This window comes from Budorcas taxicolor, chromosome 7, assembly GCF_023091745.1.
Source record: "Budorcas taxicolor isolate Tak-1 chromosome 7, Takin1.1, whole genome shotgun sequence".
Classification (NCBI taxonomy): Eukaryota; Metazoa; Chordata; class Mammalia; order Artiodactyla; family Bovidae; genus Budorcas; species Budorcas taxicolor.
The window spans coordinates 8,423,368-8,563,827 of NC_068916.1; the positions used below are offsets into that span (position 1 = coordinate 8,423,368).

General features: G+C 52.0%; 2 protein-coding genes across 9 annotated transcripts; one reads left to right on the forward strand and one right to left on the reverse strand.

Moving 5' to 3' along the window:
- The first annotated feature begins 398 nt into the window (after positions 1 to 398).
- EPS15L1 (epidermal growth factor receptor pathway substrate 15 like 1) lies at positions 399 to 94,636 on the forward strand. 8 transcript variants are annotated; one of them, XM_052642633.1, is made up of 25 exons: positions 399 to 477; positions 13,916 to 13,957; positions 14,158 to 14,247; positions 14,708 to 14,755; positions 16,551 to 16,646; positions 17,332 to 17,394; positions 24,462 to 24,587; positions 28,433 to 28,492; positions 31,875 to 32,108; positions 36,193 to 36,350; positions 38,069 to 38,225; positions 38,511 to 38,596; positions 41,308 to 41,380; positions 49,326 to 49,487; positions 50,229 to 50,426; positions 52,363 to 52,527; positions 57,105 to 57,228; positions 58,113 to 58,163; positions 59,859 to 59,995; positions 67,039 to 67,099; positions 68,092 to 68,174; positions 74,071 to 74,203; positions 76,573 to 76,620; positions 88,791 to 88,996; positions 94,089 to 94,636. In XM_052642633.1, exons 1-25 carry the CDS (start codon positions 442 to 444, stop codon positions 94,233 to 94,235), a joined length of 2,784 nt encoding a protein of 927 aa, XP_052498593.1. In that variant the 5' UTR covers positions 399 to 441; the 3' UTR covers positions 94,236 to 94,636. The 8 variants fall into 8 exon arrangements, with proteins under 8 accessions (XP_052498593.1, XP_052498594.1, XP_052498597.1 ...); XM_052642634.1 differs by having other exon boundaries at positions 76,576 to 76,620; XM_052642637.1 differs by having other exon boundaries at positions 57,177 to 57,228.
- Positions 94,637 to 119,475: 24,839 nt separating this feature from the next.
- Positions 119,476 to 121,788, reverse strand: KLF2 (KLF transcription factor 2). Its single transcript, XM_052643680.1, has 3 exons — positions 121,637 to 121,788; positions 120,627 to 121,452; positions 119,476 to 120,105 (listed from the first exon to the last, which is right to left on the reverse strand). The coding sequence occupies exons 1-3, from the start codon at positions 121,709 to 121,711 to the stop codon at positions 119,930 to 119,932; spliced, it is 1,077 nt and encodes a 358-aa protein (XP_052499640.1). The 5' UTR covers positions 121,712 to 121,788; the 3' UTR covers positions 119,476 to 119,929.
- Between the last annotated feature and the right edge of the window lie 18,672 nt (positions 121,789 to 140,460).

Below are 140,460 nucleotides of genomic sequence, written 5' to 3' on the forward strand. Positions count from 1 at the left end.
CACCCACCTGCGCCACCGTGTGGCCGTGTGGCTGCACTCAGCCCCGTACCCCTCCCTCTGTGCCTGGCATTTCCCCCAGGACCCCACCCCCTGGGAGTTTTCCTGCCAGTGGCGCCTCCTTCTGGCTCAGTCGGGGCCCGCTTCCGCGCGGGTGCTCAGCGTCTGGGGTCCCCTCGGGTAGACTCGGCCACGGTGGCCGCCGGCTCCTCTCCCTGCGGCCTGTGTCTGTGGCCCCTGCGTCGCTCCCCATCCCGCCTTTTTCCTCGCAGCACTTGTGCCCGGCTGTTTTCATTGTCATGTCTAACGCCTCCTGCAGAGCAGGAGCTCCAGGAGGCTGAGGGGGAACCCCTTATTCACTGTTGCAGCTCAGCCGAGGCCAGTGCCCAGAACCAGGCCGGCAGTCCATAGGTACTGCGGAGTGGAGAAGGGATTGCCACCTCGATGCCCCGTCAAGACCTCCAGAGAGACATGTTCAGGGTGAGCAGCCCCTGTTCCTGAGTTGCTGCACCACGGATGGCTGTGTTAGTGGGCAGCGTCCTGGAGGACGGGCAGTGTCTCCCCAGCTTCCTCCACTACCTGCTGTCGCCCGCTCCCAGCAGCTGAGTGTATACTCGGTTCTCCTCCTCACGGGCGCATCTGCTCAGCGTGCCTTCAGGAGGATGAGATGATGTTCTGACCTCCCAACGAGGGGTGGGCAGACCTGTCGTCTCACTGAAATGGCGCTGAGTGACCGCGAGTCCCTGCTGGGGGACGTGCTGAAGGGCCAGCCCTGCCCGTCCCTGTCCTCCCCCTCTGACTCTGCAGGCCCGGGACGCGCCTCCCGTTGTCACATCCGGGGCTCCGGCGCTGGAGTCCTGGGCTCACTTTGCCTGCCTCTCCCCTTGCTTGAGCCTCAGAGCTCAAGATATGAACCCGTGTCCCTTGCACTGGCAGGTGGATTCTTTACCACTGAGCCACCAGGGAAGCCCACTGTGTACGCGTTCAGTAAGTGAATGAATGAACTCGTAAGTTCAAGAGCAGAAAACTGGCAAATCCAAGGGCGCGCCACTGTCTTGAGGGACTGGAGGAGCTTGGTAGTTTGAGATGCAGTCATGAAGGGGTGGGCATCTCTGGGCATAAAGGAGCCGGTGGAAGGAGGATAGGACTTGACAGGCCAGTGTTTGTCAAGTACTCACCGCATGTCAGCGGCAGCGGCGGGTGTCCGTGTCCTCTTTTTTTCCAAATGAAGAAATCAAGGCGCAGAAAGGCTGCTCAGCCTCCCCATGAAAGGTTGTTGCTGAACGACATGAAGACGCCGGGGTTCTTGGCCCCCGGAGGAGATTTCAATCCGGGGCCAGAGACGAAGCTTGATTGCTCAGAGCTTTTGTGTAATAAAGTTTTATTAAAGTATAGAGGAGATAGAGAAAGCCTCTGACATAGGCATCAGAAGGGGGCAGAAAGAGTACCCCCTGCTAGTCTTCAGCTGGATGTTATATAGTCACTAGCAGTCTGTTAATGAAAGAAAGGAATGTCTTAAAACGCAGAATGGCACCAGGCCCCTCACCAGTAAGATGCATTTTGGGATAATCTTGGCACCAAAAGGTTCATCCCGGGCCATAAAATGATCAGCTTGAATCTTGTAGAAGGGCAGATCACCATACAAATAGTTTCGTTTACATAGATTAGGGGAGCAATATCTGAGTATAACAGACTGATTTGTCAAGCAGGTTCTGAGCCATTAGGCAGAACCGACTTGAAGACAGAGTTTGGGGTAAATGCATAGCATATTAGCATAGCTTAAGACAAGCATTTTCATAAGAAAAAGGCATTGGTTATCTCAAGGTTTGAGAATAGTTAACTTCAGGTGAAACCAGGTGTCATTATGGCAACATAGTATTTTAAGAGAAACCTCCTTTTAAATTTGTATAGAGAAGGAAAAAAATATTGCTAGTTTGTTTCCTCCTGCCGCTTAAGAGAGAGAAAAATGTCTGACACTTGCAGCCTCTTTCCTCCGATTGGAGACCCCTGGCCCTGCTGTTACCCTCTCACGCAGGGTGGCACAGCGTCCCAGTGGTGGGATAGGCCTTGAGTCTACGTGTGTGTGGCGGCGCTCTTGACCTCTGTGCGGTTCCGCTTCCCCTGGTGACGGGAAGACCTGGCCGAGAGGTGTGGGCAGAGGCTCTGTTGGGGAACGTCGGGGCTCCGCCTAGGTCCTGCATCCTACGTGGATCAGCGTGTTGGAGCCAGAAGGTGGCCTCCAGTGACTTCATTCCTTTCTCCCTTCCGTTTCCGGTAGATGGGGCGGAGAGCTCTGGTCTGCCGGGAGCGTGGAAGCGGTCACACCTTGATTCTGTGTTCCCCCAAGTGGCTTCCCGCCCCGACCTCCTCCTGCCTGCCCTGTCCACCCTGATGTGGGCGGTGTGTCCGCACGCCCTGGACGCTCTTGCTCCGTGGTCCTCCTTGTGTGTATGTGCTCAGTTGCTCATTCTTGTCCGGCTTTTTGCAGCCCCGTGGACCGCAGCCCGCCAGGCTCTTCTCTTCATGGAATTGTCCAGGCAACAATACTGGAGTGGGTTGTCATTTCCTTCTCCAGGGGATCTTCCTCACCCAGGGATCAAACCTGAATTTCCTGCCTCTCTTGCGTTGAGGCGGAGTCTTTACCTCTGTGCCACCTGGGGAGTCTCCTTGCAGGCGGGGACTGTAAACGTAACCCCCCTGAGGCCTGCATGGGTCGCAGGGAGGCCCTGCCTTCTGTGCCGCGTGCTGGGTGTGCCCTTTCACGGTCCTTCCTCGCGGCGCCGTTTGGGTCTCCAGGGAGAGGCATGTGTCTTCCTTCAGACCCTCATCTGCCACTCCTCCTTTTCCCTTTTCTGTCCTAAAAGCAGGGTGTGTTACCTGGAGAACTCCGAAAGCCAAGGGAGGCCCCCCGTTCACGGGAAGGACCATTGCACACGTGTGTGTCCGTCCCGCCAGGTTTAGATCCCCGTGCACCTGGCTGCTGTGTGCTCACCAGCCGGGTCATCACCGGGCTTCTGCTCTGGCCCTTTCACTTCAGCAGGCTTCATAGAGGTTCTGCCTGGACTGCTTTTACTGCTGATGGCATTCTGTCCCAGGGAGACACAGTGATTCATTTATCGGCTTAACCAGTTGCTGACTGCCTTCGGTCCTCCACTGTCCGCTGCAGTCCCCGCCCACAAGAAGTGCACACGGATCCAACCTTCTTGCCCTTCTGCCTTCCTGCATATCTGATCATCACTGAATCCCTGGGGTTGTGTGTTAAAGAAATTCTGGATTTTATTATTTGGCGGAAGCACGATCCTGCCAGTGGTGAAGCTGTTCTTCATTTATCACGCTTGAACCTGAAGCAGCTTGTACCATGAAAATCCTTCCCAGAGCAGAAACATCAAATGTTGGTCTTTAGTTATATGAAAATTTTAAACACACTAAAAGCAGAGGGAAGAATTTAATGAACTCCCATGTACTCACCACCAGTTCACAACAGAGGCCAACATTTTGCAAATCTCTTTATCCAAGCTTGTTTTCACCTTAGAAATCCTATTTCGAGACTTCCCTGATGGTCCAATGGCTAAGACTCTACACCCCCAGTTCAGGGCGCCTGGGTTTGGCCTCAGGTCAGGGAACTAAATCGCACATAGCACAACTAAGAAGTTTGCATGTGGCTTTGAAGGCCTCAGAGCAGCAAAATAAATAAATACCTAAAAAAATCATATTTCAGTATGCACGTCTAGTAGTTGAGACTGTTTCCTTTTACATCACCACCGTGCCCTACCACAACATAAAACAGTTAGTAAGAATTGCTTAGTATTATCTGATACCCAGTCCATAATTCAGATTTCCCTAATTATCTAAAAATATCACTTTGCATTTGGTTGTGAAATCTCCTGAGTCTCTTTTTAAAACTTTTAAAGTTTGGTGGCAGTCCACTCCAGTGTTCTTGCCTGGAGAATCCCCATGGACAGAGGAGCCTAGCGGGCTACAGTCTGTGGGGTTGCGCAGAGTCGGACACGGCTGAGGGACTGCGCGCGCACGCATAGGACACCTTCCGACCAGAAAGTCGCGTGCTCTGCAGTTGGATGCAGAACAGCTCCATCCCCACAGGGATCTCTCTGGTGGCCCTTTTACAGCCACACCCTCTTCCCTCCTACCCCGTTCCTTCCTTAACCCTTGGCAACCACTGATCTGCTCGTCTCTGTAATTCTGGCGCTTTGATTATGTGCAGTGGACTCACACAGTGTGGAGCTCTGGAGACTGGCCTTTTCCACTCAGCATAGCGCTCCGGGGGCTTCCCTGGGGGCTCAGTGGTAGAGAATCCACCTGCCAATGCCGGAGCCGTGGGTTTGATCCCTGGGTCAGGAAGATCCCCTGGAGAAGGAGATGGCAACCCACTCCAGTATTCTTGCCTGGGAATGGACAGAGGAGCCTGGTGGGCTGCAGTCCATGGGGTCACAAAGAGTCGAACATGACTTAGCAACTAAACCACCGCCCCTGCAGTCGTGCTCTGGAGATTCTGCTGGGTTGTTGTGTCTCTCCGGAGCTGATGCCTTTTCATTGCCAGGTAGTATTCCATGGTGTGTGGGACATGGTCCGTTAGAGCGAAAACCCACTGAAGGAAGTCTGGCGTGCTTTCAGGTTTGCGAGACTATTAGTAACAAAGCTGCACTCAGCATTGAGTACAGGATATTCTGTGAATTTAAATCTTCCTTTCTCTGAATGCCCAGGATAGTTACAGTTGCACGTTTAGTTAGTTTTGTTTTGTTTTTTAAGAAACTGCATGCCAGGCTGTTTTCCAGAGTAATTGTACCTTTTTACATTCCCAGCAGCCATGTATAAGTGACCTAGTTTCTCTGCATGCTTACCAGTGTCACTGCTTGCTGTTGTAGCTGTTCTGATAGCTATGTGGTGGCCTCATACTGTGGTTTCTCAAGAGAATTTTTTTTTTTTACTTGAAGTATGGTTGATTTGCAATATTGGGCTAGTTTCAGATGCACAGAGAAGTGATTCAGTTATGAATAGAACTTCTCAGATTCTTTTCCAGTGTAGGTTATTACAGTATATTGTCCCTGTGGCTTTTAACCTGCACTTCGCAGCTGAAGGTACACTGGCCATCTTGTCACGTCCTTACTTGCCATCTGTACATCCTGTTTAGTGAGATGTCCCTTCATGTCTTTTGCTCATGTTCTCATTGAATTGTTTCCTTTTTGTGTTGTTGAGTTTTGAGAGTTCTTTATGTATTCCTTCCTGGCTCCTGTGGTGGCCCAGATGGTAAAGAATCTGCCTGCAGTGTGGGACACCCATGTTGATCCCTGGGTCGGGAAGATCCCCTGGAGAAGGGCATGGCTTCCCACTCCAGTATTCTTACCTGCAGAGTTCCACGGACAGAGGAGCCTGGCAGGCTACAGTCCACGGGGTCGCAGAGAGTCGGACACGGCTGAGCGACTTACGCTTTCACTTTTACTCTGTGTATTCCAGGTACTAGTCCTTTGTTGGATGTGTGATTTGCAAACACAGTTGCCCTTGAGCAACACAGGTTTGAACTGTGCAGGTCCGCTTCTATGTGAATTGTTTCTTTTTACTTTCTTGAGCAGGCCAACCCTGAAGGAGTGGCCTCTGTTTCTTTATTTTTAAAACTTTTTTTTAAAGTGAATGTGTACTACAATTAAGTACTACTTGATCCGAGTTTGGTTGACTCCACAGATGTGGAACAGAGGAGCCGTGTATAGAGGGCCGACTATAAGCTGCCCTTGGATTTTCGACTGTGCAGCGGGTGGGTGCCCTAACCTCCAGTCAGTGTTCAAGCGTCAGCAGTATTTCCTCCTAGTCTGCGGCTTGTCTTTGCATCCACTTATCAGAGTCTTTCATAGATCAAATATTTTAAATTTTGTTGAGGTCCAGTTTATCGATTTCCTTTTTTTTTTCCCCTTTTGAATCAGGCTTTCGGTGGCAAGTCTGAACTCTCTCCCCAGCCCCCAATCCTGAATATTTTCTCCTTTTGTGTTTTTCCTGAAAGTTTTCTGGCTTTACATTTAAGTTTGTGATCCCTTTGGAATTAATTTTGTAGAAAGTGTGAGACTGAATGTCTCCAGGTTCATTTTCTCCCTCTGGAGGATGGCCAGTTGCTCCAGCACCGTTTGTGGACACGGGCCTCTTTCCTCCTGGCTGGCTCCAGCGCCTCTGTCAGAAGTTGGTTGGGCACACCTACGCGGGCCTGTGTCTGGCTGGCTGTCGTGCCCACGGTTGGGCACGCCTACGCGGGCCTGTGTCTGGCTGGCTGTCGTGCCCACGGTTGGGCACGCCTACGCGGGCCTGTGTCTGGCTCGCTGTCGTGCCCACGGTTGGGCACGCCTACGCGGGCCTGTGTCTGGCTCGCTGTCGTGCCCACGGTTGGGCACGCCTACGCGGGCCTGTGTCTGGCTGGCTGTCGTGCCCACGGTTGGGCACGCCTACGCGGGCCTGTGTCTGGCTCGCTGTCGTGCCCACGGTTGGGCACGCCTACGCGGGCCTGTGTCTGGCTCGCTGTCGTGCCCACGGTTGGGCACGCCTATGCGGGCCTGTGTCTGGCTTGCTGTCGTGCCCACGGTTTTGTGTGTCTTTTCCACCGTCAGTGCCACACTGTCTGGATTACTGGAACTTTATAGCAAGCCTTGGGATCGGGTGGACAGAGTCCTCCCACTCTATTCCTTTGTAACATTGTTCTAGCTATCTTAGTTCCTTTGGCTTTCTGTATAAATTTTAGAGTAATCGTATCTGTATCAACGAAGACTCGGCGGAATCACGTTAGACCTGTGTGTCAGGGGCATGCACGTGTACCACATGTTGCATTGGCCTCCAGAAGACCCCTCTACCCACCTAATTTTCCCACTGGCAGGGCTCAGGTCGCATTTGCGCCTTTGCCAGCCTGATAGCAAACACTGGCATTTCCTTCGTTTTGCAGTATCTAAACTGAACATCTCCCCTAGCTCTGCGGCATCCCTTCTTTCAGAATCGCCTTTTTCTTCTCCTTGGCTAACCTTTTAAAATTGGGGCATCTCTTTCCTCAGGATTTACGAAGGCTCTTTCTCCTGTCTCAGTTCTTCCTGCACTGTTCACCTTAGCTCTGGCTTAGGAGCCTCGGATCCAGCAGTTGGAGGGAGCTGTCAGTTTCAGGGAGGTTCCGGATGCCACAGTGTTTGCTGATGCTCTGTGACAGCTACTGAGTTATATCTTGGTTTCCTTACCCGCAGAGTGTGGTCTGGCCCGCCTGGAGGGCTGTACACACAGCCAGGGTGATGGTTGTGCACACAGCCGGAGTGATGGTTGTGCACACAGCCGGGGTGGGGTGATGGTTGTGCCCACTGCTGGGGTGATGGTTGTGCCCACTGCTGGGGTGATGGTTGTGCCCACTGCTGGGGTGATGGTTGTGCACACAGCTGGGGTGATGGTTGTGCACACAGCTGGGGTGGGGTGATGGTTGTGCACACAGCTGGGGTGGGGTGATGGTTGTGCACACAGCTGGGGTGATGGTTGTGCACACAGCCGGGGTGATGGTTGTGCACACAGCCGGGGTGGGGTGATGGTTGTGTATACAGCTGGGGTGGGGTGATGGTTGTGCATACCGCTGGGGTGGGGTGATGGTTGTGCACACCGCTGGGGTGATGGTTGTGCACACCGCTGGGGTGATGGTTGTGCACATAGCTGGGGTGGGGTGATGGTTGTGCACATAGCTGGTTTGGGGTGATGGTTGTGCACACAGCTGGGGTGGGGTGATGGTTGTGCACACTGCTGGGGTGATGGTTGTGCACATAGCTGGGGTGGGGTGATGGTTGTGCACATAGCTGGTTTGGGGTGATGGTTGTGCACACAGCTGGGGTGGGGTGATGGTTGTGCACACTGCTGGGGTGATGGTTGTGCACACAGCTGGGGGGGGTGATGGTTGTGCCCACCGCTGGGGTGATGGCTGTGCACACAGCTGGGGTGGGGTGATGGTTGTGTACACCGCTGGGGGAACTTACGAGGAAGGTGAAATTCAGGGATTATCAAGTGAGCACTGCTCTAGCCCTGTTTTGGTCTCAGCATCTGGTTTTCCAAGTAGGAACTCACACAGGGATGTCTTCTGGTGGTATGTGCCTAACTTCCTGCAAAACTTGGCAATAGCTTTGAAAACTATGGCCATTACGGAGTCTCAGTTTTCCTGAGGAAATGGCAGGCTGCCCTGGTTCTTGTGCTTAAGTCAAGTGTTGCGCTTTGACCACGTCCGTTGACTGCAGTCTGCCACGACACAGTCACGTGTTTGCATCTTCTCAGGCGAGCGTGCTCAGGAGGCTGTGCAGTGGCTCTGTGTCCAGCTCTGTCATGCCCTGGCTGTTTTTGCAGAGTGCAGAGTGGGTTTGTGTCCCACGGCCTGGTCTCTGGCTCCATCACTCCTGGGCTATGTGACCCCGGGCAAGGTAACTTCGGTCCCTTCACCCATATATGGGGGCAAACAGTAGTATCTGCCCTGTAGCATTGTTGGAAACAATTAATTGAGATACAGGATAGAAAACAGTGAGCATTCAGTAAATGTGAGCCACCATTTATCAGATCAAGGAATTATAAATACTTTTTTCTAAAAGTTTAAACATGAAAATGGGTTTATGTTACAAATGTTTTGAAGCAAGCCAGGCGAGCGATCGTGATTTTGTTTTGCGGAAGAGCTCCTGCCCCTGTATGAAAGCAGGGATCAGAGCTGATGGACTCAGTCCTGAGAGGATTAGGAAGCCCAATCCTCAGGGCTTCCCCTCCAAAGTAGTACTGGCTTGTTCCTCATCTCAAGCTGCTTTTCCCCAGGTGTTAAAATTACACACACTTGCATGAACTGTGGAGTTTTAAAGGCCTCCCAGCAGAAGGATGACTTGTTCCCTGCTGTGTTCCCCTGCCTCTCTCCCCGTTTGTATGTTGCCTCTTGGGCTTCCCCTGTGGCTCAGCTGGTAAAGAATCCACCTGCAATGCGGGAGACCTGGGTTTGGTCCCTGGGTTGGGAAGACCCCCTGGAGAAGGGAAAGGCTACCCACTCCAGTAGTCTGGCCTGGAGAATTCCATAGCCTGTATAGTCCATGGTTGCAAACAGTCAGACATGACTGAGCGACTTTCGCTTCTGGGCTGGAGGATAGAGTGAAGAGGCCCTGGGAACTTTTCTTAGTATTTTAGGAGACCAGCTGAAAGATCAGATTCACAGGTTATTTATTTATTTGGGTGTGCCAAGTCTTAGTTGTGGCATGTGGGATCTAGTTCCCTGACCAGGGTTTGAACCTGGGACCCCTGCAGTGGGAGCGCAGAGTCTTGGCCACTGGACCAACAGGAAAGTCCCCAAAGTGAAAGTTATACTGAATGTCGGTGAATAATTCAGAGTCAAAGATGGCCTCTTAGCACCCTGGGCTGGTGGAGGAGAATGCCCTCCTGCACAGGCTCTGTCTGACTTCCGTTCTTGAAGCCATCTCTGAGCTGTCCGCGGCCTCTGAACGCTGACGGCCTTGTCCCCTGGCCTGTTCCCTTTCTGCCTTTGCCCTGGCCTCACTTTGGGGTTGGGCAGAGGTGGGCAGCTCTGGTGCCCACTCTCAGCACTTAGGGGCCTCTGTCCTAGCAGCGTGGCTGCCTGCACCAGTGAGCTGTTTGTGTCCAAGGTATCTACCTGTCATCCAGGGGCTCGAGGCCTTCGCAGCCTTTGTCTTCAGTTTTGTTGCAATCCTGTATTGGGCAGCTGGCAGGCATGACTCCACTGTCCCTGGAGGGAAGTTGTGTGGTAAGAGGAAGTGCCAGTTAGAGCTGCCGATGGTTCCCCTTTCCCGCCCCCTTCTGCTTATGTAGTGGCTGACGTGTGTGTAATTAAATCAGAACCTCTTAACTGCTGTCATTGTCCCCGGTTACCCAGACTGATCCCTGTATTTAGTGAGGAATGAGTGAGGCATACTCTGGTTTTCCATTAGTTGTAGGTCATTTGGGATTGACCTCTGAGTACAGATTGCCTGTGAGAGGAGTCCTTAGCACTGACAGTCCAGGCTTTGGGGCCTGGGGCTTCGGGGCCTTTTCTGGACTGTTTGGGGTCTTGTTTCTACTGATCATGGATCTGATTCAGAAGCATTTGGGAAGTTTGAGACAGTTATTAACCCTCAGTGCTCCAAATACCATAACTCTGTTTTTCACTGGAACCACAGTAGCTTAGAAACCTCTCTCCTGCCTGCCATGAGATCTTAAAAGAAATAACCACTGGAAATTCGTTTCAGAGCCACGCCGCTCCACTTGCTGGCAGCAAGGGGGCCTTTGTCCAGGTCGGGGGAGGGGGGGCCCTGCGGTCTTGCATTCTGCTCCCACGAGCCACAGGCACGTGATGTACTATCCGGACCCAGCACCACCACCTTTGCTGAGAGGTGACAAACAGCCGGCCCGACTCTGCCTTCTCTCTTGGTCTTATTCCTCCCGGGTGATGTGTTTTGAGAGCATGTAGACCTTTAATTAGTTAATTAGTTTAAATTGAGATTGCAGTTGAGCTATATAACATTATGTTAGTCTCACGTGTACAGTGTGATGATTTGTTATTCGTTATTTATTTGTTATTCATGTTGTGAAACGATCACAATACTTACCATCCATCACCACACATAGTTATAAAATTTCTTTTCTTGTGATGAGAACTTTTAAGATATCCTCTTAGTAACTTTCAGTATACGATACAATAATATTAACTAGCAAGAAGTTTGTACCTTTTGACCACCTTTACCCATTTTGCCCACCCCCTATTCCCACCTCTGGCAACCATCCTTCTGTTCTCTGTATCTGTGGGTTTGGCTTTTTGTTTTTTAGATCCACATACAAGTGAGATTGTCTTTCCCGGTTTAACTTATTTCACTTAGCGTGATGCCCTCAGGGTTCATCCAGTTGGCAAGGTCTCCCTCTTTAAGGACTGAGCAGTATTCCTCTGAATGTGTGTGTACACACCACGCCTTCTTTATCCATTCATCCATCAGTGAGTAAATATTTAGGTTGCTCCCAGGTCTTGGCTGTTGTAAACAGTGCCCCAGTGAACATGGACGTGTTTGTTTGTTCTCCTTAGAGTTAGTGTTTTCATTTCCTTTGGATAAGCACCCAGAAGTGAAATTGCTGGATCGAATGGTATTTCTGTTTTTAATTTTCTGAGGACTCTCCGTACTGTCTTTCCTAGCAGCCGTAGCCACTTACACCCCACCAACAGTGTTGAAGGATCCCCCTTTCTCCACATCCTCACCAATGCTTGTTATTTTTCAGTCTTTTTGATGCTAGCCTTTCTAACCAGTGTGAGGTGGGATACTGTACTTTTTGATTTGCCTTTCCCTATCCGAGGAGCCTGGTAGGCTATAGTCTGTGGGGTCGCAAAGAGTCGGACACGACTGAGCGACTTCACTCACTCACTCAGTGACCAGTGATGTTGAGTGCCTTTCCACGTGCCTGTTGGTCATCTGTAGTGCTTTCTTTGGGAAAATGTCTGTTCAGATCCTCTGCCTATTTCTTCACAGGCATATGAAGACTTCAAGTCATAGTGGGTTGTTTGGTTTTTTGCTGTTGAATTCTATGATTTCATGTGGAATTTTAAGTTCTGGCGATCAAACAGGGTGTGATGGTGGTCACTCCTGTCTAAGTCATTAGAAGCTAAGCCTCCCCCAGAATGGTATCTGCAAGGGCCCAGGGCGGGAGGCAGCTGCCAGCCAGGGAGTTGCTGTAGCTGCTGTACACTTAGCTTTTTTTCCGGCCGTGCCGCACTGCTTGCCGAATCTTAATTCCCTGACCAGAGCTTGACCCTGGGCCCATGGCAATGGAAGCACCAGGTCCTAACCACCGGCCTGTCAGGGAAGTCCCCTGTTAGCCCTTCGTTTCTTCCCATGGTGTCGTTGTCTTTTCTTTCTCAAGCATTGGTCTTTACCCTCCTTTCTTGCCTTTTTTAAAAAAGATATCTTTATCACATAGCGGTATATTTAAAAAATATTTATTTATTCATTTTGGCTGCAGTGGGTCTTAGGTGCAGCTTGAGGGAAGTCTTAGTTACGACTTGCGGGGAGTGGTGCCCTGACCAGGGGCTGAACCGCGGGCTTCTGCATTGGGAAAGTGGAGTCTTAGCCAAGGGACCACCAGGGAAGTCCCGTTTCTTGCTTTTTCATATTTCTCTGCCTCTCTTTTTCTGCCTTTTCAGGACTTCCCCTCTTTCTTTTGTTCTGACTCTCCTCCGCCTCCCTTTCAGGTCTCTGTACTCCCTTTCTTCTATTTCCATTCTCTATTGCTGCTGTTCTTGTACTTTCACTTCTTCCTGTGTTTGCAGGTGTTGCCATCCCCCGGAGAAGCTGACCGTAATCTGGGGATTATTTTTAAACTGAAGTGACTTTTTACCACACAGTAGTATGCAAGTGTTGGGCTGGTTCAAGTCAGTGATTGTAGCTGAAAGGAACCCACCTCCCTCGTTTTATTCATTATGAAAAATTGCACAATAGTGTTTGAAGACTTTTAAAATGAACACTGTTATCCCACCTGTCACCCAGGACTCATTTTTCCTGGCTTTCTCTTTAGCTGTGTATACACCTGTTCTTCCGTACGATTAAGCATACTGTTGTCTTTTTCGCTTTTCTCAGCTCCCTAAGTCAACAGCACCTTGGCGGTGTCCTGCTTTTTTCCTTTCAGGCAGTGAAAGACCAACACGTGTAAGAGCCTTTACAGCCAGCACCTTAGAGGTGCTGAGATCCTGCCCCTGCTGGCACACTCCTGCAGATCCTCTCCTCGCCACTGGGGGCGACTTGCTGAGGTTGGAAAGAGACCACAGACACTGTTGGATGTGTGAGGGTTTGGCCTCCACTTGGCTCAGACCCTGGGTAAATCCTTTAACCCTTGGTTAAAGTGTCTGCCTGCAATATGGGAGACCTGGGTTCGATCCCTGCGTTGGGAAGATCCCCTGGAGAAGGAAATGGCAACCCACTCCAGTATTCCTGCCTGGAGAATCCCATGGACAGAGAAGCCTGGTGGGCTACAGTCCATGGGGTTGCAGAGTCGGACACGACTAAGCGAGTGAGGAAGTTAAGCTGAATCCAGATGTGGCTGAAGTGACTTAGCAGCAAGCTGAATCCAGGCGTGTCTCAGTTAGCCTCTTGACTGTAGATCAGGTGGTTATCTTCTCTGAACAGCAGCATCTTAGGAAATCTGATGGCCGGAACGTGGAGTGTCTTTCGTGCCAAGCTGAGAACTTTGAACTTCCTGCCTGTCATAGTGGGAGCTGTCACTGGCCACGTCTTTCCTGGTGCCTGGGGCTGGTCAGCGCCTATTTGCCCAGTCCTTTAGGTGGGTAGCTGGAGGAAGACCAGAGGGGTGGGAATAAGCCTTGGAGCAGGGAAACCAGTCTGAAGCTGGTGTGACTGGTGATTCATGGTGACTTGTGAAGGCTCCTGTTCCGGTTCTGGAGCCAGAGAACAGTCTCAGAGGATAATGTTGTCTGTTCCCCATGAGCTCCCGGATGCACTGAAATCCCATCGGTCAGTGAATGGAAACCAACTCCTTCCTGAATGACCGCCTGGTTTGTGTTGGAGTCAGGACTTATTTGAGAGCATTAGCATTTCCTTGTTCTAAACTGAGGAAGTGTCAGGTGTCTGTCTGAGGATAAACTGCAGTCTGTGTTTTTTGTTGTGATGTCACTCAGTTGTGTCTGACTCCTTGCAACCCCATGGACTGGAGCCCGACAGGCTCCTCTGTCCATGAGATTTCCCAGGCAAGAATACTGGAGTGGGTTGCCATTTCCTCCTCCAGAGAGTCTGTGTAGAGAGGACATTTAAAGTGCCTACATTTTGATTTTAATATTTATGTATTTTGGTGATGACAGATTGAGGGGATGACACTTTTTTTAAAGAGAGGCTTTGTGTCCACATTTGACCAATGTCTGTGGTTTTTTTTACAGATTCCCGCTGGAAATCCATTATATGAGTCTTACTACAAGCAGGTAAGTTTTCACTAGTGTCTTTCTGGATTGAGTTTGGAGAGGGAGTGACTTGGAACCCCCCAGCTGTGAACTGCAACCCAGAGAGGCCTTCCCTGCCTTCCTGTTTCCCAGCTGTCAGTTAGCAGCCAGTGGCACGGGTGTTGCTTTACCTCCTGCTCGGCTGCCAGAGCCTTACCTCAAGCGTTGCTCCCCAATTCCAGGTGGATCCGGCATACACAGGGCGAGTTGGGGCGAGTGAAGCCGCACTTTTCCTAAAGAAGTCTGGGCTCTCAGACATTATCCTTGGGAAGGTAGGTGATGAACGATAGCGGTTTCTTTTCTGCGACCAGCCTCAGAGCTCCCCTGGCAGGTGAACACTGGCCTGTGCAGACCCCTCTTCTTGGGGTCTGTACCCCTCCTGGAAAGCGGACTGGCCCCTGCGAACCTCTCGGGGCTACAACGGGTGGGTGCAGATGCTTTAATGGTTGCTGCCCGCCTTTGCTTGGCTAGCAGACAGGGGGCCTGAGCGCTCCTGGGGCCTTAGCTCTGGACTGGCGTTGCCCTTGGAGCCGGCGCCCCTGGGGGTTCTCTGTGCTGCTGCCTGCTGTGTGCCTCGCCGGGGAGGGGGGTGCAGGCCATTCCCCTCGTCTGCGTCTGGCTGCTGGGGCCTATTCATAAGGCTCACGTGTGTCGGTGAGTGGCGACGATGGCTCCTGTTTGCTGAGGAAGTGATCGGCGGTCACACTCATGAGCCCTTTTGTGTTTCCACAGATATGGGACTTGGCCGACCCAGAAGGTAAAGGGTACTTGGACAAACAGGTACATACATGTGCACACCGAGTAAGTGGAGGGGCGGGGCCAGAGCTCCCAGGCCAGGTCACCTCTGCACTTCCTCCCTTGTTGTTGCCACTGACAGGTGTCACCAGACATAAGTGGGTCCCTCAGACTGTTAAAGCGGCAAGGTTTCATTTCAAAATAAAGAGCTCTTGAACTCTTGGAGCCGTGTTTCCTGGTTAGCATAATCTTTTTAATAATTTGTGTGGTTACAAGTGATCCAGGTGTTTTCCAAATGTTCTGTAACTTCAGACTCTCAGGGAGGTTGCAGAAAATAGTGGAGATTGTTCCTGTGCGTCCTTTCCCTGCTCTCCCCGAAGCGCGGTGCTCAGGTCCACGTGACGCTAGACCAGAGGCCTAACGCAGAGCTGACCACGTTCATAGGCGCGTTGGTGTGGTTTTGGTCTCTGGTGTATAGAATTCTGTGTAATTGTATCACTTGCATGGATTCAAGTAACCACCGCCACTGTCAGGATTAGAACATTCTCGCCGCCCCCGAAGAGTCCCCCTCATGCTGCCCACTGGGCGTCACGCCCTGAACCTGGCAACCACTGGTCCCTTCTGTGATGTAATCCCGTCATTTTGAGAAGATTCCGTAAGTGGAATCTTATAGTACTTTAGACTTCCTGTGTATTGGCAGTTGGATTCTTCACCACTGCGCCACCTGCGAAGCTAGTACTTATGATTTTTAACTGGTCGTATTTTAGTTCAGTCTTTCCCCAAACTCTGTTCCAAGGGGTGTGGATCACTGTCCATGATCCGACCTGTGGAGTAAGCGCCATATGCTTCCCTTCCCTTGCTTGAGATTCATAGCGCACGTTTGTGTGTTAAGGGTTCAGAGGACCTTTGTGGAAATGAACCCTGTTTTATTTCTCTTTTTAAGAAGTTTTTGGCTGCAGCACGTGGCATGTGGGATCTTAGTTCCCTGACCAGTGATCAGACCCCTGCCCCCTGCATCGGGAGTGTGGCGGCTTAATCACTGGACCACCAAGGAAGCCCTGAGAACCCTGGTATCTTTGCTGAATGCACTTCTTCTAACTTTACTGATGTCCCCATTTCTCTACATGCTACACGGACATTCTGTAGACATCAGCCTGAGAAAGGCCGCTCTGGTGCTCACATTTCTATGAAGAAGATTTTAAAACTATAATTGTGTTTATAGCATTAAAAAGAATCCATGTTCTTAGGCCTGTTGATCAATTTAGAAAAACTAGGTGATCCTGCACAAGTCCCCTAAGCCTGTGGCATGGCCAGTCTTCGCTTCGGAGGAGGGTGAGGAGGAGGCAAGGCCCCTTTGTCCCTGTGTGGGAGATGAAGTCCACGTCTGGCCACTGGGGAACGGGGGGTGAGTGGGGGATGCTCTGTTCAGCGAGGCCAGGGGGATCTACCGAATCATGACTGTCAAGTCCCAAACAGCTGTGTCTATTCCAAACCATTTCTAAAAAGCCAGTGCATATTTGAACCACCGTTTAGACTTAAAACTGTACATGCTAGCATTTCCTATATGTTGAGGGCTCATTGTTTCTGAAAATGTACCTATTTGAAATTTTATAGCATTCAGAAAGCAATGGGCTAAGTCTGTTTTAGCACATTCATTTAAAAAGTGCTCCCAGGGTGAGACCGGTTCTACTTGAGTCTATAAGAGACCTGAGCATGTGTGGGCTCCCCTGCTGAAGCGAAATGAAACCCTCGTCCCCCAAACCCCCTGACTGCAGACAGCGCCTCCAGCACCGCTGCCAGCGGGGTGGGGTTTATGCGTCCCCCTCTCTTGGATTTGCAGGGTTTCTATGTTGCACTGAGACTGGTGGCCTGTGCACAGAGTGGCCACGAAGTCGCCTTGAGCAACCTGAATCTGAACACGCCACCGCCTAAATTTGTAAGTGTCAGGAACCTCCACGCTTGTCTAATTTATCTGTTCGTGTCTCTCTCCATGTTTTCTCTTTCTAATTTTTTTTAATTGCGGGGAGATCCACATAATCTGAAACTGGTTTTAGAAATGGACCACTGGGTGCTGCGTAGTGCATCCACAGCATTGTGTGCCCATCTCGTCTGTCTGCCCCAGAACGTTGCCGTAGTCCCCCAAAGGAAACCGTGCGCCCATGAAGCAATCATTCTCCTTTCTGCGCCCCCACCCTGCCCCCAGCCCTTGGCAGCGCTGCTCCGCTTTCTGTCTCTGCACTGTGTAGACACGTGCGTCTTGCTTCTCTCACTCAGCGTGGCATTCTCAGGGTTCATCCGCTCTGCAGCCTGTGTCGGTACTCCATGCCTTTCCACAACCGAGCAAGAGCGCATTCTGGGGTCTGCCTCGTGGTGTTGGTCCATTCGGCTGTCGGTGGACATAGTAATTCACGTACCAGGAATTGTTTGCGCACCTGTTTTCCGTTCTTTTGGGTCTGTACCTAGGAGGAGAATTGCTGAGTGATGTGGTAATTCTGTGTTTACCTTTCTGAGATCTTTCTCCCTTTTGAAAGCACTGTGAAATGGATATCCTTACAATGAACACGTGCTCCTGTAGTAGAATTCGGTGCCAGCTACAGTGGACTGTTTCTCTTTCTCCTCAGCACGACAGCAGCAGCCCGCTGATGGTCACGCCACCTTCTGCAGAGGCCCACTGGGCTGTGAGGGTAAGTGCCCGGGCCAGGCGCCCCCCTCAGCTGCCTTTCACATGCGCTCGTTTTAGTCATTTATGACATTCAGCACATTTCATAGGATGGTTGTATCATCCACTTTGTTTCAGAGTGACTGTGCCACAGAATTTGGAAATACTTTTCCAAATTAGAGTCTTTTGCAAAAAACCATCACCTTTTCCTGTAACTGGGTGTTGTTGCCTACTAAGGCAGGCAGATGTTGCATTCTGAAATTTTCATAGTGGAGACCTTGTGTTTCTAGGTCATGTTCTGTGATTTTGCTGCCTGGGTGGGTTAATCAGGATAGGAGGAGAAATCGTGAGAACTCCGAAGCGTGAAGACTTGCAGGATGTCTTCATAGCTTTCTCCCTTACTTCCAGCCAGTTTATGCTTGCAGTTCTTTCCTTTCTGTTGCTGTCATTGCTTTTTGAAAAACTTCCTCACCACTTGTAGTGTTCCTTTAAAGACAGGATGTTAAGGCCACAGAGCTGTGTTACTGCTTCTAGAAAGAAAAGAAATGAGTGACGTGTCTCTTAAAAAGTGCAGAATTACTCCTGAAGGCAATTTGTGTGTGACTCAGATGGTCTCCCAATGAGACTCCTCCCAGGTCACTGTTGTTACGTTGCCTCAGTTTTATTTGGCTTAAATACCAGCATTAATAGCAGTTCTGCCATCGAATAGACACCTCTATTCAGTTGAAGTGAGGTGGATGAACCCAGAACCTTGTCATACAGAGTGAAGTAAGTCAGAAAGGAAAACAGATGCCGTGTATTAATGCATATGTATGGAATCTAGAAAAATGGTAGTGATGAACCTATTTGCAGGGCAGGGATAGAGACGCAGACGTGGAGAACGGGCTTGTGGACAGAGCGAAGGGAAGAGAGGGTGGGATTAACTGGGAGAGTGGCACTGACTGTGTGCACTGCCGTGTGTGAAAGAGAAACAGGTGTATAACAAGCTCAGCGCGGTGCGCCCTGATGGCCTAGAGGGTTGGGAGCGGGTGGGGCAGGCGGAGGCTTAAGAGGGAGGGGATATATGTATACTTATGGCAGAAACCAATACCACATTGTAAAGCAATTATCCTCCAATTAAAAGTAAATTAAAAAAAAGACGCCTCCCAGCCCCAGGTGGTTTTGTCCTTTAAAGGGTTGGAAGGGTTCAAGGAGGGAACCCGGGGAGAGGTCTGTGCAGGGACAGGGCGGGGAGGCCTCAGCTGACCCAGGGGCAAGGAGTTGGCTCTGTGATAAGTCAGGCACTTGGCCAACCGAGATCATAGTTCCGAAGGACTTCTTTCTGTGTGGTCCACTTGCAGGGCATCTACTTTGAAGAGCTTCTGCTTCATTGTGAAAGACGGTCCATTTCAGCCCCTTTCCAGCAGGGGCTGTGTTGAGTCCTCAAGAGAGGAGCTGGTGGCCGAGGAGCCTGTGAGGCCTTGAAGAGGGGAGTCGGGGAAGGAGTGGTGCTGTAATGGGGCAGAGAGCTTCGAGTCCCTTCAGAGATCAGTGACCAGTGTTAGCGATCTTTTCTGTCGTGAAGGTCCCCGGGCTTCCTGAAGCCAGAGCTGGCAAGTCTGGCAGATCTGTGGAGAGTTCCGCGCTCCCGGCAGACGCAGGGAGGGAGGTGGGCTTCTCAGTGCTGACGGCGACTCCGCGCACAGTGTCTGCTTGTGTTCTGATTGCAGTTTCTTTCTTTTGAATTGCGCTAAAATACACACCCCGCATTCACTGACTTGCGTGCAGGCGTGCTCAGTCGTGTCCGACTGTGTGACCCCATGAACTGTGGCCCACCAGGCTCCTCTGTCCACGGGGTTATCCTCTCAGGAAGACGGGAGTGGGCCCCCATTTCCTCCTCCAGGGGATCTTCCCGACCCAGGGATGGAACCCGAGTCTCCTGTGCCTCCTGCACTGGCAGGTGGCCCCTTCACCCCTGAGCTACCTGGGAAGCCCCGATTCACGGTCTTAGCTGGTTTTAAAGCTGAACTACAGCTGATGTGCAGCATTGTTAGTTTCAGTCTCAGTGTCGGGTCAGTGTTGACAGCGATTTGGCGCTTGCATGTGTTGGTGAGCTGGTCACCATGGTGAGCCCAGGAAGCCTCTGTCTGCATGTAAAGTCACTACAGTGTCGCTGTATTCCTGTGCTGTGTGTTGCGTCCCCTGGCTCATGTGTTTCGTGCCTTGACGTGTGCACGCTTTAATTCCTTTCCGCTGTTTGCCCAGCCTTCCACCCCTGCCCCTCTGGGAACCACCCGTTTCTTCTTTGTGTCTAAGAGGGTTTTCATTCTGTTTTGTTTCCTAGACTCCACGTGTAAGTGAGGTCATGTGGTATTTCTTTTTTTCTGTCTGCTTTCATCTGGCACGAAGCCCTCTAGATCCATCCATGTTGTCATGAATGGCAAGATTTCTTTTTTTTTGAATGAGTAATAATTCCATTGTGTATATGTATGTGTGTGTGTGTGTGTGTATACACACCACATCTTTAAAAAAAAAGATTTTCTTAATTGCTGCCTGTGCTGGGTCTTCACTGCTGCACGGGCTTTGCTCTCGTTGCGCTGAGTGGAGGCTCACCCTCTAGTTGCGGGGTGCAGGCCTCTCACCGTGGTGGCTTTGTGTTGGGAGTACGAGCTCTGGGGCACATGGGCTTCAGTTGTGGCCGCATGTGGACTCAGTAGTTGGGGCTCCTGGGCTCAAGAGTACAGGCACAGTAGCTGTGCAGGCACGTGTGCAGTGTGTGAGGTCTTCTGGATCAGAGATCGGACCCGTGTCTTCCGCGTTGACAAGCAGACTGCTCACCACTGAGCCCCCAGGGAAGCCCCCGCCACATTTTCTTTCCAGTCTTCTATCGATGGACACTTGGGTTGCTTCCGTGTCTTGGCTGTTGTAAACAATGCTGTAGTGGACATAGGGATCATGCCTTTTCCAGTTAGGGCTTCCATTTTCTCTGGAGAAATACCCAGAAGTGGAATTGCTGGATTGTATGATTGTTCTAATTTGTTGAGGAACTTCCATACTGTTTCCGATCGTGGCTGGGCCATTTTATGATCCTGCCAGCCGTGCACAAGGCTGTTTCCACACTCACACGAACATCTGTTGTTTGTTGTCTTTCTGTCTGTAGCCATTCGGACAGGTGTGAGGTGATACCCCATTGTGGCTGTGATTTGCATTTCCCTGATGATGACATTGAGCATCTTTTCATGTGTCTGCCGGCCATCTGTAATACTTGTTTGGAAACATGTCTGTTCAGATCCTCTGCCCATTGTTTAATCAGGTTGTTTGGGTTTTGGTACTGAGTTGAACGAGTTCTCTGTATGTTTTTAGATATTAACCCCTTATCAGGTAAACCATTTCCAAATCTCTTACTCCATTCATAGGCAACCTTTCATCTCTAATTGTATTGATTTTAGTCTTCCCCTTTTTTCCTTGGTGATCCTGGATAATGATTTGTCAATTTTGTTTATCTTCTCAGAGAACCAGCTTTTAGTTTCGCTGATCTTTGCTATTGTTTCCTCCATTTCTTTTTCGTTTATTTCTGCTCTGATCTTTATGATTTTTTTCCTTCTGGTAGCTTTGGGCTCTTTTGTTCTTTTCCCCGTTGCTTTAGGTGTGAGGTAACGCTGTCTGTTTGGTGTTCTTGTTTCTCGAGGTGGAGCTGTATTGCCCTAGGCTTCCCTGTAGGGCTGCTTTTGCTGTTCCCCATAGGTTTTGGGTCATCGTGTTTTCTTTGCCACTTTTTTTTTAGTTCTTTTTAAAATTTCCTCCTTGACTTCTTCAGTAACCTGTTGGTTATTTAGAAGCATATTGTTTAATCTCCACGTGTTTGTGTTTTTTACATTTTTTTCCCCTAGATTTCCCTAATTGGTATCTAGGCTCATAGTGTTCTACTCAGAAAAGATGCTTGATACAACTTCAGTTTTCTTAAATTTACCAAGGCTTGATTTGTGACCCAAGATGTCATCTATCTTGGAGAATGTTCCATGTGGCATTTGAGAAGAAAGTGTATTCTTCTGCGTTTGGATAAATACCCTGAAGATATCAATTAGGTCTGTCTGGCCTAATGTGTCATTTAAGGCTTGTGTTTTCTTATTCATCTTCTCTGTGGATAATCTGTCCATTGGTGTAAGTGGGGGTGTTAAAGTCACCCACCGTTATGGTGTTACTGTTGATTTCCCTTTTTAGGTCTGTTAGTGTTTGCCTTATGTATTTGGCTTCCCTGGTGGCTCAGTGGTAGAGAATCTGCCTGCAATGCAGGAGACGTAGGTTTGATCCCTGGATCAGAAGGATCCCCTGGAGAAGAGAATGGCAAGCCACTCCAGAATTCTTGCTCAGAGAATTCCATGGACTGAGGACCCTGGTGGGCTACAGTCCATAGGGTCACAAACAGCTGGACACGACCGACAGGGCTGAGCACACTCCTATGTTGGTTGCATCAGTATTTACAATTGTTAGGTCTTCTTTCTGGATCGATCCCCTGATCATTATGTAGTGCCCTTATCTCTTGCAATATTGTTTATTTTAAGGTCTGTTTTGTCTGATAATGAGAATTACTGCTCTGGCTTTGTTTTGATTTCCATTTGCATGGAATATCTTTCCCCATCCTCTCATTTTCAGACTACCTGTGTCTCTAGGTCTGAAGCGGGTCTCTCGTAGACAGCATATATATGGGTCTTGTTTTTGTATCCATTCAGCCAGTTGGTGTCTTTGGTTGGAGTGTTTAATCAGTTTACATTTTAAGTAATTACTGATATGTGTGTTCCTATTAGCATTTTATTATTTTGGGTTTGTTTTTGTAGGACTTCTTCTCTTGTGTTTCCTGCTTATAGAAGTCCCTTTAGCTTTGTTGTAAAGCTTATTTGGTGCTACTGAATTGCTTTCCTTCTGCTTGCCATTAAAGCTTTTGATCTCTCTGTCAGTTTTGAATGAGATCCTTGCTGGGTAGAGTAATCTTGGTTGTAGATTTTCCCCTTTCATTTACCCAAAGTGTATCCTGCCACGCCCTTCTGGCCTGCAGAGTTTCTCCTTAAAGATCAGCTGTTAATCATATGGGGTTTCCAAAAGCAGCAAGTATATTACCTACTGCTTTTCATATTTCTTTTGTGTCTAGTTTGTTAGTTTGATTAATAAAGGTCTCAGTGTGTTTCTCCTTGGGTTTATCCTGTATGGGACTCTCTGTGTTTCTTGGATTTGATGGACTTTCTTATTCCTTTCCTATGTTGGGGAAGCTTTCAACTATAATCTTTCCAAAATTTTTCTCTTGACACTTTTCTTTTTCTCTTCTTCTCGGACCTCTATAATTTGAATATTGGTGCATTTGATAGTGCTTCAGAGGTCTCTGAGACTGTCCTCAGTTTTTTTCATTATTTTTTTCTTTATACTGCTCTTTAGCAGTTATTTCCACCATTCTGAGGTGGAATTTTCACCATTCCACCTCACTTATCCATTCTTCTGCCTCAGTTATTCTGCTATTGATTCCTTCTAGAGTATCTTTAATTTCAGTAATTGTGTTGTTCATCACTGTTTGCTTTTTCTTTATCTCTTCTAGGTCCTTGTTAAGTGTGTTAAATGATTCTTGCATTTTCCCCATTCTATTTTTGAGATTTGGGATCATCTTTGCTAACGTTACTCTGAATTCTTTTTCAGGTAGTTTACCTATTTCCTCTTATTTGGTCGTGTGAGTTTTTACCTCATCCCTTCATTTGCACAGTATTTCTCACCTTTTCATTTTGTCTAGCTTGCTGTGTTTGAGGTCTCCTCTCCTGCGGTTAGAGGGTCATAGTTCCTCTCAGGTCTGGTCTCTGCCCTCGGTGGTGAGGCTGGTCCAGTGGCCTGTGTAGGCTTTGCGTCGGCAGGGGCTTGTGCATGTGTTCTGGTGGGAGGGGGTGACAGGGCTATGTGAGTGTGTTTTGGGGCGTCTGGGGGAAGCCTGTCTGCTGATGACTGGGTTTGTGTGCTTGCCTTGGTCCTTATTTGGGTGAGGCACCCTGCGCTGGGTGCTCCCGGCAGTTGGGAGGTGCTGGGTCTTGAGTCTGTGTGCTCCTTTCCGGTGGTCAGGGCCTCCTGCCCGTACTCAGCTGTTTTCTGCAAGACCTTCCGCATGTGAAGACGCTCTCCTGATGCGTCTGTGGAGAGAGAGGTGCTCCACTCCCATCTGCTCCCATCTGCAGAGGCCTTCTTGTTTTGCTGATGGTTTTCTGTGCTGTGCAAAAGCTTTTAATTGGGTTCCATTTCTTTCTTTTTGCTTTTGTTTGCTTTAGGAGACAGATCCTAAGAAATATCGCCACGATTTATATCAATGAGTGTTGTGCCTATGTTTTCTTTTAGGGGTTTTCTGGTCTTACACTTAGGTCTTTAATCCACTTTGAGCATATTTTTGTATGTGGTGCAAGACAACGTTCTGGTTTCATTCTTTCACATGTAGCTGCCCAGTTTCCCCAGCACCACTTACTGAATGCACTGCCGTTTCTCCAGTGTATGTTCCTGCCTCGTTTGTCTTAGATTAACTGAGCATAAGTGTATGGCTTTATTTCTGGGCTCCCTGTTGTGTTCCTTTGATCTTTGGGTCTGTTTTTGAACCAGTAGGATACTGTTTTGATGACTGTAGCTATGTAGTATAGTCTGAGTTTAAGGAGCTTGATATTTCCAGCTCTGCCTTTTTTCTCGAGACTCTTTTGGCTATTTGAAGTCTTTTGCAATTCCATACAAATTTTAAAATTACTTGTTCTCATTCTGTGAGAAATGCCATTGATATTTTGATAGGGTTGAGTCCCTGGATTGCCTCGGGTTGCTTCTGTGGTGGTTTAGTCACTAAGTCACGTCCGACTCTTGTGACTCCATGACCTTGTAGTCTGCCAGGCTCCTCTCTCCCCTGCTGACCTTTGCCACCATATCCGTAGTCACTCGAGGCCTGTGTCCTTCTGCCTAGACTTTACTTTGGAAGTGCAGGGAGACTGTCCTATGCTCTTAGGTGAGCCCAGTGCTGGATCCTTGCCCACTTTCAGTCAGCTTCAAGGTCAGGGCTCATTCTGGACACTCATACTTTTCCCCTCACTCAGGCTGTTTCTTTCCAACTAGGTAGAAGAAAAGGCAAAATTTGATGGAATTTTTGAAAGCCTCTTACCTGTCAATGGTTTGCTGTCTGGAGACAAAGTCAAGCCAGTTCTCATGAACTCAAAGCTGCCTCTTGATGTCCTGGGCAGGGTAAGTGGTTCTCTCACCCAGGGCACTACTGCTGAATCTGGTTGGTATGCCACCCCGCCACCTCCCCCGACACCGCAAGGCCTACGGCACAGCCGTGCACCATCAGTTTTCACAGGAGCTGCCGTGGATGGAGTAGTCACTGCATGTGGGCTGGTTCGGGGCCTCACGGGGTGCAGCTCACAGAGGCTCCCCAGCACGCGTGGGGTGGCAACCTCAAAGATGCTCTCGCCGCCCAGGGCTGAGGACAGGCCAAGCTGGACTTGAACCCAGAACTCTAGGGCAGGAGTATGGTCATGTATGTCTGTATTTCCTTTCTTTTTTTTTTTTTTTCCTTCCTGTGAACCTAAGGTAAAGGTACTTTCAGTTCTGCTGCAAGTTTAGATAAAATTTTATGCATTCCCCCCCCCCGCCCTCCCCCCTCTCCCCTTCCCCCTCCCCCCTCCCCCTCCCCCCCTCGCTTTATTTTAAAGCCTCAGTTTTGTTCCTATGAAACACAAGTATTTAAAATTTTATTTTTTGGCTGCACTGCACGGCATGCGGGATCTTCATCCCCCAATCAGGGATCAGGCCTGTGCCCCTTGCAGTGGAAGCACGGAATCTTAGCCACTGGATCACCAGGGAAGTCCCTGCAAGTTTTTTTAGATGCAGCTCTCTAAACCTGACTGTTTTCCTTCTGAGATTTGGTTATGGCCCCTCACGTCTGCCCTGTGCACATAACCCAGTTCTGTGGTGGCTGTCTCTGTGCCACTCTGGATCGAGGGGGATGGATGTTGTCCTCTGGATGGAACTGCTGATGTGGCAGGTGCAGACCTAGAGCAGGAGGACAGAGCAAGGTCCCTGCTGCCCTAGGCCACAGCTGTGGGTCAGGCTCGTGACATTTGGGAGAACCGTGCGGAAAGGGGCAGATTCCTGCCCACGTGGATTCACCTAGTAACGTCCCTGTTTGAGTCGCACATTTGCAGATTCTGGCCCCTTTTCATAGCACCCAGATAAGACTTTGTTTGGAAATGAGGCCACTAAGAATAAGGGGATCTCACAGATCCCTTTGTCTTCTTGGTCGTGGTGTGGTGTAGATGGAGACCTGTGAGGGGGACCCACAGTGATCACCAGTGATTTTTGTCAGGCAGGATGGCGTGATCTGCTCCTGCACAGGGTGTACCTTTATTTGGCAGTTCTTCAAAGTACTTGACCATTGGCTGTGATGGTGTTGTAAAGCCAGGTCGTGCACAGGGCAAGGAGATGGACAGAAGTGGGGTGTGCCTTATTAGGAGGGGAGCCACAGCTTGGGAGGGTGGGGCTGCAGACCTTCTACCCTGGCACCAGGTTTTCTCCACAGGGGTCACTTCTCGGCTCTTCTGTCGTTCTCTCCCTCCTTCCAAACACCAACCCACATGTGCACCCGTTTCCCCGTGTTATGCACGCCTCCAGGCCCACACACCTACACGTCCGTGCGTGCGTGCCTGCACGTCCATGCACCCATCCATCTATGCATGTGCACATCGGTGCACTCAGGCATCCGTCCTTGCATCTCTGCACGCTCATTCATCTGTGCACCCCTGCACGTACACATTGGGTATCCATTTAGTCATTTGGAACCTTTTTTTGGAGTCTACTTTGCACCAGCCTTGTGCTGAGCACTGGGAAGAGGGGGATAGAATTATTAATAGGCTTCCCTGGTGGCTCAGACAGTAAAGCGTCTGCCTACAATGTGGGAGACCCGGGTTCGATCCCTGGGTTGGGAAGAAGCTCTGGAGAAGGAAATGGCCACCCACTCCAGTACTCTTGCTTGGAAGATCCCATGGACGGAGGAGCCTGGTAGGCTACAATCTATGGGGTCGCAAAGAGTCGGACACGACTGAGCGACTTCACCTCACCTCACCTCACCTCACACTCCTGGAGGTCAAATAAGTAAGTAATAGTTAAGATCCTAGTATTTATTTATTGAGGGCTTAGTATGTGCCTAGACGCTGTTCTAGGGCTTTGTAGGAATGAAGTCACTGAGTAACTTGCTACTACTTTGTTATGGATGGTGTTATGGATGGTGTCACTTTCGTTTTCTTCTTTTTTTTTTTGAGATACAGCACGTGGATCTTCCCTGAGTGGGTCTTGAACCAGTGCCCCCTTCACTGGGAGCACAGAGTCTTAACCACAGGCCCGCCAGGGAAGTCCTTCATTTTCCGTATGAGGAGATGGGATCCTTGAGAATGGGCAGTCGGTTGCTCAGGGTTTCATGGAGAAGGGAATGAGGTCCTGGTGGTCCCAGAGCCCTCGCTTTTCCCTGGTGCTCCCCGACCCCACCATTGCCTCTTTGATAATCACAGTTCTGCTTAGTGGGGACAGTAGTAGAAAGGGCGGTACCTGACCCGTCTGAGCGGGGGGGGGTTCAGGGCAGGCAGGGAAGACTGCCTAGAGGAGATGCCCCTGGGTTGTAGCCTCCAGAGGGATGGAATAGGGCCTGATGATGGGTTGAGAAGGCCGGGTGTGCGATGGCACACGCAGAGGCCGCCCAGCATGCCGAGGAGGGCTGGCGTTCTCACCAGGCAGTTCCACCCACGGGGGATGGTGAGCGGTGTCTGGAGACATTCTTGGTTGTCCCACCTGGGTTGGGTGCTACTGATAGCAGGTGGGCAGAGGCCAGGGATGCTGCTCAGTACCCTCCCGTGCACAGGGTGGCCTCCACAGAGGTGACCTTGCCCCACCACGCATGGTGCCAGGTGGGGCAGGGCCGCGGGGCCAGGAACGCCTGTACGTGCTGCATTTTGGGGGCTGCTGCTCTTCCTGAGCTGCTGCTTCCTTAGCTGAGACCATGGGCGTAAAGCACTCAGCCCAGTGCCAGACACTTCAAAGGGCATCCATGTGCTTGAGGGGGCTGTGGACAGTCTGAGGGTCCGAGAGGTCCAGGTGGAGTCCCGGGAGGATGGGCTGGGGTGTGGGGCCCAGCTAAGGGCACAGGGCTCCCAGTGCCAGGCGGAGCAGCAGGGTCTGAATGCTGTCAGTGGGGTGAGAGTGCATTCGAGGGCAGGTCCTGAGGTTACCCTGGGGACGGGACTGGAGGCAGGGAGGCCAGCTGAGGCTCTGGCCTCTGTGGAGTGATGGAGTGGCCCAGGCCAAGGACGCAGCAGCAGGAGAAGAGGAGGGCCCGCACATGACAAGCAGCCCTGGGCTGAAGCAGCTAGTGGTTGACTGGGGGCCAGGTACCAGCATCCATAGCATCGTGGATGGACCCTGGCCCTTTGCCTGGCTCTGGGCACTGGTGTCTGAGTCAGGCCGCCCCCCCTACTGGTCCTGGATGGCTCACCTGGGTCAGGAAGCTCATGCCTTGATTGTACTTTGGAAACCCTAGCACACAGCATTTGATCCGTGCCTGCCTTGCCTTTCTGGATGCTAGGTTGACCTGGCATAATTGGTGGCCTCTTTGTCACCATCCACTGATAGGGGAGAGGAGGCAAGATCCCATAGTCCTACTCAAGTGCATGGGTGGGTGGGAGGGTGTGTGCGAGTGTGCATGCACGTGCAGGGGGCGGGCTTGTGTTCAGAGCAACAACTGTACTAAAACCAAAGATTGAACACCAGGTTAGACGTGATTATAACCATGGTCATCTGTTAGCAAAAATGACCGTCAGTGTGGTGGAAGAGATCTGGAATTGACAACACTTCATCGGATGATGGCTTTTCAGAGAACCTGAAGACTGGTTTTCAAATGCACTGTGATCTCCTTGTCTTAACCCGGGTGTGCAGTCAGAATGTGAGTTCTGGCGGGCATGCCTGCCACCACACAGGCCCTTCCTGCCTGCGGGAAGCCCAGGCACTGTCCCCCACTAAGCCTTGCTGCTCTTCCCTTGCAGGTCTGGGACCTCAGCGACATCGACAAGGACGGACACTTGGACAGAGATGAGTTTGCGGTGGTAGGTCCCTGCTGAGACCCTTTTCCCCACCCTCCTGAGGATGGAAACGTGCCACTCGTGTGGGGATTTCTGGACTTTTTTCTTTCTCTTTTATTGGACGATAGCTGCTTTGCAGTTTTGTGCTAGTCTCTGCCGTACAATGAAGTGAAGCAGCTGGGTGTGCACATACACTCCCTCCCTCCCATCCTGGACTTTTTTTTCCTTGTTTGTTTCTTTATTTATTTGGCCATGCCTTACGGCATGTGGGATCTTTGTTTCCCCACCAAGGATGGAACCTGTGTCCTCTGCATTGGAAAATCATAGTCTTTAACTGCTGGGCTGCCAAGAAATTCCTCTTGTTTAATTTTTTTAAGAATGTTTATTTTGACATACTTTGGGTTTAATTTGACAGAATTCTTTTGAATCTTCACTCAGATTCCCAGTGTTGCCATTTTACTACAATGACTGTCTCTCTCCTTCCCCCTCTTCCACTCCTTGTCTCCCTCTCTCCTCTCATTTGCATATGAAGGTATACAGGCATATATACACACACATTAATTTTTCCTTTGAACCATTTTAGAGTCTCAGACATGGGCCTTTTCATCCTGAAGTACTTCAGTGTGTCTATCCCCAAGCCAGAGGATTCTCTTAAGTTACCACTGTCTAATTCAAGATCAGGAAATTGGCACTGACATTGTGTAATTTATTGTACTATCTGTTACTATAGGTTATATCAGATGTTTTGTGTATATACACACATATATATTATGTGTATTATTTTATTAATCTGCTGTCTGATTTAAGGATATCATTCACATTTTGCCAGTTGTTCCCCAAAATGTCCTTTATAGTGAAGGAGACTCCAGCCTCCTGTGTCTGTAGTCCTGTTTCTTGTAATCTAGGTCAGCTCCTGCATCTGTCTTCCTGTCTCGTGGTTGTGTAGGCATTTTTAAGGCCAGCGGTTGGTAGAGCGTCCCTTGGTGAGGGGTTGTCTGCTGCCTCGTGATGATGCGGGGCATGTGCTTCTGTGGGGCAGGTCCCCACTGGGGTGATGCTTGTTCTCCCCAGGGCGCAGGACGTCGCTAGGACGTGTGATGTCTTATCACACGTCTTCTGCCGTGATCGAGGTCAGGTGGAGGCTTCGGGATTCTCTCCACAGTTACTGTTTTCCTTTGTGCTTGGTCTTCCGTGAGAGACGACGCGTGGAGGCTGAACACCCTGCACCCGCGCACCTCTCCCCTCCTAGCTGTTGCATCCTCCCAGGAGTCTCACCTGGATCAGTCAGGTTTCTGATCGTTGCCTTTCGAGGATTTCCTGGCTCTGTCGTTCCTTGTACATTTTCTAGCTTGCCCTCTACTGTAAGGGATTTGTTCACGTCACAGTGGACTTAGGGACGTGTCTGCTGTTCTCTGTTCCGTGGTTTAGAGTCCTTTACTCGCATGATTTATTTTGCCCAGTGGGAGCTCCTTGCAGCCCAACTCCTTTGTCGTTTGGTCACATTGTATCAGTCTTTGAGCATTTGCTTCCTTTTGGCATGATGTGATGTCCCCGGCTCTTGCTGTGTACCCCTTCTCTCAGCTCCATTATCAGCCATTGCTCTGGGACCCCCAGTTCCTTACAGTGGAGAAGGGTGTTGGAGACCACGGTCTGGGCTCTGGAGTGCTCAGTGGTCCCTGGGGTGCCACTGCTTCCTCTGGCCCTTTCAGCAGACAGAGCTGGGAAGCAGGTGTCTGTGCAGACACGACCACCCAGCGTCCCGACGCTTCCGTGTCGGCTTCTGTCCATGCCAGGTCCCTGCACTCCTGCCCTCTTCTCCTTTAGCAGCAGCGCTAGATCTCTGTAGTTGGGGGCTCAGGTCCCACGGGCTGTCTTCCTGTGCAGCTGCCCTTCCTCCACACCCCTGCAGCTCCCCACCCACTTCTCCCAGCTGCCTGCTGGGCTGACTTTGCCGGGCCCCCATCTCCCCACCCTGGGCCCATGTCATTCCGTCCCCTCTTTTTCTTTCTCCCTTCCCTCCTCTTCATTCGCATCTTTGATCTTTCTCTCCGTTTTATGACATTTATTCACTCATTACATTAAATGTCAAACGAAAATAGAATAAAGTAGCCCCTTATAGTTAAGGATAATGCTTTAATAAATAGTAATTAAGTTCAGGGCTTCCCTGGTGGCTCAGACGGTAAGGATTCTGCCTATAAGGGAGACCTGAGTTTGATCCCTGGGTTGGGAAGGTCCCCTAGAGGAGGGCATGGCAACCCACTCCAGTATTCTTGCCTGGAGAAGCCCCATGGACAGAGGAGCCTGGTGGGCTACAGTCCATGGGGTTGCAAAGAGTTGGACAAATTGAGCAACTAAAAAGCACACACATGATTAACTTCAGCAAAAAAAGAAAAAAATTACTGAATAATCTTGGAATTCCTAAATAATAGAAAAACAATGAAATACAACAATATCCATCTTCTGTTCTAGGAATTTTAAATGTATTTAAGATGAAATTTTACAATATACAAATGAATGAAAGCTTATTGCTATCTTACTATACTGTGGTATAAAGCCTTTGAAAATTTAAACTTCTAGATTAAATTTAAACATTTTAGAAGAAAATTATGAATTTCTCATGTGATTCCGTTCATACTCCCTTACACCCCACACTACTCAGTTGTGTTTTTTCCCCCAGCACACATCAACTTCTCCGAGCATTTCCCATGTTTCTCTGTCATCCTGGTCTTTGCACTGGCTGTCCATTATTATTTTTTAATTCATGGTAAAATACACGTAACAGAATTTATCATCGTAGCCGTTTTTAGGTTTGGGGGTTTGATACACTCCTGTGGCTGTGCAGCCATCATTGCCGTCCGTCGTCAGAGCTTTTTGACCTGGCAGAACTAAAGCCCTGTCCCCATTAAGCGCTAGTACCCAAGCCCCTCATGCTTTATTTTTATATTTCTTTTCTTTCAGATAGATTTGACTGCCCCAGGTCTTAGTTGTGGCGTGCAGGACTTAGTTCTCTGACCAGGTCCCTGCACTCCTGCCCTCTTCTCCTTTAGCAGCAGCGCTAGATCTCGGCGTAGTTGGGGGCTCCTAGGTCCCATGGGCCTAAGACCACGGGCCTTAGGTCCCATCGAACCCAGGCCCCCAGCAATGGGATCATGGCGTTTTTAACCACCGGGCCACCAGGAAAGTCCCTCTTTTTGTACTCACTTCAGTGTTGTGTGATTGAATGAACGTCTTAGAAAATCACACATTGGTGGCATAGCTCATCAGAAAAGGTTTATTTTCACTCGTTCCGTTTGAAACAGCCTCAGAAAGAGCCGTCTTTGTGGCATGCCTGAGCCAGTGAGGAGCTGCCCTCCTCCTGCCCTGGCGCTGGGCCTCGCCCCCCAGATGCCTTCTTTTGTCCTCGCAGGCCATGCACTTGGTGTACCGAGCCCTCGAGAAGGAGCCCGTGCCCTCCGTCCTGCCCCCGTCCCTCATCCCGCCCTCCAAGAGGAAGAAAACAATGTTCCCAGGGGCCGTGCCCGTCCTGCCCGCCAGCCCCCCACCGAAAGACAGCCTGCGCTCCACGCCTTCCCACGGCAGTGTCAGCAGCCTCAACAGCACTGGAAGCTTGTCTCCCAAGCACAGCATCAAGCAAGCACAGGTACAGCGCCCTCTGCGTGCTGGCCACGCCTCGCAGCGGCTGTTGGCACTGCTGCGTAGAGTCCCAGTAGAGTGTGCTCAGGAGTGAGTCATTTGTGACCCAAGAGGGTAAAGTCTGGGACTAAGTCACATCTTTATAGCACAGGGCTTAGGCCATCTGGCTGCTGTGACAGTGCTGTAGACTGGGTGGCTTCCAAACAGCAGATTTGTCTCTCACTTCCGGAAACAAAAGTGTGAGCTCTCGGCACCCCCAGACTCGGAGCTGGTGGGGCCGCTTCCAGGTCCACAGATGGCTGTCCTCTCGCTGTGCCCTTGCACAGCTGAAGGGGTGCGGAAGCTCTCTGAGGCCCCTCTTACAAGGGCACACTAATCCTGTTCACGAGGGCCCTGTTCTCATGAGGCAGTCACCTCCTGGAGGGCCCCCAGCCACTTCTAACACCATCACACTGGGGCTGAGGACTTGTGGTGTATGAACTGAGGGGGTCGCAGACATTCGGACTAGAGCAACAGGGCTTCAGAATTAACTTTCTCCTTCCCTTATACATAAACACCACCTTTCCCCAGACATACTGAGCGTGCTCCCTCCTCGGGGCGCTCTGCTCACCCCCCCGCCCCTCCTACCTCGGGCAGACCCTTGGCTGGGAGGGTGCGCCCCCAGATTGCACCCTGAGGCACCCGGCATCGCAAGGCCTCTGCTCACAGGTCACTTGTCTGGAAGCCTGGTGTGACCACTGCTGACCCTCTGCCTGCACTCTTCTAGATCTTGCACACCTGGCCTGTTCTGCAGTTAATTATGTGTCGTCTGTTCAGGTACCCCCCTCACCCCGGCCCTCTGCTGTTAGCTTTGTGAGAGCAGAGTGAGTTCCTGATTATAACGTCAGCATCGAGGAGAATCTCTGGTGCTCTGATGCTCAGTAAACACATGGTGCGTAATCAGATGATGGAGGGAGGCGTCGTCTCATGTTAGGAAAACAGGAGGGGGCTCCGCCTCGCCACAGGACAGCTCCTTATTTGTCAAAAGAGATGCTTCTCCCTCTGGCAGCATCATGAGGGGCTCTTTATGAAAAGGCACCATTGACGTTGTCTGAAACATGCAAGAACAGGAGATACATCTCTGCCTCACTTGTGGTTTCAGAGGCGATGAGCTGTGACAAGGCCAGCCAGCACCACGTGCGTGTTTGCAGAATGATGGAAGTGGAAATGAGAAATGCATAAGAAGACAGTGAGGTCTCTTGATAGTGACATTTGAGAAAAAGCCCAGTATTATTTAGTTTTGGCTGCACTGGGTCGTCATTGCTGCACATGAACTCACTCTGGTTGCGGCAGGTGGGGCTGCTCTGTTGAGGTGAGCGGGTTTCTCGCTGTGCTGGCCTCTCTGGTGGAGCACCGGCGGTACGGCACGTGGGCTTCAGCAGTTGCGGTGCACGGGCTTAGTTGCTCCAGGCATGTGGGGTCGTCCTGGACCAGGCATGGAATCCGTGTTCCCTGCACTGGCGGGGGGATTCCTGGCCAGTGGACCACCAGGGGAGTTCCGGTGATCGTGACACACCTTTAAAGCTTGGTTTTTGACTTGTGAGGCTCAAGGAGCTTACATAGCTTGGAGCTGGGAAAAAAAAAAAAAGATACCAGATAAGGAGGAGGCGGCTTAGTCCTAGGAGCCCGTTGGAGAGGGAGGCATGGGCTCAGGCTGGTGAGTTGTGTGTGGCTCTCAGTGAAGGGCAGTCACAGCTGGCCCCGCCCAGGCACCTTTCCCAGCCTACCAGCTGTGCCCAGTACTTTCTGGGGCTGCCCTCTGGGGAGACAGACGATAAACTAAGCTTAAGATGATAAGCTTAGTTTACACCGGTAAACTGAGGAAGCTCCAGCAGTCCTGAGAAAGGAGAGCTTGGCCTGGCCTGGAAGTGTCCGGGTGAGGAAGGGTTGCCCTCCTGCAGGTGGTGCCAGCTGGAAGGCCCCTGCTGCGGTGACATCTGAGCTGACACCTGAACGATAAGAGGCTACCCGAGGACCAGCGCCTGGCCAGGCTTTGAAGTGGGGACGTTCCCTGTGTCCTTGAGACAGGAAGAAGGCTGGGACAGGGTGAGCCAGGAGATGGTGAACCGGACTCAGAGAGGTGGGGCTGGGCCCAGTGACTTAGACTTGCATGAGCTGCTCTTTTCCAAGACCCGACGCCTTTTTAAAAGCTGTCTAGTTATTTCTGGTTGGGCTCAGTGTTGGTGCACGCGGGCCTCCTCTAGTTGCAGTAAGCGGGTCGCTGCTCTTCATTGCGGTGCTCAGGCCTCTTCGTGTGGAGGCTTCTCTTTTGTTGGGGAGTGTGGGCTCTAGGTGCACCAGCTCCAGTTGCTCCACAGCGTGTGGGATCTTCCCGGATCAGGGATCGAACCTGCGGCCCCTGCATTGGCGGGTGGATTCCTAGTCACTGTACAACCAGGGAAGTCCCAGACCCAAGACCTTGAATCTGCAGAATTCTTGCCAAGAGTTCTGAAGTACATAGGTTAGGCCATGTGTGGTGTGTTTCACTGACAAGGGAGCAAGCAAGGCTGAGGTTGCTGGTGGGGGCAGCCCGCCCCCTGGTGGTCTGGCAGCTCGCCCCGGATCCCAGGAGCATGCTGCTAACCCCACCGGCTACACGGAGTACTGCTGGCCATGGTTGGGGGTCAGAGGTGGGGGTGTGTGTGTCTCCTTCCCCAGGAATAGGGGCAGCTTGTAGAATCACAGATATGAGAGCAGGCCTCTCTGTGGACCCACAAACTCCACGCCTCCCCCCTCCTCGATCCCTGCTACTTTCCTCATCCCTAGGTGAGCAAAGCCCTACCTGGGCCCCCAGAGGGCCAGTTACGGGGCCCCGACCCCATGTCTCCTGCCTTGGTAGGTGAACTCTTCACCACTGAGGCACCAGGGAAGCCCTGCCCTGGCCCTGGTGGACCCTGGCATCTCCCCTTCTTGTGTAGGACTTGAGCAGGTGGTGTGAGGAGAGATCACACGTGCGCTGGGTGACCGACCACCGAAGTCAGAACACCTTACTGGGCTCTCAGCTGCGTCCGCCGCAGCAGGGCCCTCCGGGGTGCTGGGTTCCCCCTGGGTGATGGTCGTGCTCCTCTGAGGCCCGGGCTCCCGCACCAACACTGCAGACTCTGCGTCCCCACCCGTCCCATGGGCGCAGTTTGCACGTCAGCCCCACTCACTGCGTGGCAGTGCCTTGTGTGTGCTGACGCCTCCCAGGGGGGTCTGTTGTGTCTCAGGGAGTGGGCTCAGGCTCAAAGGAGGATGGAGTGCAGGGTCTGCAGCTGCGGGCCGTGAGGCTGGCCCTGTGGCAGCAGAGAGCACCCACAGGTGGAAGATGGGGGGCCGGGGAGCCTGGCCTGGCCGCCAGGCCGGTTCTCGGGAGACAGGCCTTCCAGAACGAGTGGTCAGGAGGGTCCTCTCTGGTGCGCTTGAAGCCTCCCCCTGGCAGGGGTTACCGGCTTTCCCTGTGCCCCAGGCAGCGGGGTGGGCGGGCTGTTGGCAGATAGGTCTGCTAGGCCTTCACCTTTCTCTTGGGACAAAGGTTCAGGGCGCTGTGATGGGGTTGCAGGAGGCACAGACGGGCCACTGGGTGAGACTGACCGAGTCAGCATTCACCTTTCTGAGCCTCAGTTTTCCCGTCTACAGACCAGAGATCCTGTCTGCCCGTCCGCCTCACGGAGGGTCTTCTGCTGAAATGAGCATGAGAAGACTTTAATAGTGTAATATCTGTAGGTGATAAAAAGCCTGAGGATTTTTTTAAAATAGAAGCTTATTTCCTTATTTTTGGTTGTGCTGGTCTTCGTTGCTTTTCTCTCGTTGTGGAGAGCAGGGTTGTAGTATGCAGACTTCTCTCTGGTCGCGGAGCGCAGGCTCTAGGCGCGCGGGCTTCAGTAGTTGCGATTCCTGGAGCACAGGCTGAGTAGCTGTGGCGCTCAGGCTTAGCTGCTCTGTGTCACCTGGGGTCTTCCCGAACCAGGGATTGAGCCCACGTCTCCTGTGTTGGCAGGCGGATTCTTTGCCACCGAGCCACTTAGGGAAGCCCCAAAGCTTGAGGACTAACTTCTGAAAACCCCCTTCAGCCAACAGTAAGCTGGGTGGTGCCGGTGGCGGACAAGATGCGATTTGACGAGATCTTCCTGAAGACCGACCTGGACTTGGATGGCTATGTGAGCGGCCAGGAGGTGAAGGAGATCTTCATGCACTCGGGCCTCACCCAGAACCTTCTGGCACACATATGGTAAGGGCGGACAGACGGACCTCTGCTCCTCAGCACTGGGGGCTTCACTGACCCTCCCGGTGAGATTGGGGCTGCGTGTGGGCAAGGCCGGAGCGGGCGGCTGTCAGGGCTGAGTGTGCGGGCCCGTTCCCTGTATTCCTTGCGTGTCCACGCAGTCTCCTCCAGCGGGAAGGCTTCCTGTTTTGTCACTCTGGGGAGCTCGGGGGCGATCTGAATGGCCGGGGCCAGTTCTTGCTAGTGGTCCTGCAGCTTTCAGCACAGCCACTGGGGCTGCAGGTGCTCGATCCCGACCCCTTGTGGGTGCAGTGCGCAGTGAGGACGCCGAAGGCTCCAGCAGGGCCACCCTGGGCCTCGGGGCTGTGGCCACATCCCCGAGAGGCCCTGCCCCATGAAGGCCAGTGATACGGGGGTGGGGAGAGGGAGGCTCCAGTCTGCACCTCAGGACTGGTCACGGAGACATCTCCGCTGCCTGTTTCCTCCCGGGCCGGCAGGACAGTCTTCACGGCTCTGGGATGGCCAGCGGTGTCAGTTACTTCCTAGCTTTCTTCTCAGAGGGGTGAGTCCTCCCTTAGAGGGCTTAACCTGGGAGCTGTAAGAGAATTTCCATGCAGCTGGAGGGATGAAGCCCTCCCAGCAGAGCTGCGACATTCGCTGGGAATGACTGGGGAAATAACTGTCCTTCACGATAATTGAGAGATGGCTGTATTGTGAGGCGAGGCCCCAGCCGAGAAAACAGGCTGTCCCTCCTCAGGGAGCACATGCCTCCCGGTCCGTCACTGGGGGAGGCCCAGTTCCTGGTGATGACTCGGGTGGCCTGCACCCTCGGATGCTGAAGTGCCTGTGAACGGGATTCAAATTATGGCCCGATCGTCATGTAAAGGAAGGTAATTTATAACATGGATCTCGACCTGTAAGGGCCGACCCATAAATGACACAACAAAATCACAGATATACTCGGGTTAAAGGAAGGCCCGTGGAGGGGATGGCATACAGAGAGTGAAGTCCAAGGACAGGAAGAGCGAGCTCTAGGCTGACCACCGGCACGCTGAAAGACAGTCTGGGGTTGTCTGCAGGTGGCTGGGGGCATGGGAGGGGATGCGATCAAAGCGGAGAAAACGGCCAGGAAGGATACAGGGACCGCATGAGGACGTGGGCCTGTCCTCTGCAAGTCCCCAGGGAGCCTGTCAGAACAAGCAGAGCGATGCCGCCCTAGTGCACACAGACAGAGCGGCCCCAACGTGTGCGCCGGAGCCCCTGTGCCTTCAGTGACGGGGAAGCGGGGCGGGCCGGAGAGACGAGACTGCAGATTGAGAGCCGCTGTGGGCTGGGCGTGCTGCCGGACTGGCTCTTGCCAGGAGAACCAGGAGAAATAGTTGCACTTCAAGCTTTCCTATCCTGCCCTTGAATGGGAGCAAGAACAAAGATGCCTTAAAACCAGCCTTTAATAGAGACACTTGGTGGGATCTCGCCCAGCCCTGTTGGCTCCTGTTTGGGCCCGAGGCAGTTCTCCAGCTGGGAGAGGAGCCCCCTCCTGCCTTGACGCTTGGGTTGGGGGCTGCTGTGGTGGGGGACTGCTCTTCAGTAGGAAAGGAAGCGCGGCTGTGGTCTGTTGTTTTCAGTTACCGTCACGGTCCATGTTTCAGAAGTGTGGGTTCCTTGTACTCAGAACCGACGCTGGTGCTTGGGATGTGTAATCAGCATTGCCATGTTTCTCCCAGGGCCCTGGCCGATACGAGGCAAACGGGGAAGTTAAGCAAAGACCAGTTCGCGTTAGCTATGTATTTCATTCAGCAGAAGGTCAGTAAAGGCATCGACCCCCCTCAAGTCCTCTCGCCGGACATGGTGCCGCCCTCAGAGAGAGGCACTCCCATCCCGGTGAGTAGCTGCAGGTCCGTTCACTCCCAGTCGTTCCCCTAGTGTTCGCGGCGCTCCCCTCAGCCCGCCACCAGGTGGCGCTGGCAGGCCACCGGGCAGGCGGGTGCTGGCGGTCTAGCCGGCCTTCGCCAGGGGCCCCGCGGGGTGTGTTTGGACCGCCCAGATGGTTTCCAGGTTGGGGGCTGGAGATGAATGATTTTACACCTGATTCCAAGACCTGTCGCCCCTGCTGTCTTATGAGGTCGACTTGCCGGTTTGTCATTCTGTGTCTGAATTTGATTCCAGGACAGTTCAAGCACTCTGGGATCGGGGGAGTTTACCGGTGTGAAGGAGCTGGACGACATCAGTCAGGAGATCACCCAGTTACAGAGGTAGGCTAAAACGTCCCCTTCCCTCCGATTCCAGCCTGCTTTCCCGGGTTGCTGCTGGAAGCAGCAGAGGCTTGTGGACGACCTCTCCACTTGGCCATCATGAGTTTGTTCAGCAGGAGCAAAGGGACACAGATTCTCCCAGGTTCCTGAAATGACTTAATGAGCTCAAGTCCTGAGCTCCTCAGTGGGAGCCAGCATGGGGTGTGGGGTCTCCAGCACTGAGGGCACCCCATCCCCTCCGCAGGAAGGCGTAACATCCAGACATGTAAAGCAGCTAGTCTCAGGAGGTGAGACTGTGACTTAGGAGGAGCCACTGGACGCTGTGAGAGAGGCCTCGTGTCCAGGCTTCCACCTTCACTCCCAGCGCCACCCGCACACAAGGGCTTTGGCGGCTGTGTCTGTCCTCTCGGCGTCTGGCTGAAGGAAGACCTCTCCTTGCAGCGTGCCCTGTGGCCCTCTGTACAGCAACATCCTCTTACCAGCTAATTCTGGGGGTGGGGGGGTGGGGCGTAGCCAGCTAAGGACCAAGGGCACCTGCCATCCACCAGAAAGCGAGTGTTTCTGGGCTGAAAGTGGAAACTGTGTCACCTTGCCAGAGCAAGTGAAGCCCTGCTCACAGCTGGGTGCCCCTCGGGCGTGGCTTGCACCCTGAGTGGAGCAGAGCTCTGAGAGGCAAAGGCAGCTGAGACCCCGTGAAAGGCCAGTCGGGTGGGTACCTGGCTGGCCGCTCAGCTCAGCCTTGGCTGCCTCCTGGAGCCAGATTCTCTCCTTCGTGCTCAGCCCAGAACATGGCTTCTGCTCTGCCCCCGGCTCCCCGGGGCCATAGTTCCAAACCAGAGATCAGTGCAGGTGGCCTGGCAAGGCCGGGAGGGTCTGTGAGGATGGAGGGCTAGTTTCTTAGCGCCAGGGTGAGGCTGTTAATCAGGCGCGCGGATAGAGGAGGGAGGGGGCCCGCTAACGCGAGGGTTGGAGTCCGGGTGTCTGAGTGAGGCGGGGACTGCCTCTGCACAGCTGCGCAGCCTCGGGCAGCCTGGAGCATTTCCCGGTGAAGGAGCAGGCGTTTGCAGGAAGCTGGCCTGGGTGACCTCGAGAGTGACCTTCAGGCCTGTTGCCTGGGGGTGTGATGAAATGGTGCCTCTCCCCGGAGATGGGACCCAGTCTAATGGATCTGAAGGGGACGTTGTATTGTTAGGTGGTCCTTAGACCTGTGGGAACGAACATGCAAGCTCTCACGGTGGTTTCGTGCCTGACCTGGCGACCCAGAGGAGGCCTTGTTGTTGAGCGGGTGCTGGGTTCCTGGCAGGGGAGGCAGGGTATGTTGGCCACGTGAGGTTTCCGACCTGGAGGCAGCCCCTTCAGGCACTTGGTCCTTTCAGGCTGCTGTAAAAGCCGCCCCCGCCTGAAGGGGCTTAAGCAGCAGACGCATAGTCTCCTCATCATGGAGACTGGGGTCCAGATGGAGGTGTAGACATTTCTGGTGTCCAGTATGGTGTGTCTCCTGATCCATAGACAGCGTCTTCTTGGGGTGTTGTCACATGCTGGAGGGTTGTGGAAGGTCCCTGGGGTCTCTTGTAAGGGCGCTAATCCCCTTCCTGGGAGCCCTGTCCTCATGACCCAATCACCTCCCGACGGGCCCACCTCCTAACACCATCACAGGGGGTTAGGGTTTCACTGTATGAACTTGGGAGGGGCACACAAGCCTTTGTCTCTCAGGAGAAGAGCCAGGCTGGTTGCTGCCGGGGGTGGGGAGCCGTCTGCAGCTAAGGTGGCAGACAAGGCCCCAGCAGGCACCCGGTGTGCGCAGTGGCCCACCACAGCCTCCTGTGAGCAGTAGCCTGGCTCAGAGACCCTCACCCACTCCTTACGACCAGCCCTCTGGAGTCCTTGGCCCACTTTGCGTCACTCTGGACTCGACCGTGGCTCCCCCGCTGAGCTCTGCCTCCCTGTGCCCGTTGACAGCAATGTTTTGCCATCGCACTTTCCCCTTGCAGGCTCTGTCCTCAGTCCTTCCTGGTCGTCCGTTGTGGGACACTCCACCCCCTTTCCTTATCCTGTTGGATTTCCCTCCACGGTGCTTAGGTTGTGTGCGTTCGTGTGTTCACCTGTCCCCGGTGAGCTCCTGAAAGCCGGGCCCCTTTCCACGTGTCCTCGGCGCCTGGTCTCCCGAGAAGCAGGAGCTCATCATTCATGGGCAGGCGCACCAAGGACTTAGAGAGCATGTTCATTTTGTCTTGCTGTTTATGGAATGGCTTAAAACAGCACAGATTCATTCGTGTGCAGCTCTGCAGCTCGGGAATCCAGGGAGGCTCAGCTGGGCCCCTGCTCAGGGCTTCACAGGGCCGAGTTCAGGGTGCTGTCCAAGTCCCTCAGAGCTGGGAGTCTGGGGCCCCCTTTCCTGCTGTATGTCGGTGGGGCTCATTCTGCTCTGAGGGGCGGCCCTGTGCCCCTCTCCTGTGACCCCTCCATCTTTAAAGTCAGCAGAAGCATGTCCAGCCCTTCTCACCCTGGGCGTCACTCCAACACCCTCTACTTTCAAAGGCTCACGTGATCATGTTGGGGGCCAAGCCTTGTGGCATCCGCAGGTTCCACCCACACTTGGAGGGGAGAGGGTGACTAAAGGCAGATGGTCGTTGGGGAGAAGTGTGGGGGAGACGGTCAGCTCGTTCCTCATGCCCTCTTTCTGTGCTTTCATGGACTGTTCAAACACACAGAGAGAAATACTCACTGGAACAAGACATTCGAGAAAAGGAAGAGGCAATCAGACAGAAAACCAATGAAGTACAGGTAAGCACGCGGCTGGTTTTGGTGGGATGGACCTTGTGTCAAATGTGGTTCAGGGACTCCCGGCAGGGGTAGTGGGGCAGGGCAGAGGGGGCAGTGTGGCACTCATTGGAAACTCAAGCTTTTGGGGATTTACAGATGATTTATTTTGAGTTTCCTATAACTGTAGATAGTGGATTTTTTTTAAGAAAAATGAGATATTCATGTAATATAGCATCCATTCTTCTGAAGTATATAATTCAGTCATTTTTAGCATATTCTTTATATTGCTTAACCATCACCTCTGTCTAGCTCCAGAACATTCCCATTCCCCCGAAAGGAGATCCCATCACCATTAGCAGTGACTCCCCATCTCCTCCTCTAGCCCTTGATAAGCTCTTTTCTGTCTCTATGGATTTGCCTGTTGTGGACATTTCGCAGAAAGGGAATCATACTACTTCCCATCCTTGATGTCTGCTTTCTCCCACTTAGCCTGAAGTTCTGAGGATCAGGCAATGCTCTCTAACCTGTTCTCAGGATGGCCCTGCTTGAAGAGTCTCCTTGTGGAAGGTGGTGACGGCGGACACTGGGGGTCTGAGTTGTTTTCCAGTCGTTCAGTTGTGTCCGAATCTTTGCAACCCCATGGACTGCAGCACGCCCAGCCTCCCTGTCCCTCACCGTCTTCTGGAGTCTGCCCAAGTTTATGTCCGTTGAATCGGTGATGCCATCCAATCATCTCATCCTCTGCCACCTTCTCCTTTTGCCTTCAGTCTTCCCAAGCATCAGGGTCATTTCCACTGAGTTGGCTGTTTGGGGTCTGAGTGCCAGGGCTCAAATCTGGCTCTTCTTAGCAGCTGTATGCTTCTGGGCTAGTTATGTAACATCTCTAGACCTTATGCAACGTTGGTAATGAGTGTTCTGCTCCTCCAGGCAATGGGCTGGTGCCCGGGATCTGGCAGGCACTCACCCGTCTGGGCAGAGCGAGGCTATGCTGGAAACAGTGGTCAGTGCCTGGGAGCTGCACACTCGAAGACACCTTGGTTCCCAAGATGTCTCAGGTCTGAATGAATAGAGAATGGCTCTGCCACCAGGGGGAGAAGTGAGTTGTCTGTGCGCCCCCTCACCCTGAGAATGCGTACTGCTGGGCCTGTTGGTCTCCATGGAGGGCCTTTGAGTGCTCTGCGCTCAGAGCTGGGGGAGAGGAGTGAGGCGGGGCAGTCAGCACTGTGGCCCCACCGTGGCTCTCCTGGGGGACTGCAGGTGCTTGGCTCAGCCTCTTGGCCTCAGTCTTCCTTCCTTCCTGCTGGCAGTGAGGAACAGCGTCTGGCCGTGATGTGTGGGCACCCTCCCACCACCCTGCAGTGGGTGGCTCTTTCTGGGCCGCCTCCTAGGGCAGCGGCCTGAGCCGGGCCAGGGGCGGCAGCACCCGACTCAGTGAGGCTCAGGGGTCTGGGCAGCACTCTGTCGCCCTCCCCCTCCCCTGTCCCACGAGGGCCGGGGGATGTCACGAGACACCTGGCGGACAGACGCGCGCAGTGCCTGCTCACCAGGCAGGAGGTGTCCTCTGTCACGGCTTCCGTCTGCAGGCGGGGTAGGGTGGGTTCTCACCGATTCACACGCTGCAGTGTCCAGACACTTCTTTCCTGGCTTCTCACTCTGTACACGTTGGCATCGGGGGTTGGGCCTTAGATGGTCCCCTGGCATGTTTTGGATCGAAAGGCAGGGAACAGCCTGCCTCTGTCGTCGTATTTTTTTGTTTTGCTTTTTTGCTCAAGTAAGCTGCATCATGTCTGAGGCCATGGGTGAAGGGACTGTTTTTCTGGGTGTTTGCTCATTCTGGTGTATTGCTCTCACCTCAGCCCTCTGATTTCTACCTGTGTCCCGGAACTGCCCTCCCGTATCACTCACCCTCCACCCTGTTTGGTGCAGGGACGCTGGTCTCATCCCCCATCTGCCCTTGGCCCTGGCCCAGCCAGCCACATGAATGCCTGGCCTGTCCTCCTTCTCTTGTCTTTGTCACTCTGTACGGGCTTCTGTCCTTGGGGATCTGGGTGCTGTGATGTCCTTGAACTCCTGGGAAACCGGTCCCTAGGTCTCTGACGCCTGCTCCTGGGCGATTCTGAGAAAGCCGTCGGGTCGGTCTGGTGTCTGGAGGTGCTTTGGTCTGCACAGCAGGCTGGATGAGGGCCCCCAGAACCTTGCTGCTGGGCTCTGACAGCATACTCCTGCAGCCTTTGAGATGTGGTGTGTGGTGGCCCTGTGGCACCCCCACCACCCCTTGGAGCTGGAGCGGGGCCAGCGCCAGCCAGGCCAGCTCCTGCTGCGCGGGAGCCTCACTTGTGCTCAGACCAGGACGGGCTCTACTCTAACGAGATGGCAGCTCCTTAGGCAGTGACAAAACACTGTTTATTTATTCAGGCCATGCCGTGTGCAGCATGGGGGATGTACTTCCCCGGCCAGGGATTGAACCTGTGCCCCTGCATTGGAAGGCAGAGTCTTAACCACTGGCCCACCAGGGTCCCTTCAGAACACTGTATGTATTAAAGCTCTTTTGTGAGAACCAGGTTTGACTCCAGTTCCTGTCGCCTTTTCCCAGATGGGTTTGGCCAGGAGATCGTATGTCAGGCCTGCCAGCATGGGCTCCAGGGTAGGGCCCAGCACTGACTAGGAGGCCTTGGTCCTCGGGCCAGTTTATGTTTGGTTTTAAGCAATGGGAGCTTCAGCTTCGGCCCCCAAAGGCCTCCCCTTCCCCCTCCCACCTGAGGGGTCTCTCCATTTCCATGCCTGTCGTCCTAGTGAGATCCTGCGGCATCTTTGCCTGGTTTACTGTTCTGTTCTGTGTTTCTAACAACAGCTTTATTGAGATGTAACTCACATACCTTATAATTCATCCATTTAAAGTGTATAATTCAGTGGTTTTTAGAATGTGCACGAAGTTGCACAGGCGTCCCCACAGTCAATTACAGAACAGTCTCATCCCTCCAAGAAGCAGCTCCATACCCATCAGCAGTCCCCAGCCCTTCCCAGGCCTTGGCATCCGCCAGTGTACCTCCCGCCTCCAGATCTGCCTCTTCTGGGTGTTTCCTATCGGTGGACTCATGTGCTGTGGGCCTTGTATGTCTGGCCTCTCTTCAGTCAGTGTAGTTGCAAGGGTCGTTCCTGTTGTTGCCTGTATCAGCTTCGTTTCTTCTTCCTTTTAAAGATTTATTTATTTATCTTTTATTGGGTTTTTATTCTATATTTCATTTATTTGTTTTTGCCTATGCTGAGTCTCCGTCGCTGCCTGTGGGCCTTCTTCAGTTGTGGTGAGCGGGAGCCGCCCTCTAGTTGGGGCGCACAGGCCTCTCCTTGCGGCGGCTTCTCCGGCTGCGGAGTGCGGGCTCTAGGCACACAGGCTTCAGCGGCTGCGGCTCACAGGCTCCAGGGCGCGGGCTCAGCGGCTGCGGCTCACAGGCTCCAGGGCTCAGGCTCAGCGGCTGCGGCTCACAGGCTCCAGGGCTCAGGCTCAGCGGCTGCGGCTCACAGGCTCAGCGGCTGCGGCTCACAGGCTCCAGGGCGCAGGCTCAGCGGCTGCGGCTCACAGGCTCAGCGGCTGCGGCTCACAGGCTCCAGGGCGCGGGCTCAGCGGCTGCAGCTCACAGGCTCAGCGGCTGCGGCTCACAGGCTCCAGGGCGCAGGCTCAGCGGCTGTGGCTCACAGGCTCCAGGGCGCGGGTTCAGTAGTTGCGTGCATGGGCTTCGTTTCCCTGCTGCATGTGGAACCTTCCTGGACCAAAGACTGAACCCATGTCCCCTGCATTTACAGGCAGGTTCTTTGCCACGGAGCCACCAGGGAAGCCCCTTCATTTTTTTTTTTCAAATAGCTGAATATATGCTTCATTGTGTGGCTGCACCACACTTCATTCATCTGTTCACCAGTTCATCGCTATTTGGGTTTTTCTGTTTTTTAGCTACTGCAAATGATGCCACTATGAATATTAACATGCAGGTTTTTGTGTGGACCTGTGATTTCATGTCTCTTGGGTATGTATATCTAAGAGTGAAATTGCTGGGTCACTTGGTAACTCTGTGTGTAACCCTTTGAGGAAATTCCAGACTGTTTTCCAAAGTGGCTGCACCATTTCTCATTCTCACCAGTAATAATGCAGACGGATGCCAGTTTTGCCTCACCCTCACCAACACTTGATGTTAGTCCTTTTTTTTTAATAGCCTTCCTAGTGGGTCTGGAAGGCTATTAAAAAAAAGCATTGTTAACATCAAGTGTTGGCGAGGGTGTGGCAAAACTGGAATCCATCTGGTGGAGAAGGCGATGGCACCCACTCCAGCGCTCTTGCCTGGAGAATCCCATGGACGGGGGAGCCTGGTGGGCTGCAGTCCACGGGGTCGCTAAGAGTCAGACACGACTGAGCGACTTCACTCTTCTTTTTTCACCTTCATGCATTGGAGCAGGAGATGGCACCCCACTCCAGCGCTCTTGCCTGGAGAATCCCATGGACGGGGGAGCCTGGTGGGCTGCAGTCCACGGGGTCGCTAAGAGTCAGACACGACTGAGCGACTTCACTTTTCTCTTTTCACCTTCATGCACTGGAGAAGGAGATGGCAACCCACTCCAGTGTTCTTGCCTAGAGAATCCCAGGGACGGGGGAGCCTGGTGGGCTGCTGTCTGTGGGGTCGCAGAGTCGGACACGACTGAAGCGACTCAGCAGCAGCAGCGGCAGTGGGTCTGGAGTGGCATCTCATTGCCCATAACGCTTCCCCTAATGATGGTGAGCATCTTACCATGTGCTCATTTGCCATTTGTATATCTTCTTGGAGAAAGCCAACTCATATCCTTTGCCCATTTTTTATTGGGTGGTTATCTGCCTTTTTGTAGCTGAGTTGTAAGAGTTCTTTATGTTTTCCAGATAAATTCTCTTATCAGATATATGATTTGCAAATATCACGTCCCCATCCTTGGGTTGTCTTTTTGCTTTCTTGACGTTGGTCCTTTGAAGCACAAAAATTTTAAATTTTGATGAAGTCTGGCTTATTTATTCCATTTTTTGCTCTTTAAAAAAATTTTTTTTTATTTTTTGGCTGTGCCATTCGACCTGTAGGATCTTAGTTCCCCAACCAGGGATGAACCTGTACCTTCTATATTGGAAGTGAGGAGTCTTAACCACAGGACCCCCAGGGAAGTCGCCACTCTTACTTTTGGTGTCATATCCAGGAACCCATTCTCAAATCCAAGGTCACGAAGATTTACCCCACATTCTCCTTTAAGAGTTTTGTAGTTTTAGCTGTTAAATTTAGGCCTTTGATCCATTTTGAGTGCATATTTACGTATCGTGTGAGGTAGGGGTCAAACTTCATTGTTTTGCACGAGGAGGGCCAGTTAGATCCTTTTCTTGAAGAGAAAAGATTCTTTTTTTCCCCTCGCTCAATTGTTTTGGCATCTTTTTCAAAAATCAATTGGTCATAGGCATGTGGGTTTATTTTTGACCTCTCAGTTCTCTCCCACTGATTGCTGTCTCTCCTTATGCCAGAATCACACTGTCTTTATTACTGTTGCTCTGTAGTAAGTTTTGAAATCAGAAAACATGCATCCTCAACTTCGGATTTTTCCAGGCTGTTTTGTCTGTTCTGGATCCCTTGTATTTCCTTTTGACTCTTGGAGTCTGCCTGTCAGAAGACGACTGGCATTCCAGTTGGGATTGAACTGGGTCTGTAGGTTGTCTGGGTTTTTTTTTTCTGTCTTCTCTTTGCTCAGATACCTCCTCCACTCTGACCCCAGCATCCTTCCTAACCAGCAGCTGGCAGTCCGTCTTTCTCTGGGCTCCTCCATGACTGCCTCTGTGTTACAGAAAGAGGCCCAGTTTCCTTGACTCCCCACGTGACAAAGCTGCTGGGTCTGACCCTCCTTCCTCTTGTCTCCCCGCCTCCACCGTTGCTTGTCCTTCCCTCGGATGTGGCAGACCCACGTTTCTACTCTGCCACTAGCCTTCTCTCAAAAATATTTGATTTTATCCCTTCTAGACTTGTCACATTCAAGGTCTGTTCTTCAAATTAGAGGTCAGGGACAAGGAGACTGGGGAGCAGAAAACCCAGTCCGACAAATAACTCAGAGGTGTGCTTTGGTGGACAAAGAGGAGCGAGCCGTGACTTCCTGTCCTCAAAGCAGGGAGAGGGAGGGTCTTCCCTGGTGGGCCAGTGGTAAAGAGTCTGACTTCCAGTGCAGGCGGTGCAGGTTCGATCCCTGGTCGGGGAACTGAGATCCCACAGGCTGTGGGCAACTAAGGCCAGGTGCCACAGCTAGAGAGTCCACGCACAGCCTCAGAAGATCCCGCATGACACACCTAAGACCCAACACAGCCAAACACATGGATACGCATTCTGTAGATATTAAAAAATCAGGGAAAGGGAGACCCTGCACCTCCTCTGGCTTGTGTTCTGAAATGACGTCAGCCTCTGGCAGCCCCAGCCAGTCCGGGGGATCGGTCTCACCACTCCTGTCTCTCCGACGCCCCAGCGGTCGCCTCGAGCCCGCCGCTCGCCTCGAGCCCGCCGCTCCCCTCGGGTCCTGCAGCCTCCCCTGTGCTCAGGCTGCCGTTGCCTTGCCCTCGGCCCCAGCTTGAATCCCCTCCCCGCCACCACTGCTTCCTCGTGCCAGCCTCAGGCCGCACTCTCCCTTCCCATTCCGTCTCCTTTAGTTCTCTACCTTGCAGGTAGATGTGACATTCACCTGGCTGAAAATAAGACAGCGACGCCTCCTACCCCCCCACCCCCACCCCCTTTCCCCCAGAGGTGCAGTCCGTCAGCCCCCGCGAGGCCTTGCACAAAGGTCTTGTGAGTGTTTAAGGAGAGATGTCTGTGCCTGTTCTTGCCTTCCTGTGTGCACAAGTGCTGGTGTGCCTCGCGTGTGCATGCTCTGCCGCGTGCCTTGTTCTTTTTGCTCTCTAACTCAGCCGCGGGGTGAAGTGCCCCTCAGGGTGCATTGTACTGAAAGTCCAGCCAGCTCCGCTTGGAAATTTACGTTGCTTTCAGATTTTGCCATCATAGACAGTGCACGTTTTCACACTTGCCCTTCCACCTCTAGGATCCTTCCCCTAGAAGTCTTAATAGTCAAGTCCGAGGACACCTGCAATGGCTGTCTTGGAGCCAGGCTCCTCCCGCTTGGAGGAGCGTTAGCGGTTGGAACCATCATGTCCTGCTCCCGTGTTCGGCTATCCGCAGGGCCTTTTGGCTGCAGAAGCCAGTGGCGTCTGTGGTGTGGCACGTGGCCTCTGGTGCTCTCAGCCTGCTCTCCTTTGATCCAAGTGGAGCACGGCATCCTCTTCTCTTACAGGCCCTCTGTGGCCCCCCATCTTCTCTTCATCTTCCTGGCTTTTTTCCTGGCTGCCACCTGCTCGTCCTTTGGGTCCACTGAAGTCTGCTTCCCCTGGGCTCTTCCCCCACGGTGCAGCGTCGGTCTGGTCTCCCCACGCCCCTGCAACCCTGACCAATAGCACCCAAGCTGTCCATTCCTTCCTGGTCATTTATGTCTGACTGATGCCTCCTCCCTCCCGCCTCATGACCACCAGTCACTGAAGAGCTCCTCTTGCCAGGAACCCAACCCCTCTGCTGGTGCCTGGCCTCTCTCAGGACATCAGTAAATACTTCTGGGGGCCTTAGTGAGAGATTTAGCTGGGGCCGCCACGCTGGGACGTGTGCATTGTTTGCTGTGGTATGTGTGGTTCTGTAGGGCATCTTTCTATTTTTTGAAATAATTTTTATTACTTTTTGGCCGTACCGCACAGCATGCAGGATCTTCTGTTCCCCAGCCAGGGATTGAACCCTGGCTCCCTGCAGTGGAAGCGTGGCGCCCCAGCCACTGGACCCCCAGAGAAGTCCCTGGAGGCTGTCTTGGGGGCTCTGGCCTCGGCTGTGGCAGTTAGCTTGGATGTGCCCCCGTTTTAATGAGTCTGGGGTAAATTCATGTGACCCTTCCCTAGGAATTACAAAATGATTTAGACCGGGAAACAAGTAGTTTGCAAGAGCTGGAAGCTCAAAAACAGGATGCCCAAGACCGCCTGGATGAAATGGACCAGCAGAAGGCCAAGCTCCGAGACATGCTGAGTGACGTCAGGCAGAAGTGCCAGGACGAGACCCAGATGGTGAGTCGTTGTCTCCCCACGCCCCCGGCCCAGTAGGAGGAGAATGCTTTTTAGGAACTTCCGGGGCTCACCATGACCTTGAATCAAGGCTGAGACATCCTACTGGTTTAGTAGAGTTGTTGAATGTATCATTTGGGAAAGTATCCAAGGATCTGTGGCCTGACCTCCGTCTTACCCGCTTTGTCAGACATATAAGTGTGAACCTATGTGTGAACACCCCACCCTGGCCCATGGGACACAGCATGCCCATCTCACCTCCCCCAGGTGTCTTTGCCGCTTGACACAAAACAGGGAGGCTGTGACCTCAGCAGATCTCTGAGAAGAGGGGATGTTCAGCCTCAAGGGAGGGCTTCCCTCGTGGCTCAGAGGTTAAAGCGTTTGCCTGCAATGCAGGAGACCTGAGTTCAATCCCTGGATTCGATCCCTGGGTCAGGGAAGATCCCCTGGAGAAGGAAATGGCAACCCACTCCAGTATTCTTGCCTGGAGAATCCCATGGACAGAGGAGCCTGGTGGGCTACAGTCCACGGGGTTGCAGAGTCGGACACGACTGAGCAACTTCACTTTTACTTCAGCCTCAAGGGACAGATGGGTTGCCATTGCTTCTCTCACGTGTGGAGAGGGGTCCCTGTGAGGAAGCTAGGCGTCCACTTTTCCGCCTTGTATCTCCCTCCCTGGGTCAGCTCATCTCAAGAAACACGAACCAGAATTCTTCCTCAACGTCGCATTTCATCTCATTTCAGATTTCCTCGTTGAAGACGCAGATCCAGTCTCAGGAATCTGACCTCAAGTCCCAGGAAGACGACCTGAACCGGGCCAAGTCTGAGCTGACCCGACTGCAGCAGGAGGAGACGCAGCTGGAGCAGAGCATCCAGGCTGGGAAGGCTCAGCTGGAAACCATCATCAAGTCCCTGAGATCCACTCAGGACGAGATCAGCCAGGTGCCTCCAAGGGGGCGGGTGGGGCAGGGCCTGCCACCCCTGGCTGGGGCTGGGGCTGGGGTGGGATGCAGCTTCTGGGGTCTCCTGCCAAGCAGGGTGGTGCCACAAGCAGGGCAGTTACGGAGGTGTGTGCGGCCGCGGTCCCAGCTGTCTGTGCTGCAGTGGGTGTCTCCCTGGCTCCTGCCCACCTCATTCACGTTAGATTCTCTCCTTGGGAGGCTTTGTTCAGCCTGAAGGTGAAGTGCTGAGAACCCCCAGCATATGTTCCCCCGTCATGTTGACTTTGGCCTGGTGGGGTCTGCTTTGCCTCACCAGCCTTCTGCTTCCCTGCTGGAGTGTGCGTCGTTTTTGGAGGAGTGGGTGCGGGCTGGCCGAGCACATGACGTTAACTGGTTTGAAGAGAGCCTAGGTTCAAGACCTGTCTCACCAGCCTGGGTCCTTGCACAAACAAGAGGACAGAGTCCAGGATGCCTTCTGTCCCTGTGCAGCTCAAAGGGCGGCGCAGCGAGGAGGCCCCACCCCTCAGGAGCTCTGGCCCTCTCTGGGGAGAAGGCCCCAAGGCCTGCAGCCGCTGCCCTGTGTGGAACGGCCAGAGGCCCCCTTGCTGGCCCTCAGATGGCCCACCTACACAGTGAAGGTTATGTTTGACCTTGGCAATATCAGAATGCACATCCGTGCTTCCTTTCTTGGCTCTTTTTGCCAGTTTACAGGCAAAATTTGATTACAAACTCAAGCCTCAGGGATTTGATAACATATATTATGCTTTTTGGGGCTTCCCTGGTGTCTCAGATGGTAAAGAATCTGCCTGCCATATGGGAGACCTGAGTTCGATCACTGGGTTAGGAAGATCCCCTGGAGAAGGCAATGGCTACCGTAACTCCAGTATTCTTGCCTGAAAAATTCCATGGACAGCGGAGCCTGGTGAGCTGCAGTCCATGGGGTCACAGAGTCGGACACGACCGAGCACCTAGCACCAACAGTGTGCTTTATTGTTGATTAATATCTGTAGAGGCTTTTCCCACTCGGCCTTTTTGTTATTGTTGTTCAGCTGCCCAGTCATGTCCGACTCTTTGTGACCCCGTGGACTGCAGCACTCCAGGTTCTTCTTTCCTTTACCATCTCCCGGAGTTCGCTCAAACTCATGTCTGTTGAGTTGATGATGCCATCCAACCATTTCATCCTCTGTCGCCCGCTTCTCCTCCTGGCTTCGATCTTTCCCATCCTAAGGGTCTCTTCCAGTGAGTTGGTTCTTATTAGCATCAGGTAGCCAAAGCAGTGGAGCTTCAGCATCAGTCCTCCAGCCTTTATAAAATAGCATCCAAGACATAAACGTATGTTAGTGATAATAATGATGATATTAAACATGATAGCTACTACTTAACTAAGGCCACCCTGCCAGACACTGCGAGAGGGCTCTTACTCATCAGTTCCATTTTGGAGAAGAGGAAACAGCGGTGAGGCCACCAGTGTGCAGGAGACAGTTAAGATAAAGCCGGGGTCCGTCTGCCTCCACAGATTGCCGTCCTTTCCCTGGCCTCCCATGCCTTCTCCAGGAGCAAGGAGGAGCAAACGGGGCAATAAAAATCTCATAAAGCGAAATGACTGCTGAACACCACTTTGAATAGGCAGTGAATCTGGGTTTTGTCCCGTTTCAGTTCATTCCGAATCAGCAAACGTGTATTTGAACACTTGCCTCTCTCAGGGACCGGGGATACAAAGAGGCTGCGTGACGGCAGCCAGAATGGGGTCTCTCTTTCTCTCTCTCTCTCTCTCTTGGTTTATGACCAGCCTCAAGTCTTGTAAACTTGGCTCTGTAGACAGATAACTCAGCTATCTGCGTGAATCATCTGGGGCGGGATGCCCTGAGAGAGAAATGTGTTGCCTGATGCATTCTGCCTGAACCCTCCTCCGTGCTAACCATGTCTTATTTGTCCAGGCCAGAAGCAAGCTCTCGCAGCTGCACGAGAGCCACCAGGAAGCCCAGCGCAGTCTGGAGCAGTACGATGAGATGCTCGACGGGGCCCCCGGTGTCAGCCTGAGCAACCTAGCAGACCTGAGCGTGGGTGTCTCCCTGACAGAGAGGGGCAGTTTTGGAGCCATGGTAAAGGTTGAATAAGTGTTTTCCAGTCCTGGGGTTGGGTCCCATGTTGGGCTCAAGAGAAGGCCCCTCCTGCTGGATCCAGCCCTCGCCAGCCTTAATCCTATCCAAGTGCAGGGTGTTGCTCGTTTTTGCAGCTGCTCTGCCTCTTCCCCACCAGCCTTGCAGCCTGGCATCCTCTGGGACAAAGCCGAGGATAGGCCTGGATCCTTTGTGAAACCAGTTTGTGAAGAACTCCATCTCTGTGGGCTAGTGCCTCCCATTGGGAGGGCTTCCCCAAAATGGGACAATTCTCACACATTGTGAAACCCCACGTTCTCCTCATTGGGAGGATGGAAAAGTGTGCGTGTGTGTGTCCATGTTTCTACAAGGAGCACCTTGAAAAATCACAGGTGGAGATAAAGATCGAAAGGAATGGCAGTCAGCCCTCCCAGGGTGTCGCTGTGTCACCCACAAATTGGCCCATCTCCTGAAATGTTGGTCACATTTGAAATGTCAGCACTTGGCTTCACGCCACAGGACCCTGGGGGTCCTGGTGGGGGGCTGCTGGCATCCAGACAGTGTTACTTAGTCCCCTGTTGTGGCCAGAGTTCACTGCTGGGGCCCCAAGTCCTGGCGTGTGCCGTTTCCGGCTCACTTGGGCTGGTGAGGGCGTCTCTGTGCTGCTGCGGGAGCCGGGGGGACACAGCTGGTCTCTAGTTGCCTTGTGCGCTGCCCCAAAGCCTTTGGCCGCATGCCCTGCACTGCCATCTCCCTCTCCAGGCTCCTGCTCCTGGCCTTGTTCGCTCTATGGATTCCTTCCCCTCCCCGTAACAGTTCAGCCTCTCTGTCTCTCTTCATGAGAGACTCTGGGCCTTTCTCGACGTATCTCTTTTTCTCAGTGGCCAAGTGCTCTGTCCCTAGTATTTATGGGAAAGCTTATGCCTAACTCTCCAGAGCGCTGAGAAGACGCTCTTGGTGTTCTCATCTGTCTCCCATCTCTGGCCTCTCCTCCTCTCTCTGCCATTCACACATTCCTCTCCACTTGGAAATGGCAAACGGATTTCCGTATCCGCTTCAGGGCCCATTTAGGCAGCTTCGCCATCTGAACAGAGACTGTGAACGGTGCTCTTTCGTGCGCCACCTGAGGCAGAGTCTCCTGCTTGAGCGTCTGTCTGCCTCAGCGCGTGTGTCCAGCTTTACAGCCTTGCTCCTACTTGCACCGTCTGTCCAGGTGCCCTCACAGCTCTCGGCTTGCCCGTTCCATCTTAGTTCATGGGACAGCTCACTCTTAAATTCTGTCGCGCAGGCTTTGATAAGATGGGTTTCCTTGGATAAAAAGTTGGCAAGGAAGTGTCATTTGGAAAATAGGGATTCTCCTCCCCCTCGGCCCCCCCGCCCAGACTTTTTTGCCTTTATTTTTATTCATCTTATTACAGATGTTTACATGATGGTCAATCCATCTTGAAACGTTGACATCACATGTGTTACAGAGAAACCCACAACCATTGTTTGGAAGAAAAACTATATCTTGTTGCACAAATACAATCTTTAAAGCACTCACTTTTTGGTTTGTTTCCATTTCTTAATAAACACTGTGAAGAGGGCTTTTGTTCACTCCTGAACATTTCAAGACTGTTCCCAAGGAGAGGGAGGTCTCTTAGTTCTCTTCGAAGGGGATGAAAGTAAGGGGCTTAGTTTCCTGAGAACCAGAGTAACCAAAGAGGTGCGTCTAGAGTGTTCTAAGTCTGGACAGTTTTACTGAAGTCACTGGCTTTAGTGTTAGGCCCACGTGACTTTACTTTGTCCAAGATGGCAGGGTTCTGAAAGCTGTGTTTATTCCTTGTGTCTCATCTGCTGATAAGGGTACTGGCTTCTTAACCTTGGAGTCAGTGCTCAGCCAGCCTGTCTACTAGAGAGGAGCAGAATTCAGCTTCACCACAGACTCATCACAAAGGACGGGCTTGTCTGTCACGTTCAGCCCCTGGCCTACTGGAGCCACGTTTACTGACTCTTCAGAGCAGATGATTGAATAGGAATTTTGTAAACCTTAGCTCCACCTTTGGTAACTGGACGTCAGACACAATGGGGGTAGTGGCACCGTGGGATTCGGCAATGGCTATCAAGCAGAGCTTTTATTTTCTCTTGAGAGTGCTGATTGCGCCAGCACACCACGCCCAGCCCCCGTCTAAAGGGGTGGAATGTCGCAGAATGCCACCCTGATGCCCTTTCGGAGTTGTCACGTCTGTCTCCTGAGACGTGCGGAGCTGAAGACTGGTCAGGGAGCTCCTTGTTCACGGTGCTCATTCTCTGCCGAGAGCTTGGCCACTGCACTTGCATCTCCCAGGTGGGCGGATGGCTCCGTGCTCCTCAGTGGGTGGTCAGCAGATGGTGGAGTTGACGGCGTCTTTGTGCCAGGGCAAATCTAGCTTTCTGCTCTGAACCTGGAATGGAACCCCTCAGTGGTAAACGGTTACCCTAACCACGTGAATCCTTTGAAGGGGAGGGAGTGGCTGCTACCTCAGGCCAAGCAGTTGCTCCTGAGAGAGAGAGCAGATCTGCCTTTCAGTTAGGGGGATTGCAGCCGGAGCACCCAGGAATCAGTGTCTTCTCTGCCATCGTCCACTGTTACTTGTCAAGTCTTCCAAGTGGCAATTGAAAACATAAAAAAAAGTACCAATTAGCAGTGGTACATCACTGCTAATTAAAACCAGATAGAAGCTTCCATTCTATTTAGTTTTCCAGGTTGTCATTCTTAATTCACTACTTTATCTAGGTCGTTCACCGTCTCTCTCTCTTTTGGAACAAATACATTCCTTTCCCCAGGGCTGCAGGGCGTTGATTTTCCTTGCTGGCCGCCTGGCTTCCATAGATTAGGACTCCTCCAGCATGTTGGTCTGTTTCAGACCCCCACTGCTTGCTGGCACAGGCACCTCATGGTAGTTGGCACCACAGCATCCTTACTGAGTCTGTGTGTCGTGGACTCGGGCGCCGCGCTTGGGGACGTCGGCACTCACTTGCCCCAGACCTGGCTTGGCTTCTCCACCTCGGGAAGCCCTGTGGTTGGAGGCCCCAGGTAATCTTTCTCAGGTAAGGAAAACTGTTCCACATCCGTCAGAGGGCAGGGGTGTTGGTCCATTCCTCGGGAGCCTGGGGCTTCTGTTGGCCTGGTACCTCTGAGACACATCCTGCTCCCTGGAGTCACCCAGCCTTGTCAGGACCCTCCTGTGGGCACCTCTAACGTCACTGCCCTGCATTTTCAGGGAAGCCCCGGCTCTCTCATCATCTGGTCTCGGTCAGTTGGAATAATGGCTGAATTTGCCAGCCCCGAGGATGCTGACACATTTGCCAGATTCAAGGAGGATGTTGTGCTTTTTAATGTCATAGTGAAACCTTTGTGTTTTCACTGAGGGTGTGTCTTTCTGAACCAGAATATCTCAGTATTTCTAAACCAAGTGCACTGTTTTCCTGCACATATTGTGAGGTCTGTCCCCAACCCCTTTCAGGTACATTTTTCCACTATAAAAACTTGCTCTTCAAAAGCAAGTCCCCCCCGCCACCCCCCGCTGATTTAAATATGCTGTTTGCTTCTACAAATAAGCACTTTTTAAAGAAAAAATGCAAAGTGCTCTGTATGCTCTAGTAGCTCTAACTGCATAAGCACGCACTTCCTCTCGGGATGTAAATAGCCCTCATGCCTCTTGGTGTGGAAACAGGCATTTTTAAAAATGCCCACATAGGCACACGCTCTCTGAGGAGGTGCTTGAGGGAGGTGCATCTTTGAACAAGGATGCTTCGAGCTGCAGTTGTTAGAGGGACTTGTTACATTTTCTTTCTGACATTTCCAAAAATAGGATTTTTTCTCTGACACAGTGATATATTAAAAAATATTTTTGATTATGGTAAAAGACACATAACGTAACGTTTACCATCATAGCCATCTTTCATTATACAGTTCAGTAGCATTAAGTATGTTCATGTTGTACAGCCAAGCTCTAGAACTTCTTCATACCCATTAAGTTCTACTCCCCATCCTCCTGACCACCTACTATTCTGCTTTCTGTCTCTGAATTTGATGGCTCTAGGGACTTCATGGAAGTAGAATTACACAGTGTTTGTCTTCTGGTGACTGGCTTCTTTCCCTTAGCCTAATGTCTTCAGGGTTCATCCATGTTGCGTGTGTCAGAATGTCCTTTCTCCTAAAGGCTGAATGATACTCCATTGTGTGGACATGCCACACTTTGCTTACTCATTCATTTATCACTGGATGCCTGGGTTGCTTCCACTCAATGATCTTTAAGTAGACTTTCACTTTAGAAGACTTAAGGAAAAGTTGCAAAGATAGCTCAGAGAGTTCCTGTATAACCCGCAGCCAGCTTACCCTGTTTTAATGTCCTGTACATTTGTCACAAATGAGTGGACTGTTGTTGACCTTATTAACTAAAATCCGTCTTTTGTGTTTTTTTTTTTTAAATAAAAATTACTCTCTTCAGGGTCACATCACTTAGAGGGGAAAATACACCAGTTAGGTATAGAATTCTGTGCTTGGCTTTAAATCTGAAATAATGAAATCCCTGTCCCGTCTCTTCGCAAAATTACAGGACGATCCTTTCAAAAATAAAGCCTTGTTATTTAGCAACAACACCCAAGAATTGCATCCGGATCCCTTTCAGGCAGAAGACCCCTTCAAATCCGACCCATTTAAAGGAGCCGATCCCTTCAAAGGTACCTCATTGGGCGCCCACTTTGTCACCGAAAGGCTGTTTGTTTTGTGCCCCTCTGGGTTTTCTCGTGACTGGCAGCACCCTCTGACATGGGGGGAGGAAAGAAATTCTTCAAGCCTCACGGGCCTCTTGAATTTCTCACTTCACGTGGTTAACTGAAGAGCTGTGGTGTTGAGTCGGGGAGGGAAGAGCTCCACGCTCACTGTGACACGCCCACGTTCACGGGTAACTGGCTTGGCCCTGAGACTGCATCCACCTTGCGGGACTAAGCTAAGTAGGCGTAGTGGTGATTATGGAGCCCCTAGTGAACAGCAGAGCCCCACAGGCACAGTTTGCAAGGCCTTCCCACGCGAGTTCACCCAGAGCCACACACGAGTCAAGAACAACTAAGAATTCTAGAAACAAGATTTCCTAAGGTTGTTGTTTTTTTTTGCAGAGCAAAACTATTTCCCAGAAGGCTATCAGTATTTTCCTGAGGAAAATGCCGGGGCAGGGAAAGGGCAGCGGGGGTGCCTTTCCAGTTAGAGAGTTGGAGTGGAAGCGCCCGAGTTCTGAGAGATGGCTCGCGCAGCTGCTGAGGCTCAGGTGTCCTGGCAGGCTGAGGAGGAGGCAGTTCTGGGGGCTCGGGTTCTTGGAACCCAGTAGGGGGGTGATGGGGAGGGGAAGGGTGAGCTGAGCAGGGCTAGGAAAGAGAGTGAATTCAGGCTGGTCCTACATTTCCCCACCGTTGCGCCCACGTTGAGTAGCCTGAGTTCTTTCCGGTTTATCTTCATCATCCTTGCCATGATGAACTCCCTTAGCCACTGGCCACGCTTGCATTCCCACTTTGCTCTGCCCAGGTCATTTCCACCACAGAGCTGAATGGTTCTCTCTTCTCTAATCCAGGTGACCCATTCCAGAGTGACCCCTTTGCCGAGCAACAGACAGCTTCAACAGGTAAAAAAGCCTTCGTTAGTTAAAAGAAACGTTCTGTGAACTGGTCCTCAGAATATTCCCATCCCTGGATAACTGATGAGAACCCACTGTACGGCACAGAGAACTCTGCTCCGTGCTCTGTGATGACCTAAATGGGAAGGAAATCCAAAACAGAGGGAATATATGTGTGGATAGATCTGATTTATTTTGCTGTACACCAGAAACAAACACAGCATTGGAAAGCAATTATTTTGTTGTTGTTGAGTCTCTGAGTCATGTCTGACTCATCATGACCCCGTGGACCATAGCCCGCCAGGCTCCTCTGTCCATAGAATTTCCCAGGCAAGCATACCGGAGTGGGCTGCTGTGCCCTTCTCCAATAAAAATTTAAAAAGAAGAACATTCCCATTCCTAGTTCAGGTTGAGGGAAATGGAGCAACCCCTTGCCGCCTCCTGTGCCAGGCGGGCTTCTGAAGGAAGCTGCGTCGTGCCTCCTTTCTCAGTCTGGCGCCCCTTCCTGCCAGTCGCACAGCACGATGAGAACGAGAGCCCGAAAGCCTGACGCCAGACGACTGTGCAAATGCCCGGTTGCCTGTACCCGCTGTGCCACCTGTGGTACCCGCGCCTGGTGTCACTTCCGCCCGCACATGCTCAGGGTGCAGTGGCAAGGAAGGACAGTGTCACTTTGCACAGAAGCCCCGCATCTCGGGCTTCCCCGGTGGCTCAGTGGTAAAGAATCCACCTGCCGATGCAGGAGACAGGCTCAGTCCCCGCCTCGGGAGGATGCCACACGCCTGGAGGCAGCTAGCCCTGTGCACCACAGCTTCTGCGCCCATGTGCCCCGGAGCCTGTGCTCTGCAACAAGAGAAGCCCAGCACCACAGCCAGAGGGCAGCCCCCTACCTGCAGCTAGAGAAAAGCCCGAGCGGCAGCAGAGACCCAGCACAGCCAAAAATAAACAGAAGATTTTAAAAAGATACTTAAAATTGGTGCGCATCATAGAGAAAGAAAGGCCAGCGTTTTGTTCCCTCTGGGTGATGGGGCTCCCGTCTCGGTCGCCAGGCCTGCGCCCCGCATGAACACACTGGGCGTGGTGGTGTTGGCATCATGCCGCCTGTTTGTCTCCTCCTCCCCTGCTGTTTGTTTGTTTCTCTTGAGGTGGAATTCGTGTGACACAAGCCTAACAAATGTGCACGGCACAGGTTAGCATCTTAAAGCCCACACGCCGCCGGCCTGTGCTGCGCACTCCACCCCCATGTAGTTCCAGAACGTCTCTGTCACCCCGGAAGGAGGCTGCGGCTGCCAGCTCCCCCCACGCAGCCCCTGGCAGCCGCCAGTCTGCTTTCTGTCCTATGGACTTACCCGCATTGTTTGTTTCTGCTGATTTTATTGAGAGGTGTAATGAACACACCACAGAACTCACCCATCTTGAGTGTGGAGCCAGATGCATTTCAGCGTGTGTGTAGCCAGATGAGAGGGCATCTGCACTGTCCCTAAAGGTCCCCTCCTGCTCCTCCAGACCTGTGCCCCCAGATCTCTGGCAGCCACTGACTGGCTTTCTGCCACTATGGTTTTTCCATTTTCTAGAATTTCACGCAAGTGGTGTCAGTTAATCGGGGTGGTTTTTTTTTTTTTTTTTTTGGTGAGTATTCTCTCACTAAGCATAGCGTTTATTCATGGGGCATTTTTTTTCTTCTCTTTCCAAAACACCTTCCAGATCCATTTGGTGGGGATCCTTTCAAAGAAAGCGACCCATTCCGTGGCTCCACCCCTGATGACTTCTTTAAGAAGCAGACAAAGAGCGACCCGTTTACCTCAGACCCGTTCACAAAAAACCCTTCCTTACCGTCAAAGGTGAGTGACCTCGGGAGGGCCACTTTTCCAGTGCTGCCTGTCTGTGGGCTCTCCGTGTATGAAGGCAGCCCTTCCCACCTGCATGGACCAAGTCAGGGCCTCCCTCTCTCAGACTGAGCTTGCTAGGCCTGGCCGGGGAGAGCCACCAGAGGCCGGGCCGTTGCCTGGGAGCTGGCGAGAAGGCCCAGCCTCCTTCCTGGATGGCACGGTGACCGTCCCTGCTGGTCCCTGTGGAGGCTTGCCCTGTGAAGCCAGGTGTCACGTCCAGCAGTCCGGTGAGCCACATCAGGGTGTTCGGTGTCCTGAACAGCTGTCACCCCTCCATCCCTTTCGGTGCCCCTTTACTTTAGTTTCAGGCCCACTGGCTGGGTTCTCTGCTTGGCCACTGCATCCCCCAACAAACAAAACAGCGCCGCACATGCCCACAGGTCTGCCCTGCTGCCTCTGAGTGCCCAGTGCAGATGGCGACATTGGCATCAGCCTGCCCCAGGGGGTCCCTGCCGTGGCAGGAGGAAGTCCAGACACACAGCCTGCCACACTGAGTGTGCTCCCCACCCCCCAACAAGTAGTAAGCCCTGTGTTTTGTACATTAGGCCCAACAGACTGGTATAAATTGGTGTCAGTGAGGACTTAAAAAGCAGAAAAGTAACTTTTTGATGGCATGAGAATTTTGTGTCTAAGTGAGGGCCATGTGTAGCTTGCCTGCATGCTCTAGGCTGCATCTCTGTCCTCATGTTACCCACGCCTTGGCTTTTCACTTGTCCATGGACCTACTGGTCTGTAGCACTGGCCCCAGAGCTCCTTGAAGGCAAGGATTAACCTGGAGCATTTCTGTCTCTGCGACCTGTTGTGAGGGCCCCCTTTCATTCCTGATGTTGGTGGTCTGTGTTCTCACCTCTGTGTTGATCGATGCTACTCGTCTTTTCCACAAGCCGCTGTTGGTTGTGTTGCTTTCCTCTCCTGTTTGTTTCCTGTTTCGCTGATCTCTGCTCATGATTCCCTTCTCCCTACTTTGCTCTTCTCCTTCTAACTTCTTAAGATCCAACCTCAGGTCATTAATCTTGGGTCTTCTTTTTCTAGTGTAAGTTTTTAATGCTGTGTATTTCTGGGCTTCCCTGGTGGCTCAGTGGTAAAGAATCCACCTCGCCACTGCAGGAGACACGGGTTTGATCCCCGGTCTGGAGAGATCCCACATGCCGCGAGGCAACTGAGCCTGTGCACCGCAACTACTGAACCTGTGCCCTAGAGCCCAGGAACCGTAACTACTGAGCGTGAGCGAAAGCCCCCGCAACGAGAAGCCTGCACGCTGCAAGGAGGGCATACTCCCCATTCGCCACAACTAGAGGGAAGCCCGCGAAGCAGCGGAGTCCCAGCACAGCCAAAAATGAATGCAACCATTTTTATAACACACCCACGCTGTTCTCTTCAGGCACTGCTTTAGGCGCATTCCACACATTTTGATATGTTGTATCTTCATTGTCATTCATTCTGAGATTTTTTTCAATTTCCCTTGTGAATGCTCTGTTGAACCGTGGATTACTTAAAGGGCGTTGTTTCATTTTGGAGCACTGCCCCCCTCCAGGTATTTTATAATATTGGTTTCTAATTAGATTTATTGTTATCAGATAACATATCTTGTATGTTCTCAGTCCTTTTAGGTTTATTGAGACTCGTTTTATGGTCTTTGTTGGTGAACATACAGGGTATAGTTGAGAAGAGTATCTGTTTGCCATTGTTGGGTATAATGTTCTGTAAATCCCAGCTAGGTCAAGGTGGTTGTTCTGAAGGTCTATTTTTTTTTCCCCCATTTTTTAAAAGGGGGCCACGCCCGTGTAGCTTGGGGGATCTTAGTGCCCCAACCAGGGATGGAACCTGGGTCACATCAGTGAAAGTGCTAAGATCTAACCAGTGGGTGGCCAGGGAATTCCCGCTCTTTCCTTTTTTTAATTAAAAGTTTAGTTGATTTATAATGTTGTGTTAGTTTCTAATGTACACCACAGTGATTCAGTTACACACACACATATATATTCTTTTTCTTATTCTTTTCCACTATGTTCTATTAGAGGACTGATCATCCATTCTTAAGGTGTTTGTTAGCTCTGCCAGTTGCTGAGGTGTTGAAATCTTCTCCTATGATTGTGGCATTGTCCATATCCCCCTTAATTCTGTCAAGTTTAGCTACATGTATTTTGAAGCTGTCAGTTGCCTACATAGTGATGTTTGCTGTATCGTCCTGATGCAGTGACCTTTTTTCTTTAAAAGGGTTCCATTTTTCCTCTGGTGATAATCTTTGTCTTAATCTGTTTTTATCACATTTTAAAATAGCCACCTCATTTTTCTTATGCCTACTCTTTGCATGCTTTATGTTTTTTTATCCACTTACTTTCAACCTATCTGGGAGTTGAAGTTGATGTCTTTTGTGTTGAGCATGTATCAACAGTTGGGCCTTGCTTTTCTATACAGTCTGGAAATCTCTGCCTTCTAAATGGAGTATGTAGTCCATTCACACTTAATGCAATTATCAGTATAATTGCATTAAACATCCACTGGATCATGGAAAAAGGAAGAGAGTTCCAGAAAAACATCTATTTCTGCTTTATTGACTATGCCAAAGCCTTTGACTGTGTGGATCACAATAAACTGGGGAAAATTCTGAAAGAGATGGAATACCAGACCACCTGACCTGCCTCTTGAGAAACCTATATGCAGGTCAGGAAGCAACAGTTAGAACTGGACATGGAACAACAGACTGGTTCCACATAGGAAAAGGAGTACGTCAAGGTGGTATATTGTCACCCTGCTTATTTAACTTATATGCAGAGTACATCATGAGAAACGCTGGGCTGGAGGAAGCACAAGCTGGAATCAAGATTGCCGGAAGAAATATCAATAACCTCAGATATGCAGATGACACCACCCTTATGGCAGAAAGTGAAGAGGAGCTAAAAAGCCTCTTGATGAAAGTAAAAGAGGAGAGTGAAAAAATTGGCTTAAGGCTCAACATTCAGAAAACGAAGATCATGGCATCCGGTCCCATCACTTCATGGGAACAGATGGGGAAACAGTGGGAACAGTGTCAGACTTTATTTTTTGGGGCTCCAGAATCACTGAAGATGATGATTGCAGCCATGAAATTAAAAGACGCTTACTCCTTGGAAGGAAAGTTATGACCAACCTAGATAGCATATTCAAAAGCCCAGATGTTACTTTGCCGATTAAGGTCCATCTAGTCAAGGCTATGGTTTTTCCTGTGGTCATGTATGGATGTGAGAGTTGGACCGTGAAGAAAGCTGAGCACCGAAGAATTGATGCTTTTGAACTGTGGTGTTGGAGAAGACTTGAGGGTCCCTTGGACTGCAAGGAGATCCAACCAGTCCATTGTGAAGGAGATCAGCCCTGGGATTTCTTTGGAAGGAATGATGCTGAAGCTGAAACTCCAGTACTTTGGCCACCTCATGAGAAGAGTTGATTCATTGGAAAAGACTCTGATGCTGGGAGGGATTGGGGGCAGGAGGAGAAGGGGATGACCCAGGATGAGATGGCTGGATGGCATCACCGACTCAATGGACGTGAGTCTGAGTGGACTCCGGGAGTTGGTGATGGACAGGGAGGCCTGGCATGCTGCGATTCATGGGGTCGCAGAATCAGACACGACTGAGCGACTGAACTGAACTGATCAGTATAGATTCAAGTGTATTATTTTATTATTTGCTTCCTTTTATTCTCTGTGTTTTATTCGTCTGTTCCTGTCTGTCTTCTTTTGGGTTATTTGCATGTTTTCTGGGATTCCATTTTGTAGTATTTATTGGCCTCTTTTAACTATACTGTTTTTTTTTTAAATTATTTTTAGAGGTTGCTTTAGGGATTGTCATTTTCACACTTAACTTTTTGTAGGCTACTTGGAATTAATACTATGTCATTTGCTGAACCTGAAGCTCCAGTACTTTGGACACAGGTTGCGAAGAGCTGACTCATTGGAAAAGACCCTGATGCTAAGAAAGATTGAAGGCAAAAGGAGAAGGGGGTGGTATAGGATGAGACGGTTAGAGAGCATCACAGACTCAGTGGACATAAATCTGAGCAAACTCTGGGAGATAGTGAAGGACAGAGGAGCCTGGCGTGCTGCAGTCTGTGGGGTCACAGCAGGTTGGACCCAAGTTAGCGGCTGAAGGACATGAACAGACAACACAGTGTAAAGTGTAAAAAACTCGCCATCATGTCGATCCGTTTGTCCACCCACCCCAAACAGCAGTGTCTCTGTTATAGTTGTCCTAAGAAGGTACGTGTCTAAATATATTAAATGCCTTATGACAGTGTTATAATTTTTGCTTTAATCCAGTGTATCAGTTTTAAACCAGTTTTACAGTCAGTTTTAAACCAGTCAGTTCTAAAGGAAATCAGTCCTGCTTATTCATTGGAAGGACTGATGCTGAAACCGAAACTCCAAGACTCTGGCTACCTGATGCAAAGAACTGACTCATTTGAAAAGACCCTGATGCTGAGAAAGAGAGAAGGCAGGAGGAGAAGGGGAAGACAGACGATGAGATGGTTGGATGGCATCACCGACTCGATGGACGTGAGTTTGAGCAAGCTCCGGGAGCTGGTGATGGACAGAGAAGCCTGCCGTGCTGCAGTCCATGGGGTTGCAAAGAGTCGGGCACGACTGAGCAACCGAACTAAACTGAACTGATCACTTTTAAAGAGAAAAAGTAGTTGTTGTTTTCACTATATAGTCACTGTTTCTCAAGATCTTCATCCGTTTCTCAAGATCTGGTTTCCCTTCCATTATCGTTTTCCTTCAGCCTGAAGAACTCACCTCAGCCCTTGTGGCGCAGGGCTGCTTTGTTGGCATCCTTGAGTGTATCTGTGCCCGATCCAGCATCGTTTTTCCCTTTGGCACTTGTAGGGTGTTGTCCAATATCCTCTAGTCTCTGTTGCTCTTAATGAAAAGTCACCAGCCTTTCAGATAGCTGTTCCCTGCATGTGACATGTTCCTTTCTCTGGCTGTTTTAGAAAACCTCTCTTTATCTTTGCTTTTCAGTAGTTTGTGTAGGGTCTGGATATAGTTTTCTTTTTATTTATGACGCTTGGGGTTTGCTGAAGTTCTTACATCTATAAATTAGGTCTTTCGCCAAATTTGGTATGTTTTCAGCCATTATTTTTTCGAAAAAAATTTTCTTTTTTATTTTCTCTCTCTCTCTTTGTGGGATTCCAGTTACACAGGTGTTAATATTATCCTCAAAGTTCCCTGAGGCCCTGTTTTTCTTCTTTTCCATCAGAGTATGTAATTTCTCTTGATTTATCTTCAACTTCACTTCCACTTTTGTCCTTTGTTGGCTAGCTAATCTCCTGAAGCTTTTATTCTGGGTAGTTTACAGTTTTAGAATGTCCATGTTTCATCTGTATAGTTTCCACTTCTCTACTAAGATCTCCTATCTGGTCGTTCATCTGAAGTGTATTTTCCTTTATCTCATTAAGCCCAGTCACTGCTGCTGTAAAGTCATCCTCATCTGAGAATTCCAGTATCTGGGTCATCTTGAGATCATCTCCACGGATTGTCTTTTTCCCTTGAGGACCACATTTTTCTTGTTCTCTGTATTTTGAATAACTTAGAGATATATCCTGTGCATTGGGAGTACTCTGTTGTGGAGACTTGATTCTGTTGTACTCTTCCAAAGAGTGTGGGTGGTTTTGTTTCAGCAGGCAACTAACTGGTGAGACTCACACCGTAGTCTCTCTCTGGCCTGCGGTTTCATTCCTGTGGCCTTAGCTGTAGGCTGCACTGAGTCTGCCCACCCACACACAGTGTAGGGGTCAGCCTGAGACCTGGGCACAGCTTATCATGGAATTTGGGACTCCCATTCTCTGCCTTTCCTTTCTAGACCCCACATCCCCCCTCCTCTTTTTTTTAAGCTTTGGAAAAAATAGTCTTTTAATAACTGTTTTATCACCATGTTAAGTCATGCAGTTACAAAGTAGTTAGAAATTTCTGAAAGGATATTATTGTTAAAAAAAAAAAAAGAAGAGTTCCTTCTTAAACAAATAGCGTCTGGCACTTCACCGGGGCACTGCTGTTCCAAAGGCCCTGGCCAAACAACTCCCCAATAAAACAGCCCCAAGTTGTTTGCAGCCACCTGGGGACGAAGCCACGTGCAGAAGACAAGGCCTCTAAAGCAGGACACGAAGTCAGGGCACGTCGGGGCTGCTGGCAGTACTCAGTGCCGCCAGCCAGACTCCAAAGAGCGAGTGCAAGCGGGTTTCTTTCTGGGACACTCTACTTGAATTATTGTTCAATTAGTCAACACAATAGATCTTCATAAGAGAACAGTTGATAAACATGATAAGGATGTTACTTAACGTTCTTTGGATTATATATTGTAATTATGGTTAGTAAATTCCAACAGTCTTAACAAAAACAGCCTGCCTCATTTGCAGGTATGAAGACAGCTTAGTTCTCCACCGGGCTTTTTGTTTTTTTGCTGGGCCACATCCCTTTTTCGTGGCTGTGGCTGTCCTGGGATTCCCGCCTCTGAGCTTCAGTGCAGAAAGACAGTGAGTTTTCTTTTGGAATCCATAGCCTCTCAATATTCTCAGACCGTAGCTATCAAGACGGAAAACCTGGAAGTTCCCTGGTGGTCTGGTGGTTAGGATTCAGTATTTTCACGGCCGCAGCCGGGGTTCAGTCCCTGGTCAGGGAACTGAGATCCCACAAGCTGAGCAGTGGGCCAAGATAAAACAAAACCTGGAAAATTCAGCCTTGTACTGTTTTTTTGCTGCCAGATTTCAGTTCTCTTCCAAAGTCTTGCTGCTTTGACTCACTTCCTAGGTCTGCAGGTGATTGCTTTTTTTTTTTTCTTTCCCGGTCCAGAGTATTTGTTGGTATTACATGCAGGAGGGGTTGGTCTGCTGGACTATGCCAGGATTTGGTTTAAATTGCTGTGTCCTCCCCATGGCTGGGACAGATGTCCAGAGAATTTGTGGCTGAATGAATGGGTGATGGGCACAGGAACTGCTTTTTACTCTCTCCTCTCCTTTTCACTCAGCTCGACCCCTTTGAATCCAGCGATCCTTTCTCGTCCTCCAGTGTCTCCTCCAAAGGATCAGGTGAGACCAATGGCTGCTTTTACTTCTCACTCGTCCCTGGGCAGGAGAATGGCCCACCTGTTTCCAAAGCTGGCATGTCCTCAGCGTTTGTGTCGTTAGTAAGTAGCACCCAGATCCTCACCCGAGGCAGTGTGGCCCATGCCATGGCCCTCGTCTTCCTGAGCGGGAGCTGGCATCTGCTGGGAAGGAAGCTTGGCTGTAGGGATTAATTCAGTAATAACACTAACATATTAGTTACTTTTTACTCAGTCTTCCTTATGAATGTTTGGTTTGTATGTTTGGCTTTTTTTCCTAAATAAATCCAAAGTTCTGTTGAGGTTTGTGCTATGGGCGCTGGGTTTGAGGGACCCTCCCTTCACAGCATAAACCCTTAGGTGTGCCTCTAAGGGAGGGGAGCATTTGCGGACTGCCCACCCCACCTTGCCTGTGGGAATAGGCCCCAGTTGGTACTGCCGCCTTGCCTAGCATCTTGGCTTGTTAGTTACAGAGCTTGACTTCATAGGTGGGCTTGTGGGCTACTCCAGGAAAATCACACCACCCACCAAAGGAAAAAGCTCGGCAGAAATCTCTACCCACAGATGACCTCCCCACGTGAGCCATGTGGGCGGCAGTCCCCTCCCTCTCACTCCCCTTTCCTGGTCCAGCAGGACAGGCACCAGGCCCTGTCTGTCCTTCCATGGGGGGCTTGCCACTCCTTCTGTGAGTGTGAACGATGCTGGCTGGCAGCCCAGCCACAGGGCTGAGTGCCCCCAGCTCATGTCGCCGCAAACCATCTGGCTGAGCTGCACCAACCACAAGCCAGAGTGGGCCGGGCGGGGCGGTGGGGACTCCTGGTTGAGGACCTGCACCCAGAGTCACCAGCCCGCACACAGACGTGACCACCCTGGATCCGCTCTGGCGCTGTGGAGAGCTGAGAGACGGCACTTGGGCTTGCCCGCGGGAGATGTGTTCCGTGAGTGTGGGATAACTGCCTCTCCTGGTGTTGCTTGCAGGTCCCTTCGGAGCCTTAGACCCCTTCGGAAGCGGGTCCTTCAGTAGTGCGGAGGGCTTTGCCGACTTCAGCCAGATGTCCAAGGTAAAGCTCTCGCGTGGAGCCTCTGCCCCTCTGCCAGTGTCCTTGTGCTGCGGTCGTGGTCTTGTCCTGGGCTGCCAGGCATAGTTGTTTCATGCCACGTATGTATTTCCTTGGCACCTGTTGAGCTCTGACATGCAAAACGCATGCTCACTTGACGTCGTGAGTGTGCAGACAGGGTCTGGAAGGTGTCCATGGCTGTGGCTGGACGCATTTCCCTTCCTCCAAGTGGCGCTACCAGAGCCTTGAGTCCCCCCGCCCCCCGCCCAGGCACAGGCGCGAGGGCCTCCCTCCTGCCCTCACTGGTATCTCACAGCCGTCAGACCTCAGGTGACAAAGTCTCCCAATGGCCAAACAACGCAAGAAGGTGTTGAGCACAGGGGGCCAGGCCTGGCGTGCAGCCTGCGAGGCCAGAACCGGGGGCCACGGGCCCACACGCAGGAGATGTGTCTGGAGCTGCCTGTGGGTAGAACCCGAGAAGAATGTGGAAAGTGAGGGCTGGGCTCAGTCGGTGAATAAATACGCGGGTGAAACGTGAGCTGTTCAGGAAGGCCCATAAGTCACTCCTGTTCGGCCTGGGCGGTGTCTGCGCGGCCATAATTACCTGAACTGACTGTAAATGCAGCCCCAGAGGCGGTGTGGTCACTGTCGGGAGGGGCTCGAAGGAGGCGCGGCGGGAGAGCTAGGTCTTCAGCACGGCAAGAAGTCCGTCGGTGGGGACTGCCCGAAACAGAGCGGGCAGTGAGAGGAGGAGCCCGTGACCCTGAGGCACATTCCAGAAGAAACTGCTGAGGCGTCGGAGACGGCGGCTGTGGGGAGTGGATTGGCAGCTTCTGTTCTCCGTCCTAACCTTTAGTGTCCCTTGGTTTCGACTGCGAGCCCGGGTTAGCAGGAGTTGAGGGAAGCGTTCGGTGTGTGTGTCGTGGCCTCGTCGGGAGGGTGGGGTCCCCTCAAGGATACAGAACCAGGTGCAGCACAGCCTGCTGAAGCCCCCGTGTTCTCCATTTATTCCTCGGGTGTTTTCCAGCCGCCTGCTTCGGTCCAGGTGGCCCGGGCTCCGTGGCGAACACGTGCAGATGCAGCTCCTGTCCCTGGTCTTGCCCCTTAGTTGGTGGGCGGGGGGGTGGCTGGGGAAGGAACCCTGGAGCGTGTGGGAGCAGGCACCCACAGCCTGGAGCCCCGTACCTCCCACCCCTCGCACCCCGCATGCCAGCTCCTCACAGGGGCATCCCGCCTGCTTCACTCAGCCCGAGGGGCGCACGGCTGTCTGGGTGCTGAGCGCTTGTGGTTAGCGATGTGTGATTGTGGCATGTGGCTTCCAAGAAACGTTTGAGGTTTTGTTCAGGTTTTCAGAGAAGCGCGTGAGTGTAAACTGTCGAGGTAGCAAATCTAAGTCCTGGCTGGAGGCAGAGCATCTGTTTGCCCCTTGGCTGCCGTGGGAGGGAGCCTGGGGGTGCCGGGCTTTGCGTCCTGTCTCCTTCCCGTGCCTGGAGGGAGTCACCGTCCTGTGGGAACTGGGACACTGGTGGTCTGGGATCGGCCAGAAGGGACCAGAGCCCGAGATGTGCCTTCGTGTCCACCTGTGGCTGTGTGGCTGTTACATGCACTCCCCGGGTGGAACTGCGTGTCCCTGGCTTCTGTCCCTGCTTAGCGGGCGGGAAACTGTCCCCTGAAATGAAGAAACCTCTGCCACACGGGGGCGGCAGTCTCCAGGGAAGGGGCTCACGCTCTGTTCTCAAGCCAGCACGAGTGGGCCCTCTCCCCCAGAGGCAGGGGAACGAGGGCGAGCAGTGCCCCCGAGCTGGGACCAGGGGACAAGGACGAGGCGTGAGCCAAGCCCTCTGTATCAGGGAGCATTGGAGGCTGTGTGGAGTGGCCGCCTGGCGGGACCCGGGCCGCTGCCTCCAGGCAGCACCCGCCTGTGTCTCTGCTAGCTGCAGAGGCGACCCTCAGGCAGGCAGTTCAGAGCCTGGCCCTTCCCTCTTGGCGCCCGTTCTAACCTACAGGTGCATTTTCCCTCTTTTATTCCGCTTTCCCTCTCCTTGATCTCGTGTCCCGGATCAGGCCACACACACGTGCACTTGTGACTTCAGAGCCAGCGCCCCTTCCTGTTGGTGGCACTGGGCGGGACAGGGCTGGCTGGGGCCGTGGAAAGTTTGTCCAGTTCTCCATTGTTTTGTTTCCACGATCCCATCAGCTCCTGATCTCATGTCGCTTGCCCAGCTCAGTTCAGCGCCCTAACCTCATAGGTCTCTGTTTTTCCCTTTTGGTTCCCTTTCTGTTTTTCAAGAACAACATTGTGTGTATAAATAAAATGCCGAAGGAAATGAAAGTAAAGTGGCAAGAAGGTGTTTTTTTTAACTGCTTGGGGTGTGTGCGTGTGTGTGTGTTTTGAACATCGCTGTCTTTTCTCCACCTGAGTGGGGTGGGGAGGCCATGCAGGCTGGCACCCTTCCTTAACTTCACCCAAAGCTGGAGTGTGCCCCTCTCTGCCCGGCAGTGCTGGAGGAGATCAACCAGCAGTCTGATTCCCTGGATTCCTCTGGGAGTGTCTCCAGGCTTGCACCCTTAGTTGAGGTCCCCTCGTACCTGAGGTGATTTTTCTAGGCAGTATTACCTTGCGTTAAGAACACTTTCCCCAAAATAGATCTCAGAGCATCTGAGAATAAAAACAAGACTCCAACTTAATTATTTCACCCCTCCTACCCTGGGATTTTTTTAAAAAGCCAGCTATGAAATACTTGACTGCCCTTTGTCAGCCCATTTTCAGTTGTTTTTCAAGCATGCATTTCTATTTAGGGCTTTTTTTTTTTTTTTTAAGTTGAGGGTCATTTTTTTAAGTCAATTTTTTGAACTGTAAACCTTTTAGAGCTGTGTCTTGTATAGTAGCTTTGCTGTCTGTGTGTTTTTCTTTTTTTCTTTTTTTGGAGCACACTTCACTATAGCCCAGCCAGAGAGCCCCTACCGGCTTTACTGAAACCCTTCTAAAAATAGCAACTTTCCCTGAAGCTACAGCCTGAGTAGGAACGAGTCAGGTCCCAGAGGAGGCTTCTTGGAAAACTTCAAGTCATGAAAGTCAGGATTCGGAAATGACGCAGGCTTTTTGGTGTCAGAAGTGGTAAAACTCCCTGCTGTGGGCGAACTCTTTCTCCCTGGAGCGCGTCCACCAGCCACGCAGTGGGTTTAGATAGATGAGGGGGCGGAGGGTCGGCTTGGCCCACGGTGTGCCCAGCCAGCCGGGAGGCTCAGTGCAGCTTGCGCTCCGGGGTGCGGTGCACAGGCCGGGTGGACGAGGGCCTCACCGTGCGCCATGCAGCTCTGGGGGTGGGGGCGGGGGGTCCGCACCCAGAGGCTCCCAGGTGTCCCTCTGCACCCCTTCCCCAGAGCTGGCGCATACCCAGCTCCCAGGACAAGAACGGGTCCACGCAGGGGCCTAGGGAGCTGGTCATGCCCCCTGTTTGCCAAGAAATTGATTTTGGTTCTCGCCTGCCCGTCTAAGGTTGTGGCAAGCGTGGAGAGAGCTGTCAACCCAGGGCGTGTCCTGGGAACAGCAAAAGCAGAAGCAGCTGCGCGCTGTCCACCTCCTCAGCGGCTGCTCCGTCTTCTTTCCCGAACAGCAGACCCCAACCGCTCACTTTAAAGCTGAGCTGCAGGTCCACGCTGCACCTTGGCTCTCTGGCTCGCTCAGTCTGGGAAGGGCTCTGTGGATGACAGGAAGCAGCAGAAACACAGTGTCGGTGGCCAGCGGGCATTTGCAGACTCTTGCGGGCATCCAGGGGAGTCCGAGTCACGTCCACATTCTCAGCAGGATGCTGCTTGCGCTGTCTCTGCTGATGTGGTTTGGGCGCCGGGTGGAGCCGCTTATGCATTCCCTTTCGACTTCTCGCCCAGCCCTGCGAGCGCGGGCCAGGCATGATGGTCATCTCACAGAAGAGGAAACAGAGGCGCGGAGCCGGGAGCGGGGCCTCCAGGTCCCCCCCTGAGGGGCTGTGTTGTCAGCAGGCCATGTCTCCTCGCAGTTCCTCAGCTTCCCTGCCTGTGAGATGGAAGGGGTGGCCAGAGGACTCTGTCCCCAGGCCGGTGGGACGATGTGGCGAGGCCAGCACAGAGTGGACGTCTCCTACCCTGGGGGCCCTCTGAGGGCCCTCTGAGGTTCTGGGGGAGGAACTGGGGTGCCCAGCGGTCTTGGCTGAGGGTGCCACCGCCCTCTCCCGGCCCCCTCCTTATCTCTGTGGACCAGCCGCCTCTCTCCCACCCGAGACGAGTATCTGGGACTAGGTACCAGGGACAGGGTGGCTGCATCCGTGTCCCCATGACCATAACCCCGTGACTGATGCCCGCCCTTCTCCCCACTGTTCCATCCACGCGTGGGAACCAGGTGCCTAAGGAAGTCCCTAGAGTGGGCTCTGCTGTCGCTCGACCAGCCCCCCGACCCGCACTGGGGAGAGCATTGCACGTGCCCCCCCTCACGCCTGCTCCACGCCCACCATGCACAGTCCCCCCTGACCCCTGTGCATCCCCTCTCCTTTGCTCTTCTGAGGATCATATCAGCATTTTCACTCCAGTGTCCACTACTTCCCTCTGTGTCCAACAGCTCTGAATCTGCTCTCTACTTTTCCCTAGTTCTTTTCTGTGTGAGGGAACACGATCCCCCACCCATAGAGAAAGCAGTCTCCCTTTGGGGCGCCTCTGGTCCTCTGCGCTCATTCATCCGTCAGTGGAGGTTTGGCATGCCCAGCGCCATGCTGGGGCTCCAGGAGCGGGTGCTCGTATGGACGAGTCCTTGCCTGCCGCGGCCAGGTGTGTGCCCTATCGGTGCCTCTTGCCTTTCAGGCCACTCAGTTAAGACAGGAGGGTCCTGGGTGCCTGACCCTGGCGTGGTAAGCTATGTCCTGTCAGCTCCCCCTAGGATGTCTGAGCTGGTCTAGGAAGGGGTGGCACGGAGGGGTCTGGGGGCGGCGGTGAGCTCCAGCCCATCTCTGAGAAGGAACAGGGGCTCAGGGTGGACGGGAAGGGCTGAGCGCCCCCAGTCAGGGACCCTGTGTGTATGGAGGCCTAGGGATGGGGCACCCGGGGCTCCAGGCATCAGAGAATTGCCAAGAGAGGGTTGGGTCCACTGCAGGGCTGAGGCCAAAGCATTGCACAGTAAGGGGGCTGGGGGCTATGAGGAAGGCCCTGTGTGCCTTGAGGAGTACCGGGAGTTGCCTTTAAGCTTCAGGGCCTGGCTGCACTGCTGCCTGCCCATCCACCTGCCTCCCTGCCCGCCTGCCATGTTTACCTTCCCGCCTGCCTTCCTGCCCACCTGTCCCTCCAGGCGTCTCTTTGTGGCGGGTGTGACGTGGTCTGATTTGGGTGTGAGATGGTGGATGTCGGCGGGGAGCGGGGCGCGGGTGAGGCTAGGGCTGGAGGAAGCTAGTGGAGGGTCCAGGCCAGAGGCAACAAGAGCCCATCGGAGGTGGCGGTGGCTGTGCCAATGTGGGTGGGGTGGGCTCTGGCTTGAGTCCCTGGGGGGGCAGCTCAGCGGCACAGAGCGGGTCTGGTGCCTCTCTGACCGAGTGGCTGACACTGACCGAAGGGAGAGGGGGTGGCGTCTCTGAAGTGTGAGCAGGAAGCTCCGATATCCCCTGGCGGGTGGCAGGGAACAGCTCCCCACCTCCATGCCCTGCCGCATGACATAAGCCCCCCGAGGCGCTGGGTGTTCCCGCCTGCTCCGTGTGTCTGCCAGCTGCCCCTCGTGGGCCAGAGGACCCTGTCTCTCGAGGGTGGAGGAAAGCGGGGGGCTGGTGAGCAGCCCCCGGCCGAGCGGGGACCGTGCCGCACAGCGTGGCGGGCTCGGTGGGCGTCCCTGCCTCCGTGTTAATGACTGTTTCTGCCTCTCTTTTCGTGTCCTCTCTTGCAGCCCCCAACTTCTGGGCCTTTCACCTCCTCCTTTGGAGGGGCAGGATTCTCAGATGACCCTTTTAAAAGTAAACAGGACACTCCCGCTGTGCCTCCGAAGAAACCTGCTCCTCCGCGGCCTAAACCGCCGAGCGGTCAGTACGCTTCCTTCTCTTGCAGCCACCTGCCCACCGTCGCCGGGCGGCGGGGGACAGTGGGCCTCTCTCCGCTCACCAGCCCAGAGGGTCCGTGTTCGGAGCCAGAGGGGCTCCCCTCTGCCCGTTACGTGGCTCTGCGCACCCCGTGTGCCTGGAAGCACCTCTGGTCCTTCCTGCCCTCGCCTCGTCCTGTGGGCCCCTGGGCTCTGTGTGGGGCTCCAGGGTGGTCTTCAGAGGCCGGGGGCTAATAACCCTCCTGGCGGTTGGCAGAGCTGCTGTGTGGCCCCTGGCTCAGCATGTATTCATGGCCCCTCCAACCTCCCCACCCCTCCCGAGCTCTTTCCCAGGTTGGCTCAGGGAGGGCCCAGGGCTGGGGGTGGCGGAAGCAGTGGCTGAAGTCACTTCACCCATCCTGTGCCTCCACAGATTGGTTCAGGACTTGGGGAGGGGTGGGGCCCTTCCATGGTCATGTTTGACATGAGAGGAGTCACATGGCTTGGGGCTCCCTTGCCCTCTGCTCCTGCCCCAGCATCTAGGCAGGTAGCTCCGAACCGGGGGCTTCCTGCAGCCCTTCCTTCTCCTGGTTATGGGATGTTGCTGGCTTCTCGCAGGATTGAGGCTCTCTGAGGGTGCCGAGGATGGTTAGCTCGTGCGAGGTACCTCTCTTGGGTGATGGTGATAGTTCAACAGGCCAGGTTATCAGACTTAAAAGCAGGAAGCTGTTGCTCCCAGTGGCGGAAGGACTCACTGCAGGTTCCCAGTCATTAGTCTACTCCCCCTTCGTGGTCTGCTCTGGTTCCCTAGCAGAATCCCCTGTGCTGTCCCTGGACTGTAGCATCATAGAAGAGCCATGCGTTGCGGTCGTGCCTTCTGTTCACGGCCTTCCTTTTCTGGTCCTTTCTGTTAGAGGGTGACTCTCTCCTTCCCACCTGAGCGCGCCTGGCCCCCCCAGTCAGCCCCCAGGGCCTCCGCCTTGTGGCTGGGCAAGGGTGGAGGCCCCCTCTGCACCCTGAGGTCACTAGTTATGGGGGCTCATCAGCTCAAGGATGGCCAGTCTCCCTACACCTGTCACTAGAACCACCCAGAGGGGAAGCTATTTAAAAATGCACCCTCTCCCCTCCCGTCACCGGCTGGCAGGGCCTTGTCTCAGGAGGACAGGCCCTCTGCCCACAGTGCCCAGTTTGGCCTCCTTGTGGATGGGACACGAGAGAAAGCATGCCCAGTGGGTGGGGTGAATTTATGACATTTTCTATAAACCATGCTTCAAAGGCGTTTACCCTGAAATGGGGTGGGGAGTTGAGGGGGAAGTGAGAACTATGAAGGAATTCCCTGTGTCTGCAAGAGGCCGCTTACACCTTAGAGGCTGTGATCCTCGGGGGACACTGGCTGGTCACCTGATTCAGTGGCGTTGGGCCTTCTCTATCAGAAAGACGGGAGCTATAGCAAACCTGTGCACCCAGTGACACGCTGCACGCATGCATGCACGTGCTCTCACACAGTGCTTGCACGCCCCTGCACACACACTGCACATGTGAATGTACACGCACACACGCGCACACACGCCCGGCAGCTCGGCGTCTGTTGGGCCTTGTGGAAGAGCTGCCCCCCTTGCTGGCTGCGGCAGGCGCCGAGCTTCATTCTCAGGGTTTCTTGGAAACATGCATCTCAGCCTCCTCCCCTTCCCTGAACCAGCGCGGGGGTGCCTTTGAAGTCGCCCTCGGCTGGCACCTCCCCTTGTGTCTCCCTCAGTGAGCCTCCCCACCCACCGCGGCTTCTGCTCTCAGTGTGCCCTGACCTTGGGAAACAGAGCCTGCTGGAGGCGCGGCTCAGCTCCTGGGGGCTGGCTTCAGGGCGCAGGCTTCTCTGAGCCCTGTCCGTGCTGGGGGAAGCCTGGGCGTGTAACCTGGGGGTCTCAGGCCGCCTCTGCTCGTCATGGCTTTGGCCTGCTGCACACTTGCTGAGCCACGGCTGGCAAGGGGCTGGGTGCCCCAAGTATCCTCTTCACATCACAACCCTCAGGGTGCAAGGTCACAACTATAAGCCTGCCAGATTCTGGCAAGACCCTCAAGACCAGACAGGCACTATGATGCCGTCTTATCAGAACTGGAGAGGGAAGTGAGAGAGGTTCACATGGGTGCCGAAGTCACACAGCAAGGGGGGGCAGCAGGGCCAGCCCTACACCCGGTGACCCCCACCCCCCTCCCAGGCCTCCCACTCCCCCACGCCCCCAAGCTGTATTGAGAACCACGCCATGAGCTTTGGGTGCTCTGGATAACAGTCAGCCTGTGTGCAGTGCTTAACCTGTAAGTGGCCACACTGTGCCCGCATGGAGGCCTAAACATCTTTCGTCTGATTCTCTTACCTAGAAGCAGTGGCTGAACAGGAAACCCCTGTGCTGTACACGTTGCTGGGTGGTAGGTACACGCTGTGTGGCGGGTGCTGTGAGAGCACTTCAGTGGTGCTTCTGTGATTCCGCACTAACCTGTAACAACCGGAGACTACCAGCCGTGTCGATGCTCCTGCAAAGGCCACCTGACCCAGCGGGCGTCACTGAGCAGGGTAGATGTTGGTGGCGGGCATGGACTTGTCCTCTCCAGGCTGCTTCCCCGATCGAGGGATTGGAGCCTAGCCGTGTGCACGGCCCTCTTCTCCCCCGTCTACATCACAGGGAGCAAGGCCTCATCAACTGGAGCCTCCTGGCCGTTGTCTGCTAATATATTAGCAAGACAAGTCAGCAGATGAGAGTCAGAGAAAATCCCGCTTGGAATGTTTGTTATGGAAGCATCAGGCTCAGCTCTCGCTTTCTTGGTTCCTGAGATGGGAAGTAGCCAAGGGGATGTCCATGGGTGGTGGTGGTTGTCTTTGTGAGGAATCAGAGTCCAGCAGTTGGCGAGTGCGGGTGTCACGGCGCGTGCTTTTCTGCGCTTCTTGCTCATCCGGCCCTTTCCTGCTTGGAGGGGCCACGTGGCCAGCATGTAAACGTGCTGCGTTGTCATGCTCAAGGGCCACCTGACGTGTGGGGGGTGTTGGTCCTGGGAGGGTGAGCAGGGAGGGGCTGAGGCGGGTCCCCTGCTCCCAGGGCCGGGTGGCTCTGGCGGCGGAGCCATGACCCCCCTCCTCCACGGAGGTAGGTGAGCAAACAGTCCAGCCTGCTGGGTGATCGTGGCTTTTCTTACATAACACAGCTTCATATCCACACTCCAGAAACCATGAGGAAGGAGTGGGCTCACCTTCGCCATTCTGTATGAGAAATGGGTCTGATTGACCACACTCCCACTTGAGGCTCGCCTGGAGGGGACCCAGAGCTTTATGGAACCCCACCAGGTCTTTGTGTCTGGAGTCAGCTCTGACGTGTAAGGCCAGGACAGGCGAGTCTGACCCCGGCTTGATCAGACTGGTTGCACGTTCTGGCTGCTTCCGTCTCCCGGAGGGGCTCTGGGCAAGTGTCTTAACCTTGCCGAGCCTCAGTTTCCGTGCCTGAGCTCGGGCGCAGCTGTAGCCTAGCGTGTGGCCTTTCTGGTGAGTGCCTTGCACAGCTGATGAGCATTGCTGTGAGTGTGGTGTGTACCCACCGACCCGGCCCTGGGGTGCAGGGACCAGGACTCAGGGTCCTCCTTCCCCAGGGAAAGACGGAGGCTGGGCCCGAGGCCGTCATATGCATACAGGGAGTTCTCAAGGGATCCTTTTCCCCCATGAGTTGGCAGTTTAGCAGATATCTTTGCAGCTGAAAAAAAATAGCGTGGGTAGTTGAACTTCAAAGAGGGCTCCAGGGTCCTTTCTGGCAAAGCTCAGCTGTCGTCACTCGTGTGGGACCAGGTGGATGTTTGGGTCTGAGTTAACACCTGGCTTTGGGGGTGCCAGCCTTTGTGCCCCAGAGGCTGCAGTGTTCACAGCCTGTGGGAGCTGAGTTTTGGTTGCATCTTTAAGTTTGATGAAAGATTAGTTGACATGCGATCTACACACAGCGTCAGCCTGTGCAGTCAAGGTGGGGATCCCGCTGGCTGGGAGCCTCACCAGGGTTCTCTGGGAAAGAGTTCTGGCATCCAGGGCATGTGACTGGAGCAGCCCTTGGGCCGGCCATCTGCCCTGACCCAGGCCAGAAAGCTTTGCTCGACAACCTTTGAGAATTACCCTCTGGGGCAGTGCATGGCACTCTGGAGTTGGCACTGAGTTCTCTGAGCCCAGAGGTCTTTTCTAGAAAGGTCTATCAAGGTATGCAGTAAGGAGCAGGTGTCTGTTTGGGTAGAGACTCGGTTTCTTCTAGGCAGATGCAAAACAGACCGCTCCGGCAGCCGCCGAAACCTGTCAGTTAGAATTAGCGCTGGTACACCTCCCCCAGGTAAACAGCGATGTGCTCTCTGCAACGGACCGGAGATCAAGATCAGTCAGAACTCGCCGCCGAAGAGTTTCTAGGTAAAAGTTGTTGATTTGCAAAGGGAGAAACAGATTTTTTTTTTCAAGTGCAGGAAATGGCTGTGTGGGTGTCAGTGATTGGGCCCTCGCGCCTGCGGCGACAGATAGCGGGATCCTGTGCCCCGGGCCCCACCCTTGCCACTTCCTGTAAGTGCAGCCCCACATTGCGGTTCCTGCAGTGCCTGGGTGACACCAGCTAGCGTGCCTTCACCGCTAACCAGCCAGTCACCTTTAACCTCTCCCCAGTTTAATTATTATTACAGCTAATGACCTTTTCACCTGCAGAATAAAGCCACGCACACTCCGGTGGTATCTTTCTGCCCCCTCCCCCTTCTCAGTATCCTTCCAACCCACACCAGACAACGGGATGCTATTTAATAACTAGGGTCCTGTTTGATTCAAGTGATTCTGAAAAAAATAAATAAATCATCATTTCTCCCCTAGAACCCAAGTCCCCTCCCACACCTGTGACTGACCCCACACGGTAACAGAACAGGGTCACAGAAGGCGGCATCTTTCTTCTGGGTGCCTTTCTGGTGTCTGCCTGCCCCTGGGGCTGGCCCATTCGCCCGGTGGTCAGCTTGGCCATCCTGGGAGCTGTCACCCGGGAGCCGGCTGCAGAGGAAGCCCTGGTCCCCTCCATGGCGCCAGCTGGGGTGTGTGCCTGGCTCTGTGAGGCCAGGCGGCGTGGCGTGAAACCAGGGTGGTTACGCAGTGCCCCTGTGGATCCCAACCCCTTGTTTATTGTGCAGGATCCACTCTGAAAATGGCTTCTCCAGTTGAGCCGTAGCGGTTAGCACCTCGGCCTTGAACTTAACTACTTGAATTCCGTTCCCACGATGATTTCAGAGAGATAATTCAGTGGGTACATGTGATAGTTCTAGAACAGGACAAATGCAGTTCACCGCTAGCTTGAATGTGGAAAAACGCGACAGTTGCCGGCTAGCCGGGGTTGGGGTGCTCCAGGGTCGGGGAGCTCCAGGGGAACCTCAGACACCCAGCCTGGTGGAGCCCTCCTTTTCCCGTGGGCTGCCCACTGCCCCCACCTCCTGTCAGGAGCGTCCATGCTGGGACTGGGCAGGACTCCTGACCACAGTGCTTGTGAGCCGGCTCCTGGCCAAGGGAAAAAAGTCACTTTCCTCTCAGCTGCTTAAGGTGTGAAACGCCTGGAGATGAATTGTTCTCTGGGGTGAATTTCTGTTTTGCAAAGTCGGCCGAGTTTGCAAATAGAAGCATTTGCCTACCTTAGCCCGCGGCCACCCTCCTGCACCCAGAATCGCGTGGTGGGTTGAGTGGGAGTTGGGTGACACTCCTACCACCTGTTGTGTAGCGGGGTGCAAGTGCCCAGACTTGGGGGTCCTGGAGCAGAGGAGTCGGGACTCAGCCTGCCGGGGTCTGGGGGTGTTTATAGCAAGGCCTTGAGGTGGGGTGCAAGAGCCTGGACTCCCCAGTCTGGCATCTGTGTGTAGGTGTGAACAGACAGCAGCTACCACCCTGGCCCTGGCGCCCCCCTCGCCCACGGCAGAGGCCCCGTGTATTGCCCCCAGCCCCTTGGTTTCACCTATAGCAAGGTGAGGGGTGCCCAGGGAGACGTTCCCCACGAGGTGCTGGCTTTTCTGACGGGGTGAATGTGGCCCCCCAGGTCGTCACTCCTCGCATTCAAAGCACTGAGTCAACCGCGCTGCTGCTGCCGCTGTCAGCTGAGAAGCAGCGGGTGTGTGTGTGAGTGGGTGGTGGGGACCAGCCCTCCGGAGCGCGGGGGCGGGCGGGCCCCCAACTCCGGGCTCTCTCTGCCTTTTGCGCTGCCCCCACACTGGGAGGGCTCCCGGTGGGCTCTGCCCCCCGCCCCTGACTCCAGCGCACACGAGTGCCTTCTCACCTTTCCAGACCCGCCGCGCGGCACCCTGGGGACTTTGTTAAATGTGGGCACGGCACCTCCCTGCGCGTGCCGAGGTGGTGTCCTGGCCGTACGGGCGCCGCTCTGTAGGGAGGAACCAAGGCTGGGCCACTGCGGCCCCACCTAGCATCTCCCTGTCCCCCCAGGCACCCCACAAGGCCCCTCAAGGGGACATGTAAGGCCAGCACATGGCTGATTCAGCAGAGTGTTGCAGGCGCAAATCAAAAAACAAATACAATTTAAAAAAAAAACACAAACTTTGAGACCTGCCAGGCTGTATTATTTTTGTGTGAAGGCTGATTTATGGTTTGTAAACTCATTGATAAGTTACGTACCCCCTCCCCATGTTTGCTGTGGAACCAAAGTAGCCCCTGCCAAGTTTCTTACGGATGTCTTTGGAGTCCTCTGTAGAAACCTCTTAAAAAGTGTGTTTTTCAGTCCTAAGGGTATCTGTCCTTTGAGGACCCCAGAAGCGTGGCAACATTTTCCCCTTCTCGCCTTCTCCCTCTGACGGGGCAGTGACGCCACATCCCCTGGGCTCGCTACCTCTGACCACCCTCAGCACCTTGCAGAGAATGAGACAAGCTCATCAGGTGTGGGGGTGCCTGGTGGATGATAGTAAATATTTGTTCAGCTTTTCTCAACAGTTCAGAACCAAACCTCATCCTGCTCCCTTCAATGCATTCAGCAAATTTGTCTTAAAATTCAGTAAATATTTTTAGTGGAAAATCTCAACGTTGTGATGGTGGGGACCTCAGATTTTATCTTGCCGGGGCTCTGATGCTTGGCCCGGCTTTGATCTGTGGGGTTTGCCTTCTCCTCGTGTGTGCCTGAGCCAGAGTGAGTGGGGCTGGAGTCTGCAGGGCTCCTGGCTGGCATGCTGTTCGCGTGGCCCTGCGGCTCACGGCCCAAGAAGTTAGGTCACCTCGTCCCACCAGAGGGGGCCGAGTGTTTCTCTTGTGCGTCAGTGAAAAGCGATCTTAGCAAATAAAAAGTTTCTGAGTGATGATGGGTGAAGCTCTGGACAGCCTGCTTTTTCTCTCTTCCCCCAGTTCAGCTTCTTTGCCGGGTTCAGGGGGCAGGAAGGGAGCAGCCGAGGTGACAAGGAGGGCACCTCCGCAGCCATAGCTCTCCTTTAGAACCACTTTCAGAAGTCTGGTGGTTGTGTGGGTGTGCTGTGTTGTGTGGGACGAGTGACGGTTGTGTGTGTGTCCTGTGCTGTGTGGGACGAGTGACGGTCGTGTGTGTCCCGTGTTGTGTGGGACGAGTGACGGTCGTGTGTGTCCCGTGTTGTGTGGGACGAGTGACAGTCGTGTGTCCCGTGTTGTGTGGGACGAGTGACGGTCGTGTGTGTCCCGTGTTGTGTGGGACGAGTGACGGTCGTGTGTGTCCCGTGTTGTGTGGGACGAGTGACGGTCGTGTGTGTCCCGTGTTGTGTGGGACGAGTGACGGTCGTGTGTGTCCCGTGTTGCCACAAATGGCAGCTTGGGAACGTCCTGTGTTGTGGAGAGTAACAGCTCAGGTGGGGCAGCTGTCCTGACCACAGACCTTTGTTTTTTATTTTTGTGTTTGGTTGTTTTTGTGTTTGTCTCTCATCTACGGAGCTGCACTTTCCAACTGCAGCCCTGAGTCTTATAAATAGAACCCAGCCACTGTCTGGTCGGGATGAAAACACACACTCTGGCTTACGTCTAGTTTTGATTATGTTCTATTCATCTGATTTATTGAGACCCTCCCGCAAGTCACCCAAACCTGTTAAACTCTCCTTCAAGGTAAAAATTGGCAAGCAGGAGAGCCTGCCTTCCTTCAGTGTTCACGTTTGAGTCATGGAGGGGGTTTGTATTCCATCATTTTCTCCCCTCCCTGCCGACTCTCCAGGCGGAGACCTTCCCGGAGAAGCCAGGAGGGAGAGGTTGGCGCAGGGCTTCATGCCCTCCTGCCCCCGCCGGCCTGCCAGTCCCCGATCCTGGGTGCTGGGGGCCCTCTTGGTGTCGGAAAGTTCAGAAGCAGGAGAATTAAAGACACTGCTCCCAGGGTGGGGCCGGCCAGCGGGTTTTTTTTAACAGCACACACCGTGGTAAACCATCAGGTTCATATTGTTTTTGCTCAAGGCCGTCCTGTGTGCGGTTTCGGTGCACCACTAGGGTAGCTGCTGAAACTGCTGCGGTTTCAAATCAGCCCTGTTCTGTCCTGTCTTCAACCTTGGTTCCCCCACCCTGTTAATGAAGCCTCCTCCGAGTACCAGGGAGTCACTGGGGGGCTCGGCAGCAGCTTCCAGCCCTGAGCTGGGGGAGGGTCTTTATCTGATTGCAGTCACATCCTCCCGTCCACTCAGGCCTCCCTGCCCTGGGCAGATGTCTAGGAATGACAGGCCAGGTGTCATCCTGGTTATTAGTTTTATACCAAAATTTAAGGCAGAAAAAAAAAAAAGATTTGTGCTCTCTTCTCTGAAACACGCCCCAGACAAGCCTCTTTCCTTTACTCTCGGTGCCTGGAGCCACAGAAAGGCGTAAAACGGCAGGTCTGCCCAGGAGGCAGATTGAGTTACCCTGTCACGTTTAATATGAGCACCACTTCAGAAAAAAACAATTCAGGACTTAGCAGAAGTGGTTACATAAAAGCAGGAACCAGCCCCAGAATGTATGAAAAGTGCAGCTGCTAAAAATAAATGGGGGCGCAGAGTGGGAAGCGCTGTGGACTAAGGGCAGTCAGGGCAAGGGCGTCTTTTGAAAAAGGCGTCTCTGCTCGTGAGCGTCGTGTCAGGCCAAAGCCAGGAGGCCACCAGTTTTGCACGTGTGAGGTCCGATAACTCAGCCTCTATGCCCGAGCACAAAAACAGATAACCGAGAAAAAACCGTTTCCCCTGCCACCACCACTCCAAAACAGGAGCAGTTGATGTGCCCCGGTTTCGTATTAACACAGTCACGATTTCTAAATAACAACGGTTTCAGCAGCCGAGCAAAACCAGGCCCCGGGCCGTTCTTGGGTGTGAGTGCCTCCTTTCAAGATCTCACCGATCGATCGATCATCTGCGTGCCTGTTAGAAACCTCAGCTTGACATTCTTGCCGGCTGGATTCTTGACTGCCCCCCACCCCCAACCTCTGCCCCCAAAGTGATTAAAAAAAAAAAAATACCCCAGACCAGGGGAGGAAGCTCTTTTTAACTGAAAGAAAAAACAAGGCGCAGAAGTGGGTGATGGTGTATTTGAACATCTGCACTGTTGGGGTCACTCTCAGGGCCTGGCTGGGGTCAGCCGACCCCGTTATGCGTGCTCGGACGTTTGCCGTGCTGGACGGCACGGGGAGGTCTGCCAGATGGAGGTACCTGTGGGAGGGAAACCACGGTGGCCAGGCTGCAGGGACTATGCCCGCCGAGGTGAGTGTGCCCTCCCCCCGGGCGCCCCGGCAGAGGCGCATGCATTGGGTTGGTTGCAGGTGAGGCCCCGTCCCTCAGGGCCCAGGGAAGGCTGCCGGTGTCCCAGGGGCCCCCTGCACAGGGTTCACTCAGGATCCTGTCTGTTCACAATCAGCCTTTGGTGACGCCACGTCTTGGGGTTTGGAAAGCAAGGCAGGGTCTGCATCTGGGTGTACACTGCAGGGGGGCTCTTCTCTCGGGGGGCACGCCTGGGCTGTGGCACTGCTGCACCGTGGCAGGGGGAGGTCGCATGGAGGGTTTGAGGAAACCCGACAGGTGGGGGCCAGTGCAGGGAACTCGGCAGTTCAAGGGGAGGCCACCCCTGCCAGGGGGCTGCACACGCCCACCCACCACCCTGCACGGGCGGCATCTGAGCAGCTCTGCAGGCAGGGTTCTCAGTCTCCTTAGGGAGCTCATGGGGGTGTGCCAAGCTGTCCTGCCCTCTGGGTATTGGAGCCACGCCAGCCTGGCATTGGCAGACTGGTAAAACACGATGTACACAAGCAGACAGCCCCTCACAGGCCGACGCCAGCTCTGGAGGCGGCGGAGAGCAGGCACCCTGCTATCCCGCCCGAGTATCCTAGGGCCGCCATACCACATACTGTAGACTGGGCAGCTGAGGCAGCCGAGGCGGACTTTCGGCTGTGGAGGCCAGGAGTCTGGGATCAAGGTGGGGTCCGGTTGGCTTCTGAGGCTGCTCTGGTTGGCCTGTAGACGGCGTCCACCCCCGTGCCTTCCCGCGGCCTCCCCTCTGTGCATGCGAGTGTCCTGCTCTCCTCTTTTCTCCCGAGATCACCAGTCGTCCTGGATTTGGGCCCACTCAGAGGACCTCATCCTAACTTAATTACCTCTGCAAAGATCCCGTGTCCCGAGACAGCCACATCCTGAGGTACCGGGGGAGAGGACCTGAGCATAACGAATTGGGGGTGGGGGACCAGTTCATCCCGTCCCAACCCCATTTCACAGATAAGGAAGCTGAGGCTAAGGGGGGTGGTTGCCATGCTCCTCCCCATCTTCCAGGGGTCCACAGCCCACTCTTTCCGAGGGCTGGGCCAGGAGGGCTGAGCACAGGCCTGGGGAGACAGTGGGCCCAGGCACTTAAGGCAGAGGGACTGTCTGGAGAGAAGCCCTGGGCTGGGGTCCTGGGGGAGCGAGGTATGCTCGGGCCCCTGGAGGGGTGTCAGGGGACGAGGTGGGGAAGGGTTTTGTGTGGGCTTTCTTAATTTGCCACAGTGGAGCTTGCACGTTAGAAAGCTCTGTTAAGCAGAGCGGTCTGGGGAGCGGGGACACAGCTGTGGGCAGCCGAGTGCTCTGCTTTCTGGAGCTCGTGTTCTCTCGGGCAAGAGAGAAAATACACGACGAGTGAGCTGATGACGGAGCAGGACAAGGGCTGCAGCGGTGTCTGCGCCAGAAGCGGGGAGGCCGGCCTCTTGAGTGTGCGGCACCCACAGGGGAGGGGCGCTCCGGCCCGCGCAGCAGCCGGGGAAGGCTGGCCAGGACTGGGGTGGGTGCTCCCAGACAGCTGGGGAGAGCTCAGCAGGCTCGGTGCAACTCTGAGTTAAAAGGCCGCCTGGCTGAGTGCAGGGGCCCACGGGGCTGGAAGCTGAAAGAGTGAGCTGCCCAGTGGCTGTCACAGGGGGGGTTCCCAGGGACCCAGGAGAGGCACGGACCACTTGCTGCGGGCGGTGGTGCCGCTGTGGGGACCCAAGCTCCCGGGGCTCATGCCCACCCTCCTCCTTGCCCAGGGCGCCCCCGTGATCTGCCTGGCTTCCCGTTGGTTCACGGCGCCCGGTCGGTCGTACAGCCTAGAGTTGATGAGCTGCGGGGCAGGGCTTGCCTGACCCCTCCCGCCCGTGCTGCCTGCTCGCCTCCAAAGGGGGTTCTCCTTTGCCTGCGGTGCCTGCCCGGGGGGCCTTGCTCACCCGTCAGCTCATTCCCTGGACCAGGGAGTAGGCCGCCGTGGAAGGTGGGCTTGGGGGAGGTGGCTCTTCAGGGCAGCGCCCAGACCGGGTCTCCCCATCGTCTGAAGCCCACAGGGCTGAGGTCTGGGAGGGAGAGCAAAGCCAGCAGCTAGGAGGACAGGTCAGGGAGGAGCGTTTGGTGCTGGAGGGGGAGCAGCCCCAAGTCTGTGGCTCTGTCACAGATAGAAGAAGAGGGGCCAGAAGTAGAGAACTCAGCCTGTATGGAAGGTGGGGTGTGGGCACAGCCCCCAGGACTGCACTTGAAGAAGCCAGTTGCCCTGGGGAAGAGGGGCCCTAATTCCCACTGTCCTGCGCAGTGGACTTGGCCCCGCCCTTCCGGGAAAGTGTCCCTGCCCCAGCAGGTGGGGCCCACCCAGGGGTTTGGGGAGAGAGAAGTTCGCCTGGCCCACTGAGCCTCATGGTTGATTTTGACCTGACTTGGGGCCACCGGGAACCTCCTACAACCTCCTCAAGCCTGCAGCCTTCCCCCTCCCCGCCCTTCTAGATCAGAGTGTCTCCTGTTGGAGCCTGGGGCAGGTACTAGGAAGGTAAGGCTGCAGTGGGCACGCCTCCTGACCCACAGCCCCACCTCTAGAAAGTGTGTGAAAGTGTGAGTCGCTCAGTCATGTCCAACTCTTTGCAGCCCCATAGACTGTAGCCCTCCAGGCTCCTCTGTCCATGGGATTCTCCAGGCAAGAGTACTGGAGTGGGTTGCCATTTCCTTCTCCAGGGGATCTTCCCAATCCAGGGATTGAACCCGGGTCCCCTGCCTCGTAGGCAGTTTCTGTACCGTCTGAGCCGCTGGGGAACATCTATAAATAGACACACGTGGGCGAGGCTGTGCTGTTTGTGACAGTAAGAACCCGGGAAGGCTAGAGGTCAGCACGGGGCCCCCATGAGGCCACGGGCAAGGGCATAGCCCTCTGATCCAGCCTTGGGAGGTGACAGAGAGCTGGGTGCAGAGCGGCCTGTGTCTCAAGAGCCCTGTGCGAGCCTCGGGAAGTCCAGACTCTCAGCGTTCCCTTAAACATGCAGACAGAAACCAGCGGCAGCTCTCAGGGGCGGGGGCAGGGGCAGCTTGGGGCCTCTGTGTCCCAGCCACACTGCTGGCATCACCCGCCCACCCAGAAGTCCCAGCTCAGGTGGGAGGGGGCTTGGGGATTTTCACCGCTGCTTCTGGTGGGCTCCACCCCATCTCTTCTCTGTGGGCTCCCCTGGGGGCAGAACCACGTCTCCGGTAACTCGAGGTTCGGAATGAAACTGATGGAGTCAGGGCGGCCTTTGTACCTTAGGGCCGCCTAGCTGCTGTGTCAAGAGACAAGTAAAAAGACTTGTGTATCCAGAGGCGCCTGAGGTCAGGTGGTCACAGGCCCCACGTGTGCTGAGCCCCACTTGCGCCCGCGGTAGGGCATCAGTCATGGGCTCTGACCCCTGATCTTCATGCCCACTTTCCAGACAGAAGCAGGCCAGCTGGGCCTGAGGCGCTGGGCCTGGTCTGGGTCTCAGAACTCAAGGGGACAGAGGCAGAAGTCCTTAGGGACCCCTGGGGACCCTCAGAAATGTGGCCTTAGCAAGCAGCGTCAGAGAGCATGGTTTTGGAGCTGGGCGTGGAGATGGACGTGCAGGCAGGTGGCGTGGTAGAGGCCAGCAGGGTGGGAAGGCAGGTGCCCTGGGCTCAGGCACTGCAGACAGGTCAGGCATGACTCAGAGCCAGAGCCTGCCTCTGGACATGCAGCCGATGTCCAGGGTTCTATATGGAATGTGGCCCTTGGCTTTTGGCTTCTTCTCGCACATTAGTTTTAAAATTGTAAGAGCGAAACACGGGCAACGCAGTTAACAGATGAGAATCATGTTAAGTATGCCCTAGCCTGGGCTTGGACACAGAGCTGCCGAATTGACCATCTCACCCCCTGGGTACCTTAGTTACCCCAGGCAGCTGTTGGGCAAATGAATGGCGTCAGGCAGGAACCTGGCCTCCAAACCCAGCAGATCCTGGAGGCTCATCCCGTGGGCCCCCCTTACCAAGCAGGCCCGGAGAGGGGTCTGGTTGCTTGTGGATGGTTCTGACTTGTCGGCAGGACTCGCTGGGAGAAGCCCCTTGTCCTTGGGCCACACCCCCAAAGCGTAGCCTTGCAGCCTCATTTCCCACCAGTTCTAAACACCTGTCTCCCGTGTCCTCGTGGAGATCTGCCTTGCTGGGACCTGGGTCTCCCAGAGCCACCCTCTTGGCAAGAGCCCACAAAAGCCCAAGGCCTGCCCCCTTGGGGCCAAAGGGACAGACGCAGGAGCCGGAAATGAATTTCAACCCAGGACGAATGTAAACCCAGGATGGCCGAGTGGGTTTGTCTGGTGAGCAGCATACAGACCCTCACCACTAACATGGCTAACTCCGCATCATGTTGTGAAACTAATTCCCCATCCTTCCTGTTCAGTTGCAAGTAATCCCCACCCCCCCTTTTCTTAAATTATTGGGCTCTTACAGTGATCTTTTTCTGCTCGACCATGACTTTGTAAAAACTCAGTGTGATCGTGAATGTGTTGCCCTGCCATAATGAATCACTTTGAAACACGCCTGCATGTGAGCTTTCAAAAGATGATGTAAATTTTAGCTGTGGTGGGTGGGGAGGGGAGAAGGGTCATCTGAATTGGTTTTCTAAGACCGCCCATAAAACCATTAAGCCTCCGGGATAAAGGAAGAGGAAAGCAGAGACCCATGCTGATTACCCCCGGAGTCCGTCCCACGAGCCACATTCCAGCTCTTTCCAAGTGAAGGATAGAGTTTCCCAGGGATCTGGCACCCAGCTCCTCAGTCAGGACTCTTGCTCTGTCCCTGGTCAGTAACTTGTATTTCTTCTTCTTTTTTTTTCTCCTTTTTTTTTTTTCTTCTAAATTTTCCAGGTAAAAGTACACCCGTAAACCAGCTTGGTTCTGCAGACTTTACCGAACCCCCTGATCCATTCCAGCCACTTGGGGCCGACAGCAGTGACCCGTTCCAAAATAAAAAGGGGTTTGGGGACCCGTTTAGTGGAAAAGATCCATTTGCTCCCTCCTCTTCAGCTAAACCTTCTAAAGCCTCCTCTTTGGGCTTTGCAGACTTCACCTCTGTAAGTTGAGTTCTCCGCCTTCCGTGCCATCCCCTCCTCTCCCCTGCTCCGCTTGCAGCTTCCTTGGGGTTATCATTTTATTATTATTATTATTTGTCTTTCTGAAATGGCAAACCTCCTCCTGACCCAAGTTTCCTGGAACCTCATATCATCACCCGTGTTATTTATTCTGTACTGCTTCTTGCTGTAAGAAAAAAACGGTTTCTCAATAAAAGAAAAAGAGCACTGGTTTGGATACTCTGTGATGAGGATGCATTTTCCTTCCGGCAGGATGGCCCAGAATGCCTGTTTCTTTATCTTTCACGGCAGCCTCTGTAGTAGTTCTGTCGCCCAGAGGCTTTTGTGTTCGTTCAGTTTTTTTTTTTGGGGGGGGAGGGGGAGCCACCACGTCAAACACTTCTGAAGTACCAAAACAAGATCGCTAAAGTTAATCTGGGTGCCGCTGTCTTAAAAAAGTCTCTGCGAGAGTTCTCACAGTCCCAGTTTAAGGCAGCAAGGATCAGGCAGATCGCACCAAGGGAAAGCAGTTTGATTTGTTTAAAAAAAAAAAACTTTTTATCAGCTATGGAGAAAACCAAAATGCAACCTAGAACAGCCGCTCTGAAGCCCCTTCCTTGTGCAGGGAGAAAAAACCCAAAAAACTCAGAAAGCCGTTTAGCAGAGTGAAATGCCTTTTCAGAAGCCAACTCGGGGATTTTGAAAGCCTGGCTCTGTGTCTCGGTTTGAAAAAAAAGATTCCAGGCTGTAAAAGGCTTTCATGTTGTGTGCTTTCTGCACCCTCACGAGTACTCAAAGATCTTGTTCTCAGAGAGCTTCAGATGTTGTCTTCCCAGAAACGGTTTCCCTGTCTGTTGCGCACCTAATATTTTTTTTGAAAAGGCTTTCTTCACTCGGTTTGACACAGAGTACCCTGTTTCCTCGTTAGGTGTGAGATGTATTGTTTATAGATGCTTCAGCTCCTAGAATGTCTGTCTGAATGCGAGCACCGCCGTTCCAGTGCCCAGTGCATGCCTGATTCATGTCAGATCCAGCTCATGCACAGCTAGGCTGTGGCTTACTGAAATCGCCCAAGATGCTGACACGTTCCTGGCTCTTGGCAACCTGTAAATATTTGACAACTGCAGTTGGCCCGGTTTTGTTGACGGCCAGCGCACACTGGATATATACAAACGGTGACATTGTTAAATAAAAGCCAGAAACAAAACCCGCTTTATCTAGTTTCTTGAATAGCACTGCCTTTATTTTTTGGTTAAAAAAAAAAAAAGAAACACTGATGGAAAAAAATTGAGCTATTCACGTGTGACTCAGGTACTGTGTTTAGGTTAGGGGGGAAGGGTAAGTGGATTTGAACAGCAGTTTGAAGAAATGACTGTTCTCTCTCTGAAATGCAGTTTTATTTCTTACAGTGCCCCTCCTGCCACCCAATGGCTGGTTTTTGGAACACTTTTTTTTTTTTTTTTTGTTAACCCCCCCAAGATTTCAGGTTATTTAGTTCATCATTTCTGGTCATTTCAGCACAGTTATTAACTTCCTATTTTAAAACACCCATGGGGTTGAGACACACTCAGTTCCAGGCAAGGAATTGGGTTCTGCCGGTTTTCAGGAGGTATAGAAACCGCCTGCAATACAGGAGACCTGGGTTTCATCCCTGGGTTGGGAAGATCCCCTGGAGGAGGGCATGGCAACCCACTCTAGTGTTCTTGCCTGGAGAATCCCATGGACACAGGAGCCTGGCGGGCTACAGTCCACGGGGTTGCAAAGAGTCGGACACGACCGACAGACCTGCACTCAGTCTGCAGCCCCGCTGTCTTACGTCTAAAATCACCTTTCCCGCTTCGGGCGCCCCAGTCTTCCCTGGGGAAATCAGCTGACTGGGAGGTTCAGCCCCTTGTGATGGCCCGGGAAGTGGGGGAAGGCAGGAATCTAGCTGCTTTGTGTTATCCCCTCAGTCATACAGAACTGTCCCACCTCTGGGGGCTCGGAGTGTCTGTCATGTTTGTGGTGTTCAGGGATTTGGTTGATTGCCCGATGGTTTCTTTGTTCACTGGACCTGAGAGATAGGTGCCAACTGAAAGAAGGCCAAAGTTGGTTCCGCGAGTGTGTGTGTTTCAGCTTCCCTGGGGAGACACCGAGTGGTCTCTGACTGCTCAGCAGCCTGGCAGCATGACTCTCAGATCAGACGTTCTAAGCATGCGGTCAGGACGCGTTGTTAACCCATGCAGAAGCAGCTGGGTCCGCTGTGGCTGTCAGGGAAGCCAGGGTCACGCGTGTACCCATTCCCGCTCCCCGGCCCCTTGGCGCCCCAGCACTGCCACTCTGGAACCCTCTGATTTACTGACCCTGAGTTTCCATCAATGGGCTTCTTGTGCTTGTAGCGGCTCACAGGAGACCTCTCAGGTGTTTCTTTTAAAACGAGCCTTTTCTGTCTCAGGCAAATGTGTTTTATTAGGAAGTCGTATTTCTAGGTGGGCCAAACAGCGCTTTCTTTCGGAAGTGCGCATTAAGAGCAAATATCGGATGGGATAAGTTGCGCTTTGCCTTGTCAGATGAGTTGGATGCATTTTCAACAGCAGGATAAGCAAGCTAACGGGAAGCGGCGAGAAGTGTCCCCACGCGTGGTGACAGCAGGCGGGACGCACACGTCCATCCCCGTGGAGGAAGGGTGTTCACATGCGGAGGGCTCCGAACCTCAGATTTCCACGGAGAGGCTGCCAAAATCAAACCACCCAGAGTCTGTCGGGCCCCGGTGTGTCCCTCGCCGTCATGAGTGAAGTAGAAACTGGAGCTGGCCATTCGCCGAGCAGCCCCTGCACACGTTGGTGTTCCAGATCCGGGCTGTCGCGTGACGCACCTGAGGACCGGAGCGTGGCCTGGGCATGGCCTGGGCGTGGGCCCGCCGCCAGGGCCGGGGAGGGGCTGCTCCGCTGATTCAAGACACAGAGGAAGCCACAGAGAAGCCCCTGCCTTCAGCCTGCCTCCGACCGCGTGCCCGCTGTGAGTCTCCACCCTGGAGCCTAAGCTCGCCTCCGCCGAGTCCTCCCTGAAGGCATCTAGAACGTTCCCGTCAGCACGTTTGCTTTGAACTCGCAGACTCCTGGAGCGGGAGGTTCCCGGGCTGAGCAGCCCCCACCAAGGTGCGGGCCTGTTTCTCGTCGGCCCCCGCCCCCCGCCTGCTCCTCCGGGCTGGCGAGGGCGAGGTCCCCTGTCCACCCAGCTGCCTGTCGCCTCCCACCGCTGTCAGCGGCACCGTGGAGTTGTTCCCATCGACATTTGTTGTTCTTTCCTTGTTTTTCTCCTGAAGAGGTGTTGGAAAATTCCCCAAAGAGTGCGAGGTGGGGGAGGGGAGGGCAGTTATCTGTGGCCAGTGGTGGAAATATGAGGGGCGGGGACTGGCTTTCAGGAGTCCAAGCTGGAGACCCATTTGATCCCTGAGTGTTTTTCTGGGCCATTTCTCTAAGAAACCAGGACTCGACCTTTGTGCTGGGAGGGCGGCTCCTCTTTGTGTTAACCCTCGCCTGCCCCTGCCTGACTCCCCAGACAGGTGGAGGGAGGCCTTCTGGGCTGTGCCATCTCCTCCCCCTCCTCGGGGCCACACCTGGCTCCAAACCAGGCTCCCTCAAGCCAGCCCTCCCCTGCCCAGCCCCCACTGTCTGGCCCCATCACCCCCAGACTGGCGGTCAGGTCATGAAACATGGACACACCGCCAGTCCGATTGCCCCACTTGCTTGTCCCAGGAGTGTCCTTGGGAAAATCTTAGCTCCTTTCTGGGGCACGTGGGTTCGCTGTCCCAGATCCTTGGGGTTCAGCTGACTTCTCCACACAGAGGAGAGATGCCGACCCAGGCAGGCTAGGGACCCCAGTGGGCTGCAGCTCTGCTGGGGGTCAGCGGTGCTGGAGGCACCACACCTAGAGACAGGGCACAGTGGCTGGGGGGCCTCGGGGGCCGGGGAGTCCCACCAGGGGAAGAGCATGTGACAACTAGCTTTGCTTTCCTTTACGTAGAGCTGGAAGTCCATCAGTTGAATGGTTTGAAATCACCTATCTCGGGAGAAGGAAATGGCAGCCCACTCCAGTATTCTTGCCTGGAGAATTCCATGGACTTTCTGAGCCTGGCGGGCTACAGTCCATGGGGTCACAAGAGTCAGACACGACTTAGCGACTAAACCACCAACTCGGGATCAAAACGATTTCTTCCCTTGTTTTAAAAAAATTTTTTAAAAAGTTACACCTTTTGGAAAAGGACCCCCACCCCCCCTCCACCACCACCACCAAGAATGAAAAGCTCCTGGACCAAATGACAGCGTGATTGCTGAGGGCTCCTGTGAACGTCCAAGTATAGAGTGGCTCTTGGCATCTCCCAGAGCCCCTGGGACCGCGGCTGAGACAGAGCTGCTGCATCTCTGGACCCTGTCGTCTCGTTTGGCCTCAAGGCCCCTGTCCACGTTGGAGACTCAGAGATCTATTTGAGCATGAAGTCTCCAGCCCCAGCACCTCTCGCCCAGGCATCATGGCCTGTCATGGAGGCCCAGGCTCGCGGGTTCGGTGTCCCATCTCCTTGGGATTCAGCTGACTCCGCTCCCCAGCTGCTTCTAGACGCCTGTGCCGTCCCCTGACAGGAGGCCCGGCAGAGCTTCTCCGTCTTACCCCTCCACCCACCGTGAAGCCTCCTCCAGGCCGGTGGGTGGGTCCCCAGAAGTCTCTCAATGTCCCTAATCTGATGCCTGGTCTCCGCCTGCTTCAGCTCCCAGCAGGGATGGGGCGTCTGGTTTCTCTCCGAGGTGGAGGTGGCGGTTAAGGTCAGACTCAGCCCCGAGTGTCTCAGTGCATGTGACCGCCTTCCAGGCTGGGGGTCAGGACTGGGGCACGCGCGTCCCCTCTGTATCCCCAACCAAGAGGGGGCTTCTGGCTTGTCCTGGTTTTCACCCCCGCACACCAGGCACCTCCCCGCAATGCATCCCAGCCTGGCGTTTCCCCACATCCCCTCAATCCCCCCCATGGCAGACCTCCACATCCTCTCTGCCCCAACCAGTTGGCTGGCAGGCAGGCACCATTTCAGGGACCGTGTAACCCACCCTTCGTTTTTCCTTTGCAGTTTGGCAATGAGGAACAGCAGCTGGCATGGGCCAAGCGGGAGAGCGAGAAGGCGGAACAGGAGAGGCTGGCACGGCTGCGGCGGCAGGAGCAGGAAGATCTGGAGCTAGCCATCGCGCTCAGCAAGGCTGACATGCCTGCCGCCTAGGCGCGGCCCCGCACGCGAGTGCCCGGAGGCAGGACGGCCGCGGTTCAGGCATGAGGCAGGAGAGGGCATGGAAATCCCTACGTATACACATACACTCGCTCTTGGCGGTCCCCAAGTCACAGCCACTGTTACATCAAGGGCTTGCTGGTCAGAGAGCCCCGGGAGCTGGATGCCTCACCCAGGAAGAGGAGATACGGTTCACCCCAGCAGAGGGAGGCCCGAGGAGAGGTCGAGGATCCACCTGTTTGCTGTGACACGCCTGCCTCCTTCCTGGAATCGGCAGGCAAAGCACGGGGCGAGCAGAGGAAGCACCTGTCTCCTTACCCTCACCCACTGCTCACACCTGGGCACACCCACCCGACGCTTCCCTGACTCCCCTCTCAGATAGACACCCCGGTGATGTATGCATTCATTGTATAAAAATTAAGTTTGAATGATTAATATAAAATATTTTAATACAAAACATAAGAATCCTTTTTTTTTTTCCACTTACCTGTTGTTTTGCTTGCATGAAGGTCCACGCGTGATGTCACAAATGCAGACTGGCCTCGGGCAGGCGTGGAAGACCAGGTCAAACATCTCCAGTTAAATCCTAAGTGTTTGAGGGAGTTCCCTGCAGTCCACGCAGGAGGCATGGGTTCAATCCCTAGTCGACCTAAGGTCCTGCATGCTGAAGGAAAAAAAAATTTTTTTTAAGTGTTTGAGCAGAGGCCACAGAAAAAAGCCAGCTTGGGAAGTTTTCAGAGGTTGCCCCATACCTCCGGTTGCAGAGTGCTTCTGAAACGGTGGGTGGTGACCTCACTGCCCTGTAACCAGGGCAGGCGGCCCTCGGTCACCATGCTGCTGTTTGAAATGAGATTCCCACCGTACAGTTCCCATCCAGTCTGCACGAGGGGCAAGGCTGGCGGGGTGGGCCTCCTCAGCAGGAACCCATACTCAGAATCGGCACACAGGGAGAGACTTCCACCAGCATGCAGTTCCCAGAAACCCCTAGAACCTTCCGGAAGTATGGACATCACTGTTGGGACGACCTCTGGTGTAGCTGAGGCTGTCACACATTTGCTTTCTGCTGGGCCTCTTCCATCCCCAGGGAGACAAGACGGCCCAGACCAACATCTCTCAGGTGAAGATGGTCCAAACTTGTGACTCTGAGCAGCCTGAGCACAGAGAAATGGAGTAGAGAAGCCCTGACCTTAAAACCAGGCAGGAAGGGGGCGAGACACCCTTTCCAGGACTAACGAGGCCCAGACTGTTCCACGTCAGAAGCAGCCTTTACTGGAAATGGCAGGGCACACACAGGCCCAGCCCCTCTGCTACCTAAAAGCCCTTTTGCTCTCTCTCCCTCTTTTTTTTTTTTTTTCCGCAAGCCTCACAACTTGCAGGATCTTAGTTCCCCAAAAAGGGGTTGAACCCACACCCTCAGCAGTGAAAGCGTGGAGTCCTCACCACAGGACCCCCAGGGAATTCCCATAAAAGCTCTTTCTTGAGAAGTTTCTTTTCAGAGCGTGTTTTGAGTCTCTGGGTTCCAGTACTTGTCTTGTCCCCTTCTGTCCTCAGCTTGGGCAGCTGTTGACAACCCCCTTCCTACCCAAGATGCTTTAGCCCAACCAGGGAATCGTTCTGAGAGAGGCATCTCTTTGCTTGTTTTTGCACTTTAAGAAACTTAATTTTTTAGACCGGTTTTAGATGTGCAAAAAAATCACAAAGAGAAGAGGAAGAGTTCCCATAAGCCCCTCATGACTTCCTTTCTTTTTAACATCTTGCCTCAGGCTGGTATGCTTATTATAACAGAGGAACCCAATATTGGGACACGATTATAGACTACACCTGATTCATGGGCTTCCTGAGTAGCACTGGAGTGTAAAGAGTCAGCCTGCCAGTCCAGGAGATGCAAGAGATGAGGGTTTGATCCCTGGGTCTGGAAGATCCGCTGGAGGAGGGCATGACCACCCACCCTAATGTTCTTGCCTGGAGAATCCCGTGGACAGAGGAGCCTGGTGGGCCCCAGTCCATGGGGTGGCAAAGAGTTGGACGTGGCTGAGTGAGCACACACACCTGATTCATATCTCATCAGTTTTGTCCCCTAATGCCCCTTTTCTTGAAGAAGGCAATGGCACCCCACTCCAGTACTCTTGCCTGGAAAATCCCATGGACGGAGGAGCCTGGTAGGTTATAGTCCATGGGGTCGCTAAGAGTTGGACACGATTGAGCAAGTTCACTTTGACTTTTCACTTTCATGCATTGGAGAAGGAAATGGCAACCGGCTCCAGTGTTCTTGCCTGGAGAATCCCAGGGACGGGGGAGCCTGGTGGGCTGCCATCTATGGGGTTGCACAGGGTTGGACACAACTGAAGCGACTTAGCAGCAGCAGCAGCAGCCCCTTTTCTACCCCAATATTTCGCATGACATTTGGTTGTTGTGTCTCCTTAGGTGCCTCTGGCCTGAGATAGTTGCTCGAGACCTGCCTTGATTTTGACGATCTCGACGGTTGTGAGGAGTGGTCAGCTGTAGTCTCCCGTTGAGACGTGTCTGTGTGTTTCTCATGGTTAGTCTGGGGTGACGAGTTTGGGGAGGACCTCTGGGGTGAAACTCCGTTCTTGTCACATCGTGTTGAGCCCATGTCATCAACCAGATTCATGACCATTGGTGTTGACCTTCACCACCTGGGGATGGGTGTTTATTTTTTTTTTTTGGCTGTGCTGAGTCTTTCTGCAAGGGCTTTCTCTCGTTGCAGCGAGTAGGGTCTACTCTTCGCTGAGGTGCAGGGGCTTCTTGTTGCAGTGGCTTCTCTTGTGGAGAAGGGGCTCTGGGGTGCACAGGCTTCAGGAGTCACGGCACATGGGCTGAGCAGTGTGGAGCACAGGCTTAGTTGCTCGCAGCATATGGAATCTTCCCTGACCAGGGATTGAACCCCTGTCCCGGGCATTTGCAAGTGGATTCTTTACCACCGAACTGCCAGGAAAGTCTGAGAGGTTTGTGTTGGAAAGACAGCTTTTCAGACGCAGGTGTTCAGTCACACTGTCTTGTATCAGAGCGGTACTCTAAGATTGAAAGTAAACCATAAATGGGTGTTTAATAGATTTAGGAGAGTGAGATCAACCAGGACAGTGCAAGTCTTGGTAGACCTCCCTGAGGTCCTGGAGGGGGAGAGATGGCTTTGTGTCCGTGGAATGTCCTTGCCTCTCTGTCGGCAGCAGTGGTCTGGGACCTGGGACCTGGTGTGAGGTTGGTGGGCTTCCTAACCTCTGACGTGGCCCTAATCCTCTCTAGAAGAGGAAGCAGTTTTCAGAACATGGCTGGAGGCAATCCTTATAAGGCTTTCTCTTCCTGCCGTGGAACCATCAGAATAAGTCTAAAAACCCACACTGCTTGCCCCATTGTATCCCTGGGGAGGGAACTGACTGGGCCACCCCTCCCTGAGGTGCTCAGAGCCACGTGCATGCTAAGTCACTTCAATCGTGTCCGACTCTTTGCGACCCCATGGACTGTATGTAACCCTCCAGGCTCCTCTGTCCATTGGACTCTCCAGGCAAGAATACTGGAGTGGGGTGGCATTCCCTTCTCCAGGGGAATCTTCCTGACCCAGGGATCGAACCCACGGCTGCTGTGGCTCCTGCGTTGCAGGCGGATTCTTTACCTCTGAGCCACCGAGGAAGCCCTTGCTCACAGCTGACCACTCCTCAAAACTCAAGGTCCCTTACGTAGGAAACTTGGAGTTGCGAACTTTCAGAACAGTGCAAACGTGTGTTCGCATGTCCAGTCATTAAGTTAGCTTGCGTGTCTGGTGTTCATTGTCACGGGCTTGCATTCTCTACAGGTGGTTGTGCCCTCTGTGTACTTTACAGCCCTGTGTACAGTACAGTAGTCAAAGTGTTAGTCACTCGGTCGATTCTGACTCTTTGTGACCCCATGGACTGGAGCCCAGCAGCCTCTTTGGGCATAGAATTCCCCAGGCAAAAATACTGGAGTGGGTTGCCATTCCCTTCTCCAAGGGATCTTCCCAACCCAGGGATCAAACTGTCTCCTGTGTCTCCCCGCATTGCAGGCAGGTTCTTTACTGCCTGAGCCACCAGGGAAGCCCAGTACCTTTACTTCAAGGCCAGAATCTGTGCCATCAACGTGAGTGACTGAAATCGCAGGCATGAGGGAAACTGCAGCTTGCCCTCTGACTCCTATTGCTGAAGATCCTTCAGCTCCATCATCTCACCTCCTCTCCCTCCTCCAGCCAGTGACTCTTCCTGCCTGTTCACTCGATGCCAGCCCCTGTATGTCAGCTGTGGTACTGTACTGTAAGCTTAAACGTGTTTATTTTTGTTTGTTTGTTTTTTACATACTATTTGTGTGAAAAATATCTTAAACCTACTACAGTACAGTATGATACAGCTGATTGTGTTAGTTGGGTATAAGCTAACTTTGAACAAATTAAACTTACAAACATGCTCTCAGAATGACTTGTTCATATGTAGGGGACTTCCTGTAAATCTCTCAGGTCTAATGTGTCATTTCAGGCTGGTGTTTCCTTATTTTTGCCTCAGCAGTGGCCACAGGACTGGAAAAGGTCAGTTTTCATTCCAATCCCAAAGAAAGGCAATGCCAAAGAATGCTCAAACTACTGCACAATGGCACTCATTTCACACACTAGCAAAGTAATGCTCAAAATTCTCCAAGTCAGGCTTCAACAATATGTGAACCATGAACTTCCAGATGTTCAAGCTGGATTTAGAAAAGGCAGAGGAACCAGAGAGCAAATTGCCAGCATCCGTTGGATCATTGAAAAAGCAAGAGAATACCAGAAAAATATCTACTTCTGCTTTATTGACTATACCAAAGCCTTGACTGTGTGGATCACAACAAACTGTGGAAAAATCATAAAGAGATGGGAATACCAGGCCACCTGACCTTACTCCTGAGAAATCTGTATGCAAGTCAGGAAGCAACAGTTAGAACTGGACATGGAATAATAGACTGGTTCCAAATCAGGAAAGGAGTATATCAAGGCTGTATATTGTCACCCTGCTTATTTAACTTATATGCAGAGTACCTCATGAGAAATACTGGGCTGGATGAAGCTCAAGCTGGAAACAAGATTGCTGGGAGAAGTATCAATAACCTCAGATGACACCACCCTTATGGCAGAAAGTGAAGAAGAGCTAAAGAGTCTCTTGATGAAAGTGAAAGAGGAGAGTGAAAAAGTTGGCTTAAAACCCAACATTCAGAAAACAGATCATGGCATCTGGTCCCATCACTTCATGGCAAATACCTGGGGAAACAATGGAAATAGTGAGAGCCTTTATTTCTGGGGGCTCCAAAATCACCACAGATGGTGATTACAGCCATGAAATTAAAAGACACTTGCTCCTGGGAAGAAAAGCTATGACCAACCTAGACAGCATATTAAAAAGCAGAGACATCACTTTGCCAACAGTGGTCCATCTAGTCAAAGCTATGGTTTTTCCAGGAGTCATGTATGGATGTGAGAGTTGGACTATAAAGAAAGCTGAGTGCCAAAGAATTGATGCTTTTGAACTGTGGTGTTGGAGAAGACTCGAGAGTCCCTTGGACTGCAAGGAGATCCAACCAGTCCATCCTAAAGGAGATCAGTCCTGGGTGTTCATTGGAAGGACTGATGTTGAAGCTGAAACTCCAGTACTTTGGCCACCTGCTGGGAAGAACTGACTCATTTGAAAAGACCCTGATGCTGGGAAGGATTGAAGGTGGGAGAAGGGGACGACAGAGGATGAGATGGCTGGATGGCATCACCGACTCGATGGACGTGAGTTTGAGTAAACTCTGCGAGTTGATGATGGACAGGGAGGCCTGGCGTGCTGCAGTCCATGGGGTCGCAAAGAGTCAGACGTGACTAAGCAACTGAACTGAACTGAAATGTGTCATTTCAGGCCAGTGTTTCCTTATTTTTCTGTCTGGATGATCTGTCCTTTGGTGTAAGTGGGGTGTTAAAGAACCCCTCCTTAACCAGTTTTAAATCCTGTCTCCTTCCCCAGGTACACACACACATACCCTCCTGATGTCTAAACGTGCATGTGTGGGCATGCTTAGGTGTGTCCAACTCTTTGTGACCCCATGGACTGTAGCCTGCCAGGCTCCTCGGTCCATGGAATTTTCCAAGCAAGAATACTAGGGCATGTTGCAATGCCCTCTTCCAGCGGATCTTCCCCACCCAGGGACTGAACCTGAATCTCCTGCATCAGCAGGCAGATTCTTCACCACTGCGCCATCTGGGAAGCTGCTGTGGAAGTAGCCAGCGTGAAATCCACCAATCCATTCACACTCCCATGGGTTCTCGCTCAGCCTCTTCCTTGGCAGAGAACACTCACACCCTTTCCTGAAAAACAAAGAGTATCCAGTTAGAAAAATTTTGTTGTGAAAAATCTCCAAGCATAATAGCGAGAAGAGTACAATAACCCCCTGTCACCTAGCCTCACTCTCTGGATTTTGCCACTTTCTCTTCACCCACCCCTTTGTTTCTCTCCCTCTCTCTGCAAACATGCTTTAAAGCAGTTCAGTGATGACATCACTTCACCCTTCCATGGTCAAGTGCACTCGGCTAAGACCTGTGGGACCTTCTCTCGTAACCTAAGAAAATCAAGACTAACACCTTCCTTTTTGCAGTCGCATCTGTCAGATGGGCAGCAGCTTGTGATTCTGAAGCATCATCAATTTGCCACTCTGGTGCTTGGGAGTGCTTAGGGGCTGATGCACCCTCCCCCCGCAGGCTCCCACCCCTGACAACTGGTTCCCAACCCCTTCACGGTCCAGCGACCCAGCTCCAGCTACGGTTGGACCAGAACCCAAGGGTCTGGGCTACCTGGTCTGAGCAGCATTTTGCCAGAGGATGATTGACTACACACTTGCTCCAATGACATGAAATCACATCTTCAAAGCCAAGTTCATTTAAAAGGACATTCTAGTCCTGGAACAGTGGTAGAAAGCTATTTTTAAAACAGGAAGTATCTGAGCAACAAAGAACCTGCCTCTTGAAATAATGGAGTAAATATTTCTGCCTCCTTATCAGATCTGGTGCCTTTGAAACATGGTCCTTTTTTTTCCCCAAAATTTTCCCCAGTAAAAGTTACCAGGAGCTGTACAAATTGTATCATGAGCTGTTGTCGGAAAAACATAGAGGGGGATGGAAATGTGATCTTATCATGAGCATATTCCAAAGAAATTACGTGATGAGGGCTTGCTCGGTTGCAGTTGTGTTTGTCTTTAGCGGGTCTTTAAATATCTCACTGTGATTTGCTTCTGATGGCCATGCTGAGTGGTCTCTGTGACCTTGGCCCCTGACCTCAGTTTCCTCATTTGGCCGAGGAGTTTGGACTGTGCAACTTTTGAAGACTTTCTAGCTACAGGATCCTTAAGATTATTGTTCAGATCTCTAAGAAGGCACATATTTTAGGATCTCAGGTAATGTATAAGGAGAAAACGGAGTAGATGTCATTCTGCCAGCCTCATCTTTGCTGAAAATATTTTGTCCATCTGTAGGCAACCATATTGCATTATAATCATCAAACTTGCTGAGAGACTGGAACTTGATTATTCCCACCACTCAAAATAAGTGATCGTTATGTAATATGATAGAGGTACTAATTGCTACCACGGCAATCATATTACAATAGAGAAATGTGTCACTTGCTGTCCACCTGAAACTATCACAACATTGTTAATTGACTATACTCCAACACAAAACAAAAAGTTTAATGAAAAATATATAGAAATGTATAAGGTCAACATGCTATATACCTTAAGTTGACCCAATGTTAAATGTCAAATGTATTTCAAAAATTTTTTCTGAATAAAAATAAATAAAATATTTTCCATGCATGAAGTTTTAAAAAATATCCCACCAAAGGTGTTATTAAAAATAGATAACTGACTGAAATAAAACATTTGTCATGCCCATATCTGACAAAAACAATTTGTATTCAGAACATATAAACCACTCCTACAAACAGCTTACATAAAAACAGATCAAAGACTTTAAAAGAGACCTTTCACAAAGGAAGATGTGCCAATGGCAAACAAGCTTAAGTGCTCACCAATAACAGTGATTTAGGAAATACAAACTAAAGCCACATGCTATATAGGTGGTCAAATAAAAAAGGCTGACATCATTAAACATTGATGAGAATGTAAAGCAACCAGGAATTCCATACAGTGCTGGTGGGAATGTAAAAAAAAATTTAAAATATGTTGCCCACTCTTGATAATGATTTGATAGCTAAGGGAGAAATATTAATTTAAATAACACTAGGAACTTCCCTTGTGGTCCAGGGGTTAAGAATCCATTTTTTTTTTCTTATTATTTATTTTAATTGGAGGATAGTTGGTTTACGAAATTGTGTTAGTTTCTGCCATACATCAACTCAACATGATTCAGCCATAGGTATATAGATGTTCCCTCCCTCTTGAACCTCCCTCCCATCTCCCACCCTACCCCACCCCTCTAGGTGGTCACATAGCACCACCTAGACCTCCCTAGGTTTGAGCTCCCTGCGTCACACGGCAAATTCCCACTGGCTGTCTCTCTCACACAGTGATGTGTAGGTTTCAGCGTCCCCCTTGCAGCTTGTCCCCGTCTCCCCTTTCCCTGCTGTGCCCACAAGTCTGTCCTGTATCTCTGTTTCTATCGCTGCTCTACGGATAGGCTCATCAGTACCGCCTTCCCAGATTCCGTATATATGTGTTGGTATAGTTGTTCTCCTCTTTCTGACGGACTTTATTCTGTGTAGTAGGCTCTAGGTTCATTCACCTCATTAGAACTGACTCAGATGCGTTCCTTTTTAAAGAATCCAACTTGCAATGCAGGGAATGCAAGTTCTATCCCCGGTCGGGGAATTAAGATCCCTTATGCTGCAGGGCAACTAAGCACCATGACTACTGAGGCCAGTTCTCTGGAGCCTGTGTGCCACAACTAAGACCTGTCACGGCCAAATAAATAAAAATTTCAAAAGGAACACGAGTTTCATATGGTATAGTGTAATATCATATACTGTAATATGGTGTATAAATAGTGGAAATCAGTAATATAATTAGATCACTACCAATAATATATCAATATATAATATATTAATATATTGTATATATTACTAATATAAATATATTAATAATATAAGTGTGCATATCTTATAAGCTTTAAAAAACTAGTATAAGAAACACTAGTTTACTAAGTGAACAATACTGAATTGCCAACGGTTTTTCTTCTTTACTAACTTCACCAAGGGGAGAGGGAGGCCTTCCCAAAGACCAGAAGCATAAGGACTTTTGAGATAGTGGTCTGCTATGAATACTGTTTCTTTGTACTAAAGACAAAGGACAGAGTTTCCAATCCAAGAGCCAAAAAAAGACCCAAGACAAGATGTAGCCGTTGTTCCATAGTAAACATGCTTTTTAAAGGAAGTAGAGGTCCTGGGTCTAAGAGAGCGATGTGGTAGACCAGAACTCTGATTCCTTTCCGGTTCTAGATCCTGGGATAAGAGTCCCACAGTTTCTCTTCTCTGAGGGAGACCACAGAAGACATGAAGCTGTGCAGAGGCCACGAGCGTGCTGGAGAGGACACAGCCTTGGAGTCACACTGACTTGGTGTAAATCCAGCTCCCCACTCGGTAGCAGGATGAGCCTGGGAAGCCAGTTTGACCTCTGCAGCCATTTTTCCTCATCTGTAAAATGGCGATAGTAACACCTACCTCTCGGGGCTGTTGTGAGAATCCACAGCAGAATCCGCAGGCTGTAGTGAGAATCTAGAACCTTCTAGATGCTCAAGGTAGTCAGAACAGTAGTAGTTGTTGTGTGTTTTATTTTTTATTACGAATTGTGGTTTGAAAAAAAAAGCATGTAACATGCAATTTACCATCTCAACCCCTTTCAAGTGTACGGTTCAGTAGTGTGAAGTACACCGACTTTGTTGTGCAATAGCTCTCTAGAACCTTTTCATCTTGCAAAACTGAAACTCTGTACGTACCCATGGAACAACAACAGCTCCCAATTCCCCCCTCCCCCCAGCCAGTAGTAGCGGGTTTTGTTATTACTGATCCACATGGTTATTATTAAAGCTGCGGCTACTTCGATGTGATTGCTTTGCATTTCGAGAGTAGGTGTATATATCCTCGTTCTACTACCCAGGAACAGGCTGAGAGGTAGCTCTGTCCATATTAAAAATAAGCTACTATATTATTCCTTATTACAGGAGTCTTGTTCTAAAAGAAATCATATAGGGTTGAAGAAGACAGGAAGACCAGCCCTGCCATTAACTTTCTGTATGATTCTGTGGTCTTGGGAGAGAGGGGGGCTCAAGTGTACTGAACACCCAGTACATACCAACTCCATTGTCAGCCACCATTCAGGAAAACGGTAGTCTTATCCGAAACCAAGATGGTGCCATTAATCCAGAGGCTTTCTACTCAGGGGGACCAGATGCCGTGGCCCACCTGTGGCACCATAGGACGGTATTGTGAGCTTGTCACCACTTCAACCGTGGTTATTTTTATAGCCGATGATGAGACTTTACTGGAAATGGCTTGGCATCCTTGTATAGAAAGCTCCTGCACTTAAACCTGGGTAGTTGGAATGCATGAACCCTTGACTGAGACATTCCCACAGAGCAGATCACTTGCAGCCCAGGAAGAATTCCAGGGATGCTCAGCCTTCCCGAGGACCATTTCTCTCAGGACACTTGTTTGAGGCCACAGAGCCATTGTCCTCTCTCCTATGTCACAGTTCTCTGACCTGCAAGGCTTACTTCACCTCCCCTGCCTGGCCCTCTCAGGAAAGAAGGAGATCTGCCAGAATTGAAGGCAGAAGGAGAAGGGGGCAACAGAGGACAAGACGGTTGGAAGGCATCCCTGACTCGCATGAGTTTGAGCAAACTCCAGGGAATAGTGAGGGACAGGGAGGCCTGGTGTGCTGCAGTCCATGGGGTCGCAAAGAGTCGGACATGATTCACTGGCTGAACAACAACAGGGGGAGAGAGTTCTCCCATTTTCCATTCCTCATCCCGCTTTCTTGAGTTGTAAGCTTTTCCCAGATGCCCTCTCTCTCTCTCTCTCAAGCATTGACTGAGTCAAGGAAGGTGGTTCCTTTGATGGAGGAAGTGACAGGAACCTGATTTGCAGCTGGGAGGGTGGAAGCGGGGACACAGACTGTGTTGCCCAGGACAGCAGCATCTCTGTTCCCCATGCCTGTGTCCTGGCTTGGGAGAGGCCCCTGCATGTGGCATTTGGGGGGTAGTGTGTCTTCAGGGGCATTTGCCACATTTCCAGCAATTTCTTTTTAGACTTTTATTTTGTATTGAGGTGTAGCTGATTACGTTGTGGTAGTTTCAGGTGAACAGTGAAGGGACTCAGCCACACATGTACTCCCTGAACCTCCCTTCCCATCCAAGCTGTCATATAACATTGAGCAGAGTTCCCTGTGCTATAGGACCTTGTGGGTTATCCATTTTAAATACAGCAGTGTGTGCCTGTCAATTCCAAACTCCCTAACTATCCCTTCCCTAGTCCTCCCCCCCAGCAACCTTAAGTTCTCCAAGTCGGTGAGTCTCCTTTTGTTTTCGAGCAGTTCTTTTTCTCTGTCCCTGACTGCCTCGCTCATATCCACACCAGCCCCTTTGAACCCTGTTTTTGCACACATTGTCTTGCTGACACTGTACCCCAAACCCTAGGTCACTGCCATGTGTATTCCCTGAACTAAAATTCTTCGGAAGCATGGCTGAGCAAACAAGCAGGCGTTTTCCATCAGTCATGGGCTGAGTCACCTCCCTGCAAAACAGACTGAGGGGTCCCCTGGGCGTGTGTACTTTCTTGGGGGTTTCAGGGACTCTGGACAGATGGGAGATTTTGCAAGGCATCTGAAGGGCTGAAGTCAGCCAGTGAGACTCAGGGAGCTACTCTCGTCTGGGTCCTGCCTTCACCGAGGGCCTGTGGTGGCTGTGACCCTGGATCTAGAAAATTCCTCCCACTTGGAGTTGGTTAGATGACGGCAGAGCCTGTTCTCACCAAATCACCTTCCTCCTGCCACCCAAGAGGCTGGGATTAGTCTGTTCAAGCCCTGAGTCCTGGACACCCTTTCCTATTGTTTGTCATCTGTGACTTTCTCCTAGGAACCCTGGTGTGCGAGCATGCTAAGTTGCTTCAGTCATGTCCGACTCTTTACAACCCCATGGACTGTAGCCATTAGCCAATTCTACAATGAATTAGAATTCTATATAGAATTACCTAATGAAAATAAAAAAGAGGGTTTGAATTTTCACCCTTTCTGTGTGTCTGTTGCTAATGTAGTACTGTTAGCAAAGGAGATGCAAAATTACTGTTTGTGGGACCAAGAGGCTACAGGTCAGTTCTGTGTTATTACTCTGATTTCCCTACCTATTTGCTTATGTATTAAATTGCGGTAAGATACACATAACTTAAAATTCACCATCTTAGCCAATTTCAAGTGTAGAGTTTAGTGGCATTAAATACCTTCAACCGTCACCCCCATTTTTTCATCTTCCCCAACTGAAACTCTGTCCCCGCTGAGCACTAACTTCCACGCCCCTCCTGCAGCCCCTGACACCCACTCTTCTGCTTCCTGGTGGTGACTCCTCTGGGGACCCCTTAGAAATGCAATCGAGCAGTACTTGTCCTTCTGTGATTGGCTTACCCTACTTGACAGAATGTCCTCAAGGTCCATCCACGTCGTGGTGTGTGTCAGAATGTCCTTCTTTTTAAGGCTGAATAATATTCCGTTGTACAGATGAGTGTACATGGTACACACTGTTTGCCCCTGTGTGTATGTACCATATTTTGTTATCCGTGCGTACCTTGATGAAACTTTATTGTACATTTCCATGCATGAAAAGAATTTCATTCAAAACAGCAACATTTTACAACGGAAGTCTCTATTCCCAATTGTTTCTTTTTAAAAATTGTTTTGTTTTTATCACGGTGAGATCCACATAAAGTGAAATTACTCATTTAAGATGTATAATTCAGTGGCATTTAGTATGTTCATCGTTCTGTGCGGCCACCACTTCTCGTTCCAGAACATTTCTATCATCCCCCACAAAAAATCCTATCTCCATTAGCAGAACTCCCCACTTCCCCTCCCCAGCCCCTGACAACCACTGATCTTCTTTCTGAGTCCACGGATTCGCCTGTTCTGGACATTCCGGATACATGGGATCATGTATGAGGTGGCCTTTCTTTTCTGGCTTTCCTCTCTCAGCCTGATGTCTTTGAGTTTCATCCTGTTGGAGCACGTGTCTGTTCTTCCTTTTCATAGCTGAGTAATATTCCATTTTGTAGATGGGCCACATTTTGTTTTCTTCTTTTTTAAAAAAACTTCTTGGCTGCACTGTGTGGCATGAGGGATCTTAGTTCCCCAATCAGGGGTTAAACCCATGCCCCTTGCATTGAAAATACAAAGTCTTAACCACTGGACTACCGCTGGTTTAGTCAGTAAGTCATCTCTGATTCTTGGGATCCCATAGACTGTAACCCACCAGTCCATGGGGTTTCCCAGGCAAGAATACTGGAGTGGGTTGCCATTTCCTTCTCAAGCGTCCTTCCTTCCTGGCTCAGGGGATCTTCCTGAGCCAGAGATTGGCTGCGTCTCCTACACTGAAGGCAGATTCTTTGCTGCTGGGCCATCATGGAAGCCCAGGGACCACCAGGGAAGTTCCCCATTTATTCATTATTTGATGGCCACTTGGCTTCCTCCTACTTTTTGGCTATTATGAATGCTGCTGCAGTGGTGGACTAGGTTGCCATACCTTCCTCCAGGGGATCTTCCCAACCCAGGGATCGAACCTGGGTGTCCTGGATTGCAAGCGGGTTCTTTACTGTCTGAGCCATCAGGGAAGCTCATGAACATCCCAGTTGTTTCTTAAACAGACAAGCCAACAACAGCAACACCAGTAATGGAAATCATTGCCAAAACTTTTCTTCCAGGCAAAAGTCTTTCAGGAGCCCCTCCCACTCAAAAAGACATCCTTGAGATCCATGCTTACACTGGAGTGCGAGGTCACCCAAACTGACGCTCTCCTTGGGCATTTCCACTGGCCTCCTGACTTTCTCGTGCAGAAGTCAGCTCAGAGGCCGACAGTCGTCAGTGCTATCAGGTCTGTCCCGAGACACGGCAGTCCCCTCACTTCCAGTTCCAGCTCCCAGGGGCCAGCAGGATTCAGCAGCGAGAGACGGCTTGTTGCTCTGAAGTTCCACTGTGTGTGTATGTCTCTCTCTCTTTTTTGTTTCAGTTGCACCGTGTGTCTTGCAGGATCTTAGTTCTCTGACCAGGGATTAAACTGGGGCCCTCAGCAGTGAAAATGCAGAATCCTAACCACTGGCCAGCCAAGATTTCCCTGTCTCTCTATTAATAATGAGGGCTTCCCTGGTGGCATAGATGGCAAACAATCTGCTTGCGAAGTAGGAGACTCAGGTTTGATCCCTGGGTCAGGAAGATCCCTGGAGAAGGGAATGGCTATCCACTCCAGTATTCTTGCCTGGAGTATTCCATGGACAGAGGAGCCTGGTGGGCTTCAGTCCATGGGATCGCAAAGAGTTGGACATGACTGAGTGACTAACAGTTTCACTTTGCACTTGATAACGAGTTCCTCATTGAGCACCTACTGTGTGCCAGGCGTAGCACAGACCCCAGCCATTGAACAGCAGCCACCAAGACACATGCTAAGGTCCTTCTTTTGACAGTGGAGGAAAGGGGGTCCTGGGAGTCACAGATTGACAATAGTGAAGCCAGGAGCTCAGCTCACACCTGGCCGATGACCCAAGCCCCTGCCTGGTTGCTGGGGCTGCCCCTCTGAGTCAGCAGGGGCTCAGATTTCGGCAGGCGGGGCCAAGCCGGCCACAGGCTCCTGCGATGAATAGCGCAGATGCAGGCAGAGGGTTGGTGGGAACCAGCCGTGCTTGATGGAACAGGCGCCAACTTCTGAGATGAGAAACCCTTCCTTTGACAAACTTCAGTGTGACTCAAAACGAACTGACAAGCCCCCAGTGAGCTGGCCTAAGTCACCCCATGTTGCACTGAGGAAGTGAGACATCAGGATGTATTTGAGGTTTGGGGTTCAACGGAAACACACTGGGAATGTGGAGAATTCTGCTCCCGAGAGCTGGGATTGGCGCCTCTGGGCACATTTTAAAGCCAAGTGAAAAATGGGGCTGGCTGGACTCCTGATCCTGGTTTCTCTCCTTGCTTTGAAATATCATAGAACCCCCGAGGCCACAGACAGTGGGGGGTTAGCCAAGGAGTGTGTCTTTCGGTCTTGGGACAGTCCCCAAAAGGCCAACTCGGGGTCAAGGTTGAAATCAGGGGTGTTGGAGGTGGAGAGCAATCCAGATGTGCTGGAGAAGGCCAGACGGCAGCCTCACGAACAGCGAACAGCATCTGGCACTCGGCGGGCGCAGAACTATTTCCTGAATGACTGTGACAGTTTATAGCCGCACGCCTCAAAGTATGGCTGAGCCGGTCCCCAGAGCGTGGCACAGATGTCAACTTCTGAGCCCTGCCTGAGCACCCCCAGATGAGATTCAGCTTCTCCTGGAGGAATGGAGGGGGAGGGAAGAGGGGAGGCTGAGCTCCCATAGTGTGGGGGAAGGAACCTGACTTTGATTTACTTTTCTGACCAGCCCAGATGGAAGCTGTCACTCCCAGAGACTGAGCAGTTGCCTGGGGCCACAGCCAGACCAGTGTCAGAGCTGGGGTGACCTGGGCCACCAGACTCCAAGTCCTGTCTACACTGCCTGCTGCACACAACCCCGCATTAGCATTAGCACAAACTCCTGGAGTTGATCAGAAATCCTATCATCCCAGGAGGGCCTGAATTTGGGGTTTGGCTGCATATGAGGACCTGGGAACACAAGTGCTAGGCCCACTCATGGGTACTGACTTCTCAACTGCCCTCCTCCCCTGCCATGTAGGTAGCACCCCTCACTCCTGGCTGCTCAGACCTCACTGGATGAGGGTGCCAGGTATCCATGCAGGTGTCTCCACCCCAGTGAGGTCAGGCCTGCATGGTGGGGAGAAGAGAGTTTGCTGGGGGAATCGGGGCAGACTTCCTGGAGGAGGTGATGCTTGAGGTAGGCCTTGAAGGATGGACTAAGGTTTCCATGGATGCATGGAAAGGGCTTTTGGGCATCAGGAACAGTCTCTGCAATGATGTGGGGTTGGGGAGGAGCCAGGGTGAGTTGGAGTGGTGGGGAGACAGAGATTAACATGAAAGGTGAAGGGTGACAAGGAAGAAGCAGAGGTTCAGAGGAGAGAGGCTGCTGACCGTTAAAGACTGGAATGCAGAGTGTTTTCAGCATGTTCTCAACAAGCAAGAGAGAGGTGTGTCTGGACAGCGGGGGGATACTCTCAGAAGCAGCCCCCATGTGAATCCCACTGGAGCCATGAGGAGCTGCCCTTGGGGGTTTGGGGGTCACTCATGTGCAGCAGGACGGGCTCCCATTCTATAAGCCACACCCCTTTTGGAACCACAAGAAATCCCCTGGGGACACCAGAGACTTCATAGATCCCACCCGCACCAGATCTGCAGATGAGCCCCAGGTCCACACAGTCCCCCAAGCAAAGCCGGATGTGCGTCCTGCCTCCCCCCAGCCTTGGAGCTCAGGTGCCTGCAACGAATCTCCCACCTCTGTGATTTGCTGGCTCTGTCTTGAAGCAGGTCTCTCTGTACTATCGTTACTTCAATTCCACGTATCTCCAAGGTTGCCAACTTTCTCGTGTTTGGGGTTTCTAATTTCATTCCACTGTGGTCGGAGAACATACTTGGTATTATCTCAAGCCTCTTCAATTTGTTGAGGTTGGTTGGTGGCCCATCCTGGGGAATGTTCATGTGTATTCTGCCGCCTTTGGGTGGAGTATTCTAGACACGTCTGTTCAGTCTTGTTGGTTTCCATGCCTGCGTGTTCAGTCATGCCTGACTCTGCGACCCCATGGACTATAGCCTGCCAGACTCCTTTGTTCATAACATTTCCAAGGCAAGAATACTGGAGTGGGTTGCCATTTCCTCCTCCAGGGGATCTCCCTGACCCAGGGATCAAACCCACGTCTCCTGCATTGCAGGCAGATTCTTTACCACTGAGCCATCAGGAAAGCCTAATTGGTTTCCAGACTCCCTCTACTGAAGAAAAAAAAAAAAAAACAGTGGTGGAGGGGAGAGAAGAATAGAAAGGCTTGTCAATAACATGTTCTGTTCACGTTGATCTAGGTTAAAACAGAGCAGGTCCTGGGAAGCAAGGGCCATTGGCAGGCACTCGGCCTGTGTATCTAGCTCTTGTGACTCAGGGCAGCCAAGGGACGCAGGAGGTCTGGCTGGCCGATCCCACTGAGTGGCCTCTGCTGCTCTGGAGTGAAGGCAGATGATGTTGGCCTAGCTCAGGCCCTGGCCTGGTGGAGGGTCTCACAGTCTGGCCTCCAGGCGTCTATGTACCTTCTCGAGAAGGCTGTCCTGGGCCTTCTGCGCCTGGTAGAGCATCTTGTAGGCTGAGCGGGCAGGCGGGTGTGCCGGGTGTGAGTGGCACCTCGACCGCAGGCCAGTCCAGCTCCCTGGGAGCCTCAGCGTCTCTGCACAGCCTGTGCTGCTGCGAAAACCCAATTTCCGGACCACCCCAAAGCCAGGCCACTGGCAGCGCTCCCCTCCCCTCTGCTGTTGCCCCCATTTTACAGAGGAGGAAACCGAGGCGCAGAGTGTGGCTGGTTGGAGCTGACGGTGGTGAGCTGGTGTTGATGTGAGATGGGAGTCCTGAGCGATTTGCAGCTGGGCCTGGGCAAGCTTCTCAGAAAAGGAAAACACATCTGAGTTTCCGAGAGGCGGTGAATAAAGCTTTCAAAAGAAAACAAGAGATCCAGGATTCTACTTCTGGGTCGATGGCCGAAGAGCTGAAAGCAGAGCCTCAAAGACATGTGTGCACACCCGTGTTCATGGCAGCTTTACCCACAGCAGTCAAAACGAGAGAACAGCCCAAGCGTCCAGCAGCGGATGAAAAGATAAACAAATGTGGGCTATCCACACGAAGGAATATCACTCAGCCGTAAACAGGAAGGAAATCCTGAAATATGTGGCAGCCTGGATAAACCTTGAGGACAGGATGTAGCCGCAAAAGGACATATGGGGTGTGACCCCACTCCCACGAGGTCCCTAAAGCAGTCAGATTCGTAGAGACAGAAGGTAGAGTGATGGGTCCCAGGGCCTGGGCTCGCAGCTGGGGAGTTTGTGTTGAATGGGGCCAGAGGTTCACTTGGGGAAGATGAAAAATTTCTGGAGATGGATGGTGATAATGGCTGAACCACAGTGTGAGTGTACTTAATGCCGCAGACCCATATGTACACTTAATACTGGTTAAAATGGTTGATTTGGGGACTTCCCTGGGGGTCCATCCAGTGGTTAAGACTTTGCCCTTAGATGCATGGGGGGCAGGTTTGATCCCTGGACGGAGAGCTAAGATCCTACCTGCCATGCAGCAGTAAAACCAAAACATAAAATGGGAGCAATATTGTAACAGGGCTTCCATGGGGGCTGAGATGGTGAAGAATCGGCCTGCAATGCAGGAGGCCCGGGTTTGAGAGTGGGTGCGCATACACACACACAGAGAATTGTAACAAATTCAGTAAAGACTTTAAACATGGTCCACATTAAAAAAAAAAATCTTTAAAAAAGGGTTAGTTTTGTTATGTGTGTTTTTTGTTGTTCAGTTGCTTGGTTGTGTTCGACTCTTTGTGACCCCATGGACGCCTGTCCTTCACCATCTCCTAGAGTTTGCTCAAACTCATGTCCATCGAGTCGGTGATGCCATCCAACCATCTCATCCTCTGTCGTCCCCTTCTCCTGCCCTCAATCTTTCCCAGCATCACGGTCTTTTCCAATGAGTCGGCTCTTCACATCAGGTGGTACTTCAGCTTCAGCGTCAGTCCTTCCAAGGAATATTTAGGGTTGATTTCCTTCAGGATTGACTGGTTTGATCTCCTTGCTGTCCAAGGGACTTTCTAGAGTCTTGCATTTTATGACAGTGAAAAAAGAAAGAAAACAAGAGATGGACGGGAGGAAGATGAGAAAATGGAGAAGACAGAGGGTGGATATGGTACTCAGTCCTGAAGCAGGGTCTTCTCAGAGTCCCTGTCTCCATTCTCCCTAGAACAGTGAGCTTACTTCTCATCGTTGGTCTCAGCCAAGGTCCCACCCAGGGAGTCCCCCAGTCAGAACCAGCCTCCAGGGTTTGGGGTGAAAAATACTAAGGGAACCAAGAGAAGAGTAGGCGAGGGTGAGTGGCCTCAGAGAGAAAAGGGGTCATGGCACAGGAACCATGTTAATGGGCTTGAGGGACATGGGCTGGTGGTCACCCTGGCCTGCATCCTTCTGTGGCTCCCACCGCCCTTCAGTCCTGCATCCCGGACTCACCCCTGCCTCCTCCTGTGGGTTCCAGCCAGATCCACCTTCTCCCTCTTGAAAGCTCCCTAGGTGGGACCTCCCTCCACCCCTCTGCCTTCCAGGTGGGTCAATCCATGAGCCCTAGCATTGGAGGCAGGATCAGTGGCGGTCCCACAAGGCTGAATCAGCTATGTCCTCCGAGAAGCCCAGCATAGGCTCAGGGATCCGTGGAGGAGACCAGTGGGGCAGGGGTGCAGAGCCGTGTGGGTCTGGACGGCCGCTGGGTCAGCCTTGGGGACTCTGGGTGAGGACGAAGGGAGACAGCACTCGAGAAACCCTGGCTTTTCCTGCTGTGCAGCCTCAGGCGGGCTCCTGTCTTCTCTGAGCCTCCCCGTGCACTGCTCACCTCCCTGGCACACCAAAGAGTTCATCTGCCCTGCCTGCCCCCGTTCCACCTATTTGGGTAACATTGGCCAACGTGCAGTCAGGCCTGGAGGAGCCTAGTCATTTGAAAGAAGTCACCGAGTGTGGCCCAGTAGGAGGATCCATTGACTCCTCCATCCCAGAGAGTGTGTAAGGTTAGCTGGACGGACAGGGCCTGGAAGGGCAAGGAGCAGCTGGCTAGCATTTCCAGCTGCATGAACGGCAGGTGCAAAGGCCCTGAGGCAGGTCTGGAAGGCATGTCTGTTTATTCGCAGAGCCACGTGTGGCCATAAATGTGACCCTGCCCTCGCCCTCTCTCTCTCTTCTAGAAGAAGAATTAAAATGGGTGGAGGATGGGGCGTTGAGGTTTGCCTCCTCCCTCTGCCTCTCTCGTGAACCAGAGTGAACCTGGCCTTCTGAAGGTGCACAGTGAAGGGAAAACCCCTACCTTCAGAGTGGGAGTCTTAGCACCAATGAATGACTCTGGGAAACACCTCTGGGCCTCAGTTTCCTCTTCTACAAGGACAGGGAGAGGATGCCTTTGAGGTGCTTTCCCCTGGTTCAGCTCGAGAAGCAGAGGTGTTGGGACCTGAGATTCCAGGGCCAGCTTCTTTCACCTGGTGTCTGGTGAGAGTCAGTGGGGCCCCCGCCCCTTGTCTGGTGCCTCCCGCCTTTCCCCTGAAGATCCGGTGGTGTTTGGCTTTGAGGCCTCAAAGATTCCCCCAGTATAGCTTGGCTTGGCTGCTACTAGTGGCTATGGGAAGAAAGCAGGGAACATTTCCCGTCTGGAGAACAGCAGGTGCGAAGGCCCTGAGGCAGGACTGGAGAGGAGCGTGTCTGGTAGACAGTAAGGAGAACAGTGTGGCTGAGCACGTGGGCGTGGAAGAGAGCTGGGCAGGAGGAGGTGGGGCCCCACAGACCACAGTGAAATCTTTGGATTTATTCTAGAATGACAACGACCTGCTATATGACACCATCTGCTTTTACTGGGGAGATGAAATTGTCCCCAGCACGTGGTCCACGCAGAGGAGCCTCTGGGTCCAGTGCCCTAGCTGGTTTGTGTTGCGGCGGCACGGGGCCTTTGCTGTGGCCTGTGCATCTTCTCTAGTTGCAGCAAGCTGGGGGCTAATCTCTAGTTGCAGTGTGTGGTCTTCTCATCGTGGTGGCTTCCCTTGTTTCGGAGTATGGGCTCTAGGGCACAGAGCCCTCAGAGGTTGGAGCTCGCAGGCTTTAGAGCGCAAGCTCAGTAGTTGTAGGGCACGGGCTCAGCTGCCCCATGGCACATAGGATCTTCCCAGATCAGGGATTGAATTTGTGACTCTTGCATTGGCAGGCAGATTTTTAATCACTGGACCACCAGATAAGTTCCCTTCTTTTGCTTTTTATTGCAACATCTCAGGGAACTCCATCCACCCAGTTAAGCTCCCTTCCCCCAGACACCTATGTTTCCTGAGCCTGCTCCTCTTTGCCCAAGATTTTCTGGAAGATGAGTTTTCCAGGATATTCAGAGGGAAGCCTCTCAAGGACTCACTGGAGGCTTCCAGGCCTGCCAGGTAGTGTGCAGGAAGAAAAGAGGGTGAGTTTGAAGCAGTTTAGCATGTAGGTGTTTCCAGGTGTGGGTAGGAGCTGTGATGTCAAGATTGGGCCAACCTGGGGTTTGAGCCCAGCCTCCACCACCTACCCCTGCACTGGGCTAGGGGCTAGCCTTCCTCTCTTGGCACCCACTATCCACATTTGGAAGATAGGGGTGGCTCTTCTCTGCCCCCACTCACCATAGCTTAGTGGGAAGGTTGAAAGAGAGAATCTGTGTTAAGGGATAAAAGCACCTGCCCCAGCCAGGAGCTCAGCTCAAGTTCTCACTGCCTTAGTCATTCAACAAACACTTGTGGATCCTGGCTCTGGGTGATGAGGCGAGGCTGAGTCACTTCTGTTTCCCCAGAACTCTGCTCAGGACTGAGGCATTGGGAGTATTTGCTGAATGAATGAGTGGAGGAGAGAGACAGATTGAGAGAGAGAGAGAGAAAGAATGGAACAGAGGTGGAGAGAAGGAAAGGAAGAGAGATTGAGAGAAAGATTATCAGCTATCTATGCAGCCTTCATATCCATCTATCGTCTACGCATCCATCCATCATACTTATCTATCCATCATCTATCTCTATATCCATCCCTCTATCCAGTCATCTATCCATTCATTCATCTATCCATCCATCATCTATCTATCCATCCAACTATTCAACTATGCATCCGTCCATTCATTGTATCTAACCATCATCTATCCATCCACCCACCATATCTGTCATCTCTCTGTCCATACATTCATCCACAATCATCCATCATATCTATATATCCATCCATCCATCCAGTTGTCTGTCCATTCATTTATCCATCGTTTCTATCCATCTATCATCTATCTATCGATCTATCATCTCTCCATCCATCACATCCATCTATCTGTCTATCTGTTTCTGTATCTAGAGACATGAAAAGAAGTGGCTGGGGGGAGAAAGACTTGAAAGGCACACACACTGACCTCATCCCCACCACTGAGAACGATCCGGCCCCAGTGGTGATGGTGATGGGGTTGAGAAACCCTGAGCTTGTCACACACCTGCTCAGCATGAGTCCAGGCACCTGCCTCGTGCTGGTGCCTCTGAGAACGATTCATCACTGACCTGTTGCCTTGAAACTCTGTAGGGTGTGGCTGAATCTGGGTGCTAGCTCAGCTTTGCTGATGGGGTAGAGTGCTGAGTCAGGCGTATACTGGGACTCACCTCCTCCTCTGAAGGCTCTCTCCCTGCCCCCATTTCACACCACATCATTCTGCAGGATGCCTGGGCCTCCCTGACATACAGGAAACTCCTGCGAGAAAAACAGCTCCTATATCTTTCGCCCATCACTGGAGTCACTCCTGGGAGAGCATTTTGGACAATACCCAAAGCCCTCCAAAACCATTATCTTTTTCAACCCTAGGAGGACAATCTGAAATATGGCCCAGCATGTATTTACAGATGCCCAGTGCTTGTCTGCATAAGCAACTCCTGGCGCATCTAAATGGAATATTATGCAGCCAACTAAAATGATGATAAAACCATATCATGGAGGAAAATAGATGGAAAAATAGTTATAATCTTTCCTGGAAAACAAAACAAAACAAAACAAAAGATACAGTAGTCACAGCCATGTGAAAACAACCACTGACCAGCAATCCCTTTCTCCAAAAAACCTTCGATGGGAACTGGGTTATAGAATGAAGGGCAAAAGTTATTTTTTTTTTTTCTGGTTTAATACTTTGTATTTTCTCAAGTGGACACCAGGAAGGAAAAGTGTTCTGCATCTTCTCACAGGGGTGGAGATGGGGCCCAGCAGTGAAGTTTTATTCATATTTTTCTCTGGGTAGCATCATCTGTCATGGAAGCTTGCTCCCTGAGATGGAGCCCCCTCCTCGCTGATAAAAGTGATGGATGAAGATGATTGTTTAGGAACCTGAGCGTTTCAACTGCGACACTAATGACACGGGGACTGAATGATTCCAAGGAGGGAACGGCCTTGCGTCTGCTACAGTGCTTCTGCATCATCCCCGGCTCCCGCCCACTCAATGCAAGCAGCATCCCCCAGTTGTGGCAACCCCAAATATCTCCAGACCGGGTTGCCACTGGCTGAGAACTGCTCATCTGGAAGATGTTAGGCATAAGTCAAGCTTTGGGTTTCAGAGAGGGGCAGAGAAAACAATAAGCGAGGGTTTCTGCATTAATCAGTGCGAGCCAGCTCTTTGCAGGCCCGTGTCTCTTGCCGAAAGGTACAGCTGTGTAGGAGCCTGACACTTTCTATTGTCTCAGTCAGAGGTACTCAGGAAACAGAAACTTCAGCAGCGTCAGTCCCTTCACAAGTAGCCTCTCATTGGAGCCAGAGGCCTCTGGGAGGTGTTTTCAAGCCAGTGAGAAAAATGGTTTTACCCCAAAACTCAATGAGGAATATCAGAGGACCCTACCAAAAATTACTTAAAATCTCTTTCAAGTCATTCTTCTACTCCTATTGCCTCTGAAACCAGTTCCAAGCTAAGAGGGGGTGTTTCCAGAGATGGAGGGGGCCGTGCTCTGCTCTGGAGTCGTTTTTTTTTTTTTTTGAAAAGCTGCAGAGAGAGGATAGAGAGACTCACACACGTACACTCGCATGCCCTGCATCGCTAGCGGAAGTGGGTCCAGGCTATTGACTCAAGAAAGATGAATCAGATTGTCATCTTCCATTTCTGCTTTTTGTGGATTGCCAAACACTCTCAGCTGTTTCCAGGGCTGCTGGGGAGGCAGGGAGGCGGGGGGTAGTGGTAGGAAGGATGAAGAGAGGGAGGGAGGGAGGAAATCCCAGCCTCTGTCGCAACAGGGCAAGAGTGTTTTTAAAACAGGCACTGCTTACAAGCTATTTTCACTTTCTGCAAACAACTTGTGCAATTGTTAGTGGCCATAGTTACCCACCCAGGGCTCCGAGAAGGGGGAAGAGGAGGGGGAACCTGGCAGGGAGCGGTACCTCCGTGCCTGATCCGAGGCATCCAGGGGGCTGTGTGGGGACCCTGTCTTGCTCACGAGGTAGACTTCTGGAGTGGACACCTCCAACCATCAAGGCTGGGGCTCTGATGTGACTGTGTCACACAAGGGCTGCAGGGGAGGGTCTTCTAACCCTCCAACACCAGCAGCAGGTGGCTTATTACAGAAATCCCTCTAGTGGGATCTGGGGACCCTTGGGAAGCAGACAGACCAGGCTGACACCTTGACATCACTGTTCCATAGCTACCTCTCTGGGCCTCTTGTTTTCTCCTCTGGAAAAGAGTACTCACCATTCATGACCCTCAAATATGGATTTCCTTTTTTTTTTTTTTTTTTTCCTAACAGGATGGGGAACTCATCTTAAAAAAAAAATAATTCTGCCAAAAGGCAAGACTAGTGAAAGGCAATGCAGGTCAGAAACTCAGCATTTTACCCCTTCCAAAAAAAAAAAAAAAAAAGTCTGTGCTTTACAAAAGTTTGGCTAAAACCTCAGAAGCTTCCAAAAAGAGGTAAGACTTTTTTTCAGCCTAGAGAAGGCCACGTCAGTGGGACCAGCAAGCAGTTTCTCCAGCTCTAGGGAAAAGCAGGCAATTTATGGTTCAGGGAACAACCTTAAAATAACTCCTTCAGTCCTAAAATGCAGTGTTTAAATTTATAGAAAAACCCACAGGTTCCTGGCAGCTGGGGGCTGCAACTGGCAACCCTGGGTGCTAGCTGGGGCAGGACCCCCCTCACCCAGACTCTGCCAGGCTGTCCTCCATCTAAGCTGCCTGTCCCCACATCCTCTCACCCCTCCCAAGTGTCCCAAGCCCCCAGTTATCCAAGAGGCCGGACCAGAGCTGTGATTTTTTTTTTCAAACGATGCAAAACTTTTTTTTAATTAAAAAAAAACACAGCAAAATCTTATAAAAATGTTCTACTAGGTAGTCAAAATGCCCACTTGTCTTATTTACAATAATACAATATGTCACAGTTTCTATGTACAATATTATAAAAAACGTTGCACAGTACAAGTTAAGGCGTTATTTTTCACAAGGCATCAAGCCTCGATCCTCTAGTGTAGACCCGGTGGGGCTGGGGGAAGACGACGCTTAATTATTGCACCATTTTGAAAACAAAACTCGTCAAGGAGGATCGTGGTCTTCTCCCACCGGGCCTTCAGTCTCTGCTGGGGGTCGGGCATCGTCGCGGGGGCGGGGGGGCGCGGGCGGGGAAGGGCGCCCCCTCGGTGGCCACGCTGTGCCCGGCCCCGGTCCTCTGGGCCCAATAAATACCAGTCACAGTTTGGAAGGGGGCCGCGCCCGGCGCGTGGGACCCGCCACGGCCGCGCGCGGGTGGGGGTGGGGGCGTCCGGGCTACATGTGCCGCTTCATGTGCAGCGCCAGGTGGTCGGAGCGCGAGAAGGCACGGTCGCACAGGTGGCACTGGAAGGGCCGGTGGCCCGTGTGCTTGCGGTAGTGGCGCGTGAGCTCGTCCGATCGCGCGAACTTCCAGCCGCAGCCTTCCCAGTTGCAGTGGTAGGGCTTCTCGCCTGCAGGGAGAGGGCGAGAGCGGGTCTTAGTTTTCCTCCGGTACTCACCCCGCTGCCTAGTGGCTACTCGGGTGCACACATCCTACCCTTAACCAGCTCTCCGAAGTGCTCCCGGCTACTTTTTGAACCCGTAGGCATCCTAGGCACAGGATCCCTCACTCCCCGGTCTCGCGATCCTCACTCCCCCCGGGTGTCCGAGGCGCACCCTGTCCGGACGCTCCTCGGTGTCTAGAGCCACGCCCCCAGGGGGCCCCTAAGCCTGCACTCTCTCCGAAACAGTCCGAGACACAGGGCCCCCCTAGGTTTCCTAAGTGCTCACCCCTGCCCAAAGTCCCGAGCCACGCTCCCAGGAGGATCCTAGGGGCGCACTCACGCCCCAGGTTCCCGATCCACGCCCCCAGGGGGCTTTCTAAGACCTCGCCCCCTGCCCAACCCTTGCGCTACGCCCTCTGGGGGTTCCTAAGCACGCCCTTCCGCTAGCGCGCCCCCGCAGTGGTCCCCAGCCCGTGCTCGCCGCCCACCTGTATGCGTGCGCAGGTGCGCCTTGAGGTGCGAGCTCTTGGTGTAGGTCTTGCCGCAGCCCGCGTAGCTGCAGGTGTGCGTGGCCGTGCGTTTCCGCGGCCAGGACCGGCGGCCGCGCTTGGGCTTGGCCTCCAGCAGCTCCAGCGGAGACGCAGGCGGCGTGAGCAGACCTCGGGCGGCGGGTGGCGCCAAACCCAGAGCCGCGGCGGCGGCGGCCGCGTCGTCAAAGAGACCGAAGGCGGCGGGCGCGGACGGCGCGTAATGCAGGCCGGGCCCGGGCGCGCCGAAGCCCGGGCCGCCGAAGGGAGGCGGGAAGGGGGCGCGCGGGCCGGGTGCAGGCAGGCGCGCGGGGCCATCGGGGCTGAGCGGTGGCGTGTCGGCCGGTGGCGGGGGCCGGCCCCCGGGGCCTCGCATGCACGCGGCTGCCGGGCCCGGGGCGCCCTCGCGCTTGAGGCCCCGTGGTCCGCGGGCCAGGCCGGGCGGGCAGCCGTAGCCGCCGCCGCCACCGTCCGCCTCGGGGGGCTCAGCCTTCACTAGGCGGCCCGGCGGCGCCAGCAGAAAGCGACCGTGCAGCGCGGGTCCCGGTGGCACGTCCAGTTCGGGCCGCAGCAGCTCGGACACCAAACCGCCCGCGGGGGCGCCATAGGGAGGCGGCGCGCCGGGGTCCGGGTAGTAGAACGCGGGCGGCGGGGGCGGCGGGGGCGGCGGGGGCTCCGGGGCCGACTCAGCTCCCAGGCCGTCCAGCCCCATGGACAGGATGAAGTCCAACACGTTGTTGAGGTCGTCGTCGGTGCCGCCTGCCTCGGGCTCGGTGCGCGGCCAGCGCTGCGGGTGACAGGGCGATAGGCGCGGGAGTGAGCGCGCGGTGGGGCGGGGATCGCGGCCCGCTACCCGCCTTCCATTACCCTGAGCCCGCCGTGCCTGCCGCCTGCGTTCTCCTACCCCGCAGCCCACGTTCTGCTACCCTGAGCCAGCCGCCCCCGCCGCCCGCGGTCCCTGCCGCCCTCACCTCCTGCAGGCCGCGCTCCCGGCACGGGCTAGCGAAAGTGGAGAAGGACGGGAGGATGGGCTCGCTCAGCGCCATGGCTGGGACCTGGGGCTGACGCGGATTCGGGACACCGGTGAGAGGCTGCCCGAAGCCGGGCTGGTCGGGGCGCGGGCGGGCGGGGACGGCTCTGCGGGCCGCGGCCGGGCCCGCCCAAGCCTTATAGGCGCGGCGCGCGCGGGGGCCGGGCCAAGGCGGCGGCGGCGGAAACGCGTCCCGGATGGGGACGAGCTCCGGGCGCAGCCTAAATTTAGCCGCGGTATATAAGCCGGCGGGCGGCGGCGGCGGCCGTGGCCACTGAGGCCGCCAGGGCCCTGCACGGCCGGCTCGGCCCCTAGCGCGAACAGCCAGGCCGCGCCCCCCCCCCGGGCCCGCCCCCGCCCGTCTCCCAGGCGACGGCGTCAACACACGCTGCACAACAGCAGCGTGACGCTCAGGGATCCCCGCTGTCCCTTCGTGGGCTCCCGCCTGCGTGAGGACAGGGAGGACCCGGAGCGGGGAATAGCATCGGGGACCCGGGACTGTGAACGGACCAGGATCCCTGACGGATGGGGAAATGGGCCCCGCAGTCACAGAAGGGTCCCCAAAATCCTTGATGGATGGGGGTAACGGGTCCGGCGAGCTCAGGGTGGTGTTCCCTGGACTCATGATGGATGGAGAGACTCAGCGGCTCATTTCCTTGGGACCCACCAAGCCCTGATCTACTGCTAGGCCCACCACTCTGCTCGCATGATGATACCAAGAAGTGTTAAGTTTTTGAGACGCTCCGTCTCAAGGAAGCCCTTCAGGGAGGGGAAACTGAGATTCCGGACGTGCTGGGAGAGGCTTGAGGTCTGACAGCTGTCCACAGGCTTGGTGCCTTTTCTGACTCATGTAAGTGAAGAGACTCAAGACAAGGAATCTGACAATACAGACCCAGAACAGCGGGGCCGGTGGCAACAAACCTCCCCTGGGAGCATCTTAAACACGGCCCCCTAGGTGCCTCACACCATGCTTGAGGGCCTGCCAGGAAGCGCCTGTCCCTCCTGCTGTTACTGCGTGCTGTCCTCTGTGGGCACTGGAAACGCATTTGCCAACAGGCAGACAAATCCCTGCCTTCGAGGCTTTCACTGTAACGGGGGGTGGGGGGTGGGGAGGAGATGTCAAATGAACAGCTATTTAGGGGAAAGCAGGGGCCCGAGAAGGCAATGGCACCCCACTCCAGTGCTCTTGCCTGGAAACTCCCATGGACGGAGGAGCCTGGTGGGCTGCAGTCCATGGGGTCGCTAAGAGTCCGACACGACTGAGCGACTTCACTTTCACTTTTAACTTTCATGCATTGGAGAAGGAAATGGCAACCCACTCCAGCGTTCTTGCTTGGAGAATCCCAAGGATGGAGGAGCCTGGTAGGCTGCTGTCTATGGGGTCGCGCAGAGTTGGACACGACTGAAGCGACTTAGCAGCAGCAGCAGCAGCAGCAGGGGCCAGAGATAGGTCGTGAGTGTATGTGAGACAGGGAGAGAGAGAATGTGTGGAATTTTGAACCTCACCCAAGAGGAGATGTGTGAGTCAAGATGTGGGGGAAAGGGGAGCCAAGTGGGTATCAAAGGGAGAGTATCTCATGGTGTAACCTGGAGCCGGTATCCAGCCTTGGCCTCTTGATACCAGCACTCACATTCAGGCTTGGAGGTGTCCATGATCAGGTAGTGTCCCACAGCCAGGCGGGGAGGGGTGCAGGCAGCTCCTAACCTGAAAACCTTCCCTGGGGTCAGGAGACTTTGTCACGGATAGCATCTGGACCCCCCTAAAGCCAGGGCCACTGCAGGGGGACCCCCTTGCCATCCCACAGATGCCAAGAGACCCTCTTTGGGGTCCACAGTCCTGGATTCTCCCAGCTGGAAGGAGCCTCAGGGGTGTGCCATCCTATTGTGATTCATCAGATTGTGGATTAGGCAAACACTTGTTGATAAGCCCTGTTTGCCAGCTGTGGGGCACCCAGAGGTGCTTTCAGTCCGTCACAGTTCATGACTTCAAGTTGAGCTCCAACATGCTTCCTGCGGCCAGCCACTGTGATGGTGGAGGGTCAGCCAGCCATTGACCACTCCCTGTGTGACCTCGAACAAGTAGCTTTGCCTCTCTGAGCTCACAGAATATAATAATGCCTTACCCCCACAGGGATACTGTAACAGTCATGCAGATGCTTTTTCTTTGGTAGAAGTGTTGATGAGATCCTGTGACCTTACCTGAAGGGCTGATTGCTTTGCTCATTGACATTCTCTGGGCCTCAGTTTCCCCAAACGATAATGAGCGAATTTGTTTCCCAGGTTGTGTGATTCTCAGGCAATTGCAGACCTCGGCTCAAATGGCCCCTGGGTCATCCTCCCCCTCAGAGAGGTCCTACAGCTCTCTCCAGCCCATCCCTGTTCCTTCCCTACTCTTGTTTCCCTGCAGGTTCTAAACACACCAAGCACGTTACCTTGCCCCTGCCCCCCAGGCTTTGGTACTCGCTGTGCCTTCCACCAAGCCTTCAGTCCTCACTTTCCGCTTGCTAGGCTCTGGCTCATCTCCCACCCCCTCCTGCCTTAACAAATGAACTTTATTTTTATAGAGGAGTGTCAGGTTTACAGAAAAAATGAGCAGAAAGTACAAAGAGTCCCCATATATCTTCCATTACAGCTTCTCCTGTTATTAACACCTTGCGTTAGATACGTTTGTTACATATCGATACATCGTTATTGAGCCAGTGTCAATACAATATTATTAATTCAAGCCTGCAGTTTACCTTAGGGTTCACTCTTGTGCTGGACACTCCCTGGGTTGCAACAAATGCATAGTGACATGTATGTACTGTTATAGTATCATATACAACAGTGTTCAGTTCAGTTCAGTTCAGTTGCTCAGTCGTGTCCGACTCTTGGCGACCGCATGAATCGCAGCACGCCAGGCTTCCCTGTCCATCACCAACTCCCAGAGTTCACTCAGACTCATGTCCATCAAGTCAGTGATGCCATCCAGCCATCTCATCCTCGGTCGTCCCCTTCTCCTCCTGCCCCCAATCCCTCCCAGCATCAGGGTCTTTTCCAATGAGTCAACTCTTCACATGAGGTGGCCAAAGTACTGCAGTTTCAGCTTCAGCATCATTCCTTCCAAAGAAATCCCAGGGCTGATCTCCTTCAGAATGGACTGGTTGGATCTCCTTGCAGTCCAAGGGACTCTCAAGAGTCTTCTCCAACACCACAGTTCAAAAGCATCAATTCTTCGGCGCTCAGCCTTCTTCACAGTCCAACTCTCACATCCATACATGACCACTGGAAAAACCATAGCCTTGACTAGACAGACCTTTGTTGGCAAAGTAATGTCTCTGCTTTTGAATATGCTATCTAGGTTGATCATAACTTTTCTTTCAAGGAGTAAGCGTCTTTTAATTTCATGGCAGCAGTCACCATCTGCAGTGATTTTGGAGCCCCCAAAATAAAGTCTGACACTGTTCCCACTGTTTCCCCATCTATTTCCCATGAAGTGATGGGACCAGATGCTGTGATCTTCGTTTTCTGAATGTTGAGCTTTAAGCCAACTTTTTCACTCTCCTCTTTCACTTTCATCAAGAGGCTTTTTAGTTCCTCTTCACTTTCTGCCATAAGGGTGGTGTCATCTGCATATCTGAGGTTATTGATATTTCTCCCGGCAATCTTGATTCCAGCTTGTGCTTCCTCCAGCCCAGCGTTTCCCATGATGTACTCTGCATATAAGTTAAATAAGCAGGGTGACAATATACAGCCTTGACATACTCCTTTTCCTATTTGGAACCAGTCTGTTGTTCCATGTCCAGTTCTAACTGTTGCTTCCTGACCTGCATATAGGTTTCTCAAGAGGCAGGTCAGGTGGTCTGGTATTCCCATCTCTTAAAGAATTTTCCATAGTTTCTTGTGATCCACCCAGTCAAAGACTTTGGCATAGTCAATAAAGCAGAAATAAATGTCTTTCCGGAACTCTCTTGCTTTTTTGATGATCCAGCAGATGTTGGCAATTTGATCTCTGGTTCCTCTGCCTTTTTTAAAACCAGCTTGAACATCTGGAAGTTCACGGTTCACGTATTGCTGAAGCCTAGCTTGGAGAATTTTGAGCACTACTTTGCTAGCGTGTGAGATGAGTGCAATTGTGTGGTAGTTTGAGCATTCTTTGGCACTGCCTTTCTTTGGGATTGGAATGAAAACTGACCTTTTCCAGTCCTGTGGCCACTGCTGAGTTTTTCAAATTTGCTGGCATATTGAGTGCAGCACTTTCACAGCATCATCTTTCAGGATTTGAAATAGCTCAACTGGGATTCCATCACCTCCACTAGCTTTGTTCGTAGTTCGTCGGACTCTAAGGCCCACTTGACTTCACATTCCAGGATGTCTGGCTCTAGGTGAGTGATCACACCATCATGATTAGCTGGGTCATGAAGATCTTTTTTGTACAGTTCTTCTGTGTATTCTTGCCACCTCTTCTTAATATCTTCTGCTTCTGTTAGGTCCATACCATTTCTGTCCTTTATCGAGCCCATTTTTGTATGAAATGTTCCCTTGGTATCTCTCATTTTCTTGAAGAGATCTCTAGTCTTTCCCATTCTATTGTTTTCCTCTATTTCTTTACAGTGATCTCTGAGGAAGGCTTTCTTATCTCTTCTTGCTATTCTTTGGAACTCTGCATTCAGATGCTTATATCTTTCCTTTTCTCCTTTGGTTTTCACTTCTCTTCTTTTCACAGCTATTTTGTAAGGCCTCCTCAGACAGCCATTTTGCTTTTTTGCATTTCTTTTTCTTGGGGATGGTCTTGATCCCTGTCTCCTGTACAATGTCACAAACCTCCGTCCATAGTTCATCAGGCACTCTGTCTATCAAATCTAGTCCTTTAAATCTATTTCTCACTTCCACTCTATAATCATAAGGGATTTTATTTAGGTCATACTTGAATGGTCTAGTGGTTTTCCTTACTTTCTTCAATTTAAGTCTGAATTTGGCAATAAGGAGTTCATGATCTGAGCCACAGTCAGCTCCCAGTCTTGTTTTTGCTGACTGTTTAGAGCTTCTCCATCTTTGGCTGCAGTTATAATCAATCTGATTTCGGTGTTGACCATTTGGTGAGGTCCATGTGTAGAGTCTTCTCTTGTGTTGTTGGAAGAGGGTGTTTGCTATGACCAGTGCGTTCTCTTGGCAAAACTCTATTAGCCTTTGCCCTGCTTCATTCTGTACTCCAAGGCCAAATTTGCCTGTTACCCCAGGTGTTTCTTGACTTCCTACTTTTGCATTCTAGTCCCCTATAATGAAAAGGACATCTTTTTGGGGTGTTAGTTCTAAAAGGTCTTGTAGGTCTTCATAGAACCGTTCAACTTCAGCTTCTTCAGCGTTACTGGTTGGGGCATAGGCTTGGATAACTGTGATATTGAATGGTTTGCTTTGGAAATGAACAGAGATCATTCTGTCGTTTTTGAGATTGCATCCAAGTACTGCATTTCGGACTCTTTTGTTGACCATGATGGCGACTCCACTTTACTGCCCTAAAGATCCCTCCCTCCCCCCACGTCCTGGGTTAGGTTCTATAGTTTTGCCTTTCTTGGAATGTCATACAGTTGGAATCACAATGCATGTATTTTTTTCATACTGGTTTCTTTCACTCAGCAGTATGCATTTAAGATTCTTCCATGTCTTTTGGTGGCTTGATAGCTCATTTCTTTGTATCAAGGAATAATACTCCATTGTAATAATAGTCCAGTTATATCCATACCATCCATGGTATGGATACACCACAGTTTATCCATTCATGGTAAACAATCTGTGGGAGACCCCAGTTTGATTCTTGGGTCAGGAAGATCCCCTGGAGGAGGGCTTGGCAACCCACACCAATATTCTTGCCTGGAGAATCCCCATGCACAGAGGAGCCTGGCGGGCTACAGTCTATGGGGTCGCAGAGAGTTGGACATGACTGAGCAACTTTCACATCCATTCACCTATTTTTTTTTTATAATGATAGTAGTAAACTACTTCTTAAATATTTATTTTTATGTATTTATTTGGCTGCACCAGGTCATAGTTGCAACATGTGGGATCTTTAGTTGTGGCTTGCAAGATCTGGTTCCCTGATTAGGGAGCACACCCAGGCCCCCTGCATTGGGATGGTGGAGTCTTAGCCACCGGACCACCAGGGAAGTCCGTCTGTTCACCTTGGAAGGACATCTTGGTTGCTTCCAGTTTGGGACAATATAGTTGCAATTGACTAGGCATTGATTGTGGCTGCGATATAGTTTCATGTGCGTGTTTTGCCTGGATAAGTTTTCAAGTTGATTGGATAAATATCTAGGAATGCAGCTGATGGACTGCAGGATAAGACTGTATTTAGCTTGGTGTAAGACACCACCAAATTGCCTTCCAAAGTAGCTGTACCATTTGCCTTTCCATCAGCAAGGAATGAATGAGAATTTTGGTTGCTGCACATCCTCGTCAGCATTTTGTTGTTCAGTTGCTCAGTCGTGTCCTACTCTTTGCATGGACTGTAGCACACCAGGCTTCCTTGTTCTTCACTATCTCCCAGAGCTTGTTCAAACTCATGTCCATTGAGTCAGTGAGGCCATCCAGCCGACTCGTCCTCTGTCATCGCCTTCTCCTACCTTCAATCTTTCCCAGCATCAGGGTCTTTTCCAGTGAGTTGGCTCTTCACATCAGGTGGCAAAATTATTAGAGCTTCAGCTTCAGCATCAGTCCTTTCAATGAATATTCAAGGTTGATTTCCTTTAGGATGGACTGATTTGATCTCCTTGCTGTCAAGGGGCTCTCAAGAGTCTTCTCCAGCACCATAGTTCGAAAGCATCAATTCTTCAGTGCTCAGCCTTTTTATTGACCAGATCTCACATCCATACATGACTACTGGGAAAACCATAGCTTTGACTATACAGACTTTTGCAGACAAATTAATGTCTCTGCTTTTTAATATGCTGTCTAGATTTGTCATATCTTTTCTTCCTAGAAAAGGAGTAAATGTCTTTTAATTTCATGGCTTCAGTCACCATCTGCAGTGACTTTGGAGCCCAAGAAAATAGAGTCTGTCACCATTTCCATTGTTTCCCCATCTGTTTTCCATGAAGTGATGGGAATGGAAGCCATGATCTTCAGTTTTTGAATGTTGCATTTTTGAATGCCAGCTTTTTTCCTCTCCTTTTTCACCTTCATCAAAGAGGCTCTTTAATTCCTGTTCGCTTTCTGCCGTTAGGGTGGTATCATCTGCATATATGAGGTTATTGATATTTCTCTGGGCAGTCTTGATTCCAGCTTGTGCTTCACCCAGCCCGGCATTTCACATGATGTACTCTGCATATGGGAAATAGTGGAAACAGTGACAGACTTTATTTTGAGGGGCTCCAAAATTACTGCAGATGGTGACTGCTGCCATGAAATTAAAAGACACTTACTCCTTGGAAGGAAAGTTATGACCAACCTAGATAGCATATTAAAAAGCAGAGACATTACTTTGCAAACAGAGGTCCGTCTAGTCAAGGCTATGGTTTTTCCAGTGGTCATGTATGGATGTGAGAGTTGGACTGTGAAGAAGGCTGAGTGCCGAAGAATTGATGCTTTTGAAGTGTGGTGTTGGAGAAGACTCTTGAGAGTCCCTTGGACTGCAAGGAGATCCAACCAGTCCATCCTAAAGGAGATCAGTCCTGGGTGTTCATTGGAAGGACTGATGTTGAAGCTGAAACTGCAATACTTTGCCCACCTGATGTGAAGAACTGACTCATTTGAAAAGACCTTGATGCTGGGAAAGATTGAAGGTGGGAGGAGAAGGGGATGACAGAGGATGAGATGGTTGGATGGCATCACTGACTCAATGGACATGAGTTTGAGTAAAGTCTGGGAGTTGGTGATGGACAGGGAGGCCTGGCATGTTGCAGTCCTTGGGGTTGCAAAGAGTCAGACACAACTGAGTGACTGAACTGAATTGAACTTTGCATATTGGTTAAATAAGCAGGGTGACAATATACAGCCTTCACATACTCCTTTCCCAATTTAGAACCAGTCTGTTTTTCCATGTCTGGTTCTAACTGTTGCTTCTTGACCTGCATACAGATTTCTCAGGAGGCAGGTCAAGTGGTCTGGTATTCCCATCTCTTGAAGAATTTTCTACAGTTTGTTGTGATCTCTACAGTCAAAGGCTTTAGTGTAGTCAATGAAGCAGAAGTAGATGTTGTTTTGGAATTTGCTTGCTTTTTCTGTGATCCAATTGATGTTGGCAATTTGGTTCCTCTCGATTTTCTCAAGTCCAGCTTGAACATCTGGAAGTTCTTGGTTCATGTACTGTTGAAACCTAGCTTGGAGGATTTTGAGCATGACTTTGCTAGCATGTGAAATGAGTGCAATTGTGTGGTAGTCTGAACATTCTTTGGCATTGCCCTTCTTTGGGACTGGAATGAAAACTGACCTTTTCCAGTCCTGTGGCCACTGCTGAGTTTTCCAAATTTGCTGGCATATTGAGTGCAGCACTTTCACAGCATCATCTTTCAGGATTTGAAATAGCTCAACTGGAATTCCATCACCTCCACTAGCTTTGTTCGTAGTGATGCTTCCTAAGGCCCTCTTGACTTCACATTCCAGGATGTCTGGCTCTAGGTGAGTGATCACACCATCGTGGTTATCTAGGTCATCAAGATCTTTTTTGTACAGTTCTGCATTTTCTTGCCACCTTTTTTTAATCTCTTCTGCTTCTGTTAGGTCCATACCGTTTCTATCCTTTATTGTGCCTGTCTTTGCGTGAAATGTTCCCTCGGTATCTCCACGTCTCTAGTATCGTCAGCATTTACTGGTGTCATTTTTTTGTATTTCAGCCACGTTAATAGATGTTTGGCAGGATCTTGTTGTTTTAGTTTGCAATCCCTTGATGACATCTGATGTGGAGCACCTTTCCGTGTGCTCATTTGCCATCTGTATATCTTCTTAGGCCCACTTTTTAACTGGTTTTTAAATTTTCTTATTGGATTTTAAGAATTCTTTGTGTATCTTGAACACTAGCCCTTTCCAGGCAGGTGTTTTGTGAAGATTTTCTCCCAGTCTGTGGCTTGTCTTTTGATTCTCTTAACAGTGCCTTTTGCAGAACAGAAGTTTTTCATTTTAATGAAGTCTAGCTTATCAGTTTTCCATTTCACAAATTGTGCTTTTGGTCTTGTATCTGAAAAGTCAGTGCCAAACCCAAGGTCATCTCGATGTTGCCTTATGTTATCGTCTAGAAGGCTGACAGTTTTGCATTTCGTGTTGAAGTGAACGATCCGTTTCGAGTTAACTTTGTTGCTGTTGCTTGGCTGATTGGCTTTGCACGTGGGCACACAGTGGCTCCAGCATCCTCTGTTGAAAAGGCCGTCCTCAGCTCATCTGACTGTGTGTTTCTGAGTAAATGTCAGCTTCCCTGGCTCCCTGACCCCACAGATACTGACCCCTCCCCAGCCCATATAGGGCCTTCCTCCACCCCCTGTATTTTTGTCGTACAGCACTTTTCACCATTGATCATTATTTTAATCCACCCGTTTGCTTTTTTTTTGTCCCTCCCACAAACAGTGGATGACTCGCAGGGAGGATGGGAGCCAGGTGTATACTGGACCCATTGCGTGTGTTCTTCAAGCCCTGCTCAGCACACAGTGGGTGCTCAATAAATGTTCGCCAGAGGGATGAGGAAGCAGATGGTCGGCTACATCGCTTGCAGCCATAGGAGCGTCTGCGGGTAGCTCTCTACTCCTGTGGGATTGTCTATACTCTCTCCCCTTCACCCAGCCTCCGGAGCACCTTCCTCGTCACCATGGGTGATAATACATTAAATATGTCCCCAAAAGTTATGTCCAAGTCCTCATTGCTGGTTCCTGTGAATGTGACTTTAATTGGAAAGAGGATCTCTGCAGATATAATTAGGGGTCTCGAAATGAGACCATCCTGGGTGAGGATGGGTCCTAAATCCAATGATAAGTGGCCTTATAAGAGAAAGGACGTGGAGACACAAACACAGAGAAGGCCATACGAAGGTGGGGACAGAGGCCGGAGATTGGTAGCTATAAGCCAAGGGGCACTGAAGCTTGCCAGGGGTCACCAGAGGCCAGGGGGGAGGCCTGGGACAGATATTTTCCTCAGAGCCATCAGAAGGAACCAGCCCTCTCAGCACCTTCATTTCAGAATTCCGGCCCGCAGGACTAAAGAGAGGCTACATTTCTGCTATCTTAAGCCCCCCAGTTTGTGTCATTGTGTGGTGGCAGCCCCAGGAAGCTCAGGCGTCATGGTAACCAGCTGTTCTGCCTTCCTAGTCTCCTCTTCAGAAAGGGAGCCCCTCAACCTCAGGGGCCTCCCTTGATTCATCTCTGTATCCCGCAGCTGCGGCCCTGGTGTGGAAACAAACACGACGTGATGGCCACCCACTGAGGACCTCCCGGGGCAGCGTGAGACTCTCCAGCAGAGCATCCAGGGAAGGGAACCCACACAGTGCTCCTCCAGGGGGTGGAAGGAACGTGCGCTTTAGTTACCACGTAGCTGTGTTACCTCGGGCGCATCATGTAACCTCTCCGAGCCTCAGTTTCATGGTGAAATAGGAGTCCCTACTGCCTGATTATGGGCATGGAGGAGTGAGCCGGATAGGAGATCCTGGGCAGAGGGAGAGACTCGGCACCGAGGAGTTCGGAGCATGGCTCCTCTCTGGGTGTGGGCCTGTCTCCCTGCTATCCAGGCTGCGCCCCGTCCTGTGTGGGTATGTGTGTGTGTGATGTCTCAGATGATGATACTTTTGGAAAACGAGCTCTGGACCCCCAAATTCACCTCTTACAAGTGGGGTGACTTACTCCTTTTTTAAAATTTTTATTTATTTATTTTCGGCTGTGCTGGGTCTTTGTGGCTGTATGTGAGCTTTCTCTACTTGAGGCAGGCAGGGGCAACTTTCTCGTTGTGGTACACAGACTTCTCTCATTGCCAGGCGTGGGCTCTGGGCCATGTGGGCCTCAGTCATCACGGCTCGTGGGCTCTGGAGCACATGGGCTCAGGACTTACGGCGCATGGGTTTAGCCAGGGGATCTTCCCAGCCAGGGCTTGAACTGGCGTCTCTTGCATCACCCGCACCACCTGGGAATCTTCCCCGAGCATGGATCAACCCCATGTCTCCTGCATTGGCAAGTGGATTCTTAACCGCTGGACCACCAGGGGGGACGTCTTGGGCTATCTTGGCAAAGCTTCCGAGCAGCCTATCCCATTGCTAAGCAGGGGAGAATAAGGCATGTGACCAAGCATTACATGGTCAGCCATCAAACTGCTGATGCTGAAGCACACAGTGGGTGCCCAGTGAATGAGTACCCTTCTCCCTGTCATGGGCAAACTCCTAAAGGCTGGGGACTGGCCCTGTCCGCCTCAGCAGCCCTCTCTTCCAGTCCGGAAGGTTATGTCTCTTGATCGTGATGTGCTTGTTCTCGTCTCTTTCCCCAGCCCTCCCACCCTCTCCTAGCAGCCGCACGTGAAAAGTCTAAGCCTCTCAGATCCATTGATAATGTGTGGAGCGCTGTGGCTGCATAGATTCTGAGAGTACATCCAGGTTCAGTGCTGAAAAAGAGTGCCGTGACTGATTAGTGATGTCAGTCACCAGTGAAGCCTCGTAGGAGCAGTAGGCATGCCAGGCTCCTCTGCCCATGAAATTCTCCAGGCAGGAGTACTGGAGAGGGTTGCTCTTCAGGGGAGTAGGCATGCAGCTTCACGTTTACCATCTCTTGCCAGGCTGTCTTTAAGAACTCAGAAAGCTTGCAAATCAGAAATTTTGAGCCTGAGCAACAAATAAATGTTGAGCTTCCTCTCCAAATTCTACTGGACGTGGAGAGGACAAGAAAAATGTGCACAGCTCCGTTTCTGCCCACAGAGAGCTTACAGTCTCCTTTGACTGGGTCCTGGCTGTTTCTAGGATCCTGTACTTCTTTCCCCTTTTCTTCTCAAGTCTGGATCACCTCTCCCTTTAACAGCTGTTCTGTCCCAAATAGCTATTGTGTGTACTTGGCTCAGCTCCCGAGAGCAAGCACTCAGGAATTCTACAGAAAACACGTCACTTAAAATACCGCTGAGCTTCCAAGACAAATTGTGAACGCTCTAGAGGAATTACAGTCGCATGACAGCAGCAACTGGACGATGACTCCCAGCTGGGGCAATCAGGGTATTTCTGCTTAAGTTTGCACAAGTGTTTTGCAGCATGTTGCCAAACTCAGCTCCCCGACGTTTCGAGGCTTAGTGTTTCTCGAGGATGAGAAACGACGCAGGCAGGGATGACCCTGCAAGTGGGCTTTTCCTGCAGGTCACCACCTTGCCACTGCCGTGCTTGTGGCAGAGACCCATTGAGAAAGGGCACTTGCCAATTTGCCTTCCAGTCTCTGGGGTTTTCTTATCGCTTATGAACAATTAAGGAGTGAGCGTGTAGGGAGGGTGCAGAATGTGTTTGGTGGATGACTGATGGATTTCTGTGAGGACCCTTCATCATCTCCTCACCAGTCAGGCTGTGACTATCTCAGTCTCATCGATGCAGGGACAGGAGAGGGGAACAATTATTAAGCACCTACTGTATGCCAGCTCCTGCACTAAAGAGCTGCATGTATTTTCTCATGTTTAATGGTCACAGCAGGTCTGTTCAGCATGGTGAGCAACGAACAGAATGGGGGTGCTGAGCCAGAACCCCAGGTCAGATCCTGGCCCTGGGACTTATAGATCAGTAACTCTGAGAGAATGGCCTTCTCTTTTTTGAACCTTTGTCCCTCTTCCATCACAGGAGCATGAGAATACCTTGTCACGTGTTAATGAAGATAAGAGACACCCCATGTAAAAAAACTTTTCCTAGAAGAGGCCCTCTGTTCCTGGAAGCTATTTTTATTTGACTAAATCAAGGACTGGTACATCCTCGCTTGTAGCTGTCTACAAATATGTGTGTGTGTGTGTGTGTGTGTGTGTGTGCGTATGTGTATGAAGATGTCATGAATATTGTTCTTTTTTCAAAAAAATTATTTTGTTTAAGTATAGTTGATTAACAATGCTGTGTTCTGGTGTACAAGAAAGTGTTCATCATATCTCTCATATATTTCAATTTTAACTATAGATGTGTACGTGTGTGTGTGCTTTTTATGAAGGTGGGAGTCACATAATATAAAAGTAACCATTTTAAAGTGAGAAATTCAGAGCATTGAGGACATTCCCAGTATTATGCAACCATCCCCTCTATATAGTTCCAGAATATTTCCATCCCCTCAAAAGGAAACCCCGTTCCCATCAGCCAGCACTCCTTATCCCCTTCTCCCCCAGCCCCTGGTAACCACAAATCCGCCCTTAGTCTCTATGGATTTGCCTGTTCTGGACATTTCAGCTGAAGGGAATCACACACTATGTGACCAAAGCAGCTTTTGTTGGCCCAACAGTTACATGCATTATTTTTCCCTTTGTGAATGATTAGATAGATTGTGGAAGTCACTCAGTCGTGTCTGACTCTTTGTGACCCCGTGGACTGTAGCCCACCAGGCTCCTCCGTCCATGGAATTCTCCAGGCAAGAATACTGGAGTGGGTTGCTATTTCCTCCTCCAGTGGATCTTCCTGACCCAGAGATCAAACCTGGGTCTCGTGCATTGCAAGCAGCTTTACCATCTGAGCTACAAGGGAAGCCTCTTATGAATAATTTGGAGAAAACCAAAAGAATACTGTTTCAGGATACATGAATATTCTATGAAAATCAGATTTCAATGTCCATAAATATATTTTTATTTATTTTTAAATATGTATTTGGCTGTGCTGGGTCTTGGTTTCTGCGCGAGCTTTTCTCTAGTTGCAGGGAGTGAGGGCTACTCTCTAGTTGTGGAGCACGGGTTTTAGGGCACACGAGCTTCAGTAGTTGCAGCTCCCTGTCTCTGAAGCACAGGCTCAATAGTTATAGCGTGTGGCTTAGTTGCTCCAAGCCATGTGGATCCTCCCGGAAAGTGAAGTCGCTCAGTCGTGTCCGACTCTTTGCGACCCGTGGACTGGAGCCCACCAAGCTCCTCCATCCATGGGATTCTCCAGGCAAGAATACTGGAGTGGGTTGCCATTTCCTTCTCCAACCCAGGGGTCGAATCTGTGTCTCTTGCCATTGGCAGGCGGGCTCTTTACCGCTGAGCCACCAGGGAAGCCTTACGTTTTATTGGCGCAGACACACCCATTCATGGATGTATTGAGACAATGCACAGAAAGAGACTGGATGAGCTCAAGCAGAGAACACTGAATCTCTGGACCAAAGCTTAGAGAAGTTGAATCCCTTCTGGACTCCAGAAACTGAGCTGGGTCCCCACACCATAACTGCCTCTGAGTGTGTACTTAATAGACGTTTCTGGAATTCTTCTTACTGAGCAGGTCCTGAAGAGTGAGTTGTCATCAAGAATGAGTGGGTCTCTGCCCTTCCTTAGCTCCCTAGTGTGAAATCGATAACTAGCCAAACAGTTACGGAGATGAATCGGAAGACAACCTTTAGATCAGGGATGTAGGGACATTTGGCATCAGGGATATCGCAACACCTGTTTGTAGAGGTACGGTTTTTTAGTGATGACTGAATTCATAGGCTTTTTGTTTTTTGTCTTTTTCTGCTTAGATTTTTTGTTACCTTTTGGCCATAGCATCTAGGCTAGGGGCTGCCTTTTTGTTTTATTTTTGCTTCATTTTTATTTTCTTGAAAGTTTTATTTTGATTTAAATTTTTATTTTACTAATATTTTGTTTATTTAGATTTAAAATGTCTAAATCATAATTTTTTATTTGAAAAATTTTAGTTTTATTTAGATTTAAAATTTTTTTAAGTTTCAGAGTTTTCCTTGGTGGCCTAGTGGTTAGGATTCTGGGCTTTCACTGCTGTGGCCTAGGTTCAATACCTGGTTGGGAACTGAGATCCTGCAAGCCACACAGCACAGTCAAAAAATTTTTTAAGTTTTGTTTAGGTTTAATTCTTTTCATTTAAAATTTTGAATCTTATTCAGATTTTCTAAAATTTTAATTTTGTTCTGATTTACTGTGGGATCTTGTGCATACTCTGAAATTTCCAAGTGGCGCCACCATCACCACTGTCCAGCTTCAGAATTTTTCCCGTCATTCCAAGGGGATGAGTCATGGCCCCTTGGCAGTCCATCCCCACTTCCACCCCAGCCCCAGGCACCCACTGATGTGCTAAGCCTATTGATTTGCCCCTCCTAGATGTTTCGTGTGAACGCAACCTTCTCATCTGGTTACTTTCACTGTACATGATTCGAGGCAGAGTGTAACGGTCCCTGGTTCCTTTTCATTGCTGAGTAGTATTCCATCTTACGCATGAGCCGCGACTTCGTCACCCCTTCGTCTGTTGATGGTCACAGTAATGCTGTGTGTGTTGTCCTTGTAACTTCTTGGAGCCCAGGAACACTCCCACACGCATAGCTTAGAAAGGGTAGTAGGGCCTCCCCGAGGGCTCAGTGGTAAAGACTCCACCTGCCAGTGCTGGAGATACAGGTGTAATCGCTGGTCCAGGAAGACCCCACACGCAGCAGATAACTAAGCCCGGGAGCCGCAACTCCTGAACCTGTGCCTAGAGCCCGGGAGCTGCAGCCACGAAGCCTACATGTGGCAGCTACTGAAGGCCTGTGCCCTGGAGCCTGTGCTCTGCAACGAGAGGCCACTGCAGGGAGAGGCCTGTGCCCACTGCCAGAGAGTGGCCCCTACCCACCACAACCAGTGGAAGCCTGCCCAGCAGTGAAGACCCAGCACAGCGAAAAAATACGTAAAAATTTTAAAAAAAAATTAAAAGAAAATGCAGTAATGTCCTTTCCCGCCTCGTGTGCCCTGGCCTCCCCTTCCCTCACTGGCTGGGGACTCTAGCACTGCTGTTTGCAAAGTCACCCCTTTGGGCGGCTGGTTAGACCTGTGTGGTTCCCTGCCACACCCAGCCAGGAGGAGGAGGATAGAGTCCTGCCCTCTGAGACACCCATGGGTTCTGCACTCACATGCACAGCATAATCAAACAGCTTGACCTAACGAGGAACAGGGAAGGCCTGGGCGCTGGGGTAACAACAACCAATTTTGAGCCCCGCATGTTTGGCACCTCACACAGTCCCCTCACTTGCCTTCTGACTTCAAGAAAGGTTTGACCCTCGCTAGTATGGATAGCAAGCCTGCACAGAGCCTCCTCTCCTTAGGGATCACGGCCTGTTGTCACACAGCTTGCTTTGGTTTCTTGTCGTCAGCTGGAGGAGCTGGTTTGGGCATTGACCTCATTTGAATCTGCCTCTGGTCCTTTCTTTGTACATGGCCTCAGGCACATTGCTTCACCCTGCTGACCTGCAATGCTGTAATCAGGGTGGAAAATAATAATGACATGATTAAGTTATTAAGTTATTATATCATTATTATATATTGTTAATGATGATAGGCACTAGACAGGTTGGCCAGTGCTCTTCAAGGGATGCAGAGTTTAAGGACCCCATTTAACATTGCTAAAGTTTATTTCTAAATCTCCACATCTTTTATTTGGGCAAGGGGATAAGGAATTTCTGGATGCCTGGAACAGCTTCTCTGGAAAGCAAAGAAACAAATATTTTTCAGATCCACTTTTTTTTTTTCACTTTCATTTTTTTAAGTTGAGGTGAAATTCACAAAAGGAAAAATTAACTACTTAAAGTGTATAGCTCAGTGGCATTAAGTGCATTCAAAATGTACGAACATCCCTTCTAGCTAGTTCCAGAACACTTTCATCACCCCAAAAGGAGACCCTGGACACATTAGTGAGTATACTCACTCCCCATTACTCCCTCCCCCTCTCAGTCCCTGGCAACCATTCATCTGCTTTCTGTCTCTATGAATTTGCCTGTTCTGGATGTTTCATAAATGGAATCATTCAGCAAGTGGCCTTTTGTGTCGAGCTTCTTATACTCAGTGTAATGTTTTCAAACTTCATCCGTGTTTTAACACGCGTCAATATGCTCAGTCATGTCCAATTCTTTGTGACCCCACGGACTGTATCCCACCAGGCTCCTCAGTCCTTGGAAGTCTCCAGGCAAGAATACTGGAGTGGGTAGCCATTGCCTTCTCCAGGGGATCTTCCCCACCCAGGGATCAAACCCAGGTCTCCCACGTTGTAGGCACATTCATGTCTCAGTGCTTCATCCCTTTTTAGGGCTGAATAATAAGCCAAGATCTAGAGGACCACATTTTGTTTATCTGCTGATGGACATTTGGGCTCTTTCGACCTTTGGGTGATTGTGACTAGCGCTGCTGTGAACATTTGTGTACAGGTATTTGTTTGAGTCCCTGTTTTCAGCTCTCTGGGGTCTACACCTGGGTGGGAGTGGAATGGCTGGATCTTATAATAACGTTATGTTTAACTTTGGGGGAGCTGCCTGATCAAATCCATTTTGAAAAGGCTCACCTGGGATGGAGACAGTACTGGGTCTTCTAGCCTTGACCGCACCTCCCACTGCTGCTGCAGGATATTTCTTCTTCTGACATTGATTTGAGCCTGTACAAGCATAACCTCATGTCTTCCCCCCAGACACCCCATGATGGCTCTCTCTACCAAACGCTTTCTCCCTCTGTTCCAGGAACACAGGGCTTTTCCCACTTCCCACTGGGAGCCAAGCCGTGGGACGGATGAATGACACTGCAGCTTTGACAGGACGGAACACACCTGGATGGTGCAATCAGCCCCCTTTACAGATGAGGAACCTGAGGCTCACTGCCATCACACCTGCCCCCTCTCATCCCCAGTTCTTCAACATCTATGCTCATCAACCCTGGGCAAATGCTGGCTTGTGGTCCCTGAACTACAAATGTTTTTCTCATTGAATCTGGGGGAGGGAGGTTAAACAAAAACTTACAGAGTGATAGGCCCTGATGGAAAAATATCTACAGTGTCGTGGGGTCAGTGGTGTCCCCACTAAAAGACACCCCCACATCCTAACCTCCCATATCCATGAATGTGACCTTCTTCCCAGGATGCATAGTAGCAAAGAATCCACCTGCTAATGCAGGAGGCGCAAGAAACTTGGGTTCAGTCCCTCGGTAGGGAAGATCCCCTGGAATAGGAAATGGCAACCCACTGCAGTATTCTTGCCTGGGAAATCCCATGGACAGAGGAGCCTGGCGGGCTGCAGTCCACGGGGTTGCAGAGTCGGACATGACTGCGTGAGCATGGGCACACGTGATTAAATGAAAGATCTTGAGATCATTCTGGATTTAGAATGGACTCTAAGTCCAGGGACAGGTGTCTTTGCAGAGAAAAAGGAGGGGAAACAGAGAAAGGCAGGCCACGTGAAGATGGAGGAAGAGAAAGGGGTGATGCGCCCACAAGCCAAGGAATGATGAGGGCAGGTTGCTGGCAGCCATCAGAAGCTGGGAGAGAGGGGGGACAGATTCTCCCTGCGAACCTCTGGAAGGAGCCAACCCTACCCACACCTTCATCTCGGACCTTGGCCTCCAGGGCTGAGAGACAACAAATGTGTCTGTGCGACGCTACCCAGTTTGTAATCATTTTTTAAAGCAGCCACAGCAGGGCGGGGACAGGAGGGGTGGTCAGGGGTCTCTGCACACTGAACCTGGCCTGATTATGACTGAGATCGCCTGCTGAGGCTGAGGTTCCCTGGGCCCAGCAGGGAGTCAGGCGTGCCTGCAAACAGCCAGGGTGGAGCAAGATAAACGCCTTGAAAGAGGGACAATTATTCTCATTCTCATTCTCATTCTCATTATTGCTGAGTCATAACTGGTCTCCATGAAATGGGGGGCTCATTATTCCCCCTATCCAGCCCATCCCTC

Bases quoted from the DNA above. Each gene is read 5' to 3' on its own strand.
- EPS15L1 (XM_052642633.1), top strand. From the start codon at position 442: ATGCCCCGTCAAGACCTCCAGAGAGACATGTTCAGG. The intron at 14,248-14,707 runs GTAGGTGATGAA...GTGTTTCCACAG, and splicing joins CAGACATTATCCTTGGGAAG to ATATGGGACTTGGCCGACCC. The intron at 52,528-57,104 runs GTAAAGGTTGAA...GCAAAATTACAG, and splicing joins GGGGCAGTTTTGGAGCCATG to GACGATCCTTTCAAAAATAA.
- KLF2 (XM_052643680.1), bottom strand. From the start codon at position 121,711: ATGGCGCTGAGCGAGCCCATCCTCCCGTCCTTCTCCACTTTCGCTAGC. The intron at 121,453-121,636 runs GTGAGGGCGGCA...TGTCACCCGCAG, and splicing joins GGGAGCGCGGCCTGCAGGAG to CGCTGGCCGCGCACCGAGCC. The intron at 120,106-120,626 runs GTGGGCGGCGAG...CTCTCCCTGCAG, and splicing joins GCACCTGCGCACGCATACAG to GCGAGAAGCCCTACCACTGC.